This window comes from Bos indicus x Bos taurus, chromosome 20 (genome assembly GCF_003369695.1).
Source record: "Bos indicus x Bos taurus breed Angus x Brahman F1 hybrid chromosome 20, Bos_hybrid_MaternalHap_v2.0, whole genome shotgun sequence".
NCBI lineage: Eukaryota > Metazoa > Chordata > Mammalia > Artiodactyla > Bovidae > Bos > Bos indicus x Bos taurus.
Window position 1 is genome coordinate 33,453,549 of NC_040095.1, and position 144,179 is coordinate 33,597,727.

The following is a 144,179-nucleotide window of genomic DNA, read 5'->3' on the forward strand; positions in this document are numbered from 1 at the left end:
CCAATCATCTCATCCTCTATCACCTCCTTCTGCCCTCAATCTTGCCCATCATCGGGGTCTTTTCCAGTGAGTTGGCTCTTAGCATCAGGGGGCCAAAGTATTTGAGCTTCAGCATCAGCCCTGCCAATCAATATACAGGGTTGATTTCCTTTAGGATTGACTGGTTTGATCTTGCAGTCCAAAGTCCAGGAGGCTTTTCTAGCACCACAATTCAAAAGCATCAGTTCTAAAGCGCTCAGCCTTCTTAATGGTCCAACTCACATCCATACATGGTGGTGGTGCAGTTGCTAAGTCATGTCTGACTCTTATAACCCTGTAGACTACAACCTGTGAGGCTCCTCTCGTCCATGGGATTTTCCAGGCAAGAATACTGGGGTGGGTTGCCAGTTCCTTCTCCAGGGGATCTTCCCAACCAAGGGTTTGGACCTGAGTCTCCTGCTTTGCAGGCAGATTCTCTACTGACTACGCTACGAGGGAAGGGCATCCATAGATACTACTGGAAGAACCATAGCTTTTGACTCTGCAGACCTTTGTTAGCAAACTGATGTGTTTGCTTTTTAATATGCTGTCTAGGTTTGTTGTAGCTTTCTTTCCAAGAAGCAAGCATCTTCTCTGTGTCTGATTTGATACTTTCCAGCCCACTGAGAGCCCTAACAATTGGACTGCCAGGGTATTTACAGCCCTAATCTTAAATGTTACATTTGTATAGTTCTGGAAAAGACATCTATCTAGCACATGCAGAAGGTGTGTGATTTGCTCTCAGAAAATGTTTAAAATGATCTGAACTCTATTATATATAGTTACTATGTGGAGATAATTAAGTCCTTTAGGGGAAAGATCTTTAAAAAAAAAAAAAAAAAAAACACCGAGGACTCTCCTGGTGATGGAGTGAATAGGCATTCGCTTGCCGATGCAGAGGACATGGGTTTGATTCCTAGTCTGGGGAGATTATGCATGCTGCAGGCAACGAAAGCCCGTGAGCCCTAGAGCCTCTGCTCTACGAGAAAAGCTACTGCAATGAGAAGCCTGTGCACCGCAACAAAGACACCCAGTGTGACCAAAAAAAAATTTTTTTTAACTGTTAAGGTGTTGAAGAAAGGTCTAGCTCCTTTAAGGTAGAGCAGGTGGAAGAGGTGACCAAGGAGGAAGCAAATGGATACCAGGTGATAAATGGTACTGTTTTAGAAACATCACCATCTTGGGCAAATGGGAGGAGGGAAGGCTTGTCAGTAAATGGTTCATCCAGCTCAGAGTGGAAAGGGCAGAGAGCAGAAACTTCATGGTCCCTGTGTTGCAGGCAGCAGCCCTAAGAGAAGTAGCTCCCCAGGGCAGGAGAGACAGGAAGCCTCAGAGGGAAGTACTGTCCAATTAGGGATGACTGGAGAGAAGCCTCTGGGAACATGCGCCTCTGAGGGAGCAAAGCATGGTGCTCTGCGTTTCGAGTTGCAAGAGGCTTGAGATGGTGTAATTAAATTTCCTTATTTTAGAGAGGAACAAACTAAGGCACAGACTTATTGTAGATAAATAAATATATATATATATATATATTTCTTTGCTAATAAGGATTCTGACAACAGAGTATTGGAATGCACTGCTTTAAATATTACATTGTACAATGTAAGGTTCCTTTTGTAGAAATTTGTCTTTATTAAATAGAACCCTAATTCATCTATAGCCTAGATGTGGAAACAGTGCTAATCATACATCATATAGTACAAAGATCTAAGATACCATTCACATTCATGACTTTAGCACTGGATTCTCTAAAGATAATAGCAAGCCATTTTCTGGTCATCTTAGAGCAAATCTGCCCTTTTCTGATTCCTCCTCTCCTCCCAAGAAAGTCCTTTGAGGATATACTATGGAGTAAAATCCTTAATAGTTTAAAATTTTTGAACAGTTTTAAATTTTGAGTAAATTTCGTATTCAGATACAGCTCTTCAAACCTGCATAGGTGAACTCTAGGCAGATTTTATCACACTGTGCCTTCTGGTATTTTTCAATTACTTGGCATTTAGATCAATTATAAAATTTAGTTGTAGATGCAAGCACCAGATAGATCAGATCAGTTGCTCAGTCGTGACCGACTCTGCGACCCCATGAATCGCAGCACGCCAGGCCTCCCTGTCCATCACCAACTCCCAGAGTCACTCAGACTCAAGTCCATTGAGTCAGTGATGCCATCCAGCCATCTCATCCTCTGTCGTCCCCTTCTCTTGCCCCCAATCCCTCCCAGCATCAGAGTCTTTTCCAATAAGTCAACTCTTGGCATGAGGTGGCCAAAGTACTGGAGTTTCAGCTTTAGCATCATTCCTTCCAAAGAAATCCCAGGGCTGATCTCCTTCAGGATGGACTGGTTGGATCTCCTTGCAGTCCAAGGGACTCTCAAGAGTCTTCTCCAACACCACAGTTCAAAGGCATCCATTCTTTGGCGCTCAGCCTTCTTCACAGTCCAACTCTCACATCCATACATGACCACTGGAAAAACCATAGCCTTGACTAGACAAACCTTTGTTGGCAAAGTAATGTCTCTGCTTTTGAATATGCTATCTAGGTTGGTCATAACTTTCCTTCCAAGGAGTAAGCGTCTTTTAATTTCATGGCTGCAGTCACCATCTGTAGTGATTTTGGAGCCCCCCCAAAATAAAGTCTGCCACTGTTTCCACTGTTTCCCCATCTATTCCCATGAAGTGATGGGACCGGATGCCATGATCTTCGTTTTCTGAATGTTGAGCTTTAAGCCAACTTGATGCAAGCATAGACAGGAATTTAGTATTTGCAAAATAAAAACCAGCTACTGCTCAAAACATAGTAATTATGTATAAATACCAGAAATAACAGGAATACAAGCATCCAGTTAAAATAGCTGGTATATCAGTGATGGCTCAATGAAGAGACAGAAATCACACGGTAAACTTGAACAGGAAAAGATTAAGGGATTAAGGTAATACGGGACTGGTAAGGAAAAACTGAAGTGAACCCTATAGGAAGAACAGAAAGAAGCAGCAGTCACTTCCCCTGGAGCTGAGATAAAGCACCCAAGGAAGAGGCGGCCTCAACCCCCGCAGTTGAGAGCCAGATGTTGGAAAAGGTACAGCATAGTTCACTGGATATTGAAATGTCTTGTTTCTGGGACTTGACGGGAAGCCACCAGAGGCATGACGCTGGCGAAGTCATTCCTGAGGATGTGCCTTGCCTAACAATGTTTTGAAGCTGCCTGAAGGGAAAGCTTCTGGAAAGCCTTTTGTAAAAGTCAACTATAATGTACATAATCCAATAAGTCACTTAGAGCATTCTCCATATTAAAACTTCAGAGTCAGGTAATCTAGAAGCATTTCAATGAAAACAAAATATACTAGAGTTAGGGCTTCTCTGATGGCTCAGATGGTAAAGAATCTGCCTGCAATGCAGGAGACCTGGGTTCAATCCCTGGTTCAGGAAGATCCCCTGGAGAAGGGAAAGGCTACCCACTCCAGTATTCTTGTCTGGAGAATTCCATGGACAGCGGAGCCTGGCAGACTACAGTCCATGGAGTTACTAGAGTTAGAACAAATTCCTCATATAAAAAACTCCCAATGCCAAATAAAATCAACATAATTTTTTAAGTTAAACACTATACATTTCCTGATGTACTTTAATTTAATTGTATTTCATTTTACATAAGAAATAATAGATATAAATAATATGAGAATCAGTAATTTCACATAATCACATGTAAGAAATAATATTCCTTACTAAAAATAATCAAGTCTTTAACTCTTATGTAATTCATTAGTTATTAAAGAATCCACCAAAGCATATAACAGCTCAGTTCTTTAGAGTATATCCTCAATACATTTAATGTAACTTAGTAAATTCTACCATATTATGGTTCTTTTAGAAAGTATAAAATATCTCAAAATATTTGGGGACTTCCCTGGTGGTCCAGTGGTTAAGAATCTGCCTTCCAATGCAGGGGACGAAGGACTGATTCCTGGTCTGGGAACTAAGATCCCACATGCCTTGGAGCAACTAAGCCCCCCGGACACAACTAGAGAGAAATCAAGGGCTGCAAAGACAGATCATGTGTGTCACAACTAAGACCTTGATGCAGCCAAATTAAGTATTTTAAAAGTATCTCGAAATATTTGAAGAAAAATATTTTAAGATGGAGACCAATATACTTTACATTTTAAAAATGGTTTATATTTTCCTGTTTCAAAAGCATTTAAGGGTGACAAAAAGAAAGAGATGAACGTTAGTGGAAATTGCTAAGGGAAAGAGCCAATTTGAAAATACTACATGCTGTATGAGTCCAATTACATGATATTCTGAAACAGACAAAATTATAGAGACAGGAAAAAGTATGGTTGAATATGTGAGGCAACAGGACAATTTTTAGGGTACTGAAACTATCTGTATGATATGGTAATAGTGGATACAAAAAAAATAGTGGATACATGATACTCTTAAAACCCACAAAAATTTATAGCACAGAGTGAATCTTTTCTTAAAAAAATATTTATGGACTACACTGGTCTTCCTTGCTCACAACTTTCTCCAGTTGCAGAAAGCAGGGCTACTCTTCACTGAGATGCACAGGCTTCTCATTCTGGCACTTCTCTCGTTGCAGAGCATGGGCTCTAGGGTGTGCAGGCTTAGTTGTCCTGCTGCATGTGCGATCTTCCCAGAGCAGGGATCAAACCCGTGTCCCCTGCATTGGCAGGCAGACTCTTTTCGGCTGTGCTAGGTCTTCGCTGCTGCACAGGCTTTCTCTAGTTGCAGAGAGCGGGGGCCACTCTGTCTGCAGTGCATGAGCTGCTGCTTATGGTGGCTTCTCCTGTTGCAGAACACAGGCTGTAGGGCACACGAGCTTCAGTACTTGCAGCGCAAAGGCTTAGGAGTTGCAGCTCCCAGGCTCTGGAGCACGGGCTCAATAGTCGTGGCACCTGGGCTTAGTTGCCCTGCAGCATGTGAGATCTTCCCAGTTCAAGGATGGAACGTGTGTCTCCTCCCTTGGCAGGCAGATTCTTAACCACTGGACCACCCGGGAGGTCTCAGAGTGAATCTTAATGTATGCAAATTTATTTGGGAAGTTGTAGTATATGGCCTAATATTAAGGCTCAATATTATGTGTTGCCTTAATAGTCATGTTTATTACCTGGTAAAACTGGGAGGGCCTAGAATAGCTTAACTGTATGTCCTTCTCCTCAGTCTTCCCTTAAATTAGTTCCTCTAGCTAAATCTCTAGCTTTCCTTATTGAAGGGACCAGGCACAGTCAGTGCTAGTCCCTGAGAAGTGGGTTTCAGTTCCCTGCCAACTTGTGGAACTATTCTTAACATTCTTAACATTCAAATCAAATAATCATATTCTTCACAGGAACCGGGGGCACTGTGCCCTCTTGGTACTACAAATCTGTCTTCCATAGCCTCTGGTTGTTTCTTCTCTTCTTCAGTGTGACTTCCCTGTGGCCCTGAGTGGTATTGTGGTGTCCATGGCTACAAGTATTTGTGACCACAGACTGATGTTGATATCATCTGTCCTGTGTCAGGAGTTGCTTGCCTACTCCTATAGCCCTAGGGAGGGAACTCCTCTCTCACCAACAGGGTGAATAGGAGGCAATTAATAGGGGGACCTGAGGATGGACTGCAGATTGTGACAACATAATCTATGTGTATTATACACATATGAAATCACCTCACTGAAGAGGGTGGAAGCAATAGGTGATTATCTAAGGAAATGGTAAAGAGCAAAATTACCATCTGGAAGGGACTTCCCTGGTGCTCCAGGGGCTAAGACTTGAAAATGAGTGAAGCCTATAAAACTAAAGACAAAAGGAACTGCACACAAGCACTGGATTCACATTGATAAAATTGTTATCCACAGGGGTAAGGTTAATAATTCTGATACTTCCATAAATGTAAACTCAAACTGAGCAATTAGGTAAATGGATATTAGAAAATGAAAGCTAGGTTTCTCAGTGTTGGAGCAGGAGTTTGCAGATAAGCAAAGGGAAAGGCTAGGATAATCTATGCAGCAACAAATTAAGAGTTGTTTGTATGGATCAGTATGAAGTCATGTTTAGCTTAATATAGATAGGGGTGATTCTACCCAGAGAAATAGAGATATGGGTATATTTATTAGTTAGAATACACACATATATTTATTTGCTCTGTCAGCTGAGAGAGTCTCAGTTCAGTCACTCAGTCATGTCCGACTCTGCTACCCCATGGACTGTAGCACGCCAGGCCTCCCTGTCCATCACCTACTCCGGGAATTTACCCAAACTATAGAAGCAATTATACTCCAAACAGCAAATTTTGGTTTCTAATATCACTCTCCAATAAAAGTAACAAGGACACCTTCGAGAAATGACTGATCCTAGGACCAGGACAGGACAAGTTGAGTAGCCTGTAGTGTCAGAAAGTGACAAAAAAAGAATAAAAACTACACTGATGGAGGCATATCAAAGGGATACAGGAGCCAACTGAAAGGGCACCCAATGACCAAAGCTGGAACAATCTGAGCAATGAAATCAAGGTGTATCAGATTATAACTTGGTGTATAAAAAACAAATATTCATGAGTCCATACTGCTATAAGCAAATGAAACATCCTCCCCACCCCCACAAAATGCATGCTTAGCTGGCCTGTGAGCTGCTGCCAAAAAGCTAGGGTCTGGTAACCACAGGGTCCTTGTTTCCTGGGACGTCACTCCAGCTGTCCTCTTTCTCTGCCTTTCCACTTAAATTCTGAATCAATTTTTCAAGAATAATGTTTTGAAGGAGACCAAATTACTAGTACAAATAGCCCAATTATTACCCTATTCAAGGCATCCACATGTCATCAACCCCTTTTATTACCAAACTTCATAAAAACAAATCTTAACAGTGACCAGAAACAGTCCAATGATTTCTCTCTCTGATAGTCTCAGCTGATCCAAAGGCACAGTTTAGATGACCAGCCTACTCTTCATGCAATGATCCAAGGCCATTATTTCCCTTAACTGATAAGAACAGGGCAACAAACAGTTTGGAGTTACATTGTTTTGGTGAATGACTACTCTTTGTGCCACTGATCATGGACAGATCCACATGCCTGATACTCAGTAAATCAACTGAGCGGTGGGGAGGGTTGACATCTTCTTATTAAAAGTAAGGAACCCATCCAGGACTAAGCAAGCACAGTTACCTAGAGATAGACCGAGGGGGTCCTTGTGAACAGTGCTGATTTTCTCTAGAAAACAGCTCTGGGCCTATTTCAGCACGGGTGATTGAATGTTAAAAATCATCATCATGAGGGGGTTGCAAACATTTTAACCTAAAATATTTCAAACCAGGATTGGGAATCATCTACCCTAGATAAACAGGGGGACAATTATCCACAAACAAATTTTAATCACTGTAATTTCCTGGAGAACGTCTAACTTTATGACTATTTTTTCCCTATTTCTTTCATAGGCTCATATTGCTTCTGGGTCTTATTAAGTATTCATGTTTTCTAAGTAAATGTCCTGTCCTTGGGTCCCTTAACTCCACAATTTGGGGAGATCGCACCCAAATTCCCTGCCCTACTATGCCATTTGTTTGATGAGGACACCCAATCTGTATCTCTAGACTGACCTTTCTTTGGGCTAGTGGACCTGTATTACCAGTATATTTCTGGATACCTTTTGTGACTGTCTCTCAGATGCCTTGATGTTACAGACAGAATTTATTATTTCTGTTGAACCTCCATTCCCCACCCTCCTACAAACCTCTCCAGAAACCTGGGAGGTTAGTGTGGACTCTCTGTATCTTGCTAATTTCATATCTAAATAGGTCTTGAGTTTTTCCTTTACATATATGGTGCCTGTGTCATCATTTCTTCACTAGATGATTGCAAGTCTCTTGTTTTACCACACTTTCGTCTCACTCTTCTGCAATATATCCTCTGTACTAATGGCAGAGTCAAAAACATTTTTTTTCTAACAGTTGATTTTTTTTCTGACTCTAATAACATGCTTGAGGTTTAAATCCAAAACATTATACAAGAGTACTAGGGCAGAGTTTACACTTTGCACCAGACTCTAAGTCACCCAGTTTGCCTTCCCAAAGGCACCCAAAGCTATCAATTCCTTTGGTAAAGAATGTATTTATTTCTCAAATGCATCTACTTTGAGACTTCCTGGTGGTCCAGTGGTTGGGACTTAGCACTTTCATTGCAGGCGGCAGGAGAACTAAGATCCTGAATGGCACGCTGTGCAGCCAAAAATAAATAAAATGTATCTACGTCACATCTTCCCTTGGCTCACCATTGTCTGTAAGAAAATTGTGACATTGAGAAGCACAATCCCTCAGGATTTTGTCCTATTTCTCATTCCTTTTAGCCATTCCCTCTATCAATCTAAATTTTGTCCCCTGTAAACATTTTTCTTCTCTAAAAAGTCTAAGGCTTCCTTCCCTCTGTGATTTTGCATATCCTCTTTCTCCCACCAGGGTTGCCTTCTCCAAGTTCTTTCATCCCTATGCCATCCTTTTTTTTTTTTGAGTACAGAGTACCACCTCTTAATACTTCTCTAAATATATTCAAGTTCAAAAGACTGAACCTCCACAGATAAAGGTTATACCCTCCTCTCATGAAGCCCTTTTAGGACCATATATATGTGTGTGTATATATATATGTGTGTATATATATATATATATATATATATAATTATAGCACCTATCACACTGCTTGGCCATGTTAAAAGCAGTACTGTAGGTTCCTTTGTTTTCTGAGTCCTCAGAGTCAATTTGCATAATACCTAGTTGTTGTTTAACAGATAATGAATATTAGTTACAATGTAACTGCAACTAAGGAAATATTAGGCTGCATTACTAGCACAGTACTTAAAATTTTTAGTTCTGGCCACCATGTATACAGATAGACACTAAGGAAGAGTACTATCTCTCTAACAGTATAGTGTAAAATGTATTAAGAAGAGGTGGAAAGAATACACAGAAGAACTATCCAAAAAAGATCTTCATGACCCAGATAACCATGACTGTGTGATCACTCACCTAGAGCCAGACATCCTGGAATGAGAAGTCAAGTGGGCCTTGCCTTAGGAAGCATCACTATGAACAAAGCTAGTGGAGGTGATGGAATTCCAGTTGAGCTATTTCAAATCCTAAAAGATAATGCAGTGAAAGTGCTGCACTCAATATGCCAGCAAATTTGGAAAACTCAGCAGTGGCCACAGGACTGGAAAAGGTCAGTTTTCATTCCAATCCCAAAGAAAGGCAATGCCAAAGAATGTTCAAACTACCGCACAATTGCACTCATCTCACATGCTAGCAAAGTAATGCTCAAAATTCTCCAAGTCAGGCTTCAACTGTATGTGAACCATGAACTTCCAGATGTTCAAGCTGGTTTTAGAAAAGGCAAAAGAACCATAGATAAAATTGCCAACATCCGCTGGATCATCGAAAAAGCAAAAGAGTTCCAGAAAAACATCTACTTTTGCTTTACTGACTATGCCAAAGCCTTTGCATGGATCACAACAAACTGTGGAAAATTCTTTAAGAGATGGGAATATCAGACTATCTTACCTGCCTCCTGAGTAATCTGTATGCAGGTCAAGAAGCAACAGTTAGAACTGGACATGGAACAACCGACTGGTTCCAAATCAGGAAAGGAGTATGTCAAGGCTGTATATTGTCACCCTGCTTATTTAACTTATATGCAGAGTACATCATGCTAAATACCAGGCTGAATGAAGCACAGCTGGAATAAGATTGCTGGGAGAAATATCAATAACCTCAGATATGCAGATGACACCACCCTTATGGCAGAAAGCGAAGAAGTAAAGAGCCTCTTGATGAAAGTGAAAAAGGAGAATGAAAAATTTGGCTTAAAACTCAACATTCAGAAAACGAAGATCATGGCATTTGGTCCCATCACTTCATGGCAAATAGAATGGGTAAACAATGGAAACAGTGACAGACTTTATTTTTGGGGGGCTCCAAAATCACTGCAGATGGTGACTGTAGTCATGAAATTAAAAGATGCTTGCTCCTTGGAAGAAAAGCTATGACAAACCTAGATAGCATATTAAAAAGCAGAGACATCAATTTGCCAACAAAGGTCTGTCTAGTCAAAGCTATGGTTTTCCAGTAGTCATGTATGGATGTGAGAGTTGGACTATAAAGAAAGCTGAGCAGCAAAGAATTGATGCTTTTGAACTGTGGTGATGGAGAAGACTCTTGAGAGTCCCCTGGACTGCAAGGAGATCCAGCCAGTCCATCCTAAAGGAAATGAGTCCTGAATATTCATTGGAAGGACTGATGCTAAAGGTGAAACTCCAGTACTTTGGCCACCTGACATTAAGAACCAACTCATCTGAAAAGACTCTGATGCTGGTAAAGATGAAAGGTAGGAGGAGAAGGGGATGACAGAGGATGAGATGGTTGGATGGCATCATCAATGCGATGGACATGAGTTTGAGTAGGCTCCAGGACTTTGGTGATGGACGGGGAAGCCTGGCATGCTGCAGTCAATGGGGTGGCAAAGAGTCAGATATGACTGAATGACTGAACTGAACTGAACACTGTAATGGCCTTAAGAAGAAAAGACTAGGAGGATACAGAGCTCCCTTAGAATCTGAAGGACTAAAGAGGAAGCATCTGACAACTAACTAGTGAGTTTTCCCATGAGACCCAAGATTCTCCACCACAGTTCTTCACCATAGTTCACCTTCATCATTGCTGAAATGTATTGTAACTTATTTGCATTAATAGAAGTGGAAGAACTGAAGTTTGAAAACAATTTACTTCCCCCCTCTTCTTAAACTAGGCTGGATTCTAGGTTACTTCTACAAAGTCACTCCTGCCCACTTATATTCCAATATACTTTGTTGAGATAGGGGTACAACTGATGGGTCTGGAAGCTGGGCATAAGTCCCAGTTTACCTTATCTTCACTTCCACCCTGGAAGAAAGATGAGCTTGTGAATATTATTTATTGTGAGGTTGGGAGGATACAGAGAACTGCCCTCCTAGACTATAAGCTAGTCCAGAGTAGGGACCATGACTTTTCATTTTGTGTCTACCCAGTGTCTAGGTGGAAGGAAATGTGACAAAAACTTTTAAAAAGGACTGAAGGAAACAGAAAAACCAAGGGAATAAAGGAAGTTTATTATTTGCTTTCTTAGAAACTGCTGACTTAATTTGGTTTTTAACTCAGATAAGGGGGGAAAATAAAACATCAAGAAAAGCTGTTTAAAGACTGTGGGAGAGTGGATGAGTTCTAAGTTCCTATTCAATTCTTTGATCTATGATTATCAGTTTTATTTACCTAACAATACCTTTAAGTGATTAATGGCATTTAATGAATATGTATTAAATAGAATCATAATCTAAAATAACACCATGGCAGAAATGAACTGATGTTTCTGCTAAAAACTGAACTGATAGTTTTATGAAGACACTGGTAACAGGTTTGCAAAATGCAGCTTCAGACTGCTGCCTTGCTGGATGCTCTGTGGCTTAACTGGCCTGGTACAAGTACCTTGCAATTTTTTTCCTTTCAGAGCAAAAGAAATCACAGAACCTTGCTGGGCTAACTTCTAGACAAGACTCAAATTTAAAGTAATTTATTGGGGGTGGATTAAAGGGTTTTTTTTTTTTTTTTTTTCGTTATTTTGTTTTAGTTTTTTCCTAAGAGAATCCAGAGAGCTATTTCTGTTTTGTAGAGACCACAAAAGCCAGAGCTGCAGAAACTCAAAATTCAAACAGATAAAGGTGAAGAAAGGAGAGAGGAAACATTACAACAACAACCTATGCTTGCCTCCCAGTATGTCAGTAATGAAAGATTTCTTAACTTTTTGGCTCTTCAAATTATACTGCAGTCAATACTACAGTAGGAACTGACTTGTCCAAGATTAGTTGTTAATGTCTTCTGATTATTTGATGTAATTCTAAGCTCAAAGGCTTTTTTGCCTCCTCTGGAGTACCTTGCTTGGAACAAAGCTGTGCTTAATGCACATTACCTTGATTTCATCAAGTATATAAAAACCAGAACAGTTGAGTAACTTTTATTGGGAAGGAAAATAACACTTTTAGTCTTTTTTTTTTTTTACATGATTTTCATGAAGAGGCCAACTCTTTGCCCATTGATACCTGTCCAAATGCTATGACACTGCAAAACTGAGATCACATAAACTGGTTTGTTTGTCCGTTTAATTTTGCCCACGATGCAGGAATATAATTGGGTAACACCCTTAAAATCCTACTGCAAATAAGCATACTTTCTCTACTCCCCCTGTGATATACCATGAACCCATTTGTATAGGCTTTTACTCACTGAAAGTACAATAAATATTTGTCGATTGATTTGGTTGATGCAACTGTAAGCCTTGTTTTCAGTTCAAAGTCTTCATTTTACTGATGATCTAAAAATACTAACTCCTGTACATCTAATGTCTGGATAATGTCCTGCTTCCCGAACACACACCCATTCACCCTTTACCCCAACCCGCTCCTCGCAACGGAGCTTGTTGTGGGGAGGACGTTTCAGGAAGGTATTCAGCAGGAGGAAAGACCGACAGCGCTACAGGAGCTGTCGAGGTGCTCGATAGCAGCTTTCCGGCTCAAAAAAGAGCAGCGCGTGCGGGGGGTGGGGTGCAGAAAGAGGAAACTTCATCAAAGATACAAGTGACAACTCCCAGTGGCGTCTAGCTAGATTCCGATCCGAAGCGGAAAAATGAAAAGGTTAGAAAATACTGGCAAGGTGGTATCTCCAGCCATATTTAAATTCACGCTGTACTAGTAACAAACCACATTATCTGCCTTACCCAAGCAAGCCTATCTTCCCTCTTGGAGTCGGGAGAGGGGCCCCCACGAGTCCGGAGTAATAACTAGGGGAGCCTACTGTCTGCGTAGACTTCGCCAGAGGAAAGGAGCCGAGGGGCTCCGGCCCTCCTCGGCAATCCAGGAAACCCCCTCCCGCGCGCAGGTGGGCGGGCGCCCCTGGCCACGCGGAGGCAGATCGAGGAGAGGGGTACCGGTGGCCCTCCCAGCGACCCCCGCTAGTCCCGCCAGGGGGAGCGTCTGCGCCCGACGGCCGGCGGCTGGGACCCGGCGGGCGGTGCAGGGCGGCGGCTCGGCGGCGCGGCTCCCCTCCCGCGTCCCCACCCCCTCCCCGCCCGCCCCCGGCGCGGCCCTGCCCGCCCCCTCCGCCCCCTCCCGCGGCGCCATGCGCAGACTCAGTTCCTGGAGAAAGATGGCGACAGCCGAGAAGCAGAAACACGACGGGCGGGTGAAGATCGGTCACTACATCCTGGGGGATACGCTGGGGGTCGGGACCTTCGGCAAAGTGAAGGGTGAGGACCCCCGGGGCAAGGCTCGGCCCCCCGCCCAGGATCCAGGAGATTTCCGCCTTTCGCACCTCTTCATCCTCCCCCGCCCCTTGCGTTCCTGGTCTCCCGGGCTCCGCAGCCCCTGTCGTGCTCCGGCGCGAGCACAACCCGAGGCCGCCGCGGGACTGCGGCGCAGCCCCCCGCCCCCTGCCCGCGGCGGGTGGGGGTGAGGTGCGGACTGGTCGCCATGGCGACGGTGCGGCGGCTGGAGGGGCTTGTACGTGAGAGGGGCGGGGATGCGGAGGTGCTAACTTTCCCAGGCCCGACAGTCGCGGGCAGTGCTGAGTGCTCCCTTTGCTGGGTCCGGGCGCTGGGGTCTCGGCGGGGAACCCGGGAGAGGCGGCCTCCTATTCGACCCGGCTGTGGTCCCTCGGATCAGGGCCAGCCCATCGCCTCCCTGGCCGTCCTCGGCATTGTCCGTATTTCTGTCCTCCTTAGGAGACTGTTGGCTTACCTGCCCTAGCTGGCTGACAGGTGTGAAATGTGTACGCCCCCGAAGTAAGGTTGCTTTGGAGGTAGTTTACAGAATTATTAAAAAAAAAAAAAAAGGCCGTCTCGTCGGAAAGGATCACTGATTTTTTTTCGGAGTGGTTAGTGATTATAAATTGGTCCTATATGTATTTGCGATCTATGGTTTATGGTCTGAATGCACACCTGGTGTCCTCAGTGTTTCTTAATTACCAAACCCGGTAGGCAGATTTTTCCTCCGGATAGTGTTTATTCATTGATGCAATTCGCTTCCGTTTATTTTCACAAGATATTTATATTTTAATGAGTAGTTTAATGTTCATCTGAATTTTTTTTTTCTTTTTTGAAGAAAAGTGGAATCGCTTTTTCTTGTGTTTTAGTACAATATTCTGGAAATAACAAACTTGCCCTTCAAGTCACCAATTCTGGCACAAAGAGTTTAATTGCAAATTTTGTGAGGCATAAATATTTTTTCTTTTAAATAGTTGACTCTGCTATTAGGAATGTAGAGGAAGGAAGTATGGAACTGATAAAAATTATTATGCATTGGCTTTGAATAAAGAATAGCCTGTGACTTGCATATAATAAGCTCTTGGTAAATATTTGAAAGAGAAAATAGTTTGTGAAAGTCTGTACAGTGAATTAACTAACCGAGCCTTGCTCTATCAGAGCTAAATAAACATTTTCTGATTTTATCTAGGGATGGAAGAGGAGAGCCCTTCCTTCTCTTGCTCTTCCTGAGTCATAGAACTGGAAAATTGCTGTATAGCCCACAGGGAAGCAACTGCCTAAACCTTCTTAAGAAAATCAGCAAGGCCACCAATGTAAGAAAGTAAGAAGCAAATGCCAGAATAGGGTAATTACAGCTATTAGGGTGGGTTTGTTTTGGGGCCAGTAAGATATTTCTGTGCTTTTGAAGTTACTTATTTTTGACGATGTTGTTTCTTTACTTGTTAGCCATTACAGACTGCTTTCAGTTTGTAAATACTGAAGTATTCACTATTGCCCCCCAAATAGTAATGACAGCTTTGTTGCCTTCACTCCGCCCAGGGTTCTGCTTGGATTAGCATGCTCATTGTTCTCCTAATTCAGACCTGAATAGAGTCAGGTCTCACGTTCTTATGTGCTAGGTGGCTTTTGGCAAGGTAGATGGTAGATAGGAAAGCCAGAGGATATTCCTCATTTCCTGGATTTGATCTGTGTTATGAGAGTGACATGAATCCCTCCAGTGACTGCTATTCCTTAACCTTCACTCCCCACACCTGCCTCTCGAAATAACACATGCTGTCAGAGTCAACCATCTCTCCAAATATAGAAAGGCCAGTGTTAGTCAGAGGATCATAGTTTTCATGGATCGGGTTCCTTTGTTCATAAATACATGAACTGATGGTGGTCAAAGTCTTCAATCACAGCCTTTTTAAAGTTGTTAAAACAGTTGAAATGCTTCCTGCCCCCAAATAATAGAAAATTCAACACAGCCCAGCCAAGAACGTCTTTTCTGTGGTTCTGTGTCCAGGGCGAGGAAGCCCCAGCATCGCCCTCAAGAGTCTTACTGGCTCAGTCAGTCCGTCTGGCCAGGATTTTTATGTGCTAATTGGTTTAGGCTTGTGTTCCTATAGGGCAGATGGCATTACCCTTGAAGGAAGAGCGCCCCCTCTCGGACGTATGGGTGGGAGGGCATCTTCTGAAGTACTTGACTAGTAATGGGGAGATAGGGTAGACACCTGCACAGAAACGGGGTTTTTTTTGGAAGAGAGAAAGGGGGACCTAGATGCTTGGTGAACATGCAGAAATAGCCACTATAGTGATGACATGTTAACTTACAGTAGCCAAGAATTTGACCGGAATTCTTACAAATTATACGATTAGCCACATATTTCAAAGGAGGCAGTTTGGAGGAGATAGAGCTTTTTAGTCATACACACTGGTAAATTTAACATAGAAAGAGAGTCTAATAGAAGATGTGATATCATATCATTCCCAATATGATATAGGAAACTTATTGAGGGGATGGGGAGGACTGCAGATTCATAAGCATTATTTTGTTTCTTGTTAAGGTTTAAAAAATCCTTTGGTAACTTAATGGGAACATTTTGAGGGGAAACTTTAGACAACTAGGGTTAGTTTGGAATTATGCTTGAATTATTGTTTCCAAGATACCTTTTTTCCACCCCCTTGATTGTCGAGGGGTTGGTCTCCACTCCCTTGTGGTTCTACTCCCCTCTCCTCCCAGGAAGAACATTTATAAAAGCATGGATGAATAGAGTTATTATTGCAGTAAATATAAGTGGAAGTTTTTGCTCATTTTCTAAGAGAAGATACTTCTTCAGTAGGATGGGTAATCTTTCCCAAATGAGTTTTTATACATATAATCTGTTTATTAAGTTGATGAGTATTTTATACATGAAACTGAAAGTTTAGGTAAATAGGTGACTTCTTTTTGAAGTTATTAAAAAAAAAGTTATTTAAAAACTTTTAAGTAAAAAAGTCTAGATATGAATTAGAGCTATATATACCAGCATGGATGAATCTCAAGTATATAAGGTTAGGCCACAAAAACAGAAGAAGTTGAAGAATATGTCCAGTCATGTTATTCATATAAAATTTAAAAACATGAAAAAAGACTTATACATTGCTGACAGGAGCACAAATCGGTACCACGTCTACAGAGTATGACAGTATTTATAAAACTAACCCGGCAGTTCAGCTTCTAGGAATTTATCCTGTAGGTATATGGAATAATGAGTTATTCATTGCCATATTGTTTGTCAGTACAAAAGATTGGAAGTAACCTTGCTAGCAGGACAATAGTTAAATTATGGTTTACCCATACAGTGGTATATACCTTGCAAACATTAAGGAAAAATAAAAAAGCAAGACTTCATATAATATAGGGAACAATTTCCAAGGTGTATTTTTAAGAGAGAAAAAAAATAAAGATAATCAACGAAGTGTATAGCATACCTACCATTTGTGGATAAAGAGCAGGGGCAAATTAAAGTATCTGAGTGTAACCATGTGCATCTGTATACAGTGTTTCTTTAAAGACACACATGAAACTGTGTTACAGTAGAAAGTGAATATTACACATGTTCAGGGGAGGGGAACTAGGTTGTAGGAAGACATGTCACTGTATATCTTTTTATATTTTTGAATCTGCATGAATTCATTATGAATTCAAAAGAATATATAGTTTGTGAAAGTAAACATATGAAAAAATTGTTACTATATCATCATATATGTGGGAAAGACAAACCACATTCAAGATAGTGGTAACCTCTAGGGAGAAGGAAAGGAGGAAGGAATCTGGGAGGAGTCAGACTGGGCTTCAGTTGCATCTGTAATGTTTTATTGCTTAAGCGGCTATTGGGTGGAACATGGGTATTTGCTTTGCCTTTTGGGATGCCTAAAATGTTTTGTTAAGAAAAGGTACCTTTCTCAAATTTCCACCTATAGTTTTAAAATTCATCCCTCTCCAGCCAGAATTCAGTTATTTCACTGATACTTTTAGCAGTGAGGGGTTTTTTGTTTTTGTTTTTCAATTTTAGAGTGAAAATGAAATGGTTGGGTGATTAGAATATCTTTAGTAGACATTTCTTTGTGGCAACTCTTTATCAGTGTTTAAAATTCTCTCTTTCAACGTATGATCTTACTTTACTTGAGGATTACATATCTGATTAGAAGAGCATGTTTACAGAGTTCTACAGTTAGACAAAGTTCCTTTTAGAAAGCAGTAACAGGTTGTTAGCTAATGTTAGTTGACTCATCTGTTGCTGTTGTTGTGAGGGAGATATTGTGAATTGTGGTAACCTTTGCTGTGAGTGACTCAGGTCTTCCATGGCAGAAATACCTGTCTTCCATTTCACCCAAAAGCCACATCTTGCTATTACTGTAAAACAGTGACGTCTGAAGAGTAAAGTTTTGAGCTTTGGACCAAGGGAGAAATATTTCAGAAGTGCATATCCTTGACAAAGTCCATGTACTGCACTGATTGACTTATGGAGCAGCAGTTAATTTGGCTGCAACTGAGTTTAGTCACTGGAGAATCTTTAGCTTAGTTTTGAGGAAACAGTTCAGATTTTGATATTGTTGTCAAGGCTTCTTTCCCTTCACAGTGCACACTGATGGTGCTGTACAGTGGATAGGTCCCAGACTTGGAATTCTTCCAACTAGAAGACCTGTTCTGCCTTGATCACTTAATAACTTTACTTCAATGAGTTAATCTCTCAGCGCCTCATATTACCTGCATCATAGGTTTATTGTGAGGCTCAAATGTGATCTTGTGTTTCCTAAGCTATAATAAAATAACTATACTTTCAAAACTATTATGCTACTAAAATTCTAATACTGAACTATGTTGGCAGTGGGTTCAAGGCAAATATCGTTGTTCCTATAAGTAAGGAAAACATAACATATTAATCATATGATGGCTGGAAAATTACCGAGATTTTGCTGGGAAGAAAAAGGGAAAAAAATAATAGGAGATACTGCCTTCTCTTAAAAAGAAAACATTTGGAGTCCTCAGTGTTCAGTTCAGTTCAGTCGCTTAGTCGTGTCCGACTATTTGTGACCTCATGGACTGCAGCATGCCAGGCCTCCCTGTCCATCACCAACTCCCAGAGTTCACCCAAACTCAAGTCCATGAGTCAGTGATGCCATCCAACCATCTTATCCTCTGTTGTCCCCTTCTCCTGCCCTCAGTCTTTCCCAGCATCAGGGTCTTTTCCAATGTGTGAGCTCTTCGCATCAGATGGCCAAAGTATTGGAGTTTCAGCTTCAGCATCTGTCCTTCCAATGAACACCCAGGACTGATCTCCTTTAAGATGGACTGGCTGGATCTCCTTGCAGTCCAAGGGACTCTCAAGAGTCTTCTCCAATACCACAGTTCAAAAGTATCAGTTCTTTGGCACTCAGCTTTCTTTACAGTCCAACTCTCACATCCATACATGACTACTGGAAAAACCATAGCCTTGACTAGATGGACCTTTGTTGACAATGTCTGCTTTTTTTATGCTGTCTAGGTTGGTCATAACTTTCCTTCTAAGGATTAAGTGCCTTTTTATTTCATGGCTGCAGTCACCATCTGCAGTGATTTTGCAGCTGCCGTTTCCACTATTTCCCCATTTATTTGCCATGTAGTGATGGGACCAGATGCCATGATCTTAGTTTTCTGAATGTTGAACTTTAAGCCAGCTTTTTCACTCTTCTCTTTCTCAGTGTTGGGACATTGTTTTCAAACCTTGGAGGAAAAACCTGTATCCAGTTAAGACTGGGAAATACCAGATTAAACACTTGATGGGTTTCTTTCCAGTAGGGCTCTATCGGTGTTACTGTGTTAATATGCATAATAAGTTTCTAAAAAGGAGAGGAGACACCCTTTCCAAGACCACTTGATTTTGAATTCTTTTCCCATGAAGAGTCTCCAGTCCTAGTGTTTTGTAAAGCATACTTTAGAAAATTTATTCTAATAATTTTAGTTTTATGATTTTTCTAGCCCATTGAAAATTAGAATTCTTGAAATTAGAACATTGGAGAAGAGGCTGTGAATTGACTCCTGATAGACCGTGAAGGATGAAACACAACTTCAAAAAGTAGAAAACCCTAGGATCTGGCCCATAATAGCCTGGGAGCAAGAAGTGCTATCTAGAGAAGTAACTCCCATGATGTCCCTGTGGTCCCTGTCATCATGTGTTCCATTTAAGAATGCGTGGACACATGTAGTACAGTTCAGAAAAATCTGTTTTCAAAAAAGATTACCCTTGTTAACTTGTTGATTTCGATGTGACTATCATAAACCTAGGGATTCCCACGTGGCTTGTGGTAGAGAATCTGCCTGAAATGCAGGAGACTCAGGGAATGCGGGTTTGATCCCTGGGTTGAGAAGATCCCTTAGAGGAGGAAATGGCAACCCACTCCATTTCTTGCCTAGAGAATCCTCATGGACAGAGGAGTCTGGTGGGCTACAGTCCGTGGGGTTGCAAAGAGTTGGGCACGACTGAGCGACTAAACACAACAGAGCACACGTCCTAAGCCTGTCAGTTTCTTAGGGCTGTGGTAACAGTACCACAAAGCTGGGTGACTTAAAACAAGTTATTTTGGAGTTCTGGAGACCAGAAGTCCCGAAAGCAAGGGTTTAGTAGAGTTGCACTCCCTCTGAACGCTTTAGGGGAGAATCTTTCTTCCTCTTCCAGCCTCTGGTGACTCCTGGTGTTCCTTGGCATGTAGAAGCAAAACTCCAGTCTCTGCCTGTCTTCACGTGGTCACCTCTATGTGTGCGTGCCTGTGTTCTCTCCTTTTCTTATAAGGACACCAGTTATTAGATATAGAGCCCACCCTAAATCTAGGATGATTTTATCCTGAGATCCTTAACTAACTATGCCCCCCAAAACCCTGATTTCAAATAATATCCCATTCTGTGGTGATGGTAGATGTGAATTTGTGGGGAAGAGGGGACACTCTTCAACCCAGTACACTTGCATTATATTTTATGTGCTTTTATTTATTTATTTGGCTGCAGTGCATTGCTCTCAGGATCTTAATTCCCTGACCAGGGATCAAACCCAGGCCCAGCAGTGAAAGCCCTGAGTCCTAACAATTGGATCGCCAGGGAATTCCCTATGTGCTTAGTTTTATGCTCTTCATTTTTGTCTTATGATGCAGTCACCCCTCAGAATACTGGAGGGGTTGTTTCTAGGAGCCCCCAAGGATACCAAAAGCCCCAGATGTTCAAGTCCTTTTTATTAAGTGACATAGTATAGTGGGCCCTCTATACCCTTGGGTTCTACATCTAGGGATAAGAGGGCTAAATGTTTATCTGCTGAAAAAAATTATAGTATTAGTGGACTCTTGCAGTTCAAACCCGAGTTGTTCAAGGATCAGTTGTAGATTTTTGAGTAACTTTTAAACAGATTTAATAGAATGAATAAAATGTCTTTTTTGGTCTCTTGTTATAAAACATTAAAATTGATAAGAAGCAGGTTTTTACTGCATGTGCATGTATTCTTAGTTGCTCTGCTGCTGCTGCTAAGTCGCTTCAGTTGTGTCCGACCTGAACCCTGTGCAACCCCAGAGACAGCAGCCCACCAGGCTCCCCCGTCCCTGGGATTCTCTAGGCAAGAACACTGGAGTGGGTTGCCATTTCCTTCTCCAGTGCATGAAAGTGAAAAGTGAAAGTGAAGTCACTCAGTCTTGTCCGACTCTTAGCGACCCCATGGACTGCAGCCCACCAGGTCCTCCGTCCATGGGATTTTCCTCAGTGGTGTCCAATTCTTTGTGACCCCATGGACTGTATCCTGTCAGGCTCCTCTGTCCAAGGAATTTACCAGGCAAGAATACTGGAGTGGATTGCCAGTTTTCTACTTGAGGGGATCTTCCTAACCCAGGGATTGAACTTGCGTCTCCTGCATTAACAGACAGATTTTCTTTTTTTTTTTTTACGTCTGAGCCACCTGGGAAGCCTATTAGAGTGGATTTATTTTCTCATACAGGAGAAAGGTCATAGTAGCAAGTGCCTGGCACATAGTGGGTGCAGGTACTCAATAACTATTTCTTAAATAAATGAATGAAGTTTTAGAGTAAGTCTTATTAGTTTGGAGAATTCAATCTGTTATTCTTTTCAAAATTATAAGACTGTGAATCAAGGGTTCCTCTTACATGTTCAACTTCTATATCTTTTATTAAAAGGATATTTATTTAGTATTATTATATATGTAATATTCTTTTGAAGATCATCTTTTAAAAAATAATCACATTTCACATACCATTTTTGGAAAAAGGACAAGTTTTTGAGACAGACATTTTTGTTTTGTCAGTCACTAGCTATGTAACTTTGGGCAAGTTATTTCATCTTGGTTATTTCATCTTCCTGTACTTCAGTTACTTGTAAAGTGTTGCTAATATTGCTAGTCTTCCAGGCTTGGGAGAGTTAGAGGCAGTATGTTTGGCTATAAAGTGGGTATGTCATGAATATTAACTACTGAGTTGTATACCTTAATTATGTTATGTATTATAAACCAATTAGATTTATATGTTTAAAAAAATAGTAATCATTTAAAAAATCTGATTTCAAATTAAGTCAGATAAACCTATTTTTACCTCTGTGCTCTTCTGTGACTGAATAAATGTTTCTATAGTTTTTGGGTAGTAAGTGAAATCTTACTTTGTGTATATACATCTAGCAATATCATGTTGAAAATTAACCAAAGTCAGGAATTGGGTTGAACTTTGGAAGCTAGGAATCTCTGGTGTTGGCGGGAGCGGGGGATGGAGCAGGTTAGTAAGATTGAAGCTTATGGGGATAGAAGCCAGGTGCATAGAAATTACAGCTATTTGGAAAAAAAAATGAAAGTGTTAGTTGCTCAATTGTGTCCGACTCTGTGACCCTGTGGACTGTAGCCTGCCAGGCTCCTCTGTCCATGGAATTCTCCAGGCAAGAATACCAGAGTGGGGAGCAATTCCCTTCTCCAGGGGATCTTCCTGATCCCACCCAGCGATCGAACCCCAGTCTCCTGCATTGCAGGCAGATGTCTGAGCCAGCAGGGAAGCTATTGTTTAGTACTTACTGTGGACCTGGAAAAAGGCATGGCACTGAATCTAACTATAAAAAGGACAAATCAAAAAGCTGAGATAAAATTGGCTATACAGGATTAATCAGAAATTTTAGGACTGATTAGCTAGGAACAGGGGAGACATTTGGGAGCAATGGAAAATAAATAACCTTAAATAGTAATAGTCATCGTTTTTTCATGAAGAAATTACTGTGCTGGGCATGATGGAAAGTGTTTTACAAGCCCTACTTCATGTCACCCTATGGGGTATGTAGTATTGTTATTTTGACTACAAAGTTGAAATAATTTAACTTGTTCAAGTCAAAGTTTAGTAACTAGAGAGCTTTCCACACAGCTGTTGCTTCAGACTTTGCTTCCTTAACTTCCTGGGAGTCATTTTCTTTTTCTCCTATATTGGACCCCTTCTTTACTGAATACCATCTTGGCTTACTTCTTGATTTTGTTGGAATATAAATTCTCCACTAGACCCTTAGAAAAGACTTTGCCACTATTAAAAAATGTCTAAATTCTGTTATAACCATTGATTATCTGGGTATAACATTCAAAATGGAAAGGTAATCACTTAAATTTTTTTCTTATTTAAAAAAATAGAAACTACATGCTCATGAACCAAAATTTAAAAGGTTCAAGGGCTTATAGAGAAAGTGTGTCTTTAACATGAGGGAGGTTTTTGGAATGAGGAAACTGTTCTGTATCTGATTATAACAGTGATGACACCAATTTCCACGTGTTAAAATCCATAGAACTGCACACCAAGAGAGAAAAGCTCAATTTGTATGTATGACAGATTAAAAACTAAAAAGTAAATTAAGAGAATTTAAAAGTATAAAAAGGTAGAGAACAATAAAGAAGTTGCTTTCTTTCTCTCTGGCTTAGCCCTCCAACTTTCTTTTCTGGAAAAAACCACAGTAGTTTCTTATGTGTCTTCCCACTTGAAAGTGAAAGTATTAGTTATTCAGTCATGTCTGACTCTTTGCAACCCCATGGACTCTAACCTGCCAAACTCCTCTGACTATGGACTTCTCCAGGCAAGAATTCTGGAGTGGGTAGCCATTGCCTTCTCCAGGGGATCTTCCCAACCCAGGGATTGAGCCTGAGTCTCCTATACTGTGGGCAGATTCTTTACTATCTGAGCCACAAGGGAAGCCCATACTTAATCACTCTTAAACACTCAGGGGTAAATCAGGCAGAACTGGAAGGAACTTGGACTTGATTAAGTATTTTTGGAGAATGCTAAGATTTCTACTCTTAGAATAGTTCTAAATATGTTATTAACCAAACCTGGCACTAATTTATTAAAATTATTTCTCCTACAGTTGGCAAACATGAATTGACTGGGCATAAAGTTGCTGTGAAGATACTGAATCGGCAGAAGATTCGAAGCCTTGATGTAGTAGGAAAAATCCGCAGAGAAATTCAGAACCTCAAGCTTTTCAGGCATCCTCATATAATTAAACTGTAAGATCTGATTATATTAAATATAGTCATATCATGTTTTCATCATTTTTGTTATCCTACTTAATCTGACAAGTGAGAAAGCTGAGTGACATTTCATTTTATTCCTGAGAGTTTTAGAAGTTCTTCCTATTCATGTATTTATCTAACCCCACTCATGGTCACTTAAGCCTGAGTCCACATTTAGCCCTTGTGTTTATCAGCTGCTATATTTCTTATTTTCTGAGCTGATGCCCTTTTGATAGATGACTTTCAGTGCCCCCCTACTGCTATAGAACCAACAATGATTCACAAAACAAAAACTCCTGACCTCCAAATTTCCACGTGGTATCAGTTAGCCTCATCGAGACAACACAGTAGAAATTGTCCCTCACTCCCCTACACTGGTTCTATCTGATAAAACAAGTAATAAATAGAACTTTAGAAATCCAGATTTCAAAAGGCAGTAGTATTTCTGTTGTTTTACAGTTGCCAGTTGTAGGGTCTACAGATAACTTATTTACTGCTTGGCTTTATTATGCAGACTGTAAATTAAAACCGTTTAGGTTTTTGTATTGAACTGGCTGACTCAAAATTTGTTTCACTCTCACCTCTTCTAATCTGTTGAAGTGCCATGGTTTTAAATACCATTTTTGTGCCGACAGCCCTTAAGTATACGTGTCCTGCTTTGAAACCCATTCCTGGATGGCAGACTCCTATTCCCGCTATATTTTACATCTCCATTTGGGTGCCCACGAGGCACGTGAAACTCGGTATGGGTAAACCTGAACTCTTTATTACCCTCTCACACTTGGTCTTCCACAGTTTTTACCATCTCAGGTGATAATCTGGTTCCTGAGGGCAGAAACTTAGGAACTATCCTTAACTTTACTATTTCTCTCACTTCCCAACCTCCATTCCATCTCTTCCTGCAAAAGTATATCTAGGATCTGATTCCAGTTCCTTCATTGTCATCAACCCGGTGTGGGCCCCCTTCATTTCTCTCATGGACTATTGCAATAGCCACCTGCTTCTACCCTACTGCCCAGTCAGTTCTTCACATTGCCACCATCAGTCAAAGTTATTACCCTTTTAATCGGCCAGGCCACATGACTGCTTTGCTTAAAACCTTCATTAGCTGTCTCTCTGCCAGAGAATAAAAGCCACAGCCTCATCATGGCTTTGTAAGGTTCTGTGTCCTCTGGTACCAGTTGCCTCTTTGACCCCACATCCTGTTTTCTCTCTCCCAGCTTACTCAGCTCTAGCCTTCCTACTATTGCTCAGACATGCCAGGCAGGCTTCCCCCTGCGGGCCTTTGCACTTGCTCTTCCCTCTGCCTGGTTCACCTTCTTGGTAATGGCATGGTTTGTTCCCTGATTTGCATTAGGCTCTGTTACATGTTACTTTATCAGAGAGGCCTTCCTTGAACACCCTGTATGAAAGATTTCCTTCCCTTAGTTTGCTTTATTTCTCTTCATAGCATGTTCCACCACCTGAGATATTGCTTTTTTATTTAGTGTCTGTTTCCTGGCTCCTGGAAAATAAACTCCGTGAGTGCAGAGAATCTGTTTTGTTCACTGCAGTTTTCCCAGCCTCTAGCACAGTGCCTGGTGTATTATAGGCACTTAGTAGATATTTATTGAGTGAATGAATATACATGTTTTAATACTGGTAGATAATGTTTTCTCTCACCAGGTACCAGGTCATCAGTACACCATCTGATATTTTCATGGTGATGGAATATGTCTCAGGAGGAGAGCTATTTGATTATATCTGTAAAAATGGAAGGGTAAGCAGTTCTGATTTAATCCTGTATATATTTTGTAACTCCCCTTATCCTTTATGAGCATCAGAATATTAGAAAGCAATTCTGTTAAGAGTTCTATTTAATAACCAGTCCCCTTAGTCACATATTTGCTTAGAATCATAGACTTGTTAGAGCTAGATCTTAAAGATTATATCCTTAGCCTACTTACACAGATATGGAAACTGAGACTCAACGGATTTTTTTTTTTTTTTTGCTCAAGGTCACTTGATTTATCAGTGATAGGATTAGATTGAGACCCTAGAACTCAGGATCTTCAGACTTAGCTTCTGGGGCATATGAATACTTGTAATATATATCTTAAAGTATGTATTTAATCCTTAAAAAACATATTATTTAATACTTAGAAATCTGGGCCTTGCTAGTCAACCCCTGCTGCTGCTGCTAAGTCGCTTCAGTCGTGTCCAACTCTGTGCGACCCCAGAGATGGCAGCCCACCAGGCTCCTCTGTCCCTGGGATTCTCCAGGCAAGAACACTGGAGTGGGTTGCCATTTCCTTCTCCAACAGTCAACCCCTAGCCACATTTAAATTGCATTCATTTTTGGTTTCAGAAATCTGATGTACCTGGAGTAGAAAGAACAGGCTCCATGAAGGAGGTAGGAATTAGACTTAAAGAATTTAGAATTGGAAGGAATTTTAGAAGACATTTTGAACAGTATCTTAAGTTACAGATACAAAAACAGAACATTGCCCCTACTGTACTTTTTCTCATACCCAGAGTATGTGGTATGCAAAAACCTCTTTTGGAGGAGCCTCATCAAGCACTAAGAAGCCAATTGTTTTCCCTCCCAATCTAAAGTTCTTTATATCATTCATTCATTTGTTCTGCGTAGTATATCTGTTCACTTTCATCAAAATCAAAATCATTAACAAAGTTAATTTTTATTTTACCATTTCTTGACATGATTCATTTCAATTTCAGCTCTTTCACTTGTCTTTTTCACCCCCTGCTTCCTCTACCAACCCCCTGCCCCCATCCCTGGCACCAATGTTCTGCCTAAAAAATGGGAAAAGACACAAGTTGAATTGGTGTCTTGCCTTCTTATCTTTTCCATTTTTCATGTCCTGATCATTTTGTTTTACATTATGGAAATTGTGCTCAATTTTACCCATTGCATATTAAAATTCCAGCTGTCATTTTTTCTTTCTTTCTTGTTTTCTGAAGTCATCTTTCTTTAAATAGCCTATTTTTTTGTTCCACAAAGATAATAAACATCTGTTTGAGGATGCCAATTTCTTTAAAATTTTTTTTCTTTTCTTTCCTTCATTGCTTCTGTACCTTCTGTGTTCCCTGCTTTTTTCTGTTCATTTTATTGGTGTTTGTCTTTTGTGCATGACCCTTGCTTAGATATCTGGTGATTGTGGGTTGTCCACTCATATTTGAGAGTGAAATTCTAAATGCCAAGGTCAGGAGGATGGAATTTATTAATTGATGGACCTTCCCATTGGTTGAATGGGTAGGGACCTGTCTGTTTACTAGGGAACACCAAATGTCAATAATAAACAATATTTTTTCCTTGCTGAGATAGTTGCTCCAGAAGAAACCTTCCAGTTTCCTTGAGGGTGTGAGCTTAGCTGCCAGTGCTTTGTGAGCTAAATGGAGAAAGGTCCAGAAGGCTCACTGATTCCTATGCTGACTTTCATTTAAGCCCTATGTTCTCCATGTGGTGCCTCATTCCTGCTCTAGTGTCCTTGAGGAACAGGGCTGGTTTAGCCTTCAGTTCAGTTGAGTTCAGTTCACTCGCTCAGTCGTGTCCGACTCTGCGACCCCATGAATCGCAGCATGCCAGGCCTCCCTGTCCATCACCAACTCCCGGAGTTCACTCAAACTCATGTCCATTGAGGCGATGATGCCATCCAGTCATCTCATCCTCTGTCGTCCCCTTCTCCTCCTGTGCCCAATCCCTCTGAGCATCAGAGTCTTTTCCAATGAGTCAACTCTTCGCATGAGGTGGCCAAAGTATTGGAGTTTCAGCTTTAGCATCAGTCCTTCCAAAGAATACCCAGGATTGATCTCCTTTAGAATGGACTGGTTGGATCTCCTTGCAGTCCAAGGGACTCTCAAGAGTCTTCTCCAACACCACAGTTCAAAAGCATCCATTCTTCGGCACTCAGCTTTCCTTACTAAAGAGTAAATCATGGCTTTTATTCCTCAGTAAGGGTGGTGAGCTTAAAACTTCTTTCTTCAATCAGCTGTCCTGTTTCCAGTCCATTTCTCACTTCTACCATCAGAAATTCCCAACACTTCCAATATCTAAGCCCTTCAAGAAGTCTGTGTGCAGATGAGTTTATCATTGAGTTCCACCTCTAGAGGCTTGGGTTCCAGCTTTCTGTGGTTAGCCAAGTCTTTATCACTGTTCACGTACCCTTTTGCTTAGTGACTCCCCTCAATTACTGCCATCTCTTCTCTTGCTCTTTTGTCTTTATATGCTGTCATCTTAGTGATGTTCCATCTTCCATGTTTAAATATGCTTTCACTTTTCTAGTCTTTCTTTATAGACTTCCCCTCCTTGATCCTTTGTACTGTATTAATATAGTATCGAATATAATTTTCATTTTTGTAGCCTAACTAGTTATTTTACTGCTTGTATTTTGTTCACTCAGTTAATTTTCTTCTCTTTCACATTTAGAACACATTGTTCTTTTCATTTAGTATATTTATATATGGAGTTGTATTAGAAAATGAACTTATATTTCTTCTAGAAGTAAATTAGATTGCTAATCATTATTACCTGCTCTTGAGGAAGGGTATCTCTTATCTCTTTGATAGTTTTGGTTTTGTTTTCAAAAGAATTTACTGGTTCATCTTCCAGATTATCTATTACCATTTAAGGTATAGGAACCTGGTTTTAGAATGCTAATTTGTGACCTGTGTTAAAGAACTGCATGTTAGCGTCCTTTATCTAGAGGATTAATAGCTTATTTATTAAATATGACTTCTTGGGAGCAGGCATATCCAAGTAATGGTTTTCACTTATGGAAAAAAATCATAAAATAAGAAAATGTGGATAAATGGAAAGAGAAGTTTTTAAAAAATGTTTTTAAAAAATATTTTTAAAAATGTAGTACAGCATAAGATATAATTTTTTCAGTAAGCAGAGTAAAGATAAATGCTATTATATTTTATAAAGACTTCCCTGCTGGGAATCTGCCTACGATGTAGGAGACCTGGGTTTGATCCCTGGGTTGGGAGGATGTCCTAGAGAGGGAACAGCTACCCGCTCCACTATTCTGGCCTGGAGAATTCCAGGGACTGTATATAGTCCATGGGGTCGCAAAGAGTCAGACACTGAGCAACCTTCACTTTCACTCTATTTTATAAAACAAACGAATTAGGGTTTTTCTTTTTTTTTTTAATTAAAACACCTTTTATTTCAGAAGCTAGGATAACATGGTTGCTTGCTAATTCATCAACGATGCTTAAATGTTGCTTTCTCATATGGTTCAAACCAGTATTCCCCACCCCAACATAATTCTCTGTGCCTTTGTCCTGCTTTGTTTTTCTCCAGAACACTCTTATTCTTTTTATTTATGTGTCTGTTGTCTTTAACTAGATTAGGGCCTCTTTTTATCATTGCTATATCACGAGTGTCTAAAACAGTGCATGGCACATTGAAGGTATTCAATAAATATTTGTTAAAAGAATCAAAGAGTAAGTATTTGTAATTTATAGGAGAAAACATGCCTAGTTTCAAGTAAAAATTGAAATTATTCGAAATAGCACATGATATTTAGATGAGAACAAGCTATTAGAGTATAGTCATGAGAGTGATAATATGAGAAAATTGAGTTACCGATTTGAGTTCTAAGATCCTCCTAGCATTTCTGTTTTGTGCGGTCTGTACCACCTCCCCATTTGAAAAGCATCTCATGAGTGAGGTTCATTTGGAAGGCTCTTGCATTTTCACAGTTTTATAGGCTAGAGAATTATAGATAGACTACTTTCTTTTGAAAGATACACCTTTAAGTTGCCTCTCTGCTTTTTCTTAGCTGGATGAAAAAGAAAGTCGACGACTGTTCCAACAAATCCTTTCTGGTGTGGATTACTGTCACAGGCATATGGTGGTCCACAGAGATTTGAAACCTGAAAACGTCCTGCTTGATGCACACATGAATGCAAAGATAGCTGATTTTGGTAAGGAGATTTTTATAGTTTCATATATTCATTTAACAAACATCAGTAGGTTTCTTCAGGTAACTTGCATATAATCAACTGAATATCCCAAAGTAGTATATCCTCACTATTAGTCTAGGAGCATACGAAAAGGAGTAAAAATAAGGAATTCTCTTTTCATAGCTTTATGTCTTTAAAACTGACTTTTATTACATTAGGCAGACAAACAATTTAAATTCGCAGCATTAGCGACATCATCTGAAAAAAGACCATTATTTGTGAAGGAGAAGTTAGCAACCTATTTCCATGTGTTCTTTTGATCAACTATGGAGCAAGAGGAAAGAGACTGGGATGAAGTTACTCGGACTTTGAAAGTCAGAAGGCAAACTATGTGAACAAAATTATTTTTAAAAAATGAAAGTAAAGTATTTAAATAATAGAAAAGCATAATTTCAGCTTGAGGAAAATGTAATAAATTTGTTTTCCTATATAAATTGCCATTGACATTAAACCTAAGATAAAAATGAATCTCTGCAACTCTCTCTTGCTTAGTTTCAGTTCAGATCAGAGGAGATGCTTATAAATTTTATTTTCTTCAGTTTTGTATATATGATCTATTTTAGAGATTCACTAAATAGTTCCCAACAGCTCTGAGCTACTGAGATTTTTTTAAATAACTGACTAAATTATTTGACTTCCTTATTCTTTAGTTGTCATTATTTTTATTCATTGTATTTTTGAGGAAGCAGAGTTTTCTTTTTTTGGCTGCACCTGTGATTTCCAAAATCACTGCAGATGGTGATTGCAGCCATGAAATTAAAAGACGCTTACTCCTTGGAAGGAAAGTTATGACCAACCTAGACAGCATATTAAAAAAGCAGAGACATTACTTTGCCAGCAAAGGTCCATCTAGTCAAGGCTATGGTTTTTCCAGTGGTCATGTATGGATGTGAAAGTTGGACTATAAAGAAAGCTGAGCGCCGAAGAATTGATGCTTTTGAACTGTGGTGTTGGAGAACACTCTTGAGAGTCCCTTGGACTGCAAGGAGATCCAACCAGTCCATCCTAAAGGAAATAAGTCCTGGGTATTCATTGGAAGGACTGATGTTGAAGCTGAAACTCCAGTATTTTGGCCACCTAATGTGAAGAGCTGACTCATTTGAAAAGACCCTGATGTTGGGAAAGATTGAAGGCAGGAGGAGAAGGGGATGATAGAGGATGAGATGGTTAGATGGCATCACTGACTCAATGGACATGAGTTTGAGTAAACTCTGGGAGTTGGTGATGGAGAGAGGCCTGGTGTGCTGTGGTTCATGGGGTCGCAAAGAGTCGGACACGACTGAGCGACTGAACTGAGCTGAACTGAACTGTGATTTGTGGGATCTTAGTTTCCTGACCAGGAATTGAACCTGAGCCATAGCAGTGAAAGCACTGAGTCTTAACTACTGGACTGCCAGGGAATTCCTGAGTTTTTTATTTTTGTAGTAGAACTATGAAGGAACTTGGATATTAAAAATTACTTTTTTTTTTTTTTTTAAGAATCAGATCAGGGGTTAATAGAAACTTTGAATTTTAATTCCAGTCTACATTTTTTCCTAGTAATTTCTTTATTAATAAAACATGTCATTTTTTAAAAATGTTTTTTATTTTATATTAGAGTATAGCTAATTGACAATATTGTGATAGTTTCAAGTGGACAGCAAAGGGACTCAGCCACACATATACATGTATCCATTCTACCCCAAACTCCCTTCTCATCCAGCTACTTCCCTGTGCTGCAGTAGGATCTGTTGGTTATCCATTATAAATATAGCAAGAGCATACATGTCGCTCTCAAACTCCCTATCTCTTCCCGCTGTTCTACCCCACCTGGCAACCATAAGTTTGTTGTCTAAGTCTGTGAATCTTAAACTTGCCCAGTTTATTCTAATAAGCAAAATCACTAATAGCTTAATATGTATTCACTGAACTCCTGACCTTGCACTAACTTAACTGTTGAAACAGGTTACAAGTTTTATGGCATAAAGGCAAAATATTTGGGAACAATAAAGGATGTAGGATTCTGTTGAAAAAAAGAACAAAATGATGATTTATCACTTTAATGCAAACTCAGTTTTATTGTTTAATGGAATTTTGTTTTTATTTTTGTCCTTGGGAAATCTTGAGCGGTGAATTTTGTGCATTTTCAGGTCTTTCAAACATGATGTCAGATGGTGAATTTTTAAGAACAAGTTGTGGCTCACCCAACTATGCTGCACCAGAAGTAATTTCAGGAAGGTAGTGTTTGACACCTCCTCCCTGCCCAGTATATTTGTAATCATATTTTTCTCCTAGACTTCGTTAGTCTATAGTATAATACTCAATTCTAGTGAAAGAAATTTAAAGCTTATTCTTTTCTCATCCAAAAAGTGTTCTATTATAAGAATAAAACATTATAAGTGAATAAGGATTAAGAACTCCATTTATAAAGGGGGATATTGGTTTGCAAGTTAATATAATATTAGTTAAATGAGAGTACTCTCATTTTTTCCCCTGGTGGAAGACATTGAAGGCTTAAAAACTAGCAAGTTTAAAAGTGAGACATTAAAAACTTGACTAATGCAGAAATATCTAGTAGTAAGAAATGGTTTACTATTTGCTTAGATGAGGAATTAAAAGTGTAATGTGTAGCTTTAATTTTTCAAATTAGCTTTAGCTTTTATGATAAGGTACTTTGGGGAATTGGACTGAAATATTGATAAAATCTTCAGATTTCATTTATTTTTAATTTTCATTCTTTAAATCTTCTAGAGACTGAAATAAGAATTCTAGTCTCTCAGTTTATTTATACTAACTACCAGCATTGAGAACATGAAGATCTTAGTATAAGGCAGCTTTTTGAATAGTTTAGATGACAGTAAAATTTACTTTTTTGAAGAGGAATTGTTCGTTATACTACTGAAATAGAAAACAGAGAAGCTAAAGTTTGTTTACTAGTTTTTATAATTAACTTTTAATAACTTTTCATTCAAACCTTATTTCTTTGTTTGAATGTCTTACATCCTGATTTAGAATGCAGAAATGTTGTAGTATTTTCTATTTTCATAAGCCAGCTAGCCTAGCCTACTCAGAGAAATTATGTTTGTGTTAAGGCATGGATATGAGTAAGGCAAAAATACCTAATTTTAGATTTATCAAGGTTCATCATTATCTTTTTATATTAGCAGGGAAATGTTAATATTATTTCACGTGGGCTGTGTAAATTATTTGGGGAAGAAGACAAGTCAGGACCTGGATACTGGGGGCGTTGTTAATTAACTAAACAAAAAGATATGTAATTGTGCATATATATATTGGGCCGTTACTGAAGTCTGTTTTCCCAGTTTGGATAAGGTCTTTCTGTGTGGTCTAGATGTATGGAAACCTTTACTTGCAAAACAGTATTTATTAGTCAGTTCAATAATTTATTTGACCAATTTAAAGAAACCCTTTCCCTGAAGCCAGACTTTGAATGGGTTACCTAATTAGTCTGCAGCTAGTTATGCCAATAGGGTTTCTCTACTGGCTCAGCGGTAAAGAATCCACCTGCTATGCAAGAGACCTGAGTTCGATCTTTGGGTTAGGAAGATCCCTTGGCGTAGGAAATGGTAACCCAGTCCAGTATTCTTGCCTGGGGAATTCCATGGACAGAGGAGCCTGACGGGCTACTGTCCATTGGGTCGCAGAAGAGTTGGACACGACTTAGCGACTAAATAACAACAACAGTTAAGTCAGCAGGCTATAGTACAATGCAAATAAGAGTTTAAAGTCCTCTGCAAATCAGTAAGCTGGGCTTCATTCCACAGCTTCCGGCCCCTTTTACCTTTGTATAAGGTCTTGGGTAATTGGGGAGAGTGGGTTTATAGTCTATCACTATAGAACATTCCCAGTTGAGGAAAGATCACTTAATCTGTAACCAAAAAACAGTGGTTTTAAATTCAGTAATGATAAATTTGTTCAAAGTTTGGCCCTATTAGTTGGATATTTTGTAAGGTAGTATAATTTAATTTAATAGTATAATTTAATTACAAAGGATAATTGTAAGGTAGTAAGGAGAGAATTTTAGCTCTAGTCTGTAACTTTAAAAAAATTCTTAATTTTTGTTTCCCAAGATACTACTGATAGAATTAGTGTAGAATCTCTATGTGTAGAGAAAAAAAAAAGTAAAAAAACAATTAGAACAAAGAAATAAAGTTTTTAAAAAATAAAATAAAAAAAAGAGAGAAAAAAAATTAAATGAATCTCTATGTGTAGTACATAGCAGTGACTTATAGAAACCATATTCTGACTAATAATTCTTTATAAAATATCTGTATTTAAAATGTATGATTAATTAATTGACTCTTAAGTTACTAATGATTGTTTAACCCAGTTGGTATTTCCTGTTGCAGATTGTATGCTGGTCCAGAGGTAGATATATGGAGCAGTGGGGTTATTCTGTATGCTTTATTATGTGGAACCCTTCCGTTTGATGATGATCACGTGCCAACTCTTTTTAAGAAGATATGTGATGGGATCTTTTATACCCCTCAATATTTAAATCCTTCTGTGATTAGCCTTTTGAAACATATGCTGCAGGTGGATCCCATGAAGAGAGCCACAATCAAAGATATCAGGTGATAAAGCAATCTGATTGTCAGATCTAACAGTATCAGTGATATAAGTCAAGTGAAAGAGAAATTTGCAGAACAGTTTGTACAATGCAATCCCGTTTTTATATTAAAAACAGTGTATAGACTCAAAACTTATTTTATCTTGATATTTAAAAATACTAAACTGGCTACCATTGGAAGTAAGATTAGGAGGAGGAAAGGCTTTCACTTTTTGCTTATGCTTCTTTATTTGTTTTGAAATTGTAACTGTGAACATTATATTACTTTTTAAATTAAAAAAAAAAAGATGTAATGAAAAATAAAAAGGACCCTAGTTGGGTATTAGATTTAGTAGTGATTCTTTAAGATTTTCTGTAATATGCTTCATGTTTGACTATTATACATTCTCATACTTTTTCATAGTAAATTTGGATGTTGCTGTTTGAGTTCTCATCTTACAAGTTACTGTATTTTTTCCTTTTGTACATCTCAAGGAATGAGAACATTTTAATTCAGTCAATGACATGTTTGTTTTTGTAGTAGTATACATTGAATTACATATGAAATTACTGTTTTATAAGTAGAAAAGTCTACCATTATTGCCAGTTTCATGTGGTTCAACCTAATAGTTTAAATAAGGCAAAAGTGATGATGACAAATCTCAAATTTGAGCAGGTCATTTCTGATGAAGATAATACTGCAAACTTTGTTTCTTCTACCATTGATTTTCTTTCCTTTTTTCGTTAATGGTAATTTCTCTTTTGGTCTTCTAATGGCTATATAGAACATTTCTCTGAGATGGAAGAAGGATGAAAGAAATCAGATGTGTATCTGGGACTAGTAACGAAAAAAATATTAGGGCAATGAAGAAGAAAGTGCATATGTAGAACTTAAAAGTTTGATTGCTAAAATAGATATACAATAAGGACCTACGTTATAAGCACAGGGGACCCTATTCAATACTGTGTAATGACCTATCTGGGGAAAGAGTCTAGGAAAGAGTGGATATATGTATAACTGATTCACTGTGCTGTACAGCAGAAAGTAACACAACATTGTAAACCAACTATACTCCAGTAAAAAAAAAAGCTTAATTCCTTCCCATTTAGTCCATATTCTGCAGACTGAAAAAGAGAACGAATGGCAGGTCATGACTTTACTACTAGAGGGAAAGGACTGATCCATCTCTAAAATGTATATTTCAGAATGTCTTAGTTAGAGGTGGTTTTTCTTGTGTTTTACATATTTTTTTTCAATTTAAATGAAATATGTGACAATTGGAAAAGACTTAGAAAACACCAAAAACATTAGAGAATTTAAATGATCTTTAATTCCAATATCCAGAAGATAATCTTTATTCTTTGGGGTGTTTCCTCTCAATATTTTTAGTTTTAGCATATTTTTATATAATTCAAGTCAAAAAAATCCCTTTATATATAAAATTAGGAAATCCTTAGTTCCTTCATTAATATAAGGGGATATTATTATTATCTTATTGGAGTTGTTTGAAAATGAGGTGAGATAACAGATATGAAGCGTTCAGCCTAAAATCTACCACATAGTAAGCATTCAATGAGTTAAAGCTGTCTATTTTTGTTATATATTTTTTTCACTTAACATATCCCAAGAGGAAGCCACAGACTAATTTTGTTCTTTTCTGAGCTGGAAATAAGATGGTCTTTACCACTAGCATGTCATTGCCATTTGTTCCAAAAATTTAAAGTTTAGACACTTCTTCCTGGTTGCTCCAGCAGTGTTGTCTCCCTCTTACTATCAAAGTAAGACTGGAGCATTTCTGTTATACAATGAAACATGAGCCAAAAGAGAAAAATCTGTTTAAAAAAAACGATGACACAGTATGAATATAAATATAAATGATAATACTGTATGAGTATAAATTCCCCCAAACAGTTACTTTCAGTCTCATCTCTCCTCCAAACCCTTCTGACAGCTACCATTTTCTCTCAGGGAACATGAATGGTTTAAACAGGACCTTCCAAAATATCTCTTTCCTGAGGATCCATCATATAGCTCAACCATGATTGATGATGAAGCCTTAAAAGAAGTATGTGAAAAATTTGAATGCTCAGAGGAGGAGGTTCTCAGCTGCCTTTATAACAGAAATCACCAGGACCCTTTGGCAGTTGCCTACCACCTCATAATAGATAACAGGAGGATAATGAACGAGGCCAAAGATTTTTACTTGGCAACGAGCCCACCAGATTCGTTTCTCGACGATCACCACTTGACTCGGCCCCATCCTGAAAGAGTACCATTCTTGGTTGCTGAAACTCCCAGGGCGCGCCATACCCTTGATGAATTAAATCCACAGAAATCCAAACACCAAGGTGTAAGGAAAGCAAAATGGCATTTGGGAATTAGAAGTCAAAGTCGGCCAAATGATATCATGGCAGAAGTTTGTAGAGCAATTAAACAGCTGGATTATGAATGGAAGGTAAGAAAGAAAGAGCATTCTGAATATTAGCACATTTGACAAACCTGTAGTCTACCATGTTTTATAGAAGAATTCCTTTTCACTTTGTTTTTGTCCATACCATGCGCTAGGTTGTAAACCCGTATTATTTGCGTGTTCGGAGGAAGAATCCTGTGACAAGTACATACTCCAAAATGAGTCTGCAGTTATACCAAGTGGATAGTAGAACGTATTTACTGGATTTCCGAAGTATTGATGGTATGTACACACAGAACAACGTAGACAACATATTAGACCTTGTTACTTAATTTGGCATTTTAGTAAATCTTTGAGTCTTTTGAAGCTTCTTGAATTGTACTTCGTAATTCAGTAGCAAAAGAACATAAAAGCACCTTTTAGATTTGAATATTTGAGAATCTAGGAAATAGTTTATTGTCCTTTTAAGACTATCTTCTAAAATCCTTAAAGCCTTTATAGCTTTATCCTAAAGTGATAGTTTGTTACATTTTGTTTCTTGTAGTTCATTTTGGTAAGATGAAATGCTTTATTTAGGATAAATGTTGACTTTGCTGTTAAAGTCAATAGCATTAAACTTAAAAAATAAAATTAAGTACAGCACAGTGCTTCCCTGGTGGCTCAGAGGTAAAGAATCCACCTGTCAATGCAGGGTTATTTCCCTGGGTCAGGAAGATCCCCTGGAGAAGGAAATGGCAACCCATTCCAGCATTCTTGCCTGGGAAATCCCATGGACAGAGAAGCCTGCCGGGCTACAGTCCATGGGGTCACAAAGAGTTGGATGTGACTAAGCATGCATGCACACAGCTGTGTATATATAAATGTTCTCTCACAAACAGAATCTTTAACTAAGTAGACGTGTTTATGGCTATTCTTCATTGGCCAAGTCAATTAAGACATGTTGCCACTTTTGTTCACTTACGAGATTTACCCATGGCTTTGTCTTCTTTATAAACTCAAAGATAGTACCTATAGTATCAGAAAGACACAGCTTTAAGCTATGATATGTTGGCCAAACCTGTGTGTCTGTTTATGTCCAGATGGTAGTAACAATACAGTTTGAGATACAGAATGGGTTTAACTTTTTTTCCATTGTATTTGGATTAAATTTGTCACCTTAGGTTTTTTAGTACCAGGGTTTACCAACTGAATGACCACTTACTGTTTTTATGTTGTGTTCCTAATTTTAGTTTTTCCTTGATTTTTTTCATTGGAATTGTTGCTCTTTTATAAGATCTTAAACATGAAGACAAAGTAAGAGCACTGAGATGAGGGTTAGTAGACTTAATTTCAAGATTTACCTCTCTGTTCACTTGTTACCTTAAGTCACTTGTTAAGCAAGTCACTTAACTGTTAGGGGTTTATGCTTTCTTATCAATAAAGCAATGAGTTAGGTGAGATGATTTCCAAGATTCAAATTTTAAGTGCATTTATTTTATTATTGTAATATAGAAAGGTTGACTTTTGTTGCTAGTGAATGATGTTTATTAAGCCTCATTATTATGTCATTGACCTCTTAATCCTGGATTGCAAGACTGATGAGTAGCCAAATATGTACGCAATCTTAATAAGTCATCAGGGGACTACATTACTGTGTGTAAAAGAGGCAAGTGGCATGACACAGATTCATTGCCTCTGTTATAGGGAGTATTCAAAACAAACATGCTCTTGATAGCTGGTCTCACTTAAAGAAGCAAATTAAATACTGTTAAAATTCTGGGAAGGGTGTCATGGATTAGAATAAATTGAATTTTTTTTTTTTACCCAGATGAAATTACTGAAGCCAAATCAGGGACTGCTACGCCACAGAGATCGGGCTCAGTTAGCAACTATCGAGCTTGCCAAAGGAATGATTCAGATGCTGAGGCTCAAGGAAAATCCTCAGAAGCTTCTCTTACCTCATCTGTAACCTCACTTGACTCTTCTCCTGTTGAATTAACTCCAAGACCTGGAAGTCACACAATAGAATTTTTTGAGATGTGCGCGAATCTAATTAAAATTCTTGCACAGTAAACCTAAAACTTTGCTTATTTCTTTGATAGCAATAAGCATGCATAATAAATCATAGCCAAATGCTTCCATGTATAATCAAGTTATACGTAATTATAACTGAGGGTTGGCCTTTTGGAATGCAGTTTGCACAGAGGTTGAAACATGATTAATAGTTAAAAGCATAATGTGCAAAAATGAATTAAGACAATTTTGTTCATTGTTCAGTAGGCATATAGAATAATATACTATGCGCAATGAATTATAGGTCTCTCAGGCTCACTTGATTTTTTGGCTATTTTATATTTAGTGTATACAGGGCTTTGTAGAATATTAATTTACCATAAAGGCCTTCATATGTTAATTACATGTTGATGTGTTATATATTTGCTTCAAAGATTTATTCAATAAATATTTGCCTAGAGACTTCCCTGGCAGTCCAGTGGTTAAGACTCTGTGCTTCCAACGTAGGGAGGTGCAGGTTCGATCCCTGGTAGGGGAACTCAGATCCCTCATGCCGCGTGGTGCGGCCAAAAAGGGAATAAAGAAATAAATATTTGACTAGAATCCCCAGAGACTTTTAGAGGTGATTTTGTTTTCTGGGCTCCGTAATTTAGCAAGTATTTTCAACATTAGGGACAGCCTGGATGATTCTTCCATATCCTCTCCTTAATATTCTATAGTATATGGTAAGTCACATTAAAGATACCTGACACAGTTAAATTTTTTTCTTTTAGTTTGGTAAGTGCAAAAACATACAGAACTTACATATTCAGACACTCCAGGCATTAATTTTAATTCTACAATTTGCCCCACTATATTCTGTATATAAATTGCTCTTTTTGTCACAAGAGCTGCATTGCATATACTGTAAATAAATCATTGGTTAGTTTGACATTTGACAGAGTCCTCTCTCCTAATCATGTCAGTCAGTATTACATGTATGCAGGAATGTCTGGTCATTCAATCATGTACCTTTTAAATTGATTCAGTGCATAGGACATGTCTTACAAACTGTTAACTGCTTAAACAGGATTTTTTCTCCTAAATTTCATTATGGCCATTTTTTAGAAGAAAAATTGAAAGGCTGTAAGATGATCACATGTGTTATCTACCACTTAGATTCAATACTTGTTAACATTTTGCCATATTTATCTATATATCTGTATGTAGATACAGTTATATATATATGTGTATATGTATATGTGTATATATGCTTTTTTCCCCTGAACAATTTTGACATTGCAGATAGACTCATCACTCCTCAAAACTTAAAGCATCTCCTAAAAAATAATGACATTCTCCTAAAAAACCATAATACTATTCTCTAATACCATCTAATCATGCATATTTAGATTTCCCTCATTGTCATACAAATTTATTTCAAACCAGGCTCCAACTAAAGTTTACACATTGCATTTGGTTGTCTCTTAGCTATTACCTTATTGTTTTGATAAAATATGGAACAAATCAGTTCTAACTAGTCACATTTGCTTTGGATTTTCATTACTTAAAGTAGCATTATGGGAACTTCCCAAAGTTGCTTAATCCTCATAAGAACTCAGATTTATAATTTCTTTTTCTTGCTCTTAGTGTAATGCATTACATACTAGGTGTAAGAAAAAATTTAGCCACCTCAGATAAAATTTGTGTCATGTGTATGCTAATAAAAAAATACTGTCGTTCATAATTGCCTTATATTTTAACTTGAAAGTTTTTTGGTATTCTCTCTCCATTGCAACAGAACTCTTCCCCCACCCCCACCCCCTTTTTAAGACTCTTGGTATTGTAGTATTGCTTTTGGCACCGATGTAACTTGATAATAATGCTCTCAAATGTCATGGTAGCTTGTATAGTTGTAGATGTAGCTCCAGCATCCCTAGAAACATGCACTGAATTCAGGAGAAAACCTTGCTTCCTTCTGTCCAGGGCTTATTCTATTCAACTTAGAATCGGAAAGCTGTATAAAATGATAGGAGTTCCATTTAAATATAAGTTCAAACTGTATTTATAACTTGTATGTGGCCCTCTGTTTTGGAGATACTGTCTTCATGTAGGCTCTCTTAAGTGCAGCATTATGTTCCTAATGTTAAGAACAGAAGACTGTATTTTTAAAGCTACAGATTTGTATATAGAGCTAAGACGTAATGTCTCTGACCTGTTGTGGGGAGTGGGGAACAAAAAGAGGAACCAATTAAATAGGACCTTCTAAAAATTGTTAATTTTGTAAACGGCTTCTTTTTAAGTTATTGTGATTCCTTTAAGTTACTGAGTTTTATTTTGGATACTTAAATATTGCACTTGTTCAAATAATATGATAAATACACAGACTATTGGAAGTAGGTTCTTTTTAAGCTGGGATATTTGAAATGACAACTTTTAGTTGAGAATGTCAAGGTTTCATCACAGTTTCCACAAATTTACTGTTGTTTGCAAATTCTTACTAATTGAAGATGTAAGGGAGTCAATGCAAATGATTTTTAATCTTTTTTTATTATCTTTTCAGCAATTTATATTTTTTGTGATTTTATGCAACCACATTTTTACTTTGTCTTGACAACTGAAAGATGTATAAGGCATTTGCCAGAAATGTACTGTACACAGTTTTAAATAACAGATTTTACTGATATGTAAAATTTTTGCCATTAAAATAAATGATTTCTCACTGAGAGGAACTTTTCTACCAGGTTGGGGGACTGGGGAGCTTAATATATCTAATTTAAGGTAATTTCACTGAAATAAACTCCATTGCTTTTACTTCGATTATATTTTTTCTTTGGATGGCTTTGTAGTTTTTCAGAGTTTTAAATCATTTTATACAGAAAATCCTGACCTCTCACCCGGCCACCTACCCCCACCTCCCCTTTTGGCCTTTCAGTGATACCATTCACACTGAATGATTGGTGGACTATGGGTGGATGGAGAACTCCATGCACCTTTGGGATGTGCTTTACATCTTTTCCCCTTAACTCCTTCCGAGTCCCCCCATCCATAACAGAAATCCTATTTTCATTGTGACTTTTCTTCACTAGATGAATCAAAGCCTACATACAACATAACTATAAATTGGTAGTACGGTAGAAATTAATCTTTGTGGTACAAGATTTTTGAGGCTTGTTCACGTTTATCTTGACCAGGGTATACTTAAAGATACAATTTCAAATACTTTGACTTAGAAAATGGATAATAAAAAATATGATTTTTCATTGGTTTACAATGTGGTGAACTTCTGAGAAAACTATGTGGAAAAAAAAAGTTACTTGTTATGGCCAACCATCTGTGTACCTTTTAAACAGTGTGCCTAAATATAAAGTATAGTGCTTGAGCAGATTTTGGCACTTGAATGTTATGATTTTTGTTTCATCTAAATTAGTGAGCTTTTGTTTCATCTAAAAATTAAACACCTGAACAAAATATTAAGTTATATATAATGGAAGAGCAGTTACCTTTGGCTGCTAACATTGGATTTGGTTAGAATTCCACTACTGTTAGAATTCAATCAGTAAAAAATCTTATATCCCATATGGCATTGTTGGCTTGTGTTAGATTGTCGACATTCTGAATCTTTAAAATAACCTGATAATTGAACAACAGAAAACAGTCCTAAAGAGTGTTATGAACAATGCATGGATTGTTCTTTTAGGGAACTTATAAATTACTCTAGATGTTTACCCTGACTGAACAAAATTGTATGAGAAATTCTCTTGCCTGAAAAATCAATATTTATTGAACTGTTCTATTGTAAAAAGATTGTTCTATTTATTGTGAATGACAATAAATGTTAACTATGACAAATTTAGAGAATTTCCAACAACTTGGAAGATGATCATGTTGTCTATATAGGCAGCATGGGAAATTATTAAATATATCAATAGGTGCATTATCATAGAGCAAAGTAAGTAGGGAAGTGGTGGGGGTTTTGAGGTTTGATATAGACTCCTAGAAAGGTGTACAGCTTCAAGAACCATTGACTTATTCACTCTGCAAACTATATCTTCTTGTATATCTTCTACTATGAACCAAGCACTATGAATGTGACCATAAGGCATAAATCCTGCTCTGAGTCCCTAGATACATACATTTTAAAGATATTTATAGAGGTCTAACATATGCAGGAAAGTGCTCAAATCAAATATTTCCTTTGATGAATTTTCAGTGTTTTAGGTTTGCAATGAACATGGCCATGTAAACCTCTACCCAGATGAAGAAACACTGCCACCACTATGCTATGGTATGCTATGCTAAGTCGCTTCAGTCGTGTCCGACTCTGTGCGACCCCATAGACGGCAGGCCACCAGGCTCCCCCGTCCCTGGGATTCTCCAAGCAAGAACACTGGAGTGGGTTGCCATTTCCTTCTCCAATGCATGAAAGTGAAAAGTGAAAGGGAAGTCGCTCAGTCGTGTCTGACTCTTAGCGACCCCATGGACTGCAGCCCACCAGGCTCCTCCATCCATGGGATTTTCCAGGCAAGAGTACTGGAGTGGGGTGACATTGCCACCACTATAGTAGTATCTTTTTATTAATACCAGAAGTGATATAATAAGTGATATACTATCACTTCTACTATATCCTTGAGGCAACAGAGAACAATCCTGGTATGATGTGGGAAGTAACTACACAAGAGTGTGAGTGCAAGGGGTAGGGCTCATAGGTGGCTATCTTGGAGGCTGGCTACCACGATTGTGTACTGATTATTTTGAAAAAACTGGTTCACTTCTGCAGTTCTTATAAATCTTGGAAACATCTAATCCAACAATAAAAAAGAAAACCACATTTGATACCACCACTGGTCTCATCAGAAAAGTCTGGGGACTTCCCTGACAGTCTAGAGGAAAAGACTATGCTTCCACTGCAGGGATTGTGGGTGCATTCCTTGGTTGGGAACTAAGATCCCACATGCCCACATGCAGTGTGGCCAAAAAAAAAAAAAAAAAATCTGGAAGCACCAGGAAGCTGGCAAGATAATTATGGCAAATACAAGTATTCCAAAATGGTTTGTTGTTGTTTAGTCACTAAGTTGTGTCTGGACTCGGTGACTCCATGGATATAAAATTTTACAGTAACGAGCTCATGGTCTGAGCCACAGTCCACTCCAGGTTTTCTTTTTGCCAACTGTATAGAGCTTCTCCATTGTCCACTGCAAAGAATATAATCAATCTGATTTCGGTATTGACCATTTGGTGTTGTCCACACATAGAGTCATGTCTTGTGCAAAAGGGTGTGTGCTATGACCAGTGTGCTCTCTTGAAAAAACGGTTAGCCTTTGCCCTGCTTCATTTTGTACTCCAAGGTCAAACTTGGCTGTTACTCCAGCTATCTCTTGTTTAAATTCTTGAATTTTATTTTTGGCAACACTGTCAATTGTTTTCCTTGATGTAGCAGGTGCCTTTCCTTCATTTTCAAACTGTCTGTCAGACCCAAGCCTGGATAATCAGCAGGTGTGTCAGTTCTTCTAAGTAAAAGCTGTATTCCACAAAAAAGTTTGTTTATAATGTAACCTCACAAGTGTTTTTATAATGTAATCTCACAAGAGCTTTTATCTTGAGACATCATACTTCATGAAGTAAAAGTACTTTGTACCTCCCATTTTTGTCACACAGAATATTAAAAAGAAATGTGTATACTCAGGGTTAATAAATTGATTTTTACTGCTTCTTCAAGGACACTCAGTGACTGAATCTTCTTTTTCTTACAATGAATGTGTACCGAGGAGAGAATGACCACTAGTACAGCTTGGTATCACCACCTTGATTTGTACTGAGGTCCCAGTGGTTTTAGCCACCATTGCTTTTCCATTCTTACCGCAAATGTCAACATTATGAAAAAGGTAAATGATGTCATGATAGTATGAAAATATAGTTTTGTTTTTAAATTTACTTATTTGGCTGCACTGGGTCTCTGTTGCAGCAGGTAAGATCTTCATTTCCTCATGTGCTATCTGTCACTGTCACGCTCGCACTCCAGAGCAGGCAGGTTTCAGTTGTTGCAGTGCACAGACTCTGTGGTGTGCAGGTTTAGTTGCTCTGTGGCATGACAGATTTTTAGTTTCCCAATCAGGTATGGAACCTGTGTCCCCTGCATTTCAAGGCGTATTCTAACCCATAGAGAAGTCCCCCAAATACTTCTGACTCTGAAAGGATCTTGAGGACCCTCAGGGGTCTGAGGCTCATCTTTGGAGAATCACTGTTTCCCATCAGTGGTTCTCAATGAGGCAGAGGAGGGGGACCTATCTTCCTTCCAGGGACTTTGGGCAACTTCTGGAGACATTTTTGGTTGTCACCACTGGTGGGGTGGTTCAGTTCAGTTTAGTTCAGTTCAGTCGCTCAGTCGTGTCCGACTCTCTGCGACCCCATGAATCGCGCACGCCAGGCCTCCCTGTCCATCACCAACTCCCGGAGTTCACTCAAACTCACATCCATCGAGTCAGTGATGCCATCCAGCCATCTCATCTTCTGTTGTCCCCTTCTCCTCCTGCCCCCAATCCCTCCCAGCATCAGTCTTTTCCAATGACTCAGCTCTTCACATGAGGTGGCCAAAGTACTGGAATTTCAGCTTTAGCATCATTCCTTCCAAAGAAATCCCAGGGCTGATCTCCTTTAGAATGGACTGGTTGGATCTCCTTGCAGTCCAAGGGACTCTCAAGAGTCTTCTCCAACACCATAGTTAAAAAGCACCAATTCTTCGGCGCTCAGCTTTCTTCACAGTCCAACTCTCACATCCATACATGACCACTGGAAAAACCATAGCCTTGACTAGACAGACCTTTGTTGGCAAAGTAATGTCTCTGCTTTTGAATACGCTATCTAGGTTGGTCATAACTTTCCTTTCAAGCAGTAAGCGTCTTAAATTTCATGGCTGCAGTCACCATCTGCAGTGATTTTGGAGCCCCCAAAAATAAAGTCTGACACTGTTTCCACCGTTTCCCCATCTATTTCCCATGAAGTGATGGGACCAGATGCCATGATCTTCGTTTTCTGAATGTTGAGCTTTAAGCCAACCTTTTCAGTCTCCTCTTTCACTTTCATCAAGAGGCTTTTCAGTTCCTCTTCACTTTCTGCCATAAGCGTGGTGTCATCTGCATATCTGAGGTTATTGATATTTCTCCCTGCAATCTTGATTCCAGCTTGTGCTTCTTCCAGCCCAGCGTTTCTCATGATGTCCTCTGCATAAGTTAAATACGAGGGGGACAATATACAGCCTTGACGTACTCCTTTTCCTATCTGAAACCAGTCTGTGGGGTGGTAGTGGATACTAATGGCATCTAGTGCCCAGGGATACTGCTGAACACCCTGCTGCGTACAGGGGAGTCACCCCCCACCCCCACCCTCCCGCTGCCTCAAAGAATGATCCAGTTGGAAACGTTACACCCTTGAGGTTGAGAAAACTTGGTCTACAAAAATGAAACCACAACAACACTGAAAACAATCTCAATTTTTCAATTTCCTACACACTTCCCTGTGTTACACGTTCCCACTTTATTTTTCAAAACAGCTACTTTCGGGTCATAGTTCTTCTTTAGGGACGCTGCATCCAACTTTTTGCCCCCTCGGCCGCCCTCGCCCGCCGACCCATCCCCCCGAGTTGATCTAGGGCCCTCCCTGGTCCTCTCCCCACCCTCATATACTTTTATAGTCGGGTTTGCCTCTGTCCTCAGCGCCTGGCTGATCTCAACTAGGTTGTAAATTCCTTCAGGGAGGGCCGCGTGTCAATGCCCTCGATTTCCCCAGAAGTCGTTTTCCGCCCTCTACCTGCTGACTGGATTGGCCTCGCGATACCACCAGCGAAGTCCTCTCCACGCGCACTCAGCCTGCGCAGACGTAGTTTCCCTCGCTCCCGAGCTGTGGGCACCAGCGCTCCGATGCTCTCGTCTGCCGCTAGAGGGCGTGCCCGGTCCGAGCGGCCCGGACTACCAGCTTCGGAGGGTAATAATGGGGTGGGGGCGGCCGCAGTGACTTCTGGGACTTGTAGTCCCAGGGAAAGGATTGCGGATGAAAGGCACTGAGTCGCCTCTTCCCAGCTCGCTGCTCCGAACGGTTCGGACGCCCTAGGTCGACCACCCCACTATCTTGGAAAACCCGGCACCTACGGCAAGCGGGAAGGAGGTGGGGCACGATAATTTCCGTTTCCGGTGGGTAAAGGGCAAGCGGAATGTAAACAGGGGACCCGGGGAGTGGTCTTCGGGTAACACAGGCTACGGGTCAGTGGTGGAAGTCGGCGGAAGTGGGGGAAAACGAGGCTGGTGGGTCTTGGGGTGACGGGAGTAAGGAGCTTCAGAACTCGGAGTTGAGGCCCACCGCGGGTGTGGCAGAGCCGGGACGCTAAGGTTGGTCTCTAGGGACCAGCAGTTTTGGGGTTCAGGCCCTCCTTGGTGCTCGCACCCCGGGCGCGAGGAGCAGAAGGTAGCTGACTTTGCACCCCGGGGACGGGGCCCGTGTCTGGGGCGGGGCTCTGAACTCGCGGGTGACGTCCTGGGCAGCCCTTGTGAACTTCGCAGTTTTTGTGTGTGTGTGTTTTCAAAATGAGGGGAAGTCGCTAGTACTGGTTTCTCTTTTGCGGTAACGTGTTCTGGTAAATCGTTTCTTGCGGAATCCCTCAACTCCGAATACATCCATATACGCAGAAGGATGCTGTTTTGCTTCCTTGTTTGTGTTCTTCGGTTTCCTCGCCATCGTTGCTTCATTTTCCGACGCAGTGAAGAGAAGCGTTCTCTAGCTTGTGGCAGGGTAAAATGTCTGTGTTATTCGGGTTCCCACACTATGTTGCCTTCCCTGGTGGCTCAGTGGTAAAGAATCCGCCTGCAATGAAGGAGACCAGGGTTCGATCCCAGGGTCGGGAAGATCCCCTGGAGAAGGGAATGGCAACCCACTCCAGTATTTTGCCTGGAGAACCCCCAGGCTCAGAGGAGCCTGGCGGGCTGCAGTCTATGGGGTCGCAAAGAGTTGGACATGACTGAATGGCTAACACACACTGTTTCGTCCCTCACATTGCTGATATGGAAACTTGAACCCAGAAAACTTAATCATCCTCATTCTTGTCACCTTTAGGGACAGTGGTAAATGCAAGACTTCTTGACATGACTTATTCTAATACCTTGTGAGACCTTTCTAACGATCCCTTATGTTCTCTTTCTGTACTTCTGGACTTCCGTTTCATAGTAAACACACTTACATTTTCAGGCTTTTTGTTGTTGTTGTTCTTTCCCTATGTTACTTGCAGTAGTCTTCAAACATAGGAAACTCATTCTCCCCTATTATCATGGGTCTGGAAAGAGGATTTGGCTTTGTCCTCATTCCCTAGTATAGTTTATAATCCATTACTCCGTCAGGCTTTTCTAAGAATCTCTGCTCCTGTGGGAAGTGTGTGGTTTACCCCTATCAGCCTAGGCATTCTTTTTTGGTTTGTTTTGGGGTGGTTGTTGTTTTCTGGCCTCCCTTCTCAGCATGTGAGATCCTAGTTCCCCAACTAGGGATGGATCCCATGCCCCCTGCAGTGGAAGCATGCAGTCCCAACCACTGGACCCCCAGGGAAGTCCCACCCAGTACATTTCTTGATTGCTGTAGTTTATTGACACTTCATTAAGGACTTAGGCACATGACCCACAATTTTCTTACCTCTCCAAAATCTGCCATTGTCTTGGGCCTTTCCATGTTAGTGACCTCATAGCCACCCACACTTTTTTTTTGGTCTCTTTCATCCTAGTGGTTACTTATACTTTATTTCAGTGTGCATTGGTGATGAAGAGCTTGGTATGTGCTGGAACTTATTATTTCATTTCTCTCCCTCTGGTACTCCCACAATGCCCATTCTCTGATAGTTGTGTGTAGACCTCTGGTCCATTCTTTTCCTTATCCCAATAGTTGATCCGTCAGTTGATACTCTCTTTGGGGTTGTAGGCTCCTTTAAGAATGGAATGAAAGCTTAGAGACTCTTGTGCAGGGTGCATACAAACATATAAAAATTCATTTACAATTCCAAAGGTATCTCAGTATCTATAAACCTTTCCATGTAACTAGCAAGAGTTCTTGCTCCCTCAGTAAATCCCTCCTCCAAATAAATATTTGTTGAATTCTTCCAGGGTTTTCTTTAACTTTGTTTCCATCAATTATGCTTGCTCACTCAGCCCTTATATTTTGTATTATTATTGCAGATTTACAAAGCAGTTTAACATTTGTTATCATTCTGATTAACCAATTTTGAATTTTTCAAAAACTTTTTATGATGGAAAATTTCAAACATATATGCAAAGAGAGAAGAAAGTACAAAGACTCCATGTACTCATCACCTAACTTGATCACTTATCAACCCATAGCAATCTTTTAATCTGTATATCTTATATCACACTCATCACTCCTGCTATTACTTTGAAACAATGTGTAATTTTATGTAAAATACTTTAATATGTATTCCCAAAAGATGAGCATACTTTTTGTCAACATAATACTATTATACCTGAAAAAGCAAGAATTTCTTAATATCATCAAATATGAAGGCATTGTTCTGATCTGCCCTATTATTTCATAAATTTTTCCTCCCCATTGGCTTGTTTGATTCTGTAACTAAACAAGATCCACACGTTGTGTTTGGTTTGTTTTTTAAGTCTCTCTTAATCTAGGGGATACCTCCCAACTTTTCCTTTTTTCTTGAAGAAACCAGTTTTATTTTTCCTTATTTCTGTTTCTTGCTGTCTTGTCAGACATGTTATTTAGCATTCTCCTCTGTATCCCTTATTTTTTATAAACTGGTAGAGATATGAGGTGATTTAGTGTTAATTTTGGCAGGAATACTTCAAGGCTTCTGTGTCACTTCCATCAAGAGATACATATTGTGAACTTGTCTTTCTTTACTGTGTTGGGCTTCCCTAGTGGCTCAGGCAGTAAAGAATCTGCCTGCAATCCAGGATACCTGGGTTCAATCCCTGAGTTAGGAAGATCCCCTGGAGAAGGAAATGGCTACCCACCCCAGTATTCTTGCCTGGAGAATCCCATGGACAGAGGAAACTGGCAGGCTGTAGTCCATGGGGTCACAGAGTCAGACACGACGAGTGACTAACACTTTCACTTTCACTTTAGGATGTTAGCAGCCATAGATGATTATCGCCTAGATCCGCTCTTTTAATTAGGGGCCAAAAAATGGTGACAGCCTTATCCTTTTATGCTTTCTTTACCTGTTTGTTGGAATACTTCTATAAAGGGCCAAGTATGAAATTTAAAGCTCTCTCTTTGTAGTTTTTCCAGAATGGCTTCCTTTGGATGGAAAAGGAAGATCGGTGAGAAGGTCTCAAAGGTCACATCCCAGCAGTTTGAAGCTGAAGCTGCTGATGAGAAGGATGCAGTCGGGAAAGATGAAGGCAACTGGCTTCATGCTGTTAAACGGAGGAAAGAAAGTCTCCTTGAAGGCTGTGCCGAGAAAAGCAAACAGCTGAAGGATGAAGGAGCCACTCTGGCTGAAAATAAAAGGTATGTTTTTAGAGTTTTCTTTTAGAGGATGGCTTTGGTCTTTGATAGGATGGAATGCTCTTCAGATCATCCAGAGATCTACAGTCGGGCCTGGGTGGTGCTGACTGGTATATCCTTTGTGGTGCTGAAGCGTTTGAGACATTAGAAGTAGGAGTGCTGACAAGAAGCACTTTTAAAAAATGCTTTTCTTTATTCTTTTTCTTCTTTTTTTCCCACTATTGGTAAGGATGATTATAAAAGATTCCTTGTTTATCATTTTTGTCTTAATTGAGTCAAAGTTGAGGAACCAGCCTTTTTGTTTCTAGGAATGTTATTTTGATTCTGGGAGTAATCTTATTGAATTTTAATGTAAAACATGAAGTAATGCTTAAACTATAAAATATTAGCACCTCAAATTGAAAGTGAAGGGAAGACAGCGACAACTAACAGCTTTGTGTCCTAATGTTAGATGGTGAATTCTCATTTGTAATGTTTAAGCACAAAGATTTTTCTCTTGTAGGACTTCTCAAGATTGGCTATTCTATCTTAGAAGAAAATCAACTGTAAATTTTCCACATTTATGAAATCATTTTGAGAACATCCATAAAACATCTTTAGAAATTCCTGTAAATGCCTGTTAAAAGTTCATTAATTTTGTCATTTTTATCTTTTTCTCTAGACCACACTAGTGTGTAGAAGGGAAGAGCCATTCAATTATTGCCATGGGATTCCCTCTGAATTTCCTGTGGTAGATGAGAGATATCAACTTTGTGGATAAACAAATAGCTTTTTTTTTTCTTGCATGTCAAAACATTGAGTCATTTCACTGAAATCAGCTGGATAGGATGTTTTATTTTGAATGGAGAGCACTGTGAGATAATTAAGTATTTTAGCTCTTTAGCATATGTTTTTGGATTACTGTATACACAGCTTTGAAGGATCACTAAACAGAATTAAAGGAATCTGAGTTCTGTGAGTCATCTGGCTACTCTAAGCCAAAAAAATAGAAATAATGGTTTAAAAATATCTAAGAGAATATTCAACATGATTGAAAGTAATATGAGGAGTAGGAAATAATATAAGGAAGAATAGTAAAGTTAAATTAAAAGACTAGAACTCAATCCTTTCCCCATCAACTTCATCTTAAATCACTATCATTTTCGGTACATTTTAAGCCACAGTGTCCTTCCTTGTGTTTTTGAAGACAGTTCTTGATGCACCTTTGTCTCATGACTCTTATCTGAAAACCTGTTAGTTCCTGTGTTCTGATGTTTATCGTCTTGTCCTTCAGATCTCTGCTCATAAGTCCTCTTCTCAGCAAACCACTCCCTGGCTACACAGCATCCTGTACTTCCTTGTTTTCCATCACATCAGCTTTTTTTTTAAAGAAAGAATTTTAAATGTCTATTTTGTGATAGGTGAAAGCAATGCTAATCAAATAAACCTTACAAAAGATTGAAAAACTTCTTTACTCATGACTTATATTTCTAAATCTGTGTTTCAGAGAAAATCATTAAATTGATCTCTACAAAGGTGAGAGATCAGAAAGTGAATTCGTTGTTAGGGTGGCAGTTATTTCAAGTGCTGTAAGGCTTGTTGATTTACCAAGGTGTATGAACAGTGTTAGACATTTATTGATGTACCAATTTCTTTAAAATGTGTTCAGTTTTAAGAAATGTGTAACGTCATCATTAAAATCTAACATCAAATAGCCATTCATCCATTCATCCTTCTTTTAAAAAACATTCAAAGAGAGGTAAGATATATTAATAAATTTTAAGGAGCTCAGCTTTTGATAAGATGCTGCTGCTGCTAAGTGGCTTCAGTCGTGTCCGACTCTGTGTGACCCCATAGACGGCAGCCCACCAGGCTCCCCCATCCCTGGGATTCTCCAGGCAAGAACACTGGACTGGGTTGCCATTTCCTTCTCCAATGGATGAAAGTGAAAAGTGAAAGTGAAGTCGCTCAGTCGTGTCCGACTCTTAGCGACCCCATGGACTGCAGCCCATCAGGCTGCTCTGTCCGTGGGATTTTCCAGGCAAGAGTACTGGAGTGGGGTGCCATTGCCTTCTGCACAAGAATACAAATAATTAGAGTAGTGTGTGCGGTAAGACAGGTCCATAGAAAATATTTTAGAATCACAGGAAATCAGAGCCACCAATTCTACCTGTGTATATCAAGGAAGTTCTGACAGATAAATTCAGTCTTCAGTTGGGTTTCAAAGAAGGAGTAGTATTTGCCAAACCAATAGTGGTGGGAAGTATTTCAGGAAAGTGGGGACAGAACATGGAAGTAGAAAGACTCATGAAATTGTTTTACCTGTTTAGGAAGATTCTACCAAGTTGGTATTGCTGGAGCAAAGAAATACAAAAATATTTGCAGTACATACTCCTGAAGAGAGAAAACTAGGTTGTGGTCTCTTTGTATGCAACAATAAGACCCTTTTCATTGTATTTTGTTAACAATGGTGAGAAGTAATTTTATGACTTAAAGTAAGAAAAACCACAATCACATCAGCTTTTTAAATTTTCTTTTAGTATTTCTCCCTTTTTGAAGTTACATATTTCACTTATTTAGTGCTTTATATTTCTTTGCCTTCTATAGAAATGTAAGCTCCAGTAATGTAGGGACTTTGTCTAAACAGACTTTTGTACCCTACCTTTAGCTCTTAGAACAATTTGTGTCATTTACAAGGCCAGTCAGTAGATATTTACTGAACATTTGTAAGGCTGCTGTGTTATGGTATATCGTGGCTAAATAGGTTTTTGTGGATTAACTACCATATATTACCTTGTACCTATAGAAATATATATTTTTAAACTCCAGATTGGAACACCATTCTGGGAACATATTTTATTTCATATTCCAACCACAGAGGACCTTTGGGAATAGAATTTTCCTGTCTTCCTCCTGCCTGAGAATATGACACTTGAGAATTATTGTTCTTTTCTGAGTCCAATTCCTTTCCCCAAAAGCTATGGTGGTAAGGATTAAGTAACAAAATATGAAACAGCTTTGAACCTGGAATGAGTAATAATCCTAAGAGTGTAGAGAAGTAGGGGTGCCTCTGGAGGCATTGCTAGAGAAGGAGGGAGGGAAGGTTGATGGAAAGGAGGGAGCTCCTTCAGTTTCCTGGGATACATTGTTTTGCCTCCTTGAGATTTTTTTTACCCTGCAGGTTTTCTCATTTCGTTTTATTTAGCACTTAGGGAATTGTCTGAGTACATTGAATATGTATGATCCAAGTGTGTTAATGTCATTCTTCCTCCAAAGGAGGCACAGTTCTTGAGCATCACAGACTCTACCCTGTCCAGTTTACTTCATTAGTAACAAACTATTAACTACTCTCAGGAAAATGTGGTTTGCAACAGAATAGCTTTTAAATTTTGAAGTTCTACCTTGTAGTCTTCATGATTCCATCTAACAGAAAAGTGGTTTACTTTTCTACTGAAGCCCAAATAATGTTAGTGCCTTATGATTGTGTGTGCTCAGTCCCTCAGTCTTTGCAACCCCTCTGTCTATGGAATTTTCCAGACAAGAATACTGGAGTGGGTTGCCATTTCCTACTCCAGGGGATCTTTCCAACTCAGGAATTGAACCTGCGTCTCTTGCATCTCCTGCACTGGCAGGCAGATTCTTCACCACTGTGCCACCTGGGAAGCCCCTGGTGCCTTACAGAGACAGTATAGTAAGTCTGGTGGTTTTGAGTGTGGATTTTGAAGTCATTTTAATTCTATTCAGATGCTAACTTTATCATTTTTACTGTAAAAATTTTGGGCAGATTCTTAATCCTTTGTCAATTTATAGTTTCCTTATATATAAAATGAAGGTGACATTTATCTCATAAACTATTGGGGGATTAAAGAGCAAGTCCATGTATAAACACTTAGCATGCCACATAGCACCTAGTACGCACTGGTGAATATACTTTAGATAATGTAAGATTTTATATGTGATTGATACATTTCATGAAGTATTAAATTTTTTTTATCAATTATTTTGTTCAAGTATCTTTTTATCAAATTAATACTAACCAGGACATACCGTAGACTTCCAAGGTGGTTCAGCAGTGAAGAATCTGCCTGCAATGCAGGAGATGTGGAGTCAGTCCTTGGGTCAGGAAGATCCCCTGGAGGAGGAAATGGCAACCCACTCCAGTATTCTTTTTTTTTTTTTTTAACCACTCCTGTATCCTTGCCTGGAAAATTCCATGTAGCCTGGCGGGCTACAAAAGTCGGGCATGACTTAGCACGCACACACTTGCACAGGACACACGCATGCACAGGCCATGCATACCTTTTTAAGAATCACAGTATGGGTTCAAACTTTTATACACTGGCTTTTAAGGTTTCAGCCACTAGATGGTGATATTTAATTGTATAGCTGAGTGGTCTCATTTTTCCTTGTATTAGTGTGTATATTTGGAAAGCTGGAATAATTTATAATTTGCCATGAGTTTTGTTCCTTGTCTAGAAAAGCGTACTACCAAAGTGAACTTGAGGGTGACCTGGCTGTGTGAAATGCATTCTGTTGAGTGCCGGCCTGGATGTATTTAATGATAGTGATCTTGCCTCTTATTCTGCAGAAGAGAATAGATGCAGTCAGTGTAGAATGCCTTTTATTTTCTCACCCCACGTCTTCCAGTCTGAGTGTGTCTGCATCAAGGCCACTTACTTTCACTGTGTTGTGATGAAGTGCCCCTGCTTTTATCAAAGGCCTATCTCATCCCTTTTTGCCTTTTCAGGAATCTTGTTCCTAAAACCACCCTCATTTTTTAAAAAGGTTTTTTTTTTTTTAATCTATTTAATGAATTTTTGGTTTCACCAGGTCTTAGTTATGGCATATGGGATCTTAGTTCCCTGACTAGGGATTGAACTCAGGCGCCCTGCATTGGGAGCATGGAGTCTTAGCCACTAGACTACCAGGGAAGTCTCCCCTCCTTTTGTTTTGATATCATCTGTTTTTCTCTCTCTCTTTTTTACCCTTTTTAAAATTTAACTATAGTTGATGTATAATATTATATAAGTTATAGGTGTACAATGTAGTGATTCACAATTTTTGACGGTAAAGAACTCACCTGCAATGTAGGAGATATGAGTTCGATCCCTGGGTGGGCAAGGTCCCATGGAGAAGGAAATGAAAACCCACTCCAGTATGCTTGCCTGAAAAATTATGTGGACAGAGGAGCCTGATGGGCTATCATCCTTGGGGTCACAGAGTTGGGCACGACTTAGCAACTACAACAAACAAACTGGAAGCGCGAAGTCATCTCTGCTGGTTGATGTGCCATTCCAGAACTAATCAGCCCCCCTCACCCTCAGATCCCTGCCCTTGAGAAAGCTCATGATATTCTTTTTTTTTTTTTTGATAGTTTTTTTAAAATTGATGTGTAGTTGATTTACAGTATTGTGTCAGTTTTAGGTATATAGCAAAGTGATTCAGTTACATATATATATATTTTTTCAGATTATTTTTCATAATAGGTTATTGCAACTATTCTTATTACCATAAGGTCCAGGCAGACGCTGCTGTCAGAACAGACTAGAGAGCCGCCATGTATGGTGCTGATAATGCAAAGACCATCACACCTTGATGCTGGCTAGGTTGGACCTTATGGTGCTTCAGAGGGACTGGGTCACATACCCAGAAGTGTGAATGGGTTAAAGCCTTGTGGGACTGACTTTGATCAATGGGAGGCAGGATATGGGAGAGAGACTGCAAATAAATTCTTTTTCCTCCATTCCCCACTGGACTGTTTCCAGTACAAAGAGGTTTCACACTGTGTCTGAAGAAGTCCTCCAAGGTTAACAATCATCTGTGTTTGTTTTTGAAGCTGTTGTCAGCTTAACATATGCCTTGTGTTTATTCTCCCAAACTGCCTCACTTTTCTCTTTTTTCCTCAATCTTTCCTTGGATCCTATCTGCCACAGAGTTAGCCTGTAAGCTTAGGCTTCGTATCATCAGGCTAACATATCATCCTGGATTCCTTTCCTTTTTTCACTGCTCTTATCCGGTCCACGTTGAGACAATTTCACTTTTTCATGTATTCTGAATCACTTTTATCCCCCTTCTATCTTCATTGCTGTCATCCTAGTCTAGTTTATTGTCATCTTATCTAGATTACTCTGGTAGTCTCCTAACAGGCCTCCCTGTGCTCACTCTTACACCCTTACAGTTAATTTTCCTCTGCTGGGCCCAACTGATGTTTTCAAAATGCAAAGCGATTCATGACTGTATTGCTTGGAAACTGTGGATTCCCCATCCCTCACACAAGAAAATCTACGCTCATAACCAGGACCTACTAGTTCCATAACCATGGCTTCAGACTACTTCTCTTACCTGTCAGTGCCCTTCTTTCCTCCTCCTCCTACAGCCATGCTGGTTTTCTTTTCTTGCCTCAAAAAAAAAAAAAAAATAGGGTGTTTAAGCCTCGCTTGGCCTTTTCCTTTGTTTGGAATGAACCTCTCCAGATTTTCCATTGGCTGGCCGCTTTCTGTCACTCAGCTCTCAGCTCAGATGCCTTCCCAGAGAGACTTTTCCTCACCCCTGTCATAGCCCTCCGTGTGTCTGTCATCGTGGTACTTAACCATGTTTTAATTTATATTTGTTGTCTTTTTGTGCCGACTTCCCACACACGTACATTCTAGAATGTAAACTTGAGAAGAATGGTAGGTCCTTTTATATTTTGTTGAATGCTGCATCCGCAGTACCTAGAATACTACCTGGCCCAGTAGTTTTCTGCTCTGGCGCTCAGTAAATGCTTACTAAATGAATAAGCTGGTAACTATATAGCTCATTAAACTTGATGCTATAGCAAATTACAAATCTAATTGGGAGCAAAGTAGCTAAACCCTGTGACATTTCTATCTGGTAATAAGTGTGCTGATTTGCTTGGCTTGGTCACCAGCTGTTCCTATACCTCAGGTCGTATCTTACCCAGCCCTTGGGCAGTCCCTGGAACTATTCACTCTGCTTCCTTCTTTGTGCTAGTTCAGTGGCATACTGTTAAGGTTGTCTTTAAACTGGCTGAATCAGACTTTGGACACTTATTAACCATAGTGACTTTAAAGCAAGTTTTTATCTTTTAATGCTTCCTATCCAGCAGCTGCAGTAGGGCCATGTCTGTTCAATCTGTTCCAAACCGAAGTTGAATTAAGAGATATGCTGTAGAGTTTATGAGTGACCATTGATTTATTAGGTGCCAAGTTTCCTGTGATCCAAAAATGGAGGAGCTTGGTGGTACCACCTTTTATTCATAGGCCAGGAGAAGGGGAGAAATGAGAAAAAGCAAAAGGAGAAATGAGAAATGAGATAGGGGAGGGAATTCCACAAGCTGATGGTAGTGAAGTGAATGCCCATCAGTTCTTGGCTCTCTTTAGCCAGTGGAAAGCAGCTCAGTTTTCCTTTAAACCTATGTGTGCCTTTAGCAACAGTGCACATTTCATCTGGCAGTGCCTCTGCTAACAGGAGTGGCTGTTTTCCAAATCAAAGCAATGCGGCTGGGGAAGAGGACATTTTTCTTTCTGCCTCAAATCTGTGTGCCTGTGTGTGCAGGTGTGCGTTTTTGTATGTGTGGGCATACATGCGTGCCTGCCTTAATGAAAGGAGAAAACAGAACTAGTGATGGTCAGTGTCATGTTAAACTTCTTGGTTTATTTTGTACTTTGGGACGACTTAAACTTTAGTGCATAAGCAGCTTTGTGGGGGTGGATGGGAAGAGCCATCCTGACTTTTTAGAAATAATGCTGTTGGCATTTTGGGCAGGAGAGTCTCCTGTGCATGATTGCCCTTTGCTTTGCAGGCTGCTAATCCTTGATCCTCTTGCCACTAGTGTCTCCAAGCCTTAGTGACAACCAAAAAGTCCTCCATAAATGCCCCCCATGGGGTGATGACTGCCCTTGCTTGAGTTAGGAAGAAACTAGGACTGAAAGTGACAAAGTTTATCAGTGGTTGGATCAAGTTGGGGCTTTCCAGGTGGCGCTCGTGGTAAAGAACCCACCTGCCAGTGCAGGAGACATAAGAGACACGGGGTTTTTCCCCTGGGTTGGGAAGATCCCCTGGAGGGAAGGCATGGCAGCCCTCTCCAGTATTCTTGCTGAGAGAATCCAATGGACAGAGGAGCCTGTCAGGCTGCAGTCCATAGGGTTGCAAAGAGTTGGACATGACTGAAGTGACTTGGCACGCACAGGGCAACTAGAGTAGGGGTTGGCACACCGAAGTCTGCTTTTATAAATAAACTTGTATTGGGACACAAGCAGGTACTTTTCTTTGTGTATTGCCTGTGACTGATTTTGTGCTACAGCAGATTGAGTAGTTGTGTCAGAGACTGTGGCTCACAAAGCCCGAAATACTCACTGTATGGACCATTACTATGCTGACCTTGGCCTCCAGACCCTTCCCCAAAGCCACAATGGCTCTTCTCAGAGTCTTAAGATACCCCTACTTCTAATCTCTTGATTTCTTTCTACCCATATTTCCATTCACCTGGTCTTGGGAATTTCTTGTAATTTCTGTACCTAGAATGGTGAGATGAAACAAAAAAGAATTAAGGTGTCTGCTACTTTTGTCTTAGGGTAGAATTTTGTTTTTACTTCTTTCCTTTTTGTTTAAATGTTTTGGAAGCATGCTAGCTCCTGTCCCTTCTTGCTATCTTCCATGCTTCTCTCTGCTGCTTTCCAAGACTTCTCTTGGAGAAGGAAAGGACAAATTAGTTAGGCAGAATCAGTGATATTAGCACCTTTTCTGTGCCCAGCCATGTTCTGGGTGTTGTAGAGAATATAAGCAAACCCACCCTTTGGTCCTTGAATTCATTAGTAAAGAGAAGATAAAAATACATGGAAGAATTAGAGAAAAATTAAATGAAAACAACATTGGGGTCATTGGAGAAAGCATTGGTCATGTAGTTCTAAGAGCGCGCTTCAAGTCCTGGTTTCTCATGTGTCTTTGGACTACTTCTGTAACTACTCTCTGGTCAATGGTCTCAGTAAAATGAGAACAAATAATGCCAGTCTTATAGAACTTGGTGAGTACTAAGTGAATTAACTTTCTATGAAAATAATGGTGTGTTAGGTAATTGTATGGAAAGTGTTTAGTAAAACATAAAGTACTTAGAAGTGTGACTTTGTGGCCAGTTAAATGGTACTCATGGTTTTCATGAGAAAAGAGGATTTTTACTTGGTCTCAGAGGACAGAGAGCCTTTGACTAGGTGAGGAGGGGGAGGAATGGGAACCTTAATGTGCACATTTGTACACTAAGGGTAGATATGTGGGTAGAGACGAGGCAGAGATGCAGCTTAGGAACTTCTCTGGTGGTCCAGTGGTTAAGACTTTGCACTTCCACCGCAGCGGGTGTGGGTTTGATCCCTGGTCTGGGAAGATGCCACATGGCATGGCCAAAAAGTAAAAAAAAAAAAAAAAAAAGATTGGACAGATAGGCTAAGACTGGGAGAGATCAACTTGCTACTGTTAAATCCTATGGAATTTACTACTCTACTATAAATTAGAAAATTATGAGTATCAGAATTATTAAGAAGGAATAATTTAACTTTCAAGAGAAAGATGATAGAACATAGCATACTTCCAAAATTTTTCATATAGTGTCTATAATAACATTTGGAAATGTTAGAGAAAAGCTTATAATCACTCATAATATGCCACTTTTTTGGGGTGATGTAGTTAATACTTTTAGAGCTAATGTCAATATGATTAATATTTAGTGTATAATCGCACCAAGGAGGAGGAGGAAATGGCAGCCCACCCCAGTGTTCTTGCCTGGAGAATCCCAGGGACAGGGGAGCCTGGTGGGCTGCCGTCTGTGGGGTTGCACAGAGTCGGACACGACTGAAGCGACTTAGCAGCAGCAGCAGCAGCACCAAGGAACTAAATTTCTTCAATGATGTATGTATTTTTTTGTTAAAAATCATATAGATAATAGCTATAAATAATAAAAAATGGATATTAAATTATAGTAAGCATTGTTGAGTGTCATGTAATCTTTTCCTCCATCATCTCATGAAACCTTTTGCAATGGTTTTCTGAAGTGTATCCTACATGGTCATGTGGTTTTATACCTTACTAAGTTGCTGGATTTAATGGCTAATCCTTTATTTAGGATTTTTACATTTATCTTATGAACTGAAAATTCTTCATTGATCACTGGGATTAATTTTTCAAATAATGTATTTACCTTAGCCCAAAAGTTTGGTTTATTTTCATTGCTAGGTTCTCCAAATACAGGCTTCCCTGGTGGCTTAGATGATAAAGAATCTGTCTGCAATGCAGGAGACCCGGATTCGATCCTTGGATCAGGAATATCCATCCCCTGGAGAAGGGAATGTCTACCCACTCCAGTGTTCTTGCCTGAAGAATTCCATGGAAAGAGGAGCCTGGCAGCCCACAGTCCATGAGTGCGAAGAGTCAGACATGGCACTGAAATTCATTAGGACTCCTTTTTGTTTTTTGTTTTTGGTCATTAGGACTCTTAAGACTACATTTCTAATTACGCCATTTACAGTTTTGAATTAGGCAGTGGCTGATATTTTCTGGTCAGGCCCCTTCCATAGAGTTCCAGTTCATCCTATAGTTGCTACAGCTGCATATACTTTGGTGAACAAAATACCTATTACACTGTCTACATAGAGCTTTTAGTTTAAATAAACATGGAAATAAATGTAAAGTTTCAAGTAGTTTTTTTTTTAAGTTATTTATTTATTTATTTTTGGCTGGATGAGCTTTTCTCTAGTTGCATCAAGCAGAGGCTACTCTAGTTGCTGTGCATGGACTTCTCATTGACGTGCCTTCTCTTTATTGCGGATCACAGGCAGGTTCTAGAGAACAGTCTTGACAGTTGTGGCGCACAGGCTTAAATGCTCCAAGGCATGTGGGATCTTCCGGATCAGGGATCGAATTCTTGTCTCCTGCTTTGGTAGATGGATTCTTTACTACTGAGCCATTAGGGAAGCACCCCTCAAATAGTTTTACAAAGACACCGTGAGCCAGTATTCAGCAGAAGGCTTCTCCAAGAGAGCGAGAAGACAAGTGATTGAGTTCATCTAGGTGAAGAGAATTACTCTTTATTGTTGCCTTTATTATGATTTTATCATATTTATCATTTAAGTATGCTGCTGCTGTTAAGTTGCTTCAGTTGTGTCCAACTCTGCAACCCCAGAGACGGCAGCCCACCAGGCTCCTCCACCCATGGGATTTTCCAGGCAAGAGTACTGGTGTGGTTTGCCATTGCCTTCTCCATCATTTAAGTATAGAAACTTGCTATAGTCCAGCCCATTTATTTGTGAATGTTTTTATTGGATCCAAATTGTACTGGAATTAATTGCCAGTGAATTTTATTTTGTGACATGTATGTGTAAGCTAAATGAATGGAGTAATAGAGATAGTAAAATATTTTAAGTAATTTTTGTATCTGAAGTAAAAAATTTATATTAAAGGAAGAATCTGATATTAAAATTACAACTTTTTAGAAGTTTTTAAGAAAATTCTCATCGTCTAGTGTCACAAGGGGTGGAATAGAGCAACTGCGTTCAATACAATAACTAAGAAATGTCCTTTACTAATTAGCAGTTGGCATTATTGCTTTTATATGCTTTTGAAAATGATCTTTATTCAGTGTGTTTGCACCTCCAAGTAATTTCAGAGCTCCTTCCTGTTTCCAGAGTGGATTGATCCTTTATAAATTATTAGTTCTTGTCTCTAATAAATTAGAAACCTTTAAAGACCTGTTTCTTCTTTTGTGTAAGTAGATAGTTTAAATTATTACTGAAAGTAGACTTTATGACTTAGTTTCAGTAAAGTTTGGTGACTTTATTTATGACTATTTATATTGAAACTATTTATGACATAGTTTCAATAAAGAATGGTGACTAAAATTCAGAGCAGTTTAGTATTGGATTGGCCAAAAAGTTCATTTGGGTTTTCCCATGAGATTTTATGGGAAAAAAGGAAGGAACTTTTTGGCCAACCCAGCGTTTCTAATTATTTAAAATTTTTTTTAAATTTATTTTTAGCTTAATTTAATTTTACTTGATGTTATGTATTTTTGACCGCGCTAGGTCTTTGTTGCTGCAAGCAGCCTTTCTCTAGTTGCAGTGAGTAGAGGCGATTCTTGAGTTGTGGTGTGCTTTGCATTGCGGGGGCTTCTGTCCGTGCAGAGCATAGACTGCAGGGTGTGTGGGCTGAGAAACTGCAGCTCGCTTCAGAACACGAGGCTCTAGAGCACAGGCCCAGTAGCTGTGGTGCGTGGGTTTAGTTCTCTGCGGCTTGTGGATCTTCCTGGACCAGGGATCAAATCTGTGTTGCTTGCCTTGGGAGGTGGATTCTTAACCACTGGACCACCAGGAAAGTCCCTCAACATTTCTTTTTAAAGTGTATTTATATTGTATCTCTATACAGTATGTACTGTAGTCTGAGCATCATTTCAGTACTTCTTCCTGTTCCAGATCCCCTCTCCTTCAGTATGACTGTCCTGAGAGAATATGTAGTTAGGAAGTATACTTTTTCTCTTCCATTGTTTTTACTCCCTTTTTTTTCTTTCTCTCTGAGCCTTCCTGAAGTTTTGGGAAGTTAGGTTCTTTACTATGAGTGCTCATTATATGGAACTATACGTTATTTTTTCCTTGATTTCTTCAGAATGTTATTCTAAATTCTAGACAGGAAAACTCAAAATAATTTATAGAATTTTTTTGTTTTGGCTTAATTTAGTGTATTGAGCATTATCTAAAACTTGAAATCTGATCTACCTGCATTGGAAATCATACACGTTTCAGTCAAATCTGTCTAAAGCTACTTTTAACATCTTTATAGTTTCTCTGTAAAAGCTCTTCCAAAATCAAGGAAGCAAACTCTAATTTCAAAAATTATATACTTAACAGTGGTAAGCCACTTCTGATAAACTAAGCTGGATAAGTTACTTCTATCATTAAGCATTTTGGGAAAACAATGATTATAAATATTAGGAACACAATATAAAATAAGGTGAAAACTTTAATGTTCTTGATAATAGAGTTTTAAAAGGAAATAAAGTGATGAATCCTGCATTAGCTACTGATTTACTAAAATGTGTCTGTATAGGAGGGACTTCCCAGGTGGCACTAGTGGTAAGGAACCCGCCTGTCAATGCAAGAGTCGCAAGAGATGCGGGTTTGATCCCTGGGTTGGGAAGATCCCCTGGAGAAGGAAATGGCACCCCACTCCAGTATTCTTGCCTGGAAAATTCTGTGGGCGGAGGAGCCTGGAGGGCCGTAGTCCATGGGGCTGCAAAGAGTCAGACATAACTAAACACATGAAGCGCAGAGCTGTATAGGAGTAGCTTTTGTATTTGTTTTGGTATTTCCGCATGAGCACATAAAATTGTATGATAGAAATCTACCATAATTTTAGTGAAAAGTAATTACCGTTTGTATTTAGTGACATTTTATTTGACATTGACAAAATGCTGTAACATTGCTTCTTAAATACAGTCTTCATTCATGGATTCTGTATTTGTGAGCTCACTTACTCATTTTAAATATATTTGTAAGCCCCAAATGAGTTTCCAGGTGCTTTCCCAGCTGAGTTCTCAGCTGAGTCAAAAGACTCCTTCTGCCTTTGTATTTTAGCTCTCACAGTGAAAACAAGCATCCTCTCTGTGGTCTCTTTCGTGTTACGTTTTCCACATTTTTTGCTTTTTCTTGGTGGTTTTGCTGTTTTAAAAGGCCCCCAAGTGTAGTGCAGAGGTGCTTTGTAGTGTTTGTTGTTAAGTCCAAGAAGGCTGTGATGTGCCTTACAGAGAAAATACTCAGGCAGAGGCAGGGGAGCAGAGCATTGGAGGCGCATCATAAAACGAGGTGAACGATGGTCTGTCTATCTTCAAATCATTAGTAGTTCCTAAAATCGAGTGGTCTTTCTCCCAGAGTTAAACACAGTCTTCAAACAGATATCTTCTCAGAGCTCAGCAGGGGACCCTATAAGTATAGAAGATATTAATAGTAGTTCTCATCATCATTTCTGCATATTCAGATGTGGTTTGCCTAGAAACAAAGACTGCCAGCCATTGTGGGGTGAATCTTCAGCTTATCCTTGTATGTGGACTGCTGCTACAAAGTAATAGCCATTGATACAACCCATATGGCAGTTAAGGCAGACTTTCTAAAGTTCCCTGCCACCCTGTCCACCCTCACGCCTGCTGCTAGGCATGGAGTTGGCTATGTGGCAGATGTAGTCTAGGATTTGCCACACTGGCATGAGACCTTGGAAATGGTATTGCCATTTGTATTATTTACTAGTACAGGGATGCTATAGCATGGTGAAAATGTTTTTACTTTTTTAATGTTATTTAACTTTGTATTTTCTACCTAATTCTGCCTTTAGTTTTCTGCTCCCTGCTTAAATCAGTGCAGGTCAGCCCACATTTTTGGTTGTTATGGTCACGTAGTAGTTAGGAAATTATGTGCAAGAATATGTAGAGGAAATGAAGGGTAGCTGGAAGTGATTCAGGAGAAGACAGCACGTGGTAGGGCTTAATATACCAAGAGAGAGATTATCAGTGGTTCACAACCCTGGTTTTTACTAGTATAACCTAGGGAACTTTTTAAAAATACAGATGCTTGGTCCCTACTCCAGAAATGTCTCATTGATCTGAAGCAGGGACCAGTGTGTATGTGTGTGTGTGTGTGCGCGCGTGCGTGTGTGCATTTTTTTCTCCTCCAAAACCTCCCTAGATCACCCACCATCCACCATCAAAACTGGTGGATTATATATTTTCTGTTTAGCTCTAAAAGAGAGGATGAGTAGCATTGATGGAAAGGTACAGAAAGTTTCAGCTTGTTATAATGAAGAATATTCTCTTAATTTGAACTTTGTCCTCCTAGAAATATTAAAGTATACATGAGTTAACTGCTTGGGAAGAATGCTATGAGGATGACTGCTTTGGATAATGTGTAGGACTTAATCTTTCCTTAATTTTATTTAAAAAAGAAAATGCTGCTGTATTTCTGCAGATTTATAAAATTGGAGGATAATTGTTTTACAGTATTGTATTGGTTTCTGCTGTACAACAGTGTAAATCAGCCATAAGGATATATGTATAAACATACATAAGGATATATGTATAATTCTGCAGATTTAGTATGGAGTATGCTAAGATCAGTTTGGGGCATATTGAGTCTGAGGTGTCTATAGGGAATCTAGGTGGAGATGTTGACTCAGAAGAGAGTCATGACTGGGAGAACATCAGTGAAAAGAAGATGATGGTGGAAATCACTGTCTCCATACTGGTTTTCATTCATATGACCCACATCTTATAAACTTACTGTATATTGATAGTGATAAATAAAATACGATCCCTGGACTCATGGAGCTTATAGACAGAGAAACTAAATACTGAAGAATGTTTACAGAATGACCTGGCAGCGTCTTAAATTGTCATCTCTGTCAGCTAGATTGCTGCAGTAGGGTCAGGGGTTGCAACTGGATTATAAATTCTTGAGAGAGAAAGTAATCCTTTGTAATCCATTTGAAATGAGTGACAACATATGCAGACACTAAGATTAGAGAAAAAAAGAAATTCTGTGGTGCTTTCTTAGCCCAGAAAATAAATTTTCAGGGAAAATTTCCAGTCTTTTTTAATTTATATTTTGCTTTTGCTGTCCTTTTTTAAAAAAACTATTTTGTTATTTGCTGTCCTCTCCCTTCATCTCTTAAATTTTTCTGCTTGTGTAACATCATCCTTATCAGTTATTGAATAGAGATAGTTCTTGGTAAACAGTTATTTCTTATTTTCTGACCTTTAAATTTGGTCTTGTATTCTCAAAGACTTACTGAAAATAGAATACTAATGTAACTTTAACAACTATAGATACCGAGAGGCCATTCAGAAGTGGGATGAAGCACTACAGTTAACCCCAAATGATGCTACCCTGTATGAGATGAAATCACAGGTAATGGTTATGAAGAATTTCCCTTTCATTGTGAAATTGCACTGTTTGTGATGTGAGCAGTGATGAGCCAAAAGAATATTTCCTCCCATTTTCTTTTGTTAAGTACAATTTGTTTATTTGGGGAAAACATATGTCACCTTATTATTTATGGCTCTTTCCTCATGCATCAAATTAGAAGTTTGTTTACCTTAATATTGAAACTAATTTTTATTTCAACCTAACTATGCTTAAGATATGAGTGATGGGTATCTTTTAAAAGTCACTGGTGATCTCTTAAATAGATGAAATGTATTAGCTTTCCTTGGAAATTAATTGTAGTGGACTTAACAGTAACTCAGTCTCTTCAGAATGAGGATGAATTGGATTCTGGATGAAGTTATTTCTCTTAGAACAGCCTGGTCCATAGCAAAAGGTCAGAATAGACTCAGTTTATTAATAGTGTAAAAATAACATTTGTACTTATAAATACATTTTTAATGTTTTGTGGGAAAGTTCATAAAGAAAACCTCTGCTGCTGCTGCTGCTGCTGCTGCTGCTAAGTCGCTTCAGTCGTGTCCGACTCTGTGTGACCCAATGGACGGCAGCCCACCAGGCTCCCCCGTCCCTGGGATTCTCCAGGCAAGAACACTGGAGTGGGTTGCTATTTCCTTCTCCAATGCATGAAAGTGAAAAGTGAAAGTGAAGTCGCTCAGTCGTGTCCGACCCTCAGCAACCCCATGGACTGTAGCCCACCAGGCTCCCCCGTCCATGGGATCCTCCAGGCAAGAGTACTGGAGTGGGGTGCCATTGCCTTCTCCTGGAGTACTTCTATTAGACTATTCAAGAGACTTTTAAAATCTCAGACAGAGCACTAACATACTTCTGGCATGGAATAGTTGCAATTCAGCCTGATGTGCCCACCTAGCATGTCTTTCAGATGATGATCCAAAACATAGGGCACATCCTTTTTCAGATCTGATTTTAATTTGTCCAGGAAAAACCCAAATAAATTATTTTCTACTAAATGAAATGCTGTGAGGACCTTCATTTGGATAAGCCTTTAATTTTTAATCTTAAACATGTATATATTAAAGGTAGGATTGTGGCAAGCTGTATGCAATGAGTTGTTTTATTTGGAACTTGATAATGGTAGTGTCGTAAATCTTGTGAAATGCAAATGGTCAAAATTTTATAGATAAAAGCCAGCACTTCCCCATAAATTGAAGTAGAGGGTCCTGGAACGCCTTGATGTTTCTGGTGTGTATGATTTGGAGAACCTAATTGTGGGCAGGCTGGTGGTGTGTTTAAATGATTTTTATAGCAGGAAAATGTTCATGTAGGACAAGATGGGTGGTTGAACCAAAATTTAAATTTACCTAGTTTGACAGAAGGACCTGGGGTTCCCTAAAAAACACATTGTAAGTTGAGTAAATAGAAGGGGAGTTGGAGTTCAAATAGTTGTGAGCCATCATGGCCAGAATATGGCTATCTGATTTAGTTGGGGCTTTCCAGGTGGTGCTATTGTTAAAGAACATGCCTGTGAATGCAGGAGACATAAGAGACATGGGTTTGATCCCTGGTTGGAAAGAACCTCTGGAGGAGGAAGTGGCAACCTTCTCCAGTATTCTTGCCTGGAGAATTTCATGGACAGAGAAGCCTGGTGGGCTATAGTCCATAGGGTTACAAAGTCCATAGGGTTGCAAAGAGTTGGACACAACTGAAGCAGCTTAGCATGTATGCATGCAGTAGGGTTCAACAGTTGCAAAGAGAATATATTTTTCATAATTATTTCAGGAATAAGAAGAATATAACTTTTAACCCTGAGTAGTACTCTTGCCTGGAAAATCCCATGGATGGAGGAGGCTGGTAGGCTGCAGTCCATGGGGTCGCTAGGAGTCGGACACAACTGAGCGACTTCACTTTCACTTTTCATGCATTGGAGAAGGAAATGGCAACCACTCCAGTGTTCTTGCCTGGAGAATCCCAGGGATGGGGGAGCCTGGTGGGCTCCCGTCTGTGGGGTCACACAGAGTCGGACATGACTGAAGTGACTTAGCAGCAGCAGCAGCAGCAGCAGCAGAGGAGAGGGTTAAAACCACGAAAATGTTTTATTTTCCAGACTAAAAATGTATTTTCAAAAATGGAGAGTTGTTTATATATGACTGTCTATTTTTTTTTGTTTAGTTTTTAGTTTGCTAATTTATGAATGTTACTGATGGGTTTCTTCTTTTTTGGCCATAGGTCCTAATGTCTCTTCATGAAATGTTCCCAGCAGTTCATGCTGCAGAAATGGCTGTCCAGAGAAATCCACATTCATGGGAATCTTGGCAGACTTTGGGGCGTGCTCAACTTGGATTAGGAGAGATAGTCTTGGTAAGGAAGTCAGATTATTACAGTGATGACGTTTTATTTTGACATGTTTTTGATCAGTTGAACCAAAAGTAAATAGTCGTTTATCAGATCTACACAAAAGGTAAATAGCAAGTAACCTTTTAAAGGTATTAACCCATAAACACTGCTCGCTTATTACTGATCATCTTTTTTCCATTACAAATGTCAGTTACAGTATATCAGGATCAGAATATTTTTCAGGTATTTGGCATCATGGGAATTAAAAAAAACAACAATAAATGTTGGCATTTGGTAAACCTTATTTAAATATAAAATAACTTTTAGATTAGTTCATTGCATCACTCAGTTTACCCCCATTATAAAGTGATACAGTAGCACTATGGAGACAAAACCACCAAAAGATTGTGTTGAAGAAGGAAGAAAGAATACGGAAGAATAATGGTGATAAATACTTTAGACTGAAAAGTTGCTAAGATTGGTGAGCAGAGAAATGGAAAAGGGTAGAAGCTTATGAAATTGAAGTATTCATTGTATAAAGTTTACTATAAACTGGTACTTAATGAATTTCTCACCTTATCTGGACTATACCTTGTATGTAGCAAAGGCTCAGTAGGTCAGAGTTGGCTGTGAGCATTGTCTTCTTTTCATTTTTGTTTTGACTGAACTACATATACCTAACAGCTAATTTCCTAACAGGTGTTTGCAAATCTAATATAGTGGTGCCAGATTTCCTCTGTGTCATCAAGTAAATTAAAATTTTTCATACTTTTATTAGACTTTTATAGTTGAAAACAAAACAAGCAAAATATCCCAAAGAAGTTGTTTTAACATTACTAGTAATGGTTTTAGTAAGTTGTGGATAACTTAGATTTTTCCGGTACTCTTGTTAAATATATGATTATTTCTAATTACCAAATAGGTTATTTATCAAATTCTCAAAAATCGTATAGAATCTTGATGAGAAAAGGATTGAAATAATTTCAGAATTGTAGTCTGAAGGAAGATTCATAGCGATGGAAACAAGTTTAACCAGAGATTGTTTTTTTTCCTTGCCATTTGACATAGTCATCTTTTCTCTCTTTTGTCTGAAGACTTAAATCATATCACAGTTGGAAAAAGAAATTAAAGGAATTTAGTTTTCTAACAGGTTAATTGCAAAACAAACAGAAGTCTAGCTTATAATACTTTTTACCCATTTCTCTTTTAATAAAACCTTACATCATTATCTGTTTTACATATAAGTATTTACGGTAATGGAGAAAATCTCTAGGACATATAGCAAAGATTGTCCTATAAAGAAAGAAAATAAAGTGCAGATGAAGCAACAGAGCTATTTTGAACCAGCTAATGAAAGTAAAATTATTCAGTATTTTAAGTTTTCAAAATAAGAGTACCAGTGGTTCAACTGTTACATTTTTCCCCTTGGTAAATTTCTTTCTTATTTATATTGTGAAATTATTGGAGGAATCAAAAGTGGTTTCCCCCCCCCCCCCCCGCATTTAGTATGATTTTAGGACTCTATTTGGAAAAAAATCTAAATTTTTGATTTTTAGATAAACTTAAGCTGTTATTTTGAAACATTGGAATAGAAAAAATAACTTTATTTATTGTCATAATGAAGGGAATACTGTAAAAAATATATTGAAAACAAGCTAAAATTTTTAACATCTAACAGTTCTTAATAATCCATATGGACAAAAACGTAAGAAAATGCATAGGTAAATTAAACAGGGAGTAAGTTAAAAGTCAATAGTTGGATATGTATCTATGAGTAATATTTAGATTTTTATGTGGAGCTGAGTGTGTATGTTAGAAAATGGTCACAGGCTTACTTTGTTTTTCATTTTCTAATTCTTTGAGGTGTAAAGTTAGGTTTTTGCTTGAGATCTTTTCTGTTTTAAACATAACATTTATCACTATAAACTTATAGTTAGTTTTGCTTTTGCAAATATACCATCCTGTAGCGTCAGGATGTTATAGTTTGATTTTCATTTCAAGATACATTTTAATTTCTCTTTTGAGTTCTTCTTTGACTCACTGGTTGTTCAAGAGTATGCTGCTTAATTTCCACGTATTTGTGAGTTTTTCCAGTTCTATTGATTTCTAGCTTTATCCTCTTGTAGTTCAGAAAAGATACTTGGTATGTCTTCTTAAATTTAAGACTTGTTTTGTGACCTGAGATGTGATCTGTCCTGGAAAACGTTCTGTGTGTTCTTGAGAATAATGTGTGTTCTGCTGCTGTTGGATGAGTCTTTCTATATTTGTCTGTTAGGTCCCTTTGGTCTGTAGTGTTGTTCAGGTCTTCTGTTTCCTTATTGATCTTATGTTGGAATGTTCTATCCGTTATTGAAAGTAGGACATTGAAGTCTCCTACTAATACTTTATTGCTATATGTTTCTCCCTTCAGTTCTGTCAGTGTTTACTTTATATACTTAAATGTTCTGATGTTGGGTGTGTATATATTTATAATTATTATGTTTTTCTGGTTCATTGATTCTTTTATCATTATATATAATGTTCTTCTTTGCCCTCTTGTGACACTTAAGACATGTTATCATTATTATGACCTAAACTTTTGGCTTCAAAGACAGGCATTCCTGATGCCTTTCTGATCATGAGCTGGCCCAAGAAATCCCCAGATTTACATGTTTGCTGATTTCCAGAAGCTGAACAATGCATTTGACTTGTTTTGAGTCATCATATCAATACCTCTATTTTAATGGACTTTTTGGTCCTTATCAACAGTTTTGTCAGCTACTTTCTTTTATACTATTTGATTGTTTTTTTAACCATAACCATCATTCCAATACATTTACCATTTTTTTAAACCATAACCATCATATCCAGCACAGCTCTAACTTCCATCTTTACATTGTAATATGGTGAGAAAAAGAGAGAGAGAAACATATTGTGGATTATATTAAATACATTCCTTACTAAAACTAAGCAAAGAAGTCTGACCTTTTCTCCCCTGTAGGCAATTCGAAGTTTTCAAGTAGCCCTTCACATCTATCCAATGAACCCTGAGATATGGAAAGAAGACCTTTCTTGGGCAAGAACACTCCAGGAGCAGCAGAAAGTAGCAGAGAGGATTAAAAAGAGTGAAGTACCAGCAGAAGTAACACATTTCTCACCCAAGTCAATTCCTGACTATGACTTTGAAAGTGATGAGATTGTTGCTGTTTGTGCAGCTATTGCTGAAAAACAGAAGACAGTTGCAGCAAATAAAACAATGGTTATTGTGTCAGCTTCTGGGACTGTAGAGACTGTGACCGAGAAGGAAGATGGTGCTGCACCACCGGATGCCTCTGTTTTTATCAAAGCCCGATGAAGCTTAGCAAGAGTCCTTTGAATCCATCTTTGATTACCACTTAAATTTTAGGCGTGGGGGCTTTTAGTCTGGAGAAACAGGGTAAAATTCCTGCTTGTTAAATAAGTTTTTCAGATGAGACATATAAAACTTAAGTGAAAGAATTATTGTATAGTTTTTGGACTGTACTTTGATGAGGCATGATTTCAGCTCAAGATTAAAATTGAGTACATGGTTTTTTGATTAAGAAGCTTAATTTAATCAAAATATATAAGTGAATGCATTTTCAAGATACCACTTGAAAAGCAAGTTCTCAAATAGTGAATAACTTGATGGCCAGTGTTATTAAAATATTGACTTGTTGATTTTTGTTTTATAATAAAGGAAGTAGGCTTCTTTCCCTGCTAGAAATATACCGCTATTCCTATTCACTCTTCTTTTTCTCTTGTTTCATTAGAGTAAGTCCGTCACGAAGCTTGAATCTTTTTGATACTCATTTTGATTCAGAGTTGTCATTTGGTCCTATGCAGGATCTTGAAAGTTTGAAAATGCATGCAAATGTGTATGCTGAACATTTTATGAAGTTTCTCTTTTGATTTGTGCTTTTAACTTTATAATTATTATAACAATGATAGTTGCCACTTTCAGTATTTGTTAGATGTGTGAGATACTGACAAATGTCAGAATCATGGTTTATTTTTTAAATTATTAAGGTAGATAGAGTAATCCTTAGCACCAAGTGAGTCATTTTAAAGATGTGCATTTTTAAAAAAATCAGTGGCTCTTACAGATAACATCATAACAAATTACACTACTATTTTCCCAGTCAAAAGCAGTATTTTCTTTTCCTTATTTTTAAAAGATTAAAAACAATTTATTTCTTGCTGTAATTTCCTAGCTGATGGTTTAGAATTCCTTTTCTAGTTAACTTTTATGGAACTGCTCAGTGAAATGAGAAACAATCACAATTTTAAATGACTCAATTATACTTTTCTAAAAATTGAGGGGGAAAAGTAGATATGTTATTGAAATAAAGGAGTGAATAACGTTAGGCGCAACATACACAGAAATTGAAGTGTGATTTATGGTTTAATCCCATGAATAGAAAGGATATATTGAAGGATATATTTCATTGAAAGGTCACCATCACATCCACAAATCAGTACTGACATTGCTAATGTTAATTATTATTTTAGTACAGTTATATAGAACTGCTGAGTACTGTTACTTCTGAAACTCAGGAAGCTAGTATTGGTATTTTATCCTTGTTAGAGAGGAAGTAAGTTACTTTTTATTTTAAGGAATTTTATCTTGCCCACTGGGAGCATGTACATGTAACGGTCTAAGATGACTGAAAAACATTTTTTTTAGTGGAATGCTTACTTCTTTTTTTCAGAGTTGGAGAAGCCAGCATTTGCCTTGAAAAGTACTATTTTTCCCCCCAAAGTTATATCAGATAGTTAGCTCTGGTTAGAGAAGTTTGTTTTAGAAAGATCAAAAAAAAATTAATGATATTTTATTTTGTTAAATAATGCATATTCTTCAAGGGCAGGTAGATGGTGTGTAGATAAATGTGCACTTACTGTTCCATATGTTGTTTTGAGTAATGGATGTTGATTGTATAGTTTGTGAATAAATAGGGTTTTTTGCTTTTAAAGGTTTGCCTATTTGTGTTGTTAGCTTTTGAAAAAATTAGATTGATTAATTTATTTCTTATATGAAGACAAAATATATAAGGCACCTTGTATGGTGTTTTGTGTATGAAGTACTCAGTAAATGTTAGCTGTTTCTATGAAGCACTTGAATTGGTTTTATTTAACCTCACTTTCTTCTGATTTTAAGAAAGGAGGAAAACTTCTTTGTAATTTTTTCCGTACTTGGAAGTGAGAAGTCACTACTTCTGATACTATAGGACAGATGGCTTTCAGTTGGGGAATGTTGTTGGTATAAGGTTTATGAAGTGAAGTGAAGTGAAGTGAAGTCGCTCAGTCGTGTCCGACTCTTTGCGACCCCATGGACTGTAGCCCACCAGGCTCCTCCGTCCATGGGATTCTTCAGGCAAGAATACTGGAGTGGGTTGCCATTTCCTTCTCCAGGGGATCTTCCGACCCAGGGATCAAACCCCGGTCTCCCACATTGCAGGCAGATGCTTTAACCTCTGAGCCACCATACCTCAACCCAAAAGAAACAAGATCCAGGATGGGAGTGCGTGTAGCTACTAGATTCTGTTTATGAACCTACTGCTGCCTCTGTACTGACATCAGTAGGCCAGGTTAGTCTCTTTCTTACACAGAAATAAGACATAAGATGGTTTAGATGCAAGATGGAGGAGAGAACGAAATAGTGAATTATGGAGGAGAAAGGGATCTCATTTCTTCAGGCCCCCAAAACTGCTTAGCACTCTTGTGTACGAAGGGAAAAATGCATACATTATTTTATAAGGATGTGAATACTGATAGATCTGTACTAAGCTTGGTAACTGTAATAGCAAATTCTTTCAATCTGAGGGAAATAATTGATGTTCATGGTAATGATATAATTAAAGATATTTAATATACTTTCTGAAACAACACTAAACACTAATACTATATTGAACATAATTTGTAGTATTCTTATCTGAAAATGTGTGTGGCATAGATACTCATTAGTCAGAACACTATACAATCCAGACCATGTCTGATAATTTGAGAATCATTATTCTCTAGACAACAGGTTCTTAGATTATAAAGTATTTATCTTAAATGTGCTAACAAATACTACATAAACACATGCAAAGTTTAGACCACGAAACCTGGATCTTTTTTATTTTTTTGTAATTCTTTTTTTCTTAAAAAAAATTTTTTTTATATTTTTTAAATTGGATAATAATTGCTTCAAATATTGTGATGGTTTCTGCCATACATCAACATGAATCAGCCACAGGTATACGTGTTTCCTCTCTCTTGAACCAAGATCTACCTTAATTGGAGCCTATGTGAAGGGTTTTATGGTACACTTCAGTATGAAATTAGCTTTTAAATTGATGTTATATGTCAAAACTGTAAAGAAGAGTTTAAATTAAAAAAGCTTTGGCTCAGAAAGCTAGTGTTTTCATGATTATAACTGACCAAGATAGCCTTTTCAGTTTGAAAATTGTGCTTTGTGTAATGACGTCAAAAGCTCGTTTCCCTGCCTTTCTCAGCAGCAGGAAATTGTTAATAATTTCTTTAATCTCAGACTTCATGAGTCAGAAGCCTTTTAAAATTGATTTGGACTTTGATTTCATGACATACATATATCTAAATGAGTTGTACATTGACACAAGAACCATAGTTCTATAATTATCTTCAAATCAATAAGTAGATTAAGTGTGTTTTTCCTTAGGGATTATTATGAAACTGATGTTGTGTTTTGTAATTGATGACATTTTAGGATTGAGAAAATAATGTTTTTTTTTAAGCCAATAATAAAAATACACAAGTTTGTAAATGATTCACTCATTACTAAAGTAAAATGAAATATGTCACTTTCCCTCCGTGAAATTAAATACGCCTACTTGAGTGGAAGAGGGGATGGCCCTATAGCCAGTGTACCATGAACTGTGCCTTAATGTGTGTTACGTGTGAACCTCACTTGCTGTGCGTGCCAGAGTGGAAGAAAGGGTGAGAAATAATAGTCTATACTTGGTTGAGAAGGCAGAAGGATGGGGAAGGGGATGGCTTTTTTTCCATGGTGCTTTGACATCCATCAACCAAGGAATTCTGGTTTCTCCCTTTGTTCCTCCCTGCCATCTCCCCAGTAAAGGGAGTTTAAGATAGAAAACTGGACATGCAAACCTCTTTCTGCATTTGTTTTTTTGAAATGTGTCATGCCTGCAGACAGCCTATGTTGTGGTCTCTTGCTGGAAGTGTATGTTTTGCAGCGAAGACTGTCTGTCCCTGCAAGAGGAAACCTGTAGTTGTTCAGGACTGCCAATGCCTTGGTGAGCAGATGTGTCTAATTCTGGGTTTGATACTAGGTGGCCATTGTTGGCACAAACCTCAATCATATCCTTTAACCTAGACTTTTTCATCAATAAATCTGACTTAAATCTCTGCATCACATTTTGTTTCTGAAGTGGTTCAGAAGTCAGGAAGGGAAAATGGGTGTTACTTTGAGTCCCTCATAACAAAGATTACTGTAGATTATTTCAATGTAAGCATGAGACAAAAACCAAATTTCTTTCTAATTTTAGATTTTTTTTTTTAAATCATGGAAATTCTATTGAAAATGGGCAGTGTTTAATTCCAAGGCAGTATGCAAACATTTGTTTGGCATATTTAAAAGGTCTACTGACTTAGCGTTGTGCTAGACCACAATATTGATTCTAGATTTAATTTGAAGGAGAGGATATAAAACAGTATCTCTGCCCATCCTGTCAACTTTTTTGAGTGTAATTTTGCATATGATAAAATGCACTTATGGTAAGTTTAAGAGTTTTGACACGATGGTAAGTTGAAGAGTTTTGACAGTACCATCAAGATGGAGAGTATTTCTATCACCCAGAAAGGTCTCTAAAGTTGATTTATAGTCAGTTCCCTTCCACCCCACAAACACTGTTCAACTAGTGATTTGCTTTCTGTGACTACACACTGATTTGACTTTTCTAGAATTTCAAATAAATAGATCATACAATATATACTGTTTCTGATCTTCTTCACTTAGCATAATACTTTTGAAGTCCATCCGTGTTGAGACTCACCCATGCTGTTGTGTAGTGTGTTCCTTTTTGTTGCTGAGCACTAGTCTGTTGTATGGATATATCACAATTTGCTCTTCATATCTGTTGACAGACATCTAGGTTGTAGATGAACATCTAAGTTTTGATCTGCCGTGAATAAAATTGCTGTATGCATATGTCACAAGTCTGTGTATGAATATATATGTTTACCTGGGGATTGAATTGCTGTGTTTTATGGTAAGTATATGTGTAGCTTTAGAGGAAACTGAATCTTCTAAAGTATTTGTACTGTTTTGCATTCTGACCAGCAATATATTAATTTTCTGTTGTGCCATATCCTTGTCAATGCTTGGTATTGCTGTTGGTTTTCATTTTAGTGACTTTAGGGCTTCTCTGGTAACTCAGTTGGTAAAGATTCCACCTGCAATACAGGAGACCCCATTTGATTCCTGGGTCAGCCAGATCCGCTGGAGAAGGGATCTGCTACCCACTCCAATTTCTTGGCCTGAAGAACTCCATGGACTGTATAGTGCATGGAGTCACAAAGAGTCAGACATGACTGAGCAACTTTCACTTCAGTGATTTTAGTGGATGTGTAATGGTATCTCACTGTGGTTTTAATACGTATTTTCCTGATGATGTTGCGCATCTTTTATATGCTTGTTTGACATTTGTATATCTTTTGGGAAATACCTTTCAAAATATTTTGTCCATTTTTTATTTGGGTTATCTTATTTTTGAGTAATAAAAGTTTTTGTATATTCTGGCTAAAAATCTTGAGATATATGTATTGTGAATACTTTGTTCCCATGGTGTGGCTTCCTTTTTTGGTTTTCACTTAAAAAAAGTTATCTGTTTATTTATAACCATTGAGTTTTAGTTGTAGCACGCAGGCTCTTTGCTGCAGTGCTAGGGCTTTTCTCTAGTGTGGTATGTAGGCTACAGACAGCATGTGCTTGGTAACTGTGGTGCGTAGGCTTAGTTGCCCCCCCACACGTGGGATCTTAGTTCCCTGAACAGGGATCGAACCTGTGTGTGTCCTACAGTGGAAAGTGGATTCTTAACCACTGGACCACCAAGTCCCTGATGAAGTCCGTTATATTTCCCTTACGGTTGTATTTTTTGTGTACTTACAAGATCAGAAAGAATTTCTCCTTTCTCGTAGAAGTTTTACAGTTTTAGCTTTTATACTTAGGTCTGATTCAAGTTAATTTTTATGAAAGGTATGAGGTAAAGGGCTAGGTTTCTTTCTTGGTTTTCAGTTATTCAGGTACTATTCATTAAAAAAAAAAATTACCCTTTCCTATTAAAATACCTTCACCATGCATTTGAGGGTCTGAGTTCTGTATTCTGTTACGCCGATCTATATGTCTATTACTTTTTTTTTTCGGCTGTGTCTTGTAGCTTGTGTTATCTTGTGCTGTTCTACATATACCATCAAGTTGTGAATGAAGACAGTTTTCCTTCTTTTCAAACTGAATGCTTTTTATTTCCATTTCTCACCTTATTACACTGGCTAGAACCTCTAGTATAAAAGTTCCCCAATCAAGGATTGATCCTGGGCCCTCAGTAGTGAAAAAGGATCAAGTCCTAATCACTGGACTACCAGGAAATTTCCCTGTTCTTAAAAATCAGCATGATTTTTCCAACTTTGTTCTTTATTTCCTAAAGAATTCTTGAGCTGTTCTGATTTCTTCCATGTACATTTTAGAATCATTTGTCTTAATCTACATGTAAATCTGCTGGAATTTTGATTGGAATTGTATTGAGTTTGTAAATCAGTTTGGGAAGAACTGCCGTCTTAACCACCCACTCCAGTGTTCTTGCCTTGAGAATCCCAGGGACCAGGGAGCCTGGTGGGCTGCCATCTATGGGGTCGCACAGAGTCGGACACGACTGAAGCGACTTAGCAGCAGCAGCCGTCTTAACCATGTCACATCTTTGAATCCATGGTTATGGCATAATTGTCATTGTTTTAGATCTTTAATTTCTTCGTCATGTTTTTTAGTTTTCTGTGAATGAATCTTGGCCTATATTTTTGTTGTTTATCCCTATGTATTTCATATTTTTCTAATGCTGTAAGTATGTTTAAAATTTCATTTTCCAGTTTGATACTATTACATAGAAATACCTATTTTTGTATACTGACCTCGTAGCCTACAACCTTGATAACACATTTATTAGTTGCATTAGCTTTTTTATAGATTCTTTAGGCTGTTCATATATATTATCAAGCTGTGAATGAAGACAGTTTTCCTTCTTTTCAAACTGAATGCTTTTTATTTCCATTTCTCACGTTAGGTACTGGCTAGAACCTCTAATACAGTGTTAAATAGAAGCTGTGAGAATGGACATTCTTGCCTTATTTATAATCTTTTGGTCTTTCACTGTTAAGTATGGTGGTATCTGTAGTTTTTATATACATCCTTTATTAAATTGAGGAAGTTCTTTCCCTAGTCTGCTAACTATTTGATAAATGTATTTCCTGCATCCATCTGAAGATCATATGATTTTTGTTTTTTATTCTCTTAATATGATGAATTACATGTGTTTTTCAAATGTCAATTTCATTTTGGGGATAAACCCTATTTAGTTATGATGGAATATCCTTTTTAGATCTTTTTTTATTCAATTTGGAATAAGGATTTATATGACTGTGTTCATGAAAAATATTGGTCTGTAGTTTTCTTTTTGTTGTTTTTTTGGTCTGTAGTTTTCTTGTACTATATTTTTTTTTTTAGTTCTTGAGTCAGAGTAATGCTGACCTCTTTAAAAATAGAGGTTGAAAAGTATTTCCACCTATTCTTTTCTCAAAGAATCCCTATAGATTCAGTATCTTGTTCAATAGTGTTGATTAGAACTAACAAATGTTGACACTTAGACCTAACAGTATCCTTTTTGGGAAGGTTTAAAATGACAAGTTTCAAAAGTAGGCACAACATAGACTTTTGTCTGTTGTGTCACATTGAGTGATAGTATTGTTTGATTAAATTAGAATCCCCCCCCAAAAAGCCCATTCATTGCATTGTTGATATGTCTTAGACTTTTATAATCTATAGATTCCCTTTCATTTTTTTCCTTGCAATTTATTTATTTTTTAACTGAGTTGCCTGTCCTTTAGAATTTTCTACTTTTTGTGCCCTGTCTCTTGCATCCCACCTAATGTCATTAATGTTCCTCTTGACCTACATTTCTTATAAAATGATTTGTTGTTGTTCAGTCACTCAGTCATGTCCAGCGACTCCATGGACTACAGCACACCAGGCTTCCCTGTCCTTCACCATCTCCCCCAGAGCTTGCGCCAACTCATGTCCATTGAGTCGGTGATACCATCCAACCATCTCGTCTACTGTAGTCCCCTTTTCCTCCTGTCTTCAATCTTTCCCAGCATTAGGGTCTTTTCCAGTGAGTCAGCTATTTGCATCAGGTGGCCAAGCTATTGGAGCTTGAGCTTTAACATCAGTTTTCTGGTAAGAATATATTACGGGTGGTTTTGGATACTTAGACTGAAAGTTAAATATTTCTGGCTATCTGTTTGTAATGTCAGCAGACATTGATTATTATTGCCTAGATTTATTGTTTCATTAGAGGCCAAAAAATGGTGATAATTGTTAGAATTTTGGTGCTAGAAAACATCTTTAAAGAAAAACTTCTCATCAATTATTTTATACCATAGAAGTGATTTATGTAGTACAGGCAGTTTATGTATTGGAGGCTTTGTTCTCCCCCTTTATTTAGCACTTTTCAAAATAATAGGTTGGTTGTACAATATCCTCCAGAGGTGACTAGTAAGTGTTCTGTTCTATTTTTGTATCATTATGAAGTCATGCATTGAGATATATATATGCTGTGTTTCAGTCCTTGCAGTTATTGTTCATATTGATGAATATTATCCCGAACTTCAATAGATCGTGCCAAGTTCATTTTTTTCAATGGTTCTAATTTTGTATCAGAGTTTCTAAAGCATACTTGGTATTTTCAGGCTGTAAAATTTTTATGAATATGATTGGTATATAAAAAAATATATATATATATATACACACACATAATTGTGATTTCAGTGCTTAATTCATTTTTTAAAATTTGCAATATTAAATATTGATTTTTTATTATGGAGGAATATGATTTGGCTCTCTTTCATTTCCTCTATATATTTACTTACTACTCCTGCATCCAATTCCAATACAGTTGATTGTAATTTTGGCCTCAATCTATAGTCATTGTTAATATGACTATGTAATTATTACACATAGTGGATCTCACTGGGTCGATTATTTTCATTTTTACTTTTCGAGTATGTCTTTGTCTTTCATGGAGTCAATAACTGCCTTGTTTTTACATTTCTTAGTTTTCTATGTAGTATATATTACAAACATTCCCTCTGACTAACAGAAATAGAATACTCCCCTCAATATTCCAAATATAAAACAATCCATTCATTTTCTTCTCTTTCTTTCTTGGTTTTAATCTAGAGACATCCTGAGCCCCCTCTGCTGCCTTTTGCACAGTTTTACTGTGTTCCTCTGTGGATCTGTTGCCCTGAGTTCTCTTTCATCATTGTTCTTGGAATTCTTTTGGTTTCCCCCTTGTATTGAACTCAAGAAAGAGAAATATTTACCCAGTTGTTCAGATTTCAGTGTAGGGACTTGCTGTGGCTGAAAGTTGTTATGACGCAGGTATGTTTGCCGTGCCGTGCCCTTCTCTTCTGTGGTGGAATTTACCTAAAAGGGTAAATACAAGGTTATGGATGAATGGTAGAGATACTGATGTGAATACAAGGACAAGAAGCCCAACTGTATTTCTCTCTTTTCTTCCAAAGTCCTTCCAGCTTAGAGTTAAAGCCCCATGTGTGACCCAGGGCAGCTCCAGGTTAAACGGTAGGGTCAAATGTTCTCTCTTGCTCTGAGTCTCTCTTTCCTGATTCCATTTTTGGTGTACCTGGAGAGCAATCATGAGATAATACTTACAGCATCCTAGACTCAGGTTCAGTTGTAGTGGGAAAGTGAAAGTGAAAGTCATTCAGTCATGTCCAACTCTTTGTGATCCTATGGACTATACAATCCATGGAATTCTCCAGGCCAGCATACTGGAGTGGGTAGCCTTTTCCTTCTCCAGGGGATCTTCCCAACGAGTGGATCAAACCCAGGTCTCCCACATTGCAGGCGGATTCTTTACCAACTGAGCTACAAGGGAAGCCCAAGAATACTGGAGTGAGTAGCCTATCCCTTCTCCAGCGGATTTTCCCTACCCAGGAATCGAACAAGGGTCTCCTGCATTGCAGGCAGATTCTTTACCAACTGAGCTATGAGGGAAGTTATGAGGGTGGTGGGAAGGGGGAACTATGAAAGCAGCAAAGTTCATGGCTTGTTTTATTTTGAAACTGACAAGCACTTTAGGAAAAAAATCACTGTTTTTTGTAGTGCAGATATTCTGCACTCAGTCTAAGGCCAAAGGCATAGTTCACAGGGAATACTACTGTGCCTTGAGTTTTCCATGGCCCCTGGAAAATGGAAAATGGCATAACCCCTGGCTATGGCTCCAATAAGGAACTTGTGGAGACAAGTGGCTGTAATTTGGGAAATGATTCTTGAATTCCATGGTTTTCTAGTCAAAGTACCATCTGAATTGCTGTATCAGTATCACAGTTTTTTCTGACTTGACCTGGTTGGTTGGATTATGAGATTGTCTTAAAGATTATGAAAGTAAAAAAAAAAAAGGGAAAGTGTTAGTTGTCGCTGTCATTCCGACTCTTTGTGACCCCATGGACTGTAGCCTACCAGGTTTCTCAGTTCATTGAATTCTCCAAGCAAGAATACTAGAGCAGGTAGCCATTCCCTTCTCTAGGGGATCTTCCTGACCCAGGTAATGAACCTGGGTCTCCTGCACTTCAGGTGGATTCTTTACTGTTTGAACCACCAGGGAAGCCAGTGTTGTTACAGTTATGTCCTGTCTACTATATCCTATTGGAACCAGATAGGATTTAATACTAACCATTTAGATAATGAGAACTGACCTACAGAAAAAGTTAGGGGCTCTGAATGGTCAGAAACAAGTTTACCACCAAAAACTGTCTTTGCATAGCATAGTTGGTAAAGCTTATAAATAAACATGGAATAGATGGTGAACAGTGCTGAATGTTCTTTTTAGAATAAGCCAGACTCAACAATAAAAAGACATTGTTTTGGACTGAACTGTATCCTCTGAAATTCACATGGTAAAGCCCTAACTCCCAACGTGACTGTATTTAGAGGTGGGCCTTTAAGGAGGTAATTAAGGTTGAATGAGGTCGTAAGAGTGGGTCTTAATCCAGTGTGACCAGTGTCCTCTTAAGAGACACCGGGGATGCATGTGTACAGAGAAGCCCATGTGGTAAGACAGGAAAAAGGTAGCCATTGCAAGCCAAGGGGAGAGGCCTTTGGAGAAACCACATCTGCCAGTGCCTTGATCTTGGACTTTCAATTTCCAGAACTGTGAGAAAATAAATTTCTGTTATTGAAGTCAGCAATTCATGGTATTTTGTTATGGCAGCCCTAGCAAACTAATATGGACATATAAACCAATTTAGAAATACATAGATGATTTGAATGGCCATTTCTCCAGAGAAAATCTACAAATGGCCAGTATGTGTATGAAAAGATTCTCAACATTATTTGTCACTGCTGCTGCTGCGGCTGCTAAGTCGCTTCAGTCGTGTCCGACTCTGTGCGACCCCATAGACGGCAGCCCACCAGGCTCCCCCGTCCCTGGGATTCTCCAGGCAAGAACACTGGAGTGGGTTGCCGTTTCCTTCTCCAATGCATGAAAGTGAAAAGTGAAAGTGAAGTCGCTCAGTCGTGTCCGACTCTTAGCGACCCCATGGACTGCAGCCAACCAGGCTCCTCCATCCATGGGATTTTCCAGGCAAGAGTACTGGAGTGGGGTGCCATTGCCTTCCATTTGTCACTTGGTAAATGCAAATCAAAACCTCAGTGAGACACTGCTTCATACCCATCGTGTGCTCAGTCATCATCGTGTTTGACTCTCTTGCGATCCCCTGGACTGTAGCTCATTAGGCTCCTCTGTCCATGGGATTTTCCAGGGAAGAATACTGGAGTGGGTTGCCATTTCCTCCTCCAGGGGATTCTCCCTGATGCAGGGGTAGAGGCCCATCTCGTACCTTGGCAAGCAGGTTGTTTACCATTGCGCCACCTGGGACAGTGACATTGAGATGGGTGGATTTGCTTGCATCAAATGCATCGGACAGAAATATATGGATCACAAACTTTGAGCGTGAACAAGGGGTGACTCTTGAGGGCCCAACTGAGTCATACTTCATTAATCCAAGGGAGTGAGGAAGTGAATGGATCAGGATCATGGGGAAAGGAAACCCTTCTGCGGTACTGACCTGATCAGGATGGACCCTCTGTGTGCATCATACGCATTAGGATGACTATAATTTAGAAGACAATAACAAGTATTGAGGATGTGGAGAACTTGACATTGCTGGTAGGAATACAAAATGTTGCAGTCACTTGGGAAAACCTGTGGCAGTTCCTAAAAAAATTAAATGTGTAGTTAATTTATGATTCAGCACTTTCACTCCCAGATATATAGAGAAATATCTCTCCCAGATATAAAGCAGTATCTCCCCCCCCCAAAAAAGTTGTACACAACTGTGGCTATCAGCATTATTAATAACAGCCAAATTAGGGAATCAATTCAAATGCCCATCAACTGATGCATGGATAAACAAAATGTGGTATATTCACACAAATGAAATATTCAGTTTAGTTCAGTTGCTCAGTCGTGTCCAACTCTTTGCCACCCCATGAACCGCAGCATGCCAGGCCTCCCTGTCCATCACCAACTCCCAGAGTTTATAGCTATAAATCAGAAAGTACTTATTCATGCTATGTGAGTGAAACTTGAAAATATTATGCAGACAGTAAAGGCCACATATTGTATGATTTCATTTATGTCCAGAATAGGCAAATGCATAGAGATGTAGTGGTTGCCCAGTCTAGGGGGAAAGATGAATTGGGAGTGACTGCAAATGGGTCTGTGCTTTCTTTTATTCTGGAATTAGGAATGATGGTTGCACTCTGTGAAAATGCTACAATACTTTACAAGGAAAATTTTATTGTATGTGAGATTTATTTCAATTAAAAAAAAGAATCAGCTAGAATCAGCGTTCTGGGTGGTGAACCTGAAGTAAAGGATGAGTGAGTATACCTTGACTAGTATTGCAAACTTCTGAATAAGACTTTGTTTCTCCTCCCATGAATATGGGTGATGAATATATTCATTTATATATAAATCTCAATATCATCTTTGCCGACAAAGGTCTGTCCAGTCAAAGCTATGGTTTTTCCAGACCATAAAGAAATCTGATTGCCGAAGAATTGATGTTTTTGAACTGTGGTGTTGGAGAAGACTCTTGAGAATCCCTTGGACTACAAGGAGGTCAAACCAGTCTGTCCTAAAGGAAAGCAGTCCTGAATATTCATTGGAAGGACTGATGCTGAAGCTGAAACTCCAATACTTTGGCCACCTGATGTGAAGAACTGACTCATTGGAAAAGACCCTGATTTTGGGAAAGAGTGAAGGCAGGAGGAGAAGGGGATGACAGAGGATGAGACGGTTGGGTGACATCACCAACTCAATGGACACGAGTTTGAGTAAGCTCCGGGAGTTGGTGATGGACAGGGAAGACTGGCGTGCTACAGTCCATGGAGTCGGACATGACTGAGCAACTGAACTGAACTGAAATGTTGTCTCATTGTCCATATACATGGAAGAAAAATAACAAGTAGAATAGTCTCTGAAAACGTTGTGTTTAGTCTTTGGTTGTTGTTTAGTTGCACAGTCGTGTTTGACTCTTTGCTACCCCATGGACTGTAGCACACCAGGCCTCCCTGTCCCTGACCATCTTCCAAAGTCTTTGGTTAGCATGGTAAAATAGAACACTTTAGAAGGTTTTGTTTTGTTTTGTTTTTTCCTTTTCCATTATGATTGATTCCAGGATATTTTTTTTAATGTATTTATTTTTTAATTGAAGGATAATTGCTTTACAGAATTTTGTTGTTTTCTGTCAAATCTCAACATGAATCAGCCATAGGTATACATATATCCCTTCCCTTTTGAACCTCCCTTCCCTCTCCCCTCCCCAACCCACCCCTCTAGGTTGATACAGAGCCCTTGTTTGAGTGTCCTGAGCCATACAGCAAATTTCCATTGGCTATCTATTTTACATATGGTAATGTAAGTTTCTATGTTACTCTCTCCGTACATCTCACCCTCTCCTCCCCTCTCCCCACTGTCTCCATACATCTCACCCTGTCCTTCCCTCTCCCCATGTCCAACAGATCTTTTCTAAGCTAGCTGAAAATCACTAAGCTATCAGGTCTGTGAAAATGACAGTCTTGATTTTCTGGTATCATTCAAAAACATCTTTTTAAAATTGCAAAAAAAAAATTATAACCCCACTCCGGGAGATTATTGCTGCTCAAAGTATGTTCTCATACTGGCAGCATCACTATACCTAGGATACAGCACAGAGCTACTGAATCAGAAAGTTAGTGTTTCCACGAGCTTTCCAGATGACTGATGCATGGTAAAGTTTGAAAAGCAGAGGTCTAGAGAATTTACAAGTAGGAAAGGCCACAAGTCTATGCTAATGTTTTAATAATGAACATTTAGATTCTTTACATGTAGCAGGTTAAGCATAATACTGTCTCTGCTACCATCCATACAGACTGGTCATTTCGAGCACACTTTGCACCCAGATCTTGGTTTCTAAATGCCATTCTTTATTAAGTGGCTCCAAGGCTTTGTACTGTTCTTGCACCTTTACATTGGACATTATTTGTAAAATAAAGAAGTTAAAATATTTCAATTTCAAAAGATGGAAGATGACCTGAAACACACAAAAATCACACAGGTTTCCAAAACTGATGATATGGAACTCCAATTGAGTGTATTTATTTATTATAATCTCCAAAATAATTTCAGTTGGCACAACTGCTTCTTAAAACCACATTACTATCAGGCTCAATTTAATTACAACCAAGCAATTCACAAAGACATTGTAAGCAACAAAACATGCTCAGTATTTCTTTGAGAAAGGTGCTTCAGATATGTGTACAGCATGACTGGGCATTACACAAAACTTTTAGAAGATGATTCTTACATGCCCAAGTTTTGTACCTCTTCTGTTGTGACATCTGTGAAAGGCTAATCCTTCCACACCTCCCGTAAAACCCTTGATGGTGCAATCTGCCTTTCTCTTAAATTTTAAAGAATATTCTAAGTCATTCCTTAGGAAAGTAAAACTATACACATTTCCAAGGGGGAAAACAAGCTGCTTACTTTTTATATTATACACTTCAATTATGGGTTACTAACACTTTTTAAAAGCTTTGTTACATTTTAAAAAGTACCAGCTAATGAAGACACAAGTACAAAATATTTATCAGCACGTTAGGTTGTCCTGAAATCACAGTTTTCTGTATAGATACATGCAGCATCACTAAACGTTTTTCACTATGTATTACACATAGCTTGGAAAGAATTTTAATATTTCGGCCTGTAATGTCCATGTCTTAAATAGAATTTTGCTTTATTACTTTAATAGTGCTAAACTCTTTTAAAAATTTGTATTTATTTTATAGATCTGACTCACTGAATTTTCAACACCATGGCCTCACCTTGGTTATGAAAAAATATCTTAACATCTGCAACTTCAGTTGGTTATACTAGGGGGAGAGGGATTACCACAACTTTGTTATACCTCGTATTAACAATAAACCTTCTCACAGAGAAGAAAATACTTTAAATACCTTAAATCATATTTACAACAATAAAATTCACATTTCATGCTTTAGTGAGACCCTTAAATCATCCACAAGACAGTCCTTTATGGTTTATTGGAATAGAGCCCTTCTGTACATGGACTTCTGCTGTGTGCCACATATAAAGCTCTTGATTTTATGAAAATAGCAAAACTTATGCTGTCCTCCTGTCAAGTAGGAAAACTGAGGGTACATCTTCCCAGCCATCAGGTTGTCACCGAAACGCTATTATCACAGCGAGGTGGCAGCCAAGGCTTCGGACCTCAGGCCCCAGAAGGAGCAACTCGTCTGTCTGCAAAGTGCTCAGAAGCCCGGGTGTTCTCTACTGTGCGTGATAGGATGAAAAGAGCCCTCTCAGCACTGGCCAAACAGCTCGCTGATGTGTCTATTGCACGGGATCTTCGAAGCTTCCAGAAATAGTGCTGTATGTCTTCCCTTTACTACTATATACATTTTTCTGATAAGTTCAGCGTTTCACTGGGAAACGTGACTTGCAGGGAGCTCCCCTTGGGGGCGGGCCCAGCCCTGCAGCTCCCGCCAACCTCGTCCACCAGTAAGAAGCTCTCCGAGTCCTGCCCCTGTGAGGAGTCTGAGGTCTCCGATATTCGCAGAGTCCTAAGCGACGTGCTGTCTATTTGGGTCAGGCCCACGCCGGGCACACCTGGCAGCAGATTCCTGCCTCCCCCGAGGCCGTTTTCACTGAGTTCTGGCGTGTACAGGAGGGTCTGCGACGTGCTGCTGATCTCTTTCAGCTCCCGGGAGAGGAAGGAGCGGGAGTGGCCGGACACGGCGGAGGACGTCCTTCTGCTGTCTGAGCAGTGCGGCCCCGAACGCTCCCGGCGCGACCCGCCGATGCGGCAGAAGAGGCATTTGATCTTCTCTATGGCTTTACTGAGCACTGTCTTCCGCAGGAGGATGTATATCCAGGGGTCCAGGATGGGGTTCACAGAAGCAATTCGGATGGCCTGCAAATCAGGGTTTTTGCTGATGACTGGCTCCAGTTGTGGCCGATATAACTGGTTGACGAACACTCTCACCTGCGAAAAGGAGATGTCCACGTTTAGTGTTTGGCATTCATTCATCAACTGGGAAAAATTTTGCATGCAACGTCTAACTTAGTAACCTTGTTGTGAGTGCTTAGTCGCTGTCTGTCCGACTCTGCGACCCCATGGACGGTAGCCCGCCAAGCTCCTCTGTCCATGGGATTCTCCAGACAAGAATACTGGAGTGGGTTGCTACGACCTCCTGCAGGGGATCTTCCCGCCCCAGGGATCTAACCCAGGTCTCCCGCATTGCGGGTGGATTCTTTACCGACTGAGCCATTAGTAACATTGGCTGCCCTCTTTTCTAAGTGCCAAGAGGGGACTTCCCTGGTGGTTCAGTGGTTAAGACTGGTATTTACAATGGAGGGGCCTGGGTTCAATCTTTGGATGGGGGAACTAAGATCCCACATGCCTTGGAGCATGGTCAAAAAAATTTAAAAAGTTTAAAAAAGTGCCAAGAGCAGCATATATAGAACCAGGAAGACCACCGATTACCACTTATCGAGTTAGTATAAATTTAATATATCAGTAACTACCTTATGAATATCTTCTCTAGGTCAAAGATGGATAAAAGAATGCAATGGGTGTACAGGAGACATAGGCATAAAGAATTTTATTAACTTCATTTCTGTGCTTTCTCACAGAATAGTGAGAAACTTTTAAACTTGGAAATTTAAACCAATATTTGAATCTATTATCATCTAGAATGGCCAGAGAACAGTTTTTATTTAATCTAATGTTATCAACTCTTACTTCAAAAACCTTTTCCATAACCAATTATGTGTCAATAAATAATAAAAGAAGAAAAAAAGAAAATCTTTCCCAGTTAGTTTTTTTCCCCTATAACTGCATTCCTTACCTAGATTATTGCATCAACCACCAAACTAGCTTTCGCATCTCCACTTCCTGTTCTCTCCAAACCATCCTCCAAACTGCCACCAGAAGATTATTTCTCAAATGCAGATTTGATTATGCTACTCGGCAGCTAAACCTTCAATGGCTCCCTGCTGCTTGGGAACTATAGTTCTGTTCAACATCTGTCACTCTGAATCCATCCTGAAGCCTCCACTGGAATCCACCCCTCTGTATCTCTGGAGCATTTTAGAATAAACAGCCAGGAGCACTCTGGAGAGACCAGACTCACTGAAGAGAGTATAAATTTGTAAATTTGAGGAAAACTATCATTTTATTCCTTAGTGGAAAGGTACATCTTATTTTCTCTCTTTTTAAAAATTAAAGTACAATATTATGTAAATGACAGGTGTACAGTATAGTGATTCACAATTATTAAAGGTAATACTCCATTTATAGTTATTATATAATACTGGCTATATTCTCTGTGTTGTACAATATATCCTTGTATCTTATTTACTACCTAATAGTTTTACCTCTTAATTCCCTACCTCTATATGGTACCCCCTTCTCTCTCCCCACTGGCAACCACTAGTTCGTTGTCTATATCTGTGAGTCTACTTCGAAAAAGCACTTGTAAAACATACACTTCCATATTTACTCCTAAAAAGTAGATCTTAAAAGCTCTCATCATGAGAAAAACATCTTGTAACTAAGTGTGGGGATGGATGTTAATTAGACTTATAGTAGTGATTATTTTGCAATACATACAAATATCAAATCATTATGCTATGCACTTGAAATAAATATAATGTTACATGTCAATTATATCTAAATAAATATATGTGTATATAAATACACACACAAGACACACACCAAAAAACCCAAAATTTTACTGTTAAAGGATGATGATGCTATCTGAGTCTTACTTCTAATTCCACCATCATTATATAATAATCTCACAATAATTCATATAAAAACAGTGGTTTTTAAGATAATGTAATTATTTGATAATTATTACTTGCTATTAGTAATTATTTTAGGTCAGGGAGAAGTAAGAGGTGAGTCTCACGGCCAAGAAAGATGCATTAAAAACCATAAAAAGAAGAAAGAACTATAGAAGCATAGCTGGAGCCATTTAACCAAGGGCAGATATGTCTAACATTAAGAAGAGTTGATGACACTGCCACTTTGTCATACAGTATAATAATATTTATGGTGTATGAATCACTAAGAAAGAATAGGGATATTTTAGATTTATAACAGACTGGATAAAAAGAAGTCTAAAACATGTAAATAATTCTCATTAATCTGCAAAAGTCAACTTATATGAAACATTTCTAAACGATGCTAGATCAGTGGGGTGTAACTGTATTTCCACTTCTTCCTATACTGGAAGACCTCAATCAACTACAGGTATATAACCCTTTATCAAGAAGTTGCTGTTGTTTCGATATTCATTTGTTTTGTTTTCAGTTGCAAAACCTGAACTGACTAGACCATGATGCTCTTTATAACTTTATTTATTCCTCTTGATGTGAATATTCCCATGTTTTGCTCCAGAGGTCCCTTTCCAGTTTCTGATGGGGATATTACATATTGTATGTGGATTACTAAATTACTTTTCTAAAAGCCAAGAAATTCTGAATTTAAAACATACTTGGTCCTAAATATTTTGGATAAGCAATTACATACAGCCCTGTAACTCTGATAGAATAAAATGGTGAAATGGCTCTAAGATGAAATTATTCCCTCGATCTCTGGAAGACAGCTAAATAAAAAGTGTACTAGAATGAACAACAGTATATGATGGCTACTCTTTTTTTTTTTTTTTGCCCAAACCACACAGCATGTGAGATCTTAAGTTCCCTGATTAGCGACAGAACTCACACCCCCCTTCAGTGAAGTTCTTATGATGACAACTCTTAAAATATTTTTAGAAACTATGTATAAATGATTCTACCAAGACAAAGGATGACTGACCTTCTGTCCTTTCAAAAACCAATGGAACAAAGCATCTTGATTTCTTCCTACCATACTCTTCATTGAGGTTCTCAGCTGTGCCTGGGCACAGAGATTCCCTCAGGTCTATGGACCTTTTCTCAGATGAAGTGTTACTGAAACCAGGAAGTTTTGAGAACCTTATTTAGATCCCCCACCCTGTTGGTGGCTGATTCTGGCCTGGGCCTCAGGTCTCCAAATTACTTTCATGTTGCTTTTTCTGTTTTACCAGGCTAGCTAGCTTTCTACTTAAGAATTATCTCCTGACAATGGAAATATTGGTAAAATACAAAGCATGAGGTCTATATTTTACTCACATCACACAGTAGGTTCTTAAGGGTAAAAGAAATTATGGATTTAAATCTGGATTTAGTATCAGGCCCTCCCCTGAGTGTGCTGCAGCTAACTTGCTTCAGTGGTGTCCGACTCTGTGCGACCCCCATAGACGGCAGCCCACCAGGTTTCTCCATCCCTGGGACTCTCCAAGCAAGAATACTGGAGTGGGTTGCCATTTCCTTCTCCCCTCTGAGTGTAGCCTCTAGAAAAAACCCAAGGCAGGATTTGGGTGAATTTGAGACTTTTAGCCAGTAGGTGGCAGTGTTGCTCTACTTGGGAGCTGGTCCCACAGCTCTCCCTAAGAGGTTTGCCCAGCCACTTCAAGACCCTCTTTCAGAACAGAATTTTTAATCTAAAGTTTGCATTTCTTAAAACTTTAACATTGAGATACTTCATTGGTAGTTGTTTCTCCCACGGCTTCCTCGATGGAAACACATTTACTACTGAAAGGAGTAAATTTTTTTAACACCTGAAATGGCTATAGAAGGAATGAAATTTGTAGCTATTTAAGGGAATAAACTAGGAGTTACCATTTATTTTTTAAAATTCCTATGACCCTTCAGAAAAATCAGTGTTGTAAAAAAAAAATTAATAGTGAAGTTTCATAATCAAGGTGACAAGAGGCAAGGAAATAATTATTTTGTGGCTCACTTCATGCTCAGTAGTAATGGAAACTATAAGGGCATGAAAAGGAGCCTTATTTCAGTGTTCCATGGTGTGTGTGGGCGGGGTGGGCATACAATTAATGTAAGCTAGTGAACCTGGTCATTTTATGTCTTCTCAGGAAAGCAGAGCTCATGGGGTAGCAACAAAGATGAGTATGAAAAGCAACGTTCCAAATTTAGATGAAAACACTCTCAAAAGCTGGTAAAATGATTTGAAAAAAAATGAAGACGGAGCTTTCCTTTGCAGCATGATCTCAATGGAGACTGACTTGAATAGAGAAAAAAAAGACAAAAGTGAGCAAAAGCTCCACGCACTTCACTAGATTTCAAAATAACCACAGCCATCTCTGCCTCACTTTAAAGGCTGTACTTGATTTGCTTCCCCAAGGGGGCAGACCCCAGATTAGGATGGGACCATCCACAGCAGGACTCCAGCGTCACAAAGGGAGGAGAGAGCACTTTTCTGCAATTCTTGTCCAACAGGCTCTGTATGTTACACCAATAAACGTGTTCAGGCAGTTTTCAGCGTTGGAAGAGCATGCTGCTGATAAAACCGAACCTCTGAGTGGGAGGTGGGTGGGGAAACACCTTAAAAGAATTCACTGAATACAAACAATGTATTTAGTCTCTTGCAATTTTATTAGTCTGTTTCTTCAGTAGCTGCTGATTTGCACATGTGGCTTATTGTTAGCACTGGCATACATGACAATATTCTAAACTTTTGAGGACGGCTAGAGATTAGGATTCAGGAACATACCTTGGAAAAAATATGATAAACCCAAAATTAAATGTGATGACGGGAAAGCTATAAGGAAGGCTGCATGTTGTAAAGATAAATGCCCAGTTCTGTTCAAATCCTGGCTCTCTGCTCCATATAATTTATAAGCAAAATCATGAAAAGGCTTAGTACAAATATGTGGAAGCTTGGCTACTGTGGAATATATCAATAATATGAAAACCACAGCTTAGAGGTTGCTTTGGGGTATAGTTAATGACGCGCATAGTCTCTAAAACACATACTTCCTGTTTAATGAATTAACCTGTTGGCAGGGAATGTCTAATTGAAAAGGAATGTTGAAATTTTGATTAGACTGATTTGGGAGTTGACTGTCGACATAGAAATGCTTTCCAATAAATGACGAGAACCTGTGATCGGATTTGTATGCGCTCCTTGTTCTGTTCCGAGCACATGAAAGGAATGTTCTATGTGTGATCAGTTATCTAACTGCCCTGTGAAGGGTCTAAAACTGACACAGCTGTTACTAGAAATTCTTCCCACCTCCTTTTTTTTTTTTTTATTTAGTGACAAAAATCTCTAAGTAAAGGAGAGTGGAGAGAGTTCTTGGGTGGGTGGTGGAATGAGAGCTCGGTTCTCCTTCCCTCTGTATCAGTGACCAGCCATCTAACTGCAGAGCAACTGCTTTTCCTCTACGGGTCAGTGTGTACACTGAAAATTTACTTCTGAAGTGTTTAGTTTCTTTGAACCCTTAACTTTGAACATTCTAACAAGAACCTTCAAGAATCACTTCAGCTCTGGGAGGAAGAGATCTTGTTAGCAGATGTTCCATAAAATCAAGCCTTGACAGGTCAGCAAAGCATGGTGAAAAGAGCCTTAGACTAGGACTCACTCCCAGCCACCCAGGAAATAGCATGAAATAAAGTCATTATCTGCAGTTGAGGAATCTGAGGTGCAGAGACAGAGAAAATATTGGTCAGCCCTCTTTTCTTCCTAGAGCTTTTTTAAAGACTCAGAGGAGAAGCAGGGAAAACAACCTTACTTTTATGTGCTGCTCCACAGTCTTCAAGGTACTACTCCTGGATCTGCAATTTTATGTTCTGGTTAAAATTCTGCTTTTGGGAATTGCTACTTTTTAAAAATTTAGCCAAATTTATTTGAAAAAAATAATCCTTCAGGTTCCGCTGTAATAGTGCCTGGATTTATGGCATTCTTCATGCACCTATGTGATTTTTAACTCATCTGGAACCCCATCAGTTTCTTTTAGTTTCCACTTCCAGTCTGCCCGCAGTAAACAAAAGTGTATCTACTTACACAGTTTTCCTCTGCTCTAATAAACCTTTGGCGATCAAATGCTGATGAAGGCTTATACAGACAACTAGTTTATAGTAAGGAACCAAATAAACACTTAAAGGACGCTATTTTCCTAAGTTTCACTCCTCCCAGGCAGAAGATGAATCAAACTGGCCATTCTACTTTTAATAGAGGTGAAGGCTTGCTACTTCAGAGTAAGAAGAAAGAAAATAAAAGAAACAAGTAAGCAATAAATACTGCCATAGCATGCCTGTGCGTGGGGGAAAATGCCTTTCAAATCCTGTAGTGTAACCGTTTAGCCCTGAGGCCAAAGACTGGATTACAACAATGTCTAACATTAGTAACAAAATTAGGTACCAGACATTGATCCAGCTGCAGCATTTAACACCAGGACCTTAGGCTGTCTCACTTGCATATTTCTAAAGAATTCATTCCCTTTTATTTATTTTGAGCATAAACTCTTTCATTTCTTTAGCTTCTCTTGTATTTCAAAAACCAGAGACTGCTTATAAACAGAACAGACAAAATGACATTAACCTTGTCCCACTAAACCTTGTCATGCAATGTTCCCTGTTGATTGTATTTACATCTTTTCTCTTCATTGCTTATGACTCACTTTAGAAAATTTTGCAACTTCAGCACAGTTCTTCATATAACTGCAATTAATTTTTCCAACCTTTCTCAAATTTCCATTCCAAATCTATTTTATGAGATATATATATTTTGGAGAACAAATTAAAATTGACTTTTATACTAAATTCAATACCAACTGCCTTCTAAGAGCCACTGTCGTTTCTCTTTCTCTGGTATCCGAAAGACAAAAATGTGGCCGCTTTGCAGTGATGCTTGTTTTCCTTATGTATTGTAAGTCAAGGTTTGTGAAGCTACACATAAAGTATATTTGCTCTGTTATTTCCAAGGCATTTTAAGTGTTTGGAAGGGTTTGATTTGCCTCCAATAGGATTACCAACCAACTTGATTTGATAAAGTTAAAAGAGATTCTTCATTAGTTTCCTTGAAACTGAAGATAGATCTGACTGTTTTAAAAGTCAGAGTTCAGAAATTTTCAACTCAAATTACAATATGAATGTGAGAAATGTGGAAAAAAACAACAAACCAAGAAAGTTGTAAAAGTGATCCAAGGAAGGCTACAGCTGTGAATGCTTCCCTTTTAATTCTTTCAGTCATTGCTAAACTGTGGGCGGGTGAATAATATAATGACATCATTCTTATCATTAATTTACAATTAGATCTATTCTGAAGCTACCATTACTTGTATGATTTCTTATTACTTACAAAGGTATGTCTATGTGATTATTTCTCAGCTGAGCCATTTTCAATTTGCAGGGTAAAAAGGTTAATATCACTACACAACACTGACTTTACAAAGAGTAGACAATCCTTGTTAGTTTAGATGTGGTCAGTCTGCAAACCACAAATATAACTCCTATAATTTCTTGCCTCTTGTTCCTCAAATAATGTCAAAGGCTTTGTGATAAATGGCTTTGCCATCAGATCTACCATTTCAGCCCATAAGAGGCTTTGAAGAGAACAGTTCATCTGTGACTGTGTGGTCATCAACAGCTTTGCATGCTTGCCTCCAACCAAAACACAGTTTAAAAGTTATGTGTGTGTTGCTAAACCTCTAGCTCTGATTCCTCAGTTCTTTAAAGTGGATGTTCTGTAAATAACAACCACTCACTCTGGCATTTACTGTTCTGTAAAACATAAGGCACAGGCCACAGAAGGAGGCCCCAGCCAGAGAGTTGTTTCTTCTAAAATCTCCCTCTATTCTAAAGGTGCCATTACAGACAGTAAAATATGTTTATGTGGCTCAATTAACTCTCTAAATTATCCTGGGTCCTGGGAGGGTTTAAAGGCCCTTCTGGCCAATTATATTTACTTCTGTTTATACAAATTGGCAAGAAGCTACTGTACACCGGCTCTCCGCCACCTTGGAGTTCCATTTACAGATGGAAGGAATTTTATCCATCTGTAATTTTATATAATATTTTATATTAAAATATTTTATTAGATATAACATCAATTTTATGATATAATATTTTTATCTTAAAATCTCTGAATAGTATTAGTAAAGGAAAAGATGGAATAATAGCCTATAATATTTATTTTCTCATGCTCCCAATCAGCATTCAAAAAAAACAAAACCAACTTTTTCAAGTTGATAGTTTAGAATTTCCAGGAATGTGGTGTTTTGAGATATAGAAAAACTCGACTAGTTGCTTTCACGAGAAACTCTAGATGAAGTATTATGTGCATCTGCCCATGGGTTTCTAGTGCAAAGAGAGGAGAGCTAGGCAGACTTTCAAACTTTCTGCTTGTAACATTTTAAAACATTTGAAAAGTTAATGCACAGGCAATGTTAAAGAAGATGGTGTCCTTAAAGCGTACCAAAACGCAAACTCACACACACTGTTTTGAAGGCCAAAATTAGAAGTGTTCTAGGAGGGAGACATGACGTCATATTACAGAAGCAACCTTGGGGTTAGATTGGTCTGAGGTTCATCTCAAGTTGCAAAGCTTTGGCTTGGCAATAAATAAGGTGACCATCTCTAAAGCCCCATCTCTCTAGAAAGGCACTCTATCTCTTACAGTTGAGAATGTGAATTCAATACCCCAGGTGCATCAGCCTATCCTCAACAGGTCCCCTGAAACACCTTGCTTTCCTGGCCCCTAGAAAGAATGAAGCTCTGGGCCTTGCCCACGGAGGGCCACATGTGCACCAAGATGTTTTCCTGGGGGACTCACTGCATGGCAAAGAGCAAGGAATTTAGCTTGACCGTCTAGTTCTGCGGGATTATTTTAAGCAAGTAATTCCCAGTGTAAAGTGAAGGAGTTAGACCAAAATGCATCCAATATCCCTTCAAGCTCTAAAATTCGACATAAGCTACCAAAAGAAAACTTTAAAAAAAAGGACATAAATCAGAACACTAAAAACCCTACAACTGTAAGGAGTGGACACCAAAGAAATCACCGGCCCCGATGGTTCGGATTCCGCCTGAGGATGGGGCTCAGTCATACTACAGCGGTTTCCTCTCTACATCCGACGGAGAGCGCGCCCGTGTTCTCGGAAGGCTCAAGGCCACTGTCAGGCAGCCTGATGTAGGGGCTGTCCCGGGAGGGAGAGGAAACTAGGCTTTCGGGGAAAGAAACTCGGCGATGTAGGGGAAAAGCACCTGCTGCACCTAGTTAGCGACGGGGCCTAAAAAGAGCCTGGGCGTGGGGACCCCACGGTGGCCTGTGGCCGAGGAAAGGGAGAGCAGGGAGCGAGCGATGGAGGAGGAAGGTGGACGCAGGAAAAGGGCCAAGTAGGACCCTGGCCCCTGCCACTCACCACAAGCGGGATGGAGCAGATGAGCACCACCAGAGAGGTGGCGATGAGTAAGATGACCATCTGGATCTCGGCGCCCGCGATGCGGCGGAAGCTCCGGCGGCGGCGAAAGTCGCTGAGGCGCGGCAGGGCGGGGGAGGAGGCGGCCGGGGGAGCCCGGCAGGCTGTCGGGGCCAAGGCGACGGCGGCGGCGGCCGCGTGGTGCTGCTGCTCGGTGCCCAGCGAGGTGCGGCGCATGAACTGGCGGTGCATGCGGAGCAGCGCGCCGCACACGAGCACGTTGCAGAGCACGGTGGCGAGGATGAGGAAGGAACTGAAGCCCGCATACATGTAGGAGAAGGCGGCGTGCGCTGTCACGTTGGTGGTCCAGTCGATGAAGCACCAGGTGGCCGGGTACTGCAGCCGCGAACTGCCCAGGCCCATGCTGGGCAGCGCGCAGAAGAGCACGTTGGACGCGTAGACCGCGAAGAGCGTGAGCCCCGCCAGCCGCTTGTCCACGTAGTGGCTGTAGAAGTAGGCGTGGTTGATGGCCAGGTAGCGCTCAATACTCATCGCACAGATGATGCTGAGCCCCGACAGGCCAAAGAAGAGCAGGATGAAGGTGCTGTATTCGCACAGCGCGTGGCCCCCGGGCCATTGGCCCTTCAAGTAGGTGGCGATGGTCACCGGGCTCACCAGCAACGTACCCAGCAGGTCGGTGACCGCCAGCCCGCATACCAGTGTGTAGAAAGTTGTCTCCTTCTGCTCTTTGCGCGACTTACAGAGCACCACGATGGCCACCAGGTTGCCCACGACCCCGAAGATGAACATCACCGCCGGGATGGTCACTGGGCTGTTCAGTGGGTTGGAGGCCTGGGAGGATGATGCATTGGTCCCAGGGGCGGTCATGGTGGTGGCCGACGGTACACTGCCTTGGACTGCAAGTCTGTGGAGAATAGGAGAGAGACGAAGAAGCGATGAGGAGAAATTATCACCTGCAAAAAGGTGTCAGACCCGCTCCCAAGAAACAATATGCTGATGAGAGATCGGGGGGAGCAACTCGATCCAACATTGTGGACTGTAGCCACTTACCAACTCAGCTACCTAAATCTCCAGGCTCCGGATAAGTCCTGCCGGCAGCACCACTCTACGGGCATTAATATTTATACGTTGATACGGTCTTTCTCTCCTCTCCCCAACCCAACTCATTCCATTGCCAAGATGAACAAGACCTATCTCAAGGGAAAAGTGGCTTGCTCGTTTTCCCGACAGATTCTGAGTCAATAAAAGTCTCGCTGAAAACAAGTTATGGAAGATAATTTGAAGAGAGCACTCTTCATTTCCTGGCTACGCTCAAGGGGCGCCCGCACCGCTCTCTGCCCAGTGCCCCCAACCCTGTCTCACCTGTGGAAGCCGCGGAGGTTGCAATTACGTAAGCCCCCAGGGTCAAGCCTCAGATGTCCTGGACAAGCCTTCAACCTGCCCTCAGCCGTGCCCTGCTCAATGTGGAGCTTGCCAAGCCTCTGCCTTCTCAGAGCCTGCTCTCGGTGGCTGCCAGTTTTCCGGAACTGGGGTCAGTGGTCAGCTTTCAAAAACTTGGAGAAACAGAAGGGCAGCGAAATGGGTCAGTGAAGCCTTATCATGGATTGCTTTTTTCCTTCGTCTTTTCCTTCGTTTCTTCAAAGACGATTTAAGCTTTGCGGAGCCCGCGGGAATCGTCCGTGGGCGGACAGCTCTCAGGTGTGCGGCGCAAAGCGCTGGTGGCACCGAGCCTGGGTACCGGGCTCGGGCAGCCCTCCTCCCCAGCCCAGGGCAGCGCGGGCGGCTACCGGGGCTGGTGGCTACAGCTGAGGCCGCTTCTGACGCCCTGGGGGCGGCTTGAGGTCCCCTCTGCCCGAGGCTCTGACCTGGGGCGGTTCATCTTCCTCTCGGGCTGCCGGGTTTCCAGCTCCGCTCTTGCTAGTCCAGCCTCTGTACAAACTTTCCTGCAGCTTCAAGTTTCCCTGGTGGGGGCGGGGCCACACAGCGCGCGGCCTGGGCGCCCATTGGCCAGATGTGAAGTGGGTGGGGCGCTCGCTCGCTCCTGTGCCCCGCGAGGAAGCGCTGCGGGCCGGAGGGCGGGGCCCCCGGCGGCGCGGGTCCCACCGCGCCTCTGCCAGCTGCTTGCCTGCGGCTTTCCAGCCCACCGCGGGGCTGGGATGGTGGAGGCTTGGCCTCCCTGCTCCAGGCAGGTGGTGCTGAAAGGTCGCGGTCCGCGGGGACCCTGGGGGAGTCCCGGTATTCTCCTGTGCACCCTCTTAGCTACTTTGAACTCGGCATCCAGGGCGGACAGCTCTGAAACCCTCATCTTTTCTTCCTCGCTGCCTCCTTCTCCAAGTGGGCTATTTCTCGCACCTTCTTCAGCCGAGTTGCAACATCTGGGTGCTGGGAAGGGAGGTCAGCGGCTTAGGACTCTACCTAGGAGGTGTCGAGGTGTGTGTGTGTGTGCGCGCGCGCGGCTCTGGGAGGAGAAATAGGGTGCGTGCGCGAGTGGCCCCGGATCAGAAGTAAGGGTGTGCGTGATTGTCGTGGTGGCTGGATGGAAGAGTGGGCATCAGGATTAGGCGGGGAAACGACGAGGAATCCATCCTCTCACCACGAAAGGAGTTCGTTGGCAGTGCCGAGACAATTAAAAAAAAAACAATAGGTGAGGGGGTGGGGGGAAGCCGGGACAGCAACGTCTTCGGTCGCAAGTGGCAGAGACTGCGGCTGCGGAGAGCCGGCGCGCGGCCCTCCAGGGAACGGACAGTGACTGCGGAGGGCTGCCTGTCGAACCGCGGAGACCTTTGTCCTCCTTCGGGGAACTTCTCCGCCCCGTGAGAACGGTTAGACTGAGTTTCGTGTCTGGGCTCGGTTAACAGTCGGATTTAGACACCTTCACCATGAATTCTTGGAAAGGCTGATACTGGGATTGTTTTCAAGTAAAGGAATTGTCCAGTCACTACCTCACCGGTCAACTCTTGGAAAAGCCTATTTGCTCTACCTTTTAATCTTTGAATTACAATTTGGCTTCTTCTCGTTATCCCCTTCTTTCTATTTTACTTGCTACAGTCAGAACTGTTCTATTAATATTTTACTTGCTAAAGTCAGAACTGAAAACTAAAAAAAAAAAAAAAAAAGATTGTAAAACTTTATGGCATAATTATAACCGCTTCACCATTTTTTTTAAACCGTAAAGTGAGATTGTGTGAGCCTTCATAATTTCAGTTCCTAGGATCTCTTTCCCGAGGTCGATACATGCATTTTAAAATAATGCATCTCCTCACAGGATAAATAACTTGATCCTTTTATATGCAAAAGCAGGCACTCATGCCTTTATTATTTCGTGAATGTACAAAACTAAGAATTTATCTGGTGCTCCAGTTATTCTCAAGTGACACAGTAACAAACGAGTAATAGGAGGAACAAAGCATTCCAGTTTTCAGCTAATTACAGGACGTAATTGTATAAGACACCATGTGATATATTGATATAACATCAATCTGTTGTTTGTATTGTTTCCACATGAATATCAGGGGTTCGGAAAGAAACACATTTGGTAGCAGATGTAAAAAGAACTGATGGAGATCCGTCAGTTTCTCAGAGCCCTAATCCAGTATAACCACTTCTGTTGTCTGTGCTTCCTGTTAAGTAGTAAGCTGTAGGATTGTGTCAGCATTGAAAAAGGAAACTGCACGTTCTACCCCCAATCTTTTGTGACCACATTTCATCACTGTCACCCTGTCAGGTGGTTGTTAGTAAGAGTTTGAAGGGGAGGTGGGAAGTTCCACTTATAATCACCCTCTGCTAATAAAATTTTTTTTCCAGTTCTCTTTGCATTTGAAGTTCCTAAAATGGAGAACAATTTGAGTTGGTCCTTGTTAACTTTTCATGATGAAGAGTATTTTAAATATAAAAGTTGAGGCGCTCTGTTGAGAGAATTAGGATTAGAGATTTTAGCACATTGCTGATAAACTGGACTTGTTACCAATAGAGCTGTTTTTCTTACTACTCATTTGCATTCACTTTCCAAAGTAGCTTTACGAAAATGAAAATAAATAAGAATCCAGAACATCAGACTGAAAAAATGTTAGGAGGTTTACCTCTACCGTCTCTTGGTACATGATTCTTAAAACTTAAGTTTAAGCCTTCAAAAGTAGAAGTTGAAAATTTGGAAATGAATATTTTATTTTCTTTATTTGAAAAACTGGGACACTGTTGTTCAGTGTCCCTCACACTCTCCTGGGAATGTACGTTGCGAAAGAAAACAAAGAATCACCATGATTCTTTGTCATTTGATTCTTTGACAATTCTTGTCATTGTTTGTGTATTTTATGAAAAAAAATTTATTCTAAGCATTGATTTATTTCCTCTCTTGCCATTTCTGCCTCAATCCCTACTCTACACTGCAAGTCCCTGTTTCAATTCTGTCATCAAATCCTCCCTGAAGGTTTGCACTAGTCCAAGAATGGCCCCACTGATCCTTTTGATTGCTCTCTGCTAGCTAATTACTGGACTATTCTTTTAGGTCAACATCATAAGGCAGGAACTCTTAAAAGCAGAGTCCACTTGGAGGCTACCAACTACATTCCCTTTGACTAGGTTGAATCTTCCTTGAGTCAAAAGAATGGTTAACAAAGGGGCTAGTTCCTGGGAGGAAGGTAGCAGGATGAATCAGATCTGGCCTGGACCACATACTGAGGCAAAGCTGGCCAGATCTTAGAGCATTCCTAAACAGCTAATATTCACGTAGCAAAGCCCACACAAAACCTGCTCTGTGTCATTCAGGACTGGCCATTAGATACTCAAAAAGGTGAAAAAGGTGTTGATCTGGTGCAGATAACCCAGTGCCCATGGCCACATCTGTCTTCCACATGCTCACCCAACTGGTTTAGTAAATTACAAGTATGACATTAACCTGATGTTGGGCATGAAAAGAGGTCCATGATTGTGGCTTTGGTCTCTCCCTTTTTAGCGGTGCATTTTAAATGTGCACCTAATTATTTTCATTTTCCAAGCATAAGTTTTGTGCTGATTCTGCTGCTTAGGGCTGTTATACATGTTAATACTGTGATTGACTCCTCAGCATCTTCATGTGGGCCTAAATTACCACTGTGGAGGCTGGTCGCCACCAAGTGATTGCTTCAGGCTTGCTTCTTCTCTGACAGTTTCACTCATCAAAGTGACAGCTTTCTACCTTTTTATTCTTCCCCTCTTCTTTTTCCAGACAGGTATTTCCACTGCACTCCCATTGTAAACTGGGCTAATGGACAAAGAAAGAAGATTATTTAATTAATGTTGATCATTTTTAAAAAGAAACTTTTTGTTTTGTATTGGAGTATAGCCAATTAACAAACAATGTTGTAATTGTTTCAGGTGAACAGTGAAGGGACTCAGCCATACATATATAAGTGTCCATTCTCCCCCTCAAACTCCCCTCCCATCCAGGCTGCCATACCACATTGAGCAGAGTTCATTTACTATTCAGTAGGTCCTTGCTGGTTATCCATTTTAAATATAGCGGTGTGTACATGTCAATCCCAAACTCCCTAACTATCTTGCTCATTTTGGAAGGTACAGGTGGAGAGATAAAGTCTTATAAGTCCAGGTGTCTCTTCTACAGGAAGATGGACATGCTGATTATATTTTAGTTTCTTCTCACTTCCCCCGAATTGCTGTATATTTTAGCACTTCAGAAAATACACAGAGACTCCCTGGTTTAGTCATCAACACCCTTATTTTCTATAGCTTGTTGACTGCTTTCCACGGAACTTTCACAATTGCATTCAAAAGTGAAAGAAGAAAATGAAAAAGTTCGCTTAAAGCTCAACACTCAGAAAACTAAGATCATGGCATCCAGTCCCATCACTTCATGGCAAATAGATGGAGAAACAGTGGAAACAGTGGCTGACTTTATTTTTGGGGGCTCCAAAATCACTGCAGATGGTGACTGCAGCCATGAAATAAAAAGACACTTTCTCTTTGGAAGAAAAGTTATGACCAACAGCATATTAAAAAGCAAAGACATTACTTTGCCAACAAAGGTCCGTCTAGTCAAGGCTATGGTTTTTCCAGCAGTCATGTACGGATCTGAGAGTTGGAGTATAAAGAAAGCTGAGCACCGTAGAGATGCTTTTGAACTGTGGTATTGGAGAAGACTCTTGAGAGTCTCTTGGACTGCAAAGGAGATCCAACATAAAGAAAATCAGTCCTGAATATTCATTGGAAGGACTGATGCTGAAGCTGAAACTCCAGTACTTTGGCCACCTTATGCAAAGAGCTGACTCATTGGAAAAGACCTTGATGCTGGGAAAGATTGGATGCAGGAGGAGAAGGGGACAGCAGAAGATGAGATGGTTGGATGGTATCACCAACTCAATGGACATGAGTTTGAGTAAACTCCAGGAGTTGGTGATGGACAGGGAGGCCTGGTGTGCTGCAGTCCATGGGGTCACAAAGAGTCAGACACGAATGAGCAACTGAACTGAACTGAACTGTGCTCTTCTTAGTAACCCTCTGAAGGTGTTAGGTGGGTGTGATGGAGACCCATGCTTTACCAAATCCTGTTTCCATTTTTATCCTGAACACATAACTGGATGGCATTTCCCAGACTTCTTGTGACTAGCTGAGGCTCATGTGGCTGTATTCTGGCCAGTGGAAATAGGAGGAAGTGATGTGTATCACTTTCAGGCCTGGTCCCTAAAGGACCCTGATCCTCTGTGCTGTCTATCTTCCCTTTTCTGCCAACAGGATACAAGGCCCTGGTGTATGGCAGAACAACTAGGTAGAAGGTAACTGGGTTCCTGTATACCTGCATGGAGTGAGGACCTCATTCTAATCCCAGTGACCTTCACTGGACAATGAAATGAAGAGAAATAATCCCCTGAGATTTGAGGGGCTGCTTGTTTAGGCAGTTACCCTGTGCTAACAGAACAGTATGATTGGAATCATCGGTCTTCAGTAATGAGACTGTGGGCCCAGAAAAGCTATGTGACTTGCTCAAAGGCACAAAAATTAGGCCAGCTGAAATTTATCCAGTGCTTAGCTTGTGTGAGACAGTGTGCTGAATGATTTATGCATATGTCATCTAACCACCCAAGAAACCTATGAAGAAGGTACTACATAGTAGTAGGCCATTTACAGGTGAGCTAACTGATACTTGGTTGAGGAATGTGGAGAAGGACATTGTCATTTCTTAAAAGACTGCAAAGCATTTGGGGATGGCAATGTGAAGGGTCCCACTGGCTGCTGGTTGAGGCTTTCTGACCATCTTGATTCAGTGTGACCCTGGCTGAGTTTGCTCTGCCTGTCTTCCAGTTGATACCTTGTCTGTTGATTGTCTTTCCAATAAATTATTTTCCTACTTAAATTGATCATGCTCAGTTTCTATTGCTTGCAAATAATCACCCCACCTAGCACAGAGAGGTTGAGTAAATTACAGATCACAGTATTGATAAATGACAGAACAAAGATTTAAATCTAGGTCTGTCCAATCCCCAAACCTCTATCTCTAACCTCTGTATTTCGTAGCCCAGGAACTACAGCCATATGACTGTTAGTCTTCTTTTTTTCTTCCTCAGTATCATTGGCTTTGGGATAAAGAAAGTCTGGATTGAAGGTCATAGTAAGTAAGTTAAGTTGCCTAAACCTTACTGAAAAGGAGTTTTTACTACGTTGATTCTTTTGAAGTTTAAGTAATATAGTAATCCACATGAAGAAAATTTCTGGCACATATTAAAAATAATTATTTTTACATACAGTTATGTTCCCCAAATTTATGCATAAAGCACTTATCATCCCTGATGTTTTAGAGGGCATCATAATAAATTGAGTATATATTACTTTGATAGAACTTATTTTTGCCTCTGCCTTGCCCAAAATATCTAAAGACTGGTTGTATATATATAATCACAGAAAGAGAATTAAGGTATTTATTAGATAATTTTGGGCTTTCCTGGTAGCTCAGTGGTAAAGAATCCACCTGTCAATCAATGGAGTAGATGTGAGTTCGATCCCTGGGTCAGGAAGCTCCCCTGGAGGAGGAAATGGCAACCCACTCCAGTATTCTTGCCTGGGAAATCCCATGGACAGAGGAGCCTGGTGGGGCTATAGTCCATGGGGTCACAAAAAAGTTGGACATGACTTAGCAACTAAACAATAACAATAACAAATAAGATAGTTTAGTCAATCCCCTTTCCTTCCCTTCGTGAGAATGAAAGAATTACTTTCAAAGTGATGATTCCTATTGCCTACTTACGTTAAATTTATTAGATAATTTCTCAAGAGTACACCTAATATTGACTGTAATCACAGTATAGCTATTGAGCTGATATTAGTAAATTTTACTCAGACACAGAATTTACCTGGTTTTCTTCCAAAATAAGTTTCCTTTTTTTTTTTTAATTTTTGAGATTTTTTTTCTTTTTTTCCTTCTTTTTTATGTGCTTATTATTATTATTATTTTTTACTTTACAATAAAAAATAAAATATATGCACACAGTGCATTTGTTTATTGACTCTAACAAAAAAAAAAAGAAAATAGTTGATTTATGTTTGGAGAGAATTTATTCTTTGGAAGATCAGAAATGTAACATTTTACTGGAACTAATGTCCTTTCTAAAAACCATCTTCTGATGGATAAATTCTTTAGAAAAAGATGATCTATGTATCTTAAAAAAATATTAATATATATGTATATATATATGTGTATATATACATATATATGAAAAATGTATATAGATAATTTAGAAACTAAAGGACAATATAAAGAAAAAAGTAAAAAAACCTGTAATCCCACAACTTAGAAATAATCAATGTTAATATTTTCTTGAATTTTGATTATCTTTTTTCTAAACATATGTAAGTTTCTATTGCTCTATTGAAAACTTGGAACTGTATTGTATATATAAGTTCTGTATTCTCTACTCTATAACCTAAAATTACAATTTCCCAATTTAATGAAATTATTTCCTTTTAAATAGCTTAATTAATTTCTAGTAATGTTTGGAATTTATTTAATAGTTCCTTTAATGTTCAACTTTTAGGATGTTTCCAATTTTTGCTATTATAGATAATAAATATGCTTAAACATAAAAAAAATTTTTTTTGAGATATTTATAAGAAGAACCAAGGCACTTTTATTTGGAAGAAATGAATGCAACTCTCCCTGGAAGCAAGGAACCAATGTGGGGAACTTGCAGAGGGGAGGAAGACTGGGGGGGCCTTTTTAAATAAAAATGGATAGAAAAAAAGCAAGCATTTTTGTGAGCAAAGATATGATGGGGAAAGTAGCTGTTCTTGGACAGGGCTCAACCTGTTCTGCCAGGTACTGTCTATAGCTATGAGGTCCCTTGACTTGCATCAGCTTATCCAGGGTGCCACTGGAAACCTGTCCTGCAAAAACTGCTAGTCTGCTAGCACAATGCATGGCAAATCCAGAGTAACATGAGTGTTCAGAACTTACCCTCTTGACCTTTGTCATCCATACAAATTCCACTTTGCATCTAGTCTCACAGTAGTCTCTTCATTTCTGATACTTATATGCAGACACATCCAACCTAAATAGACATACACACAAGTCAGTGCCCCCAGCCTACCAATAAATGCATCCCCGCGTGCATCCTCAGACACAGATCTCTCAGTTGACCCAGGACGTGGACAAACATGATGCTTTCATTCTTCTGTGAGTGAGGTGCTTTACCTGGTGAACTCATTGCACTTGAACTGCCCAGTCACAAACATTTCTTCCTCCTTTCAGCCTGCCATTCATTCATCCATTGAACAAGTACTTGTGTAAAGGACTAGGATAACCTCTGAGTGCATCCTCTGAACAAAATAAACAGTTCCTGCCCTTATGTAACTTTGTGTAAGGGGAAAAAGCTTACTGTCCAGAAAGGGAAACATTCAAGTGAGCACATACACTTAGATATTTACAACCTGGCATCAATGCTTCATTTAGATTTGAGAGCAGGAATGGCCATTCTGAAGAGGTGGTATTTTCTAACCAGAGTCTAGTTTGTTTCCTTTCAAGATGTCTCTTTAGTTAACAACAAGTTATCTTCCACTCACAGTACAGGAAGCTTTACGCATATTCTGGCTCAGAGCTTCTCAAACACTGTGTTTGATGCTTCAGAAAAGATAGCTGCACATTCTATAGGCCAATGGCTAGAGCAGAGAAAGTTTCTGAGAATTCAGAGAATGGATCTTGAGGAAACTGTTGTTGTTCAGTTGCTAAATCGTGTCTGACTTTTTTCGACCCCATGCGCTACAACACACCAGGCTTCACTGTCTTTCACTAAGTCTCAGAGTTTGCTGAAACTCATGTCCATTGTGTCGATTATGCCATCCAATCAGCTCATCCTCTGTCGCCCCTTTCTCCTCCTGCCCTGAATCTTTCGCATCATCAGCTTCTTTTCCAATGAGTTGGCTCTTTGCATCCAGTGGCCAAAGTATTGGAGATCCAGCATCAGTCCTTCCAGTGAATATTCAGGCTTAATTTACTTTAGGACTGAGGAAACTAGGAGCTGAATAAACCCAACTGAGGTGCATTGGAGTAAAGGAAATCATTGAAATTTGAAAAGAGGAACCCATGACCTGAGAAAATCTGCCACTTTACTGTGAACTTCTGCAACAGAAGTTCAAAGCTCTTCGTTGTGGAGGGTGAGATAGAGGAGAAGTGAAGCGGGATTGCTTTCTGAGGATAATACCAACTTCTCCGACTATTCAAATTCAAGTCAAAATTAGTATCAGGCCTGCCCAGCTCCGTGCATTTCATGTCAAAAAGTATTGGTCACAAAGGAAACTAAAAGTATAACCAAAACTTTGCTATAGTTTAAGAAGGTCTAAGAGTATGAAAGTCAAAGTCAATGAATAAGGCTGTTTGTTTTATAGGAAAACTTAAAAAAAGCTGTAGTACTTATTTTAACAAGAAATGAGATTTGATTGTATAAATAGCAGTTTTAAAAATACGACTTTCTGATGCTAAATTGTTTTGTGTTTTCTATAAACTACATTTTCTATAATCTATTAAATAATAGATTATATATTAAAAGAGCTATATAATTTGCCTAAGGTGTTTCTGCAGCAAGATTCAATCATTTAATCTAGCAGAAGAAAAGCAAGTACCTCTTTTTAAATTGAAACATATTTGACATACAATTTTATGTCAGTATCAGGTGTACAACAATGATTTGACACTTGCGTACATTATAAAATGACGACAGATCTAGTAACCATCTGTCTCCATCAGAGTTATTACAATATTACTGACCATATTTCTTTTACTGTATATCATATCCCGTGGCTTATTTGTTTTCTTTTTTTTAGCATGTCTTAATTTATTTATTTTTAATTGGAACTTTACAGTGTTGTGCCAGTTTCTGCCATACATCAACATGAATTAGTATATGTATGTTCCCTCCCTCCTGAACCTCCTTCCCACCTCCCACCCCATCCCACCCCTCTAAGTTGTCAGAGAGCACTGGGTTGAGCTGTCTGCATCGTAGAGCAAATTTCCACTGGCTATGTGGTAATATATATGCTTCAATGCTACTCTCTCAATTCATCCCAATCTCTCCTTCCCCCTGCTATGACCACAAGTCTGTTCTGTATGTCTGTGTCTCTATTCCTGCTCTGCAAATAGGTTCATCAGTATCAGTACCGTTTTTCTAAATTCCATATATATGCATTAATATATGATATTTGTTTTTCTCTTTGTGACTTACTTCACTCTGTATAACAGGCTCTAGGTTCATCCAACTCACTAGAACTGACTCAAATGCATTCTTTTTTGTGGCTGAGTAATAAGCCATTGTATTTATGTTCCACAAGCTCCTTTATCCATTCATCTGTTGATGGACATCCAGATTGTTTCCATGTCCTAGCTATTTTAAATAGCACTACAATGAATATTGGGGTACCTGTGTCTTTTTTAATTATGATTTCCTTAGGGTATATGCCTAATAGTGGGATTGCTGGGTAATATGGTAGTTTTATTCCTAATTCTTTAGGAATCTCCATATTGTTCTCCATAGTGGCTGTTACTAATTTACATTGGTACCAGCAGTGCAAGAGGGTTCCCATTTCTCCACATCCTCTCCAGCATTTATTGTTTGTAGATTTTTTTATGATGGCCATTCTCAATGGTGTAAGGCGATACCTCACTGTAGGTTTGATTTGCATTTCTCTAATAATAAGCAATGTTGAGTATTTTTTCATGTGTTTATTAGCCACCTGTATGGAGGTAGAGAAATGTCTGTTTAGGTCGTCTGCCAACTTTTTGATTGGATTGTTTGTTTTGGGTATTGAGCTGCTTGTGTATTTTGAAGTTGAATCCTTTATCAGTTGCTTCATTTGCTATTATTTTCTTCCTTTTTGAGGGTTGTCTTTTCATCTTGTTTGTGGCTTCCTTTTCTGTGCAAAAGCTTTTAAGTTTAATCAGATCCCATTTCTTTTTTTTCTTTCTTATTTTCATTACTCTAGGAGGTGGGTCATAGAGGATCTTGCTGTCATTTTTGTCAGAGTGTTCTTCCTATGTGTTCTTCTAAGAGTTTTATAGTTTCCGGCTTTATATTTAGGTCTTTAATCTATTTTGAATATATCTTTATGTATGGTGTTAGGAAGTATTCTAATTTCATTCTTTTACACATAGCTGTTTAGTTTCCCAGCATCACTTATTGAAGAGACTGTCTTTTCTCCACTGTATATTCTTGCCTCTTTTGTCAAAGATAAGGTGCCCATAGGTGCTTCAGTTTATCTCTGGGCTTTCTATCTTGTTCCATCAGTCTATATTCTGTTTTTGTGCACTACTATACTATCTTGATGACTGTAGCTTTGTAGTATAGTCTGAAATCAGGAAGGTTTATTCTTCCGGCTCCATTCTTCTTTCTTAAGATTGCTTTGGCCATTTGGGGTCTTTTGTGTTTCCATACAAATTGGAAAAGTTTTTGTTCTATGGAAAATGCCATTGGTAATTTGATAGAGATTGCATTGAATCAGTAGATTGCTTTGGGTACTCTAGTCATTTTCACAAAATTGATTCTTCCAATCCAGGAACATGATATATCTCTCCATCTGTTTATATCATCCTTGATTTATATCATCAGTGTCTTATAGTTTTATGTATACAACTCTTTTGTCTCTGTAGGTAGTTTTATTTCTAGGTATTTTATTCTTTTTGTTGCAATTTGAATGAGATTAATTCCTTAACTTTCTGATTTTTCATTGTTAGTATAAAGAAATGCAAAAGATTTCTGTGTATTGACTTTATATTCTATGACTTTACTAAATTCACTGATTAGCTCTAGTAATTTTCTGAGAGTATCTTTAGAGTTTTCTATGTATAGTATCATGTTGTCTGCAAACAGTGAGGGTTTTACTTCTTTTTTGCCAATCTGGATTCCTTTTCTTTTTCTTCTCTGATTGCTGTGGCTAGGACTTCCAAAACTATGTTGAATATATATATTACACCTTTTTTTTTTTAATCTATTCATCTATCGATGGACAGTTGAAGAAGCAAGTACCTTTTGAAGATATTGAATGTGAGGACTGTGAATTGAATACAAATTCTTTTTCTCTCAAATCGTGAATTAGTATAAAAGTGTCAGTTGCTGAGAAGTAAAATTCTGTGAATTTTTTGTGACTGAAAAAATAACATACACTTCTCAAAAGTGTCTTGCTGTGTTAATGATTTGACTGTATCTCTGATCCTATTCCATTAGTGCTGAAGGGACTTTAAAAGAGCTTCTGACAGTCTAAAGTTTAGGGTAATTCACTCTAAACTATGTATGTTCAATTTAAGCTTTGATAGCAGTCAGTTCTTACTTTAGTATTCTACCTATGGATTGCTGCTGCTGCTAAGTCGCTTCAGTCATGTCCGACTCTGTGTGACCCCAGAGACGGCAGCCTACCAGGCTTCCCGTCCCTGGGATTCTCCAGGCAAGAACACTGGACTGGGTTGCCATTTCCTTCTCCAATGCATGAAAGTGAAAAGTGAAAGTGAAAGTGAAGTTGCTCAGTCGTGTCCGACTCTTAGCGACCCAATGGACTGCAGCCCACCAGGCTCCTCGGTCCTTGGGATTTTCCAGGCAGGAGTACTGGAGTGGGGTGCCATTGCCTTCTCTGACCTATGCATTAAAACGTTTTTTTTGGATGCATTGTAAGGCATGCAGGATTTTAGTTCCCTGACCAGGACTGAAAGCTGAGTCCCCTTCAGTGGAAGCACAGAATCTTAACCACTGGACCACCAGGGAAAGTTCCAAAACACTTTTTAATAGCCAAACAAACCATAAAAGAAAAAGTGTTATTTAGTTTTGTTTTCCTTTTCCTGACTTGAATCTCATTTAAAATTTTGTTTTCCAATTTGAACATCAGCAAAAATACTATCAAATACAGAAATAAAATACATTTCCCTCTTGAGGAAGAGGCCATCCTCCAGATGAGGTTTTACCTGGACTTATATAATTTTGGAGATCCTGTTTACAGACTTCTTTGGGTTCTTACACACCCACAGTCACCTGGGCTTGAAGGTGTGGCACTAGAAATGCCCAGTTTATGAAGTGTCCATAAGTCTTAGACTGTTAAAGGAAGTCCAAAGTTCTCTCTTTTTGGTCCAAATGACAGACCAGTCAGCTTTGAACACCAAATCGAATCTTTTAGCCCTTGCCAAGGACTGGTCTTAAGAAAGATTTAAAAATACATTTTTAAACAATTTAGTACCCTCTATATTTTTTTTGAAGACTTCCCTTTCTTGTTTTTAAAAGGTTAGTTTATTCTCTTTGAATTTTAACAGAATGTGCTTTTGCACTTGACTTCTTTCCTGTATTTTTCTGAGATTCAATTTGTGCAGGAGGATTGGAGAATTGGATGTGCTGTTTTACAGATCTGCACAAGAACTCACTTTTAGAGAAAGACACCTGAGATCTCTGTTGCTTTTAAAAGCTCTATTTATTAGAAAGTGGTCAGTTCTGTCCAGGTGATCCCTACATTGATCTGTAGGGGTTAGTGGCACACTTTTGTTGGGTTTTTGTTTGTTTGTTTTTTAGGAGTTTGAGGAAATCATTTCTCTTGCAAAGCCGGTATGGATCTTATGATCCCTGTACTAATGTGTTAACTGTGTGGCATTTTAAGTTTGGGCAAATGCTGACTTCTCTTTTCTCATTTACATCCATAATAATGATAAAAGCTTTCCTATAATTCAAATTAAGACTCTTTTGGGAGCTTCCTTAAAAAATTTTTTTTTATTTATTTACTTTTGGCTGTGCTGGGTCTTCATTGCCGTGTGGGCTTTTCTCTAGTTGCAGAGAGTGGAGGCTGCTCTCTCGTTGCTGTGAGGGCTTCTCACTGTGGTGGCTTCTTGTTGCAGAGCACAGGCTCTAGGGCACGCAGGCTTCAGTAGCTGTGGCTTCTGGGCTCCAGAGCACAGGCTCAGTAGTTGTGATGCTGGGTTTAGTTGTTCTGTGGCATGTGGGGTGGAACCCATATCTCCTACACTGGCAGGCGAATTCTTTACCACTGAGCCTCAAGGGAAGCCCAGGAGATTCCTTTTTATACCTCTCTCTGTTCTGCAAACCAGGGTTCCCTGGTAGCTCAGTTGGTAAAAAAATCTTCCAGGATAACACAATTTATGCTTCACAGGCTGGTTCCTTCCATCTACTTCATAGAATCCTCCTTCTCTTGTTTAGGGCTTCCATGATAGCTCAGTCAGTAAAGAATCCACCTGCAATGCAGGAGACCCCAGTTTGATTCCTGAGTCGGGAAGATTCCCCTGCAGAAGGGATAAGCTACCCACTCCAGTGTTCTTGGGCTTCCCTGGTGGCTCAGACTGTAAAGAATCTGCCTGCAAAGAGGGACACCTGGGTTTGATCCCTGGGTTGGGAAGATCCCCTGGAGAAGGAAATGGCAACCCACTCCAGTATTGCCTGGAGAATCCCTATGGACTGAGAAGCCTATCGGGCTACAGTCTGACATGAGTTGGACATGACTGAGTGACTAAGCACAGCACTCCTTAACACTTCCCTCCACTCCTTAAAACACAAAAGAAGAGATCACCACACTTCAAAAGGACAAAGGTAAAACTTCTCTGAGCAATAATAGTAAATTTAGATTAGCCACTTACCACCCACCCTTGGGTGCTCAGGAAGCAGATACAAAAAGCAGAAAGTAGAAAATTCTTCACAGTATTTCTGATTGGAACTTATTGCCACTTATTTTAATTTTCTATTTTATGCAGAGTAGTTTTCCATTTCTGCAACTGCCAAGGGTATATATAATAGCTTCTATGACATTTAAATGATCATATACTTCCTTATTTGTCTTATTCTGTTCACAAGCACCCAACCAAAATCAAATTTCCTGCTTAAGTTGATTCTGCTGCTGCTGCTGCTGCTAAGTCGCTTCAGTTGTGTCCGACTCTGTGCAACCCCAAAGATGGCAGCCCACCAGGCTCCCCCTTCCCTGGGATTCTCCAGGCAAGAATTCTGGAGTGGGTTGCCATTTTCTTATGCACAGATAAAATGGAGAGTGAAGTCAATAACATGAAAAAGCATCGACTGAGTATAAACCTCATGCCAGGGATTAGGCTAAACCCTTTGTATTTATCTTAGATAAGCCTATAGTAAACCTACAGAAGAGATAGCATTATTGCTTCTGCAGCTCTATCAGGATGTAAAATCAGGTAAAAAATCCGCAGTCATTTGGTGCCTCTCTTTTCTGGGAGATGGGGTAGGAGTGGGCATATACAAGAACGATTAGCATAAGCTGAGATAAAAATGGGGGGAGTGGGAGACACATAGCTACTCTTTTTGTCTCTCAGTTCTCATCACAGACATTGCTAATCCACAACATCATTCTTCCTTCAAGGGCTCACCACCATCTGCTAGTGCCGATGCAAGAGATGGAAATTATTTGCTATGCTTGGTTTAGCATATGCTGTGTATAGAACTGATTCGAAGAGATCCTAATACAAGGAGGTTTTGTAAACTTGGAAGGTATGTTGGTAAGGTCTTCCTTGTCTAGGTGATTATGGAAGGGCTCTGAAGATCCTTCTTCAGGATTTTTTTGCTTTGGAGGGCAAATTTTTGCCAAGAGAGTAGGAAAGGGGTACAGTAGACAAGAGATCATGATCATTAAATATGTGACTAGAAAAAAAGTTTCACCTAGGACAGAGGGTCCTACTTTTAAAGCATATTCACCTACTTTAAAAAAGTACTTCAAGAATGTCTAGAATGTATCTAACAGTATCATACATGCCTTTCTGCAAAACACCCTTATTTGCAATTCAGGGAGAATCCATGGAATTCTTCAGGTCCAACTACTGGAACGGGTAGCCTTTCCCTTCTCCAGGGGGTCCTCCCAACCCAGGGATTGAACCCAGTTCTCCCACATTGCAGGCAGATTCTTCACCAGCTGAGCCACCAGGGAAGCCCAAGAATACTGGAGTTGGTAGCCTATCCCTTCTCCAGGGGATCTTCCTGACCCAGGAATCAAACCAGGGTCTCCTGCATTACAGGCAGATTCTTTACCAACTGAGCTATCAGGGAAGCCCTATTCAGGGAGCAGCAGGACAGAAATTAAAGACGTAGGAACAGATTGTATTTGGGTCCAACCATGTCATTTAAGTTTTCAACTCTTATGAACCATTTAAATCTTCTAGTACCTTAAATGGAATTTTGGAAGCCAAGTAGGGGACAAGTAATTGAAGAAAAAAAGATTAACTGCAATCATTAAAACCTAACTTTAGTGAACTTTATGATGTTTAAACATACACAAAAATGAGTATTTGAATTGAGTAATTTGAAACCTATGGCTATAATAACAGAGCCCTTTGGGGGAATATTTCCCTAAAGGATCAAATATTTATTTATTTTCTCTACTTTATCTTTTGTTCTTTGTGCTTGTGTATTTTAATAGTTCTGACTCATATTAAAGAATTGGAGAAGGCAATGGCACCCCACTCCAGTACTCTTGCCTGGAAAATCCCATGGACGGAGGAGCCTGGTGGGCTGCAGTCCATGGGGTCGCTAAGAGTCGGACACGACTGAGCGACTTCACTTTCACTTTTCACTTTCTTGGATTGGAGGAGGAAATGGCAACCCACTCCAGTGTTCTTCCCTGGAGAATCCCAGGGGCGGGAGAGCCTGGTGGGCTGCCGTCTATGGGATCACACAGAGTCGGACACGACTGAAGCAGCAGTAGCAGCAGAAGCAGCAGTAGCAGCAGCATATGAAATAGGAGGCATTTTAAATTGTATTTATACCCTTTGAACTCTTTTTTTAATCTCCTTTACTGAAAAAGTGAAACACTATTTCTTTATTATGAGTGCAGTGCAGAACTGACTCTAGAACCAGAGAGATGAGGAAACTCAATTTTTAGTCTGTTTGTATCTGCCTTAAATATTTCAGAGAATTGACTTCATTCAGGCCAATTCTGTTACAATGCACTAGTATTTAATGTGGACACTCACAAGAGCTGAGTCATTTTTCTGAATGTTTTCCTGGCCTCCAGCATTCAGTGAGGAATCTCAGCACACAATTTTCTAGTTAATACATATTTTCGAATGAGAGCATAGAAAGCATTCTATAGAATAAAAATTCACTGGATAACTTGATTACCTCCATGAAGTGTGGAGGAAGAATATATTGAAATTTTGGTTGTTTGGGGGAAAAAGTATTTAAGAATAATATATTCAAGCTAGTGTGTGACTTGGTGCATGGTTGGATGAAGGAATATCTTATCATAACACATCAGCGTTCTTCCTTACTAATGTTTAATTTCATTGACAAGGAAGACTGAAGAAGGGGCATTACAGCATTTTCTCTGCCTTGAATGTTAGTTTTAATTTTATTTGAATATGCAGGAAAAGAAATATTTGTAAATTTTGGCTTTATAGCATTAGTTTAGTAACTATGGTATGTTTTCCCCAATGATAACAAAAATACTTAAAAATGCCTAAAGATGAAAAATCCTTTTTAGTTGTTTATCAACGCATTTGAAAGGGAGGAGAGTGGGGAAGAGAAAAAGGAAGGAGGAAAGGAAGGAAGGGCCAGGAGACAGAGAGAGAAAGAAAATGCCTGTGTGGTAAATCAGGTACACATTTTCTCATGGTCACACCCACAGACTTACGTGATGTTATGGATCTCTCACTCTTTAAGTTCCACCTAGAAGTCCCCAACGCAACTAAAACAAACCTTACTAAAGAGCCTATATGTCATCAACTACAATCAATAATGTAGGAGATTTGGATGACTTATTAGAAGTGATAAATATATTTTTAGAATGCCCAACGTTATTGCATGGTTTCATTATCAGCACGGTAAGTTAGCTTTACCCAAGAGACTGAACTTTTAAAAATGACAAGAGGAAATAAGATTTTCTACCCACTCTTTTTCTGACCATAAAAATGTTCTAAATGTTCTAATAGGGATACAGGGTAAATTATTATGTGCAATATCTATTTTTTAATAACATGAGCTCAAAAATGCTGTTGCCTTTTGAAAATTAATACAGCTTAGAATATGTTTTCAATACTGATTCTGCCTAGGAAAAAAGATTTCACGATCAGGTAAATTTTGGAAATATAGCACCATATTCCCTCTTTGGAAAGTTTCATTCTATATTTTATGAAAAGCTCTGAGGTGTCTAATCATTAATAAAACTCAAAGCTCTTTAATTTCATTTTAGTTAGCATCCCTTAAGTTTATTTGATCATGCACACCTAGTAACCTGATACAGATTAGAATTCCTTGGAACACATGTGGGAGATCTCTCCAGATGCAGCAAAAGATGCTTTACTCTTCTGAGGAATAGTTGAGAGACAAATGTTGTAATTCCAGTAGATACATATTTATTTCAATGTGTTAGGGAAAATGCACATTTTATTCATGACTGAGTGGATATCGTTGCTCAGAATGAAGCTAAATTAATGTATGAAAAAGGAACATATTCAAAGAATATATAAAATAAATAATAGTAAAGATAATATATAGTGTAGCAAAATCATGAAGCTGGTAGGTAAATGTCTGAAGTTCGGGAAATGCTGCTTTCATCCATAGACAGATTGGATGTGCAGACTCAGACTGGTCATCAGGAAACTTGGGGGAAGAGGGGAGTTAACATTCTGGTTCTAGTTTAAAATAATTTTGTTATCTGGGAGGTGAAGTCCGTTCTAGACCTCAGTTTCTTTATCTATAAGTAGGGAGAGCTGGATTGGAGATCCATGGTTGACTTCAGCTTAACTGTTGTTGTGACAGAAGATTGTGGTGGTCTGATCTGCTAGCCCCTTTCATGCACTCTGGGACTCAGGGAGGGTTCTTTTATCCCTGTCTAGCTGGAAAATTACAACCTGCATTTCTGTCTTTACCAGGAAAACAGTGGCCAAATGTTGCCCTGACCATACCTTGGTGAATGCATGTTGACCAAGCTGTCGTGCTGATGCCTCGGATCCTGGATGGCAGTGGAGCCGAATGCTTCATTCTATGGAATGCTGTTGAGACCTCCTTGTGCCTTTTTCTCAAAGTAGCCAAACCAGACCTGCTGGATTTGAGATACCTTTGTGTGAATAGAGAACTTTGGAGTTCAAGCTTCAGAGAGTTCCCCAAGTGACTGGCTAGAGAACTAAGATAAGGTTTAACACTTTTTTTCTTTTAATGCCCCTCGCCTCCCAGTTTTTTGTTATTTTGGAATCACATTTTAAAATGACATCCATTTAATTTACTGAGTCTTTTCTGTCTGGTCTTGTTTTAAATTCTTTTAAATGTGACTTTTTGGTTAGATTTATTGCTAGGATTTTGTTTTGATTTTTGTTTGTGTTTGTAATGCTCTTTTATTGTTTTATGAATGAGATCCTGTGATCCCTTACATTTTCTAACTGCTTATTGTTAGTGCAATATAATATATTTGTTATATGATCAAACTCTGCCAGGCTCCGTCACTTATTAGCTGTGTGACCTTTTTTTTAATCTTTAAAATCAGGATAATAATGCTAATCTCCTTCAGGATTAAAGGAGTTAATATACTACACAGTATTTAGTATAGTGCTCAGTACATAGTCCTCAAAAATTGTTAGTTGCTGCTACCACTGGTGTCTAGCACAATCTTGTCCTCTCTCACATCAATTCTGTGCTTGTTGTTATCCTAAAGGAGATCAGTCCTGGGTGTTCATTGGAAGGACTGATGTTGAAGCTGAAACTCCAATCCTTTGGCCGCCTGATGTGAAGAGCTGACTCATTTGAAAAGACCCTGATGCTGGGAAATATTGAGGGCAGGAGAAGAAGGGGACAACAGAGGATGAGATGGTTGGATGGCATCACCAACTCAATGGACATAAGTTTGGGTAAACTCCGGTAGTTGGTGATGGACAGTGAGGCCTGGTGTGCTGTGGTTCATGGGGTCAAAGAGTGGTTCAAAGAGTCAGCCACGACTGAGCGACTGAACTAAACTGTTATTGTTCAGTCGTTAAGTTGCGTCCAACTTTTTGCTACTCCGTGGATGGAAGCGTGCAAGGTTTCTATGTCCTCCGTTATCTCTTGAAGTTTGCTCAAGTTCATGTCCACTGAGTTGGTGATGTTTTCTGACATCTCATCCTCTGCTGCCCTCTTATCCTCTTGCTTTCAATCTTTTCCAGCAACATGGTTTTTTCCAGTGAGTTGGCTCTTTGCAGCAGGTGGCCAAAGTATTGAAGCTTCAGCTTCAGCATTGGTCATTCCAATGAATATTCAGGATTGACTTCCTTTAGATTGACTGGTTTGATCTCCTTGCTAATTCTGTGCTAACTGAACACTAATCAACCAGAGTTAGGTGACTAAAATTGCTAGTATAGTCATCATCATTAATGAACACATTCAGGTAGTTGCTCCAGGTCAAGATGAACCAACACATCCCCAGCCACGATGAGATGATTTAGTCACTAAGTCATGTCCAACTCTTGCGACCCCATGGACAGTAGCCTGCCAGGTTCCTCTGTCCTTGGGATTCTCCAGGCAAGAATGCTGGATGCTGGAGTGGGTTGCCATTTCCTTCTCCAGGGGATCTTCCCAACCCGGGTCCCCTGAATTGCAGGCAGATTCTTTACCAAGAACTATAGACATACTGACTCTTGAAACTACAATGAAGAAATGTTAGAAATGTCACAAAATGATGCTAATCCCAGTCTCTCTTTTCATCCCTTTTAAACACCTAACACAGAGCAAGTTGGAGTGAATGTGAGACCTCTCTCCCACTCCATTGCTTGATGGTGGCGGTGGTGGTTTAGTTGCTAAGTCACGTCCAATTCTTGCGATCCCAAGGACTGTAGCCTGTCAGGCTCCTCTGTCCATGGGATTCTCCAGGCAAGAATACTGGAGTGGGTTGCCATTTCCTTCTCCACTCCCTTGCCTGATGCCCTGCAATAAATGCTACCCTTTCTTTTGCCACAACCTGGCTTTTCTGGGTGTCAGGCAAGCAGACCCCAGTTTGGTTCTATAACATTGTCAGTTGACTGTTTTGAAAGTTAGTCTAGGTATGTCATTATGTCACATGAAAAAAATATCAGTTTAGGCGCATTCTTCCCTTCTTTTGTTTGGAGATGATTTCAACTTACCATTATACCTGAACATGTTTCATATTGATAAACTTTAGGTAAATATGATTTGTTATTAATTTTATAAAAATCTGTATATGGTAAAGTATAACATATATTTGTGTATATTAGTGTATAAAGTCTATGTGAAAGTTAAATAATGATGATAATTGGACTATCTATATATGTACCAAACGTGGATATGAATAGGCACTTAGGAGTCCCTTGTGCCTTTTTCCAGCTGCATCAAAAATTTTGTATCAGATGCAAACTATTATATATAAGATGGATAAACAACAAGATCCTACTATATAGCACAGGTAACTATATTCAGTATCCTGTGATAAACCATAATGGAAAAGAATATGAAATATGTATATATATATATATATATATAAATGAGTTACTTTATAGCAGAAATTAACACAATATTGTGAATCAACTGTACATAGATAAAATTGAAGAAGGAATTTTGTATTAATTATTTACTTGCTTTTCTTTTTACTTTTATCACCAGTGTATACTTACCCCCATATAGATATATTAAGATTTGAATAAAAGTTCCTCTATTGTGATTATTTTGTTGGGTTTATATTTTGGAATTTGGGAATAGAGCTTTTCTTATGCTGAAGATTTGCTTCCTTGGGATATATTCTAGAAGTAGAATTATTAGGTCAATGGATTTGCTTTAAAGTTTTGGACAAATATTGATTGTCAAAATGCTTTCCAGGAGGCTTACATCAATTTGTATTTCCAAAAGTCATGTATATGAGAATGACCATTTCTGTTTTACAGCTAAGGGTTATTAGCTTGAAAGACAAGAATATCATGTTAAAGTATTTTCATATAATTTGGATGAATTATTTTTAAAGACTGGTTACGTTTTTTGAAGAAAACTTTGTATAGAGAAGTGTCCATATGTCAAGTGGTTAGCTTGAAGAGCTTTTATAAAGGGAACACAGCTTTGTAACTAACACCTAGATCAAAATACAGAACGTTGTCTGCATATAAAAAAGAGCATTAACTGTCCTTGTGCTCACTCTCAGTTTGAAGACCGTTTTTTAGGCAAAAACTGCTAAAGAAAGAAAATTGATGTTGCTTTGACCCATTTAGTTTTGACAGCCAACAGTAAGTTTTCAAATTATGAAGAATGGAGGATTTTGAAAGATTTAAATGTGCTTAACACTGTTACTGCCCTCAAAGTAAAAAGTGGATTTATATTTCTGACTGAAAATCTCTCTTTCTGTTGAAATGGTTTAATGCCATTTGGCTATTAAACCAGATATCTTTGGATATACTTAGAGTTTTTATCAGCCATGATAGTGTATCCTATAGTGGAGGTACATAAATTCTAGTGTGTATAAATCAGGTTTCCCTGAATGCTTGTTTAAGACACAGGTTCAAGGGCTTAGCTCATGCTCAGTTGTGTTCAGCTCTTTGAGACCTCATGGACTGTAGCCCACCAGGTTCCTTCGTCCATGGGATTTCCTAGGCAAGAACACTGGAGTGGGTTGCCATTTCCTCCTCCAGGGGATTTTCTAGACCCAGGGATGGAACCCACATAGCTTCTTTATAGGCAGGCAGTTTCCTTACTGCTGAGCCACTTGGGAAGCCTCTCAAGGACTCAGCTAAGACTCACTAAATTAGCACTTGTATTTTCATGAGCATTCTGGTGGTGCTGATGCATGCACACGGCCCCTGGACCACACTTTGAGGAATGTTGTTCTAGAGGATTGTGCTGTATTCAGTCATGTCCAACTCTTTGCGACCCTTTGGACTTTAGTCCTCCAGTCTCCTCTGTTCACAGGATTTTTCAAACATGAATACTGAAGTGAATTGTGATTTCCTTCTCCAGGGGGTCTTCCCAACCTCGGGATGGAACCCACGTCTCCACGTCTCTTGCATCTCCTGCTTTGCAGGTGGATTCTTTACCATTGGGCCATCAGGGAAGCCCTGCAGCAGAGGATAAACATCTCTAATTGAAGAAAGGCATTTCTGGAGTAGTTACCGTCTAAGAAAATCCTTCCACATTGCATGACCTCAGTTTTAAAAATATGCAGTCAAGTGTGTTTCATCCTTTTTTCCATTCTAGCCTCTCCTAGTGTAGATGTCGACTCCTGGTATTTAAAATAGGGGTGGTGCAGTTTATGTAACCACAACAGGAAACATCCCACTCAAAACACACCCCTTGATTGCAACATCTTTGAAACTGACCTGATAGAATAGGCCTAGCTTTTGAAAGAATCACCCTTAGTTTATTTACCTTGGCAATCTTATGGGCATATTATCAGTATAATTGTGGTAGCTAGGTGAAAACACTATAACTCAAGATTTTTACATGACTATACAAGTAACAATAAAATGGAAACAAATCAACAACAGACTCCCTCCCATATAGTATTTTATCACACCTCAGTTCACCTCTTTGATGCTATAGTTATGTAAGGGAAGTGAAGAAGTGTTAGTCACTCAGTCGTGTCTGATTCTTTGTGACCCCATGGACTGTAGCCCGCCAGGCTCCTCTATTCATGACATTCTTCAGGCAGGAATACTGGAGTGGGTTGCCATTCTCTTCTCCAGGGGATCTTCCTGACCCAGAAACTGAACCCAGGTTTCCCACACTGTAGGCAGATTCTTTGCCATCTGAGCTATCGGGGAAGCCTCCGTAGTTATACAAGGGATTGTTTTATAAAAAGCTTGATAATTCACACATTTAATCAAAAGAAAAGTTCAGAAAATTGTTCCTCTGTTTTCTTTCTCTGGACACTGAGGAACAGTAGGATTCATATGTTTGTGGAGAGTCATTTTAGAAAAAGTGAAATGGTTATTAAGCAGTAAGTGTGTGTGCTCTGCTGCTGCTGCTAAGTCGCTTCAGTCGTGTCCGACTCTGTGTGACCCCATAGACGGCAGCCCACCAGGCTCCCCTGTCCCTGGGAGTCTCCAGGCAAGAACACTGGAGGGGGTTGCCATTTCCTTCTCCAATGCATGAAAGTGAAAAGTGAAAGTGAAGTCGCTCAGTTGTGTCTGACTCTAGCGACCCCATGGACTGCAGCCTACCAGGCTCCTCCATCCATAGGATTTTCAAGGCAAGAGTACTGGAGTGGGGTGCCATTGCCTTCTCCGGTGTGCTCAGTCATATCCAACTCTTTGCAACCCCATGGACTGTACCCTGCCAAGCTCCTCTGTCCATGGAATTTTCCAGGCAAGAATACTGGAGCAGGTTGCCATACCTTCTTCCAGGAGATTTTCCTGACCCAGAGATCAAAACTGTGTCTCTTGCATCTCCTGCAATGGCAGGCAGATTCTTTACCACTGGGTTGCTTGGGAAGCCCATATTAAGCAGTCAAATATTAGGTAATAACTCATAGAAAAATTTATGTGGGATTTGACTTTTGCTTTAAATTTATTAATTTGAATTTCTGCTGGACTTGATGGATGAAAGTCATATTGATTCTGACTCCATTGGCTTTGCTTGAATCCCTTCATTTCTCCCCATCTCCACTACCTAAGCTGACCCACTTTCTTCCCCTCCTCATCTACATTCAGTCTCCTAACAGTTCTCCATTCTATTCATGTCCCTTTCCAATCAATTCTGCATATGAATTTCAGAGTAGTCATTTTAATAAAATACATTGAGTCATGTTATTCTTCCGCCTCAGTGGCTTTCCTCAGCTAAAAAGTCCTCAGAATGGCCACAGGTTTCTGCATGATCTACTTCTGGCCTCCCTTTACAGCCTCAACTCAATCCGAACTCCCTCTTGCTCATGACACTGGAGTCACACTGCCTGCTTCCCTCACACCCTCACGGTTCTTTGACCCACCCATGTCCTTCCCTAACTCTAAGGCACTAACAAGCTTTAGTGCAAACTGTTTGCTCTGCCTTGAAGTTTCTTCCCACAGTTTCAGCTGGTTAAAGCCTGCCTTTCTTTCAGATCTGTTCTTTAATGCCACTTGCTTAGATGGTGGTGGTTTAGTCACTGAGTCCTGTTCCACTCTTGAGACCCCATGGACTATAGCCTGCCAGGCTTCTCTGTCCATGGGATTTCCCAGGCAAGAATACTGGAGTGGGCTGCTGCCTCCTTCTCCAGAGACTTGCTTAGGGAGAGCCTCTAAAACTAAATAGTATCTCTCAGTTTTCTCCTCATGGCATACTCTTTTCTCTCAGTACTTATTGCAGTCGGTATATATAGATGCATGTGTTTGTTAATATCTGCCTTTCCCACTAGTCTATCTTAAGAGAAAAATTACACTCATGTTCAGTTCAGTTCAGTTGTTCAGTCGTGTCCAATTCTTTTCGATCCCATGAATTGCAGCATGCCAGGCCTCCCTGTTCATCACCAACTCCTGGAGTTCACCCAGACTCATGTGCATCGAGTTGGTGATGCCATCCAGCCATCTCATCCTCACTCATGTTATTCATTACTATATCCAAGTGCCAACCAGAACACCTGGCCCAATGAATAAAAGAAAAGATTTGTTATGACGCAGTGCATTAGTTATCTACTGTGGTGTGACAAATTAATGCAAAAACTTAGACATCAACTTATAATAACACACATGTCTCAGCTCATAGGTTCAATGAACCAAGAATTTGGGGTGGTTTGTCGAGTGGCTGTGGTTCAGACTCTCCTGAGTTGTAATCAAGGTGTCAGCCAAGATCATATGCTTCTGAGACCCTGGGTGGGGTGGGAGGATCTTTTAGGGGGAGGGGCAGCCACTAACTAATATTTCTGTGCCACATGGGCTGCTTCATAGGGCTGTTTGAGTGTTATCCTCATGTGGCAGCTGGCTTCTCCCAGAGAGATGACCCAAAGGAGAAGGAGTTTAAGGAGGTGTACATACTTAGTCACTAAGTCAAATCCAACTCCAGGCAAGAATACTGGAGTGGGTAGCCATTCCCTCCTCCAGGGGAATCTTCCCAACCCAGGGATCGAGCTTGCATCTTCTGTGTCTCCTGCATTGCAGGTGGATTCTTTATCACTGAGCCACCGGTGAAGCTCCCAGATAGATGATCCAAGGGAGAAGGAGATTAAGGAGAAGGCCAGCTATATCTTAATTTTGGCTATCACATACTGTTACTTTTACTGCATCTTATTTATTGAAAGCAAGTGAGCAAGCACAGGTCACACTTAAAGGGAGAGAAGATAGCTCCATCTTTGGAAGGGAGGAGTATCGAACTTGTGGACATATTTGGAAACCATCACAGTTCTTTCTCTGACCAAAAAATACTTACAGTGTCTTCACATGCTGCTGCTGCTACTGCTAAGTCGCTTCAGTCGTGTCTGACTCTGTGTGACCCCATAGACGGCACCCCACCAGGCTTCCCCGTCCCTGGGATTCTCCAGGCAAGAACACTGGAGTGGGTTGCCATTTCCTTCTCCAATGTGTGAAAGTGAAAAGCGAAAGGGAAGTCGCTCAGTCGTGTCCGACTCCTAGCGACCCCATGGACTGCAGCCGACCAGGCTCCTCCGTCCATGGGATTTTCCAGGCAAGAGTACTGGAGTGGCTTGCTATTGCCTTCTCCATCTTCACATGCAAAATATACTAAACTCTTCCCCTTTCCCTAAAAGTCCCTCTAAGAGTCTCATTCACTTATTTTATCAGTTTAAAATCCATGACTTTGGCTTCCAAATCAGATCCAAGTGTGAAGAGACTCCTTTAAGTATACCTCTTTAACACCATTTATCAGAAGACCTAGAAACTGAGGAGCCATGTTATCTGCTCCTCCAGGAGCCAATATGCAATGGTGAGATGGGCCTGGCATAACCACTGTAGAGCTTCCCGTTAAGAAAGGGGAACATGCAGTGTGCACAGAAGTCCCTGGTCCATGGCAGTTCTGAAACCCAGCTGAGCACAGGTTGAAGTTCTTGATTAAGAAGCAAGGCCTGGAAATTATTTTTCATGACTCTTGGCTCCACCATCTGCTCTTATTTCCAACCTGTGATTGTTGGTTTTGTTTGTTTAGTTAAAGTTTAGTGTGTGTCTGTAGCTGAGTAGTTTTTTGCACCTTGCTTCCTGCTCATAGAAGTTTGGGGGTGTCTAATGATCTCTTTTCATTTTTCACAGTCTTTGTCCCTCTCAGTCCAGGCAGGTTGTGTCTCTGCCAATGTGTTACACGTAGAAACATAAGTATTTATAAGGTATAGGAATTATCTGGAGGAAGAGATAAATTCTGTTTGGGAAGGCTCCAGGATGGATGAGGTCTAAGCAGCATTTAGAAATCCATTAGGAAGACCACATAGAGAGGAACAATCTAAGTATAAGGAAGAATATGTGCAGAAGTACAGTGGACTCAAAATGCATATCTACAGGGACATGAACATAACGTTATTAATAGAACACATGATATAGCAAGACCTTGGATTTATCCTATAACTAATTATTTCTCAAAATATGGTCTATCAATCTCCTACATGTAAATCATCTGGGCACTTTTTCCCCCCCCAAACTTTAAACTTTTTCTTTTGCATTAGGGTATAGTTGATTAACAGTGATAGTTTCAGGCAGACAGCAAAGGGACTCAGCCATACATATACATGTATCCATTTTCCCCCAGACTCCCTACGCCTCCAGACAGACTGCCACATAACACTCAGCAGAACTCCATTCATTTGGGCACTTATTAAAACCATAGCTTTTTGATGCTACTCTAGACTTGCAGCATCAAACCCTCTGGAGAAGAGAGAACCTCTGGAGGAGGGACTCGGGGATCCCTGTGTTTTAAGATCTGCTCTGCAGGCCATGGGAGAAGGCAATGGCAACTCACTCCAGTACTCTTGCCTGGAAAATCCCATGGATGGAGGAGCCTGGTAGGCTGCAGCCACGGGCTCACTAAGAGTCAGACATGACTGAGCGACTTTTTTCATTTTCATCCATTGGAGAAGGAAATGGCAACCCACTCCAGTGTTCTTGCCTGGAGAATCCCAGGGATGGGGGAGGCTGGTGGGCTGCCATCTATTGGGTCGCACAGAGTCGGACACGACTGAAGTAACTTAGCAGCAGCTGCAGGCCATGGGTCTTATGAGGTTTTCAGTAGGAGGTGGCATCCACAGAATGATTTGCGTTTCAATGAATTACGCATTCAGGGTGGTATGGTCGTAAACGGTAAATTACTTCAGGTACCGTGTGGAGGGTGGAAGATGGTCAGAAAGGGAGATCAGTATGGAGGCTTTTGTGATGGTCCAATAAGACATATTAAAGGCCTGTAGAGATGAAAAAAAGGAACATTGAGATTTTTAAATATAATGAAGAGGAACTCTGGCGGTATAATGGTTGAGACTCTGTTCTTCCATTTCAGGGGGCACAGGTTTGATCCATGGTTGGTGAACTAAGATTCCACATGCTGCATGGTGCAACTGAAAGATAAGAAAATAATAATGAAGATAATGACAAGAACATGAATATGAGTATAATATATGTGCTGCCAAAACAAGCACTGAACATGAGTATAATTCAATGGATTTTTTATGTATACACATATAGATATGTAAAATTTTACAATGCGTGTTTCAAGTTTTGTGAGAAGACAGCAGAGTTGGAAAATAACACTAATTGTCAGGGGAATGAAAGATGAGGAAGTGTAGAGAGAGACATTTGAACTAGGATTTGAAGTAGAAATAGGATTTTACAAAACAAAGAAGGGAACTTAGATACAGCAAAGAAACATACATAAAGCAAAGAGAGGGCCTATCATGCTTTAGAATAATAGGAAGTGGAGATGGATTTAAATATAGTTGCTTGAGGGACAGTGGTGGTGCATGAGGCAGAAAAGAGAAGGCAAGGTCTCCAGAGAGTGGTCAGCTGCTCACCAGGCTGTTTCTTCCTCTTCCTGAGTGAACACATTTCCTTTGCACTTAAATGAAGACGTGTGGTAGACTCCTCGCAATTGCCATGTAGGTGGAAGTTATCTGCACCTTTCTAGGTCTACAGCTCCTACGTGCTAATCTCCATTTACAGCATGGCCACCTTAGAAGCCACTTGTTGAAGATGGACAGAGCCCAGTAAATAATAAAGAGACGTCTCAAGGGGTAATGTGAGAGTCTTCCACAAACATTCAAAAGCTGACTTGTGCATGTGCCCACTGGTGCTGCTGCTGCTGCTGCTAAGTCGCTTCAGTTGTGTCCGACTCCATGCGACCCGGTAGACAGCAGCTCACCAGGCTTCCCCATCCCTGGGATTCTCCAGGCAAGAACACTGGAGTGGGTTGCCATTTCCTTCTCCAATGCATGAAAGTGAAAAGTGAAAGTGAAGTCGCTCAGTCGTGTCTGACTCTATCGACCCCATGGACTGCAGCCTACCAGGCTCCTCCGTCCATGGGATTTTCCAAGCAAGAATACTGGAGTGGGGTGCCATTGCCTTCTCCGATGTGCCCACTACAATATTTAAAATAGATAACCAACAAGGGCCTACAGCACAGGGAATTTGGTTCAATATTCTGTAATAACCTAAATGGGAAAAGAATTTGAAAAAGAATGGATATGTGTATTCATTATAATTGGATACTGAATCCCTTTGCTATATACCTATAACTAACTCCAGTACTTTGGCCACCTCATGCGAAGAGTTGATTCATTGGAAAAGACTCTGATGCTGGGATGGATTGGGGGCAGGAGGAGAAGGGGACGACAGAGGATGAGATGGCTGGATGGCATCACTGACTCGATGGATGTGAGTCTGAGTGAACTCCGGGAATTGGTGATGGACAGGGAGGCCTGGCGTGCTGCGATTCATGGGGTCACAAAGAGTCGGACACGACTGAGCGACTGATCTGATCTGATCTGAACACATCATTGTTAATTAACTATACTCCAATATAAAATAAAAATTTAAAAAAAAGCTGTCTTGTGAATGAAGGGATTCACTCTATTAGGGGTAGGGCTCAAAGCAGACACTAAAGGAATAAGTGAAAGTTGCAAGGGGAAACAAGTACAACTCAGACTAGAGGGAAGAAATTTCTAAGAGAGCTGCTTTTACAGGGCTTTCCTCAGTGAGCTTCCTCTTTCTGAAGAGCTGTCTCGCAGGAGGCTGGGGGACTTCCTGTTCAAGTTTTTGGTGGAGGACTGAAAGAGAATACTTTTAAGATGTTTTTCAATTTGGGGATTTCAAGACCTGAAGATACATTGAAACTTGGTATCAAATGGCCCGCTCACCAACTGAATCCACACTTGTTAATAGTGTGTCTTGGGACAAGTCACAGCCTTTCTGGCCTTGATATTCTCATCAGTAAAATGGGGACAATAATAGAATCTACCTAACAGGGCTATTATGGGGGTTAAATCGTTAATAATGCCTGGTGTATAATGATCACTTAATAAATATTAGCTGTTATTGCTATAGTCTTTAAGGGTGTGTCCTCCCCACCCCACATGAGGCATGTAAGTGATCTCTTCCTTATATATATCATTATCCATGTTTTCCCATTAATTATATAAATGTTGACTTTGAATTGTTTCATTTTGTGTGTATGGCCACAGTCACCCTTTCCATGTACATAAGTTTGAATCTGCAAACAAAATTTAGCAGTTACAAAATTTGCATTAATTTCTTATCTACTTATTAATACTTTCTATTTCCTCAGGGTCATCTCCAATAACTTGTTAAACAGGCTCAGCTACCACATGATTATGAGAATGAACACAGAAAATTTAAACACTTAATTACACACACTCACAATATATATGCAATTCTCAGGAAAAATAACCCTTAAGTTAACTTTAAGGAAAAGGGAACTTAATTGTCTTAATGACTTTGTATCTTTTCCTGACACCTGTCTTTCTTTTAGTTCCTGGGAGTATGGCCTATATCAACTTGCATAATTATGTGAAATATTATTAGAGAGCTTTAGAGAACACAACCAGATTATAATGCAGTAGTCTCTTGATTCCCAGGAATATAACTCTTGACTATTAAAAAAAAAAAAGGCGATTAACATGATATCTATTACTTCCTATCTTCTGTGATCTGGCTGGCCGCCTTGGCTTTAATGAGAAGGCTGGACTTGACCTTACATGGCTGGGAAAGTTTATTAGCTTTGCCTTAATTAAACTGGTGCCATATAGTAGGAGCGAGGCTATCACTGCCCCTTTGTTACTTTTGGCGATCCTCCTGTTTCTCTTTTGTGATAAATTACCCACCCTTTGGCCCCTGATTATCCACCAGGGAAACAGGTTATTGCTTTGTAGAACCAAGGGGGAAGTATATTATCATTTAATTTTCAACTGCAAGGGTTGGTGTACTGTGTCAGGAACAAATAAATCTGAACAATTACTCATCTAATGTTTAAGCAATTCTGGGCTCCTTTTATTAGGACTTTATGGAAGCCTGTCTGCAAAGGTTCACAGTCTGCTCTTGTTGGCAGATATCCTGGTGGTGAGGCCCTGACTGGTTCTCCAGCCCCAGAAACAAAGACGGTCTCTTGTCTTCTAGGGAGTCAGACATTTGCTGGAGTGGTGCTCACAAAATAAGAAGGTAGCTTTTACAAGTACTACAGACATGTTTAAAGGAGAATCCTCCATTCAAAGCAGGGGTTTTTACACATCAAATTATCAACAGTGAATATTTCGTTGGAGAAGGATTTGGTGGATGGTCAGTGATTAGGGACAGCTTCCTTTTTTACCTTTATATATACTCATATTGTTTGATTAAAAAAATCAAATTGGTGCAAATTACATTCACAATAAAAATGAGAACAAGAACTTGTGGCTCTCAAAATTAAAAATGTTTTTAATTTTGGGGAGATACTCTGACCCCATATACTGTCCTTGCTAAAAATCAAGAAGTTGTCAGTTTTTGCATGTATTTCAGAAATCACCCTCTCACCAGGGCTAGAGTGTGTATTTTAGAATTAGGCTTCATTGAATAGAGAAAAAGAGAAGAAATATGACATGGGGAGGAAGGTAGAAAATGAGGTAATATGTGCAAACCAGGGTTCTCGAGTCACTAATTCTAAGAAAATGACTTTGTGGGAGAGGAAAGTAAACCTCTCAAAATGAGTATATTAATTTGCTAGGGTGGCCATAACGAAATACCACAGACTGGGTGGCTTAAACAAGGGAAATTTATTTTCTCATGGTTCTAGGTGCCAGCCAGTTCAAGTCCTCATGAGGGCCCCCTTCCCGGCTTGCAGATGGCTGCTTTCTTTCTCACACTGTCCTCACGTGGTCTTTTCTCTGTTGGCGCACATCCTGGTGTGTTCTAATCTCTTCTTATAAGGCTACTAATCACGCTGGATTAGGGCATGCCTTAATGGCCTCACTGTAACCTAATTACCTCTTTAAAGAGTCTTATCTACCTTTTTAAAGTCGCATTCTGAGGTTCAGGCTTCAACATATGAATTTAGTGGGGAGGACACAATTCAGTCCATAACAATCAATAGATTCTCCCAGCTTTTTGTTATTCTTACAGATTTCAGTGAGAATGAGTTGGGAATAAAATGACTATAACTATTCAAACTAATTGTAGTTTTTTGAAGAACAATGGATAATCCCTAACCCACAGTGCAAAGTAAAAACAATTAAAACTGAAAATCACATTGAGATGTACACAAAGTTAGTCTACACATTTAATGAATGAAAAGCAATTAAGAAATTGTTCATTTACAGGGAAAGGAAATTAACTTACTGGTATTTCTGATATTTGTATGGTCTATTTTGAAAACTTGTTACCATTATAGGCAAGGGACTTATGTTGCTTTATTATTTTTTAAAGAAAAGCAGACATGGAAAGAAGCTATAAACATTAAACATACTGAAGCTTTAATAGAAGATGTTATTCAATAATAAAGAAAATATTCACCTGGTAACAATTCAATGTCCTTTAAAATCCTATTAAATTACATTAACGAATATATATTTACTAGTCTTCCCTGGTGGCTCAGTCGGTAAAGAATCTGCTTGCAATGCGGAAGACCCAGGTTCAATCCCTGGGTCAGGAAAATCCCCTGGAGAAGGAAATGGCAACCCACTCCGATATTCTTGCCTGGAGAATTCCATGGACAAAGGAACCTGGTGGGCTACAGTCCATGGGGTCACAAAGAGCTGGACATGACTGAGTGACTAACTCTTTCACACTTCATATTTAGTAAAATGCTTATTTGATTATACCAAGATTTGAAAAGCAATAGCACCACAAGTTATAACAGAAAATAAAACGCTTTTCACAATTTTCTTTTTTAAAAATTATTAATTAAAAAAAGTGGCTGTATTTTGTTGCTGCGAGCAGGCTTTCTCTAGCGCAGTAAGCAGGGGCTCCGCTCTCGTTGCAGTGCTCGGGCTTCTCATCGCTGCGGTTTCTTTTGTTGTGGAGCGCGGGCTCCAGGACACGTGGTCTCAGCAGTTGTGGCATGCAGGCTCAGGTGCTCTGTGGCATGTTGAATCCTCCCGGACTAGGGCTCAAACCCACGTCCGCTGCACTGGCAGGTGGATTCTTAACCACTTGACCACCAGAGAAGTCCTCACAATTTTCTAACTTTGAGTTAGTCCATGAGGCTTTTATATTCATTAGTGTTTAAAATGCCGAATGTTCAAATTATTTCTAGAGGGATTTTTTTTTTTTTGCACTTGCCGTCAGCCTCCCAATTTGACACATACCATGTACTGCCCGTGTTGTTGCATTTTTCTATGTTCAAATACTGTCTCCCCCAAGAAGATAGTAAGCATCTTGAAAAGAACTGTGATTAATTCATGGTTAGTGCACTAAAGCCTTGCACATAGTAGGCAGCTAGTGACATGTTTTATTTACCAAGGTCAAGTAGTATAGAAATATTTTAACACGTTTGACTATATTTTGTAAAACTGTGAAAATGTAAACTGAATTATGATAAAAATGATCAGATGATTTGTATGGTAGTGTCTTTAGCTCTTGGGTCAGTTGTCCAAATAATTATCTCAGATACCTAAATAATTTAACCTGAAATGCTTAAAAAATGGAGGTTAAAAGGTTGTTTTAATTTCCTTTCTCAAGTTTCTTGTGTTAGGTATAACATAGTGGTGAAACATGAATTGCTGAGCATAATCCTGGCCTTGCCACTTACTAGCTGAGTAACGATGGGCAAATTACTTACTGTATCTGTGCTGAGTTTCTCTTCTATACAATGGGATAATATTAACACCTACCTCTTAAGAGTTTTTCTGGAAAAAAAAAAGATTAAATGAGTCGAAAGGGTAAAGCTCTTAGAAGAGTGCCTGGGGCATACTAAGTACTATAACTGTTTGCATTTTGAGATGTTGCTATTCAGTACAGTTCAGTCGCTCAGTCATGTCCAACTCTTTGCGACCCCATGAATCACAGCACGCCAGGCCTCCCTGTCCATCACCAACTCCTGGAGTTCACTCAAACTCATGTCCATCGAGTCGGTGATGCCATTCAGCCATCTCATCCTCTGTCGTCCCCTTCTCTTCCTGCCCCTAATCCCTCCCAGCATCAGGGTCTTTTCCAATGAGTCAACTCCTCGCATGAGGTGACCAAAGTATTGGAGTTTTAGCTTCAGCATCAGTCCTTCCAATGAACACCCAGGACTGATCTCCTTTAAGATGGACTGGTTGGATCTCCTTGCAGTCCAAGGGACTCTCAAGAGTCTTCTCCAACACCACAGTTCAAAAGCATCAATTCTTTGGCACTCAGCTTTCTTCACAGTCCAACTCTCACATCCATACATGACCACTGGAAAAACCATAGCTTTGACTAAATGGACCTTCGTTGGCAAAGTAATATCTCTGCTTTTCAATATACTGTCTAGGTTGGTCATAACTTTCCTTCCAAGGAGTAAGCATCTTTTAATTTCATGGCTGCAGTCACCATCTGCAGTGATTTTGGAGCCCCCAAAAATAAATTCTGACACGTTTCCCCATCTATTTGCCATGAAGTGATGGGACCAGATGCCATGATCTTCGTTTTCTGAATGTTGAGCTTTAAGCCAACTTTTTCACTCTCCTCTTTCACTTTAGTTCCTCTTCACTTTCTGCCATCTGGTGGTGTCATCTGCATATCTGAGGTGATTGATATTTCTCCCGGCAATCTTGATTCCAGCTTGTGCTTCTTCCAGCCCAGCGTTTCTCATGATGTCCTCTGCATAGAAGTTAAATAAGCAGGGTGACAATATACAGCCTTGACGTACCCTTTTCCTATTTGGAACCAGTCTGTTGTTCCATGTCCAGTTCTAACTGTTGCTTCCTGACCTGCATACAGGTTTCTCAAGAGGCAGGTCAGGTGGTCTGGTGTTCCTATCTCTTTCAGAATTTTCCACAGTTTATTGTGATCCACACAGTCAAAGGCTTTGACATAGTCAATAAAGCAGAAATAGATGTTTTTTCTAACTCTCTTGCTTTTTTTTTTTAATTTAATTTTATTTTTAAACTTTACAAAATTGTATTAGTTTTGCCAAATATCAAAATGCATCTGCCACAGGTATACATGTGTTCCCCATCCTGAACCCTCCTCCCTCCTCCCTCCCCATACCATCCCTCTGGGTCGTCCCAGTGCACTAGCCCCAAGCATCCAGTATCGTGCATCGAACCTGGACTGGCAACTCGTTTCATACATGATATTATACATGTTTCAATGCCATTGTCCCAAATCTTCCCACCCTCTCCCTCTGCAACAGAGTCCATAAGACTGTTCTATACATCAGTGTCTCTTTTGCTGTCTCATACACAGGGTTATTGTTACCATCTTTCTAAATTCCATATATATGGGTTAGTATACTGTATTGGTGTTTTTCTTTCTGGCTTACTAGCCACAGTTATGAAGACAGTATGGTACTGGCACAAAGACAGAAATATAGATCAATGGAATAAAATAGAAAGCCCAGAGATAAATCCACGCACATATGGACACCTTATCTTTGACAAAGGAGGCAAGAATATACAATAGATTAAAGACAATCTCTTTAACAAGTGGTGCTGGGAAATCTGGTCAACCACTTATAAAAGAATGAAACTAGAACACTTTCTAACACCATACACAAAAATAAACTCAAAATGGATTAAAGATCTCTTGCTTTTTTCATGATCCAGCAGATGTTGGCAATTTGATCTCTGGTTCCTCTGCGTTTTTAAAACCAGCTTGAACATCTGGAAGTTCATGGTTCATATATTGCTGAAGCCTGGCTTGGAGAATTTTGAGCATTACTTTACTAGCGTGTGAGATGAGTGCAATTGTGCAGTAGTTTGAGCATTCTTTGGCATTGCCTTTCTTTGGGATTGTAGACACTTTCTCCACCTCCAACCCAACTAATTTATTTGTCTTCTGCACTTGTGATGTTACTCAATTAAACAGACAAAATAAAATTCTTCCATTGATAAATGCACTTTACAAGTAAGGTAAAATTTTAACCTGTGATGTTAAATGTATGCTTCCCAGATCAAATTTGAGAGAATTTACCCGTGTAGCAAACACCACATCCATTCACTCAGAAACCATGGTTCCCTTGGTCTTTACAGTTTGTGTTACATGTTATGAATGCTCAGAAAATATGAGTGGATTAAAGTGAAATCCAGAAAGGATTGATCAGAATTCCTTAGTAAGGAATCTAGTCAGAAATTGTATTAGGGTACAGAATCAGCTTTTTCAGGTGTGGCTTCCATGCTGTGGGTCACTTACAGAAAGGATGGAGGACTTGGCACAACTTCAGGAGCCCTCACTTAGCAACCATTCTAGGGCCAATGGGGCAATGTCCAGCAATTAAGGAGAATATTCTCAATAATAGGTCTATGGAATCACAGGGATGTTATGTGTGTGGTTCTGGATTTAAAGCAACTGAGAGATACTGGAGTGTGTGGGAAGTTGCATCCGCTAGCAGCTAGAATGCCTTTGGTTACAGTCCTGAAGTTAACACCAGGATTTTGTAAGAGGTCCTACCACTAACTGGTTGTATAGCTTTGGGTTTGTCACTCAGCTTCTTTGGATCTCCATTACTTCTTGGGGATAGGGCAAGGTGTTCTTTAAATTCTCTTCCAAATCCAAGGTTTTATGATTCTACATTGGAAATAGAAGCATAGTCAATAAGGATTTACTTACTAACACCTCTTCATAAAGGCAAAATCAGAGTTTCTGCAATGATATAGTTAATTAATATTTAAAAAAAACAGCCCTGTCTGGTGATTATAAAATGAGAACTAGAAATGATCTAATTTGGCCTTCTAATTTAGTGATTTTTCAATTTATTTTTTTTAGCATTTGAGTTTCAGGAGAAAAAAGTAAATTCAAAGAAAACAATTTGTTCTAAAAACCAGTATCACCAAATCCATTGTCAGAGCCTAGCAAGTTCTGGCTCCTATAATTTTCACATCTTTAATGTGGTACAGTTAGAGTTGGTGCTCAGTAATATGTATGTCCTTGAAATATCAAAGGGAGACTCAGTTATTTAAACTACACTGTACTTAGAAGTAAGATGTTCCAATATACTGTGTATCTTTGCAGATATACTCTAGAAAGCATTTTGGTCATACCTATAAATCAAAATGTTCAATTTACCAGATCAGATTTTGATGAGCAGTGTTGCATTGTACTTTCACTAATAATGTGTGTATGTTTTTGCAAGCCACTTCACTTAGATTACCCTCAATTTTCTCGGACAAACAAGGGGTAAGAGACAATGTCTAAGATGATTTTTTTAATCTCTGAATTCTATTTTATATTCTACCTCTGTAAATTCTAATTCTGTTCAATCTCTAAAATTTGAATTTAAGTCCTCTAAGACTTCTTTCTCCTTTTTGAGAGCTCCTTCCAGGTATTTTTATTCTGTTTCTCCCCACAAAACTCTGCCCACTTTAGTCTCTCTATTACCTGCAGAGACGGTTACATGCTTTCATGGACAGTGACTGGCACAGGAAAATGTTGACTGCTCTTCTCCTTTGCTGCCTGCAGAGATGTATCTTGGGTGCTTTGTTTAGAAAGCTCTGTTTAGAAAATACGTTTAGAGATTAGAAGATAAGAGGTGCAGATGACTAAAATCTGAGTTATTTTCCTAACCCAAGGCTGACACTTTCCATCAATTCAATCAATCAGATACCTAGCAAATGTATGATAGACTAGGCATAGCCCTTGACTCTAAGAAATGTATATTCTCTATTTAAATAGTTGATGCTGATATATCTGGAATATTCAGAGCATTCTTAAATGCCAAACTCTATAGCCCTAACTATAATTGTATTAGAAGTGCATGGAAGGGAGATTTGGGTTTGGAGTAGTCAGCAGAATCTGATGGAGGAGCTCTTATTTGCAGAGCATATTTAAGGAAGAATAATATGTATGATTCTTTAATGCATTAACTCAATCAACAAAGATTTATTTAGTGGCTACGATGCATTGAACTTCTCTAAGTGCTGGGAATACAGCAGTGAACAAGATGGGAAAAAACTTTGCCCACACAGAGATTTCATTCTAATAGATGTAGGTAAGAAAAAATAAATAAGTAAAAATGCATATTATATTCTTTGGACAGCAAGGAGATCAAACCAGTTAATCCTAAAGGAAATCAACCCTTAATATACATTGGAAGGACTGAGGCTGAAGCTGAAGCTCCAATACTTTGGCCACCCTATGTGAAGAACTGACTCACTGGGAAAGACCCTGCTGGGAAAGATTGAAGGTAGGAGAAGTGGGCGGCAGAGGATGAGATGGTTAGATAACATCACTGATTCAGTGGACATGAGTTTGAGCAAACTCCAGGAGATAATAAAGACAGGGAAGCCTGGCTTGCTGTAGTCCAAGGGGTCACAAAGAACTGGACACAACTTAGTGACTGAATAACAGCGAATAGTATATCAAATGATGATAAGAACTATAGAATTAAAAGCATACTTTGGTTGTAAGATAGCTATAGAGAATGATCTAAGGAGTGATATAATCTGACCATATCAAGCTAGCACTCTCATTTTATAAATGAACAAACTAGCACTCAGAGGGGTTAAGTAGCATAACTAAGGTCACCCAGTTTATTAGGAAGAAAGGAACTGCTGACCAGTTACTAAGTAACGTTCTTTGCAATTATGCACATATGTTCCAGATGGTCAGACCACACAGTTCAAGAGGTGGGAGTGAGCAGAGCTTGTGTGGGAGCCAAGGGGGTAGATGCTTTGTATTGGTGGGAAGAGGAAGATATGATTAGATGAAAAAGAAAGAAAAGGAAGTCACTCAGTCGTGTCTGACTCTTTGCGACCCCATGGACTGTAGCCTACCAGGTTCCTCCGTCCATGGGATTTTCAATGCAAGAGTACTGAGGTGGGTTGCCATTTACTTCTCTAGGGGATCTTCCTGACCCAGGGATTGAATCCCCATCTCCTGCATTGCAGGCAGATGGTTTATTGTCTGAGCCACCAGGGAAGCTTAGATAAAAAATGATAATGGCAAATTTGGAAAGCCATACAGGGAAGCTGAGATTTGATGTGGGATAAGAAATAAATAGGGTTTCCCCGGTCTGGTGGCTCAGCTGGTAAGGAATCCGCCTTTAATGCAAGAGACTTGGGCTTAATCCCTTGGTTGGAAAGATACCCTGGAGAAGGAAATGGCACCCATTCCAGTATGCTTGCCTGGAAAATCTCATGGACAGAGGAGTCTGGCAGGCTATAGTCCATGGGGTCACAAAAAGTCAGGCACAACTGAACGGCTTCATTTTCTTTCTTTTTAAGAAAGAAATGAATAAAGTGTCCTTTAAAAAAGTTTGACAATACTTAGTTGATTATTATGGAGAAGGCGATGGCACCCCACTCCAGGACTCTTGCTTGGAAAATCCCATGGATGGAGGGGCCTGGTGGGCTGCAGTCCATGGGGTCGCTAGAAGTCGGACACGACTGAGCGACTTCACTTTCAGTTTTCACTTTCATGCATTGGAGAAGGAAATGGCAACCCACTCCAGTGTTCTTGCCTGGAGAATCCCAGGGACGGGGGAGCCTGGTGGGCTGCCGTCTATGGGGTCACACAGAGTCGGACACGACTGAAGCGACTTAGCAGCAGCAGCAGCAGTTGATTGTTAATACATCAGGTTAACAAATACCTGTCTACATGACTGCCCTCTTTTGCCTTTCCTTGTCTCCCTAATAATACCTTGCAAAATAATTCCTATGTCTAATGTTATTTTCCAGCAGGTAGAGCAGTTACGTGTTCTGAGAATATCAAAGACACCATGCTATGGTTTATCCTGAAACTAGAAAGAAGGCATTTTGGGTAAACACAAATATTTGATTGCAATTCCACATTTAGAGATTAAACTGCAGGTGAAATGAAAATATAATGAGAACTAAATCTAGACATTAGATTTGGATAAAATGAGCAAGTTGAATCAGATGTAAATTGAGACATGCCGTTACTCATATTTTCATCACAAATTGGGAGTTAAGCACTTAAGTTCCTTTAGGAGCTAATTCATAAATTATGAAGCAGATCATACATTTCCTTAAGTGTGGCAGTCATTGTTGCTGATTCATTTTCATTTCAAGTTTCCAATAATTAAGACAGAAAAAGAGAGAGATAAGCCACCAACAGAATGTACAAATGAGGATTTATTTACAGATCTGAAGATACCATAACAGTAGTGTAGGTTCAGAAATAGTTTTAGTTTTTACTTTTCTTTGAGAAGGAACAGGAGCTTCAAGTAGGAAGAAAATATATGCATTAAACTATCATAAATCCAACAATCAGAAAAGTATCAAATAGGGCAAATAAATCTTTTATGGTTGTAGCTGATGATATCATGTTAGATGTGAGCGCTTACTTTGGCCTAAATCTAAGGCAGGTCTTATTTTGGATGGTATGGATATTTTGGAAAGACTCCAGGAGTTCTTATATAAAGTTATAACTAGAGAATTGTGAGCCTGTATCATTTGTGGGTCATCAAATACATTCAAGGATCTAGTTATGCATTTTGTGGGACAAACTTTTAGGAAATGACCTAAGCCCATAGCTCTCTAATTCCAAGCAGATCTCCAATACAATACAAAGGTTAGATTTTTTTTTTTAATTTAAGGCTATTTAGATTATTATATCTTATGATTGGGGTGGAGGTGGAGATGTTAGCTCTAATACTCACTTGCAGGTCTCTGACTATTAAAATTTTCCCACCAAAAGACCAGAATTATTTACACAATTAATGCAAAGTAATGGTTATGCAAGAAGGTCCCTCCTACACACTGACTGTATTTCCGCTTTCTAGCCATTTTGGGGTTAATGATTCATAAAACAAAAAAGGCTCTAAGCAGTGAGAAAAGTATCTGTCACTGAATGTAAGCCTGCTATTGGGGGTCAAAGGGGGTTTACCCTCAGGCTTTCATCCATAATGCATAGAAAATGCACATTCAGTGACAGGCACTTGATCACAGGTACAGAAAGTTTTAGGTACAAGTTAAATGGTCATTACTTATTTTACTTCATTTCAGTTATTCATGACAGGTGTTGATGTCTGAGATCATTGAATATATATGGGAGGAAAAGTTTCAAAACCTTAAAAACCCTTTCAGGAATCTGTATAATGCTACATAGCTCTCCTGCTGGTTTATAATAATGGTTCTGAGTGGTCAAGAAATTCTTTCTAATTTTGGTCATGCTTCATGCCTTGTGGGATTTTAGTTTCCTAACCAGGGATTGAACTCAGACTCTGGGCAGTGAGAGCACAGAATCCTAAGCTCTGAACCCCCAGAATTCCTCTAAGAAATTATTTCAGTCCATTTACTCTTTCAGTAAGGTAAGTCAGAAGATAATGTTCAACTAGATTTCTGTCAAAATGGTTAACACAAAAAAATTGTGTCTTCCAAGAGGTAAACTTAAGTTATTTAGAAAATTCATTTGTTACTTTCTGCTGTACAGCAAAGTGAATCAGTTATACATACACATGAAGTGAAGTGAAGTGCAAGTCACTCAATCATGTCCGACTCTTTGCAACCCCATGGACTATAGTCCACAGAATTCTCCAGGCCAGAATACTGCAGGGGGTAGCCTTTCCCTTCTCCAGGAGATCTTCCCAACCTAGGGATTGAACCCAGTTCTCTGCACTGCAGATGGATTCTTAACCAGCTGAGCCACAAGGGAAGCCCATACGTATACACATATCCACTCTTTTTTTAGATTCTGTTCCCACATAGGTCATTACAGAGTACTGAGGAGAGTTCCCAGGCTGTACAATGGGTTCTTTTTAGTTGTCTATTTTATATATATATTTCTGTCAAAGCTGCGATTTTTAACCTCTGTGTTATTCTGCCTCTGTCAGATGATTAAATATATAAGAGCTTGGGAACAAGAGCACAACTGTAAGAAGACTGAAAGGAGGGGGATATAAGAGAAATAATGGGGGAGTTTTAGGGAATCGAAGGTATTTAAATATGAAAGAATCTTAAAGTTAATGAAGCCCAAGCTCTTCATGGCACAAGTGAAGGAAATTGGTCCAAGAGGTTAAATGCCTATGTCAAGGCCACACAGTATTGTGACTGTGCTGGATCCTAGGGTCCCCAGTTCTGGTCTGGGCCCTCTCTATAGGCAGGGTGGATGGGAGCAAGTTGTTTGGGGCTCAAGGCAAATCCCTTTGGCTCCAAACTCAATTTGAAGACAAAGAGAAAAGAATCTAGGGAGGAACTGCAGTGACTACTGCTGGTACATGAAGTGCTTTATAGACCTTACTATAGCTCTAATACACCATAACCATCCTTTGTTGTAGCTATCAAATTGGCTTGCCTTTGATGTTGGTGCCTTAGATTCCTTTCACTGTGGTCACTTTGCCAGGGTGATTGGTAGGGAGATAATAGCCATGCCTTTATTCATGAAAACATATGGGACTATTCTAATACTCTGTGTTGTTGTTTCCTAAATGTAGTCCCTACTCCATTCCAAATTGCCCTGGCAATTTTGCCAATGAGGAAATTAAAATAGAGCTTAAGTGACTCATTGTGCCCATCCTTGCATGAGATGCTCCCTTGATATCTCCAATTTTCTTGAAAAGACCTCTAGTCTTTCTCATATTGTTTTCCTTTACTTTTTTGCATTGTTCATTTAAGAAGGACTTATTATCTCTTCTTGCTATTCTATGGAACTCTGCATTCATTTGGGTATATCTCTTGAGAATCCCTAGGATTACAAGGAAATCAAACCAGCCAATCGTAAAGGAAATCAACCCTAATATTCATTGAAGGACTACTGCAGAAGCTGAAGCTCCAATACTTTGGCCACCTGATGCGAAGAGTTGTCTCACTGAAAAAGACCCTGATGATGGGAAAATATTGAGTGCAGGAGGAGAAAGGGGTGGCAGAGGATAAGATGGTTAGATAGCATCACTGACTCAATGGACATGATCTGAGCAAACTCTGGGAGTTAGAGGAGGACAGCCTGCAGTCCATGCGGTCACAGAGTCCGACATGATTTACATGACCTAGTGGCTGAACAACAACAAGTGACTCATCAATTTTGGGTAAGAAAGTAGGGATAGCTAGGAAGTAGTGAAGAGGAAAAGGGAGTTAAGTATTTTAACCTGTTACCAGAATTAAATTTAGGATATATGTTATATATTATATAGGCCCAGGGTGAATATTCATTGGAAATACGATGCTGAAGCTGAAACTCCAGTACTTTGACCACCTGATGCGAAGAACTGACTCGTTAGAAAAGACCCTGATGCTGGGAAATATTGAAGGCAGGAGAAGGGGATGACAGAGGATGAGATAGTTGGATGGCATCACTGACTCGATGGACATGAGTTTGAGCAAACTCCAGGAGTTGGTGATGGACAAGGAAGCCTGGCTTGCTGCAGTCCATGAGGTCACAAAGAGTAGGATGTGACCGAGCGACTGAACTGAACAGAGGCAGACATAAACCCATTGATAGGACATAAATTTACAAATTTCTTAAGAGTGCCTGAGTGGGACATCCAGCTTCAGACTTTCCCTAGGGTCAGAGGAATGCCTCCAGAAATCTTTAACCTAATTTTAGACTTCTAAAACTGGGTAGGAATTAACTTCACCTTGGGAAGAAGAGAGGTGGTACTTCCTTTCTGGGACCTCCTTCTTAGGGCATCTAGTACATGATTTGGGCTGCTTACATCACTGCTACACCCAGATCAAAAGGAGGATTAGAAATCAGAAGTATATGGCTCAGTGCCCCGACCTGAACTTTATTTAGTGCAGTTGCTAGTCGCTCAGTCGTGTCCAACTCTTTGTGACCCCATACACTGTAGCCCTCCAGGCTCCTCTGTCCATGGGCTTCTCCAAGCAAGAATAGTGGAGTGGGTTCCCTTTCCCTTCTTCAGGAGGTATTCCCAACTCAGGGAATGAACCTGGGTCTCCTGCATTGCAGGCAGATTCTTTACCATGTGAGCCACCAGGGAATATCGATACAAATGATGTGTACTATTCTTACTTTATTTCTCATCAAACTTATTCTCTATGTTCACAACTTGGCTGCTCAGGCTGGCCGATCCCTGATGTAATGTTGTAGGCCACCATTTTCTCTGTGGTATTGTCTCCCTATCCACTTTCATGGAGTTGGTGTGAAAGAGCAGATGATTAAAAATCAGATGGTGCTACTGTGTTATTATCATCATGTGTGTTTCATGGAACCTGAAGTCTAGGATAATTTCCTGGATGTTATGACTAGTGAGAAATTCTCCTACAGTCTGGTTTTTGCAACATTCCTTGAACAAAGCCGGGAATTTATCTGGCATCTGTTTTCCATGGAACTCAAAGTAATTAACAGATGTGATCTAATTATTTTCCTAAATCCCTGGATGTAGCAGGCAGTGGGCCATGTCCGCCTCACAGAAACATTGGATCACCAGGCCTAAGGTGAAAGGTTCCCTCCAGATCATGTCTTTCTGGTAGAAGCTTGAGACTTCTTGCCTTTCATGCAAGTTTCTTGGTGACCTTGACTTCACAGGGCAAGGTGTGGTTGTGGCATATCTCAGTCTCCCAAAGATAAACTTTCCCTCAGGGGATTGTCATTGTATATAATACTATAAAGATAGTGGAACAGGAATGGATTTCTCAAGGTATACACTATTTGCTCACAGAGTA

General features: G+C 39.5%; 3 protein-coding genes across 10 annotated transcripts; 2 read left to right on the forward strand and 1 right to left on the reverse strand.

Annotated features, from left to right (window-relative positions):
- The first annotated feature begins 13,166 nt into the window (after positions 1–13,166).
- Positions 13,167–41,576, forward strand: PRKAA1 (protein kinase AMP-activated catalytic subunit alpha 1). 4 transcript variants are annotated; one of them, XM_027519982.1, is made up of 10 exons: positions 13,206–13,320; positions 14,525–14,656; positions 23,708–23,849; positions 25,521–25,614; positions 29,642–29,786; positions 31,955–32,042; positions 34,175–34,399; positions 36,344–36,830; positions 36,941–37,067; positions 38,593–41,576. In XM_027519982.1, exons 4-10 carry the CDS (start codon positions 25,555–25,557, stop codon positions 38,835–38,837), a joined length of 1,377 nt encoding a protein of 458 aa, XP_027375783.1. In that variant the 5' UTR covers positions 13,206–13,320; positions 14,525–14,656; positions 23,708–23,849; positions 25,521–25,554; the 3' UTR covers positions 38,838–41,576. The 4 variants fall into 4 exon arrangements, with proteins under 4 accessions (XP_027375781.1, XP_027375785.1, XP_027375783.1 ...); XM_027519983.1 differs by having other exon boundaries at positions 13,232–13,320; positions 14,525–14,648; positions 38,593–41,482; XM_027519980.1 differs by lacking the exon at positions 14,525–14,656 and having other exon boundaries at positions 13,167–13,320.
- A 5,223-nt stretch (positions 41,577–46,799) lies between these two features.
- Positions 46,800–76,699, forward strand: TTC33 (tetratricopeptide repeat domain 33). Of its 5 annotated transcripts, none has more exons than XM_027520089.1 (5): positions 46,800–46,942; positions 50,040–50,270; positions 66,097–66,178; positions 68,399–68,530; positions 71,487–73,615. In XM_027520089.1, exons 2-5 carry the CDS (start codon positions 50,050–50,052, stop codon positions 71,838–71,840), a joined length of 789 nt encoding a protein of 262 aa, XP_027375890.1. In that variant the 5' UTR covers positions 46,800–46,942; positions 50,040–50,049; the 3' UTR covers positions 71,841–73,615. The 5 variants fall into 5 exon arrangements, with proteins under 5 accessions (XP_027375890.1, XP_027375891.1, XP_027375889.1 ...); XM_027520090.1 differs by having other exon boundaries at positions 46,800–46,916; XM_027520088.1 differs by having other exon boundaries at positions 46,931–47,011.
- A 9,739-nt stretch (positions 76,700–86,438) lies between these two features.
- On the reverse strand, positions 86,439–99,612 carry PTGER4 (prostaglandin E receptor 4). Its single transcript, XM_027520262.1, has 3 exons — positions 99,029–99,612; positions 97,650–98,576; positions 86,439–88,384 (listed from the first exon to the last, which is right to left on the reverse strand). The coding sequence occupies exons 2-3, from the start codon at positions 98,532–98,534 to the stop codon at positions 87,791–87,793; spliced, it is 1,479 nt and encodes a 492-aa protein (XP_027376063.1). The 5' UTR covers positions 98,535–98,576; positions 99,029–99,612; the 3' UTR covers positions 86,439–87,790.
- Between the last annotated feature and the right edge of the window lie 44,567 nt (positions 99,613–144,179).

Excerpts from the sequence above, each read along its gene's own strand:
- PRKAA1 (XM_027519980.1), top strand. The coding sequence starts at position 13,194 with ATGCGCAGACTCAGTTCCTGGAGAAAGATGGCGACAGCCGAGAAGCAG. Across the intron at positions 36,831-36,940 it reads AGCTGGATTATGAATGGAAG|GTTGTAAACCCGTATTATTT; the intron begins GTAAGAAAGAAA and ends ACCATGCGCTAG. Across the intron at positions 37,068-38,592 it reads GGATTTCCGAAGTATTGATG|ATGAAATTACTGAAGCCAAA; the intron begins GTATGTACACAC and ends TTTTTTACCCAG.
- TTC33 (XM_027520089.1), top strand. The coding sequence starts at position 50,050 with ATGGCTTCCTTTGGATGGAAAAGGAAGATCGGTGAGAAGGTCTCAAAG. Across the intron at positions 50,271-66,096 it reads ACTCTGGCTGAAAATAAAAG|ATACCGAGAGGCCATTCAGA; the intron begins GTATGTTTTTAG and ends TAACAACTATAG. Across the intron at positions 66,179-68,398 it reads TGTATGAGATGAAATCACAG|GTCCTAATGTCTCTTCATGA; the intron begins GTAATGGTTATG and ends TTTTGGCCATAG.
- PTGER4 (XM_027520262.1), bottom strand. The coding sequence starts at position 98,534 with ATGACCGCCCCTGGGACCAATGCATCATCCTCCCAGGCCTCCAACCCA. Across the intron at positions 88,385-97,649 it reads TCTGCTCCATCCCGCTTGTG|GTGAGAGTGTTCGTCAACCA; the intron begins GTGAGTGGCAGG and ends TCCTTTTCGCAG.